The following is a 144179-nucleotide window of genomic DNA, read 5'->3' as shown; positions in this document are numbered from 1 at the left end:
AAAATTGTAAAACAACCAAATAATTTAGACTAGTATATTAGTACACCTAAGTACATACCAGAAAGGAAAAGAAAAATCGAAAATCTGAAAAGGTAAAATACGAAAACCCAAAATCTCCAACTTTATGACGTCAAAATACTAAAAGGGGCCCATATAAGGACACCTTAGTAGCTGTTGTTTGACAGCTAATGAAAGCGACACTCCAACATCACTCAAAAAGGTTTTCACTAAACTGACACGTGGATATCTGTAAACCGTTGGATTATTTTGTCGGCGATGCGGAGTGGGTGGACTGGATATTCGGACCCCACGTTCGTGGGTAGCCGCCTGTGGGACCCATATAGTGAAAAACAAATTGGGAAAGTTTCAAAAATGTACCATCAGCATAAAATATTACACCGCGCGGCCCAGTATTATACTATTTATACAACACTATATCTTTGGGAAAGCATTATACAAAATATATCAACTTTATATAAAAGTATATATAATAGTATATAAAAGGTTTATACACAAATATAAGCTAAAATGGGTAACAAACTCAAAATACGGGCTACGTGGGGTAAATATTTATTAGCATAGTTTTCTCAAAAAATATTATTTTCTTTTTGTGTTCCACCGACAATACAGCTCATGCAATATTCCACATAGGATTATGCCAGCTGTTAGAAACTTCTTGTGGGTCCTACTTGGAAAAACCCCTCGTGTTTCATCACATTTGAGATCTTTACACGTGGTTAGATCTAACTGGTTGTTGTCCCAATCAGTGTCTTAATCATTTCCGTAAATGTGTCTTACTTTTGCTTAATTAATTACTCAAATCATGATTAGTTTGTTGCTTTTAATCTTTGATCAAAGCTGGGTTTTCTCACTTTACGCACTCATTTGTCCACTTTACTTTTTCTTTTTGTTTGTCTTTTTCGAAGATATCAGGATCTACTTTGATAAACTTTCAATTAGGAATTTTAATTTTATTGGAGCAATAATGAGAGTAAACTGTAAAGCAACCAAATAAACTTGGAGAGTACTTACCTTTTTACCAGTACGAATATTTGTCCTCTTTATGTTTGATTCAAGTTTATTTAGCAATAATTAGGATTTAGGATTAGCGTCATTCCATTTTGTGAATTCGGGCAATTTTATGTCATCATTGTCTCCTTCGAAAATAAATGTCCCCAACTTCAAAATGTGTAATATTTCAGTTTCTGGATAAGTTTAATTTTTTAATACGATTAGTTATGCTAAAGAATTCACTAAATAAGTATAAATAATAATTTGTTAAATCAAATGAAATTTAATTTAATTCGAAAATTTGTGTATATGTTATCTATTTAATGAATGAAATTGTAGTTTACTTTACTTGCATCTGATTATTTGAGAAATAAGTGGTTCACTTAGTGGGCCACGCGACTAGGTGGCAGCCATGATTTGCAGTTTTAGGATCGACATAAAATACGTCCACCTTAATTTTGATGATGAAACATATGAATACAAATTTAATGCCGAGTATGGAGTAATAAAAATTTTTAGCCGAATTAATATAACAATATATCACATGTATATTTACGAATACATGTGGATTGTTTACAACTAAGATTCCATTCTGCATGATGTAAACTACAAAAAAATGTTCATGCAAATATGTGTAACATGGCCCTATTTACAACAACTAACAGTGCAATTAATTTTGCAACCCTTTAAAATTTAATTTAAGCATAAGATATCTGAAAATAGTACACAAAATATCATTACATGATCATTTTTTTAATCTAAGTTGGCCCTACCTTCATAAGGTAGAAGTAGGGTCCACGTACAGTCTATTCTTCTCATACCTCACATGCCACCTGGTGAGAATATACTGAGTATGTTATTGTGATAAAAGTTTAAGTTGAAACATTTCTTCGTAACATGTTATGGAGTAAACAGTACATTTAAATTGTCTAAGACGATCAAATATCATGAATTTATTTATTAAACAAAGACGTTATTCAAAAACAATTTATGCTAGACTGAATAATCAAAAATCGATTTTTCTCTTCTAATTTTTCTGGCCTTTTTTCCTTTTTAAAAGGCAAAATTTGTTTCATATCCAGTTTAAGCAACACCATCTTTGAGTACTTTATATGTCAATCGTACTTTTACGACTCTGTACAACATACTTCCTACATAAGGTAATAATGTTGGAATATTTGTCTTCTAAAAAGGAGGCCACTAGTTCAACAACCAATTCAAAAAATAAAAAAATTAGCTATGTTTTCATACAAAAAATAATTGCTACTCCTATTTTAACACGTTTTTATTTGACTATTTCTTCATTCTTAATTAGAGGTCTTGATGAATTCGAGCTCCGAAAACATATAATTTTCTATGCGATATGAATTATCATGCGAATAATTCTGTATACCATGATTAAGAGCCTGTTTGGCCTATTTGAGCCAAAAGCGCCTTTTTTTTTTTTTTTTTTTTGAAGAAAAACAGTTTTTTGAGATATTTGAGGTGTTTGGCCCATTATTAAAACTGCTTTTTTAAGTAGAAGTAGAAGTAGTTTTTCTAAGCAGAAGCTGAAATTTATTTTTTTCAAGACAAAAATATGCCCACCATAAATACATATTACCAAATATATCCCTCATTAATCCATTAATTTTTAATTAATAATTCTTTTTTATTTTATTTTATGTAGTATAAAGTTAGCTTTCACGTATATAATAGACTTTTATAATTTGTGGAATGATTTTGAATTATATTTTGGTTGTAGATTTTTAGTATATTTAATTCATCGTGTTGATATTATATCAATATTTAATATATATTTTTTGATTCATATATGTATTATATTAATTGAAAATTTTAACATGTGCTTTTAAGTTTTAATTAAATAAAAGTAAAAGCTTAATTAAAATCTTTCATTATAGATATTTAAAATAATTTGTCTCTGTAAAATAGTCTTGATAGTATACATGATTACATTCATTGATAATTGTTCTTTTTCGTAATTTGACACTCAAAAGCACTTTTCAAATGAATTAGCCAAACACAAACCGCTTCTCATAAAAAGCACTTCTCAAAATAAGCGTTTTTTTAACCGCTAAGCCAAACAGGCTCTAAACCAAAAAACACTTCGCTACTTTAGTATTTTGAAAGGAACTTTCCCTCGAATACTTGTAAACGAAAGTTATTTAAAAGACCTGTATAATAAATTCACAATTTTGTAATAATGATTTTATGTGAGAAGCGACAATGTCTCGACTACCCTTCAATATCTGCAATGCATCTCTCTCTTATTTATCTAAGATTTTTTATTATTATTTGTATTATTAGTGACGATTATGAGGATGTTTGGATTGACTTTTAAAAATAGCTTAAAAGCCAAAAAACACTTAAAATAAGTCAATTCAAACACTCTCTATAAATGTATAACTAGTTTCGCAATAAAGCACTTCAAGTTATACTAGAATCCAAATAGGTTATAGAAAGAAAACAAGCATTCTTAGGTAATTCCAAAAATGTTCCCAGAAACCATGAGCCCGCGACTTAAATGACCCAAAAAGTATTCAAATGTACCAAAATAACCCAGTAAAAAAAAAGTGACCGAACTAACCTTTGCGCACTAAATTAGTGCGCCATAAGTTCCGGCAAATTTTGCGTTAAGTCTATGCGCGACTAATTTAGCGCAATATGGGTTTAATAAAAAGCCTATTAGCTTCATTTTTCCAAGTTACTCTCCTTCACCTTTTCCATCTTCACTCTTTCAACATACTTTAGCGCCCCCCCCCCCCAAAAATCATGTCTCAAAGCTCTGAAATGTCAAACTTTGCTATAGAACCCGATATTTGTGAATGTGGTCGTTATTGTAAGCTAAAAATATCAAGGACCGAAGATAATTCGGGCGTCATTTTTGGCGTTGTAAAGTGCCCGAAGTAAGTGTTTTTACAATTTTTTAAGGTTTAAATTTTTTTTCACATTATCTATATATTTTACTTTTAAAAACTGATTTTCTTGTAATGTTTATAGGATATGGGCGGTTGCAAACATTTTCATTGGAAAGATAACATTCCCGTTACTGCAATGGTAAGAATGAATTTCATGCAAGTTATGGAGCGGTTTGTGACAAGAACCAAGCAAGCCAAAGCCATATTAGCAGAGGGTGGGAGATGGATGCCAAAACCTTCAAAAATGATGGAGCATCACAGGAAAAATTGTCAGCTGCACAAGATGATCAAGTATAGCCTGGCTGAACGTGTGTATGAAGTCAGAACAGGTTATTACCAGGGTAGGGGAGGAAACATACATGTCGTTTATGAGGGCATGAGAACGTGCGGTTGTGGTAAGTGGTAAACATATCACATGCGTGTTCTCGTCGTGGTCTGTTATTCAGTCAATGGCAAAAACGGTATCAAGTTATGTGGCGTCGGAATACGTCGTCAAAATTTATGCTAAAGCATATGCTGGCAGCTTCTACCCACTTGGTGATCAAGCTTATTGGCCAAACGAGCCATTTTCGATGGTTGCTAACAAGGAGTATATCCATAAAATTCGGGTTAATGTACGAACTCGGATTCACAATCAAATGGATGTCAATGATAGGACATACTGCGGTGCTCACGTGTAAGCGAGTTTGGCCATGATAAGTGTTTGTGTAGCCTACGACGCCGTGGTGGTGCAAGTACGTCTTGTAGTAGAAGAGCCTGCCGTACTTGATGTATTGTTTTAAATATTTTGTTATTGTAAATAATGATGTATTAGTTGGTTATTGCAATGAATTATTTTGAACCTCTCGTATTGGATGAATTATTTTTTAATATAATATTTTTATTTGTACATTCGAAAAAAAGTAATGCCTTGGCTAAAAAATAGAACACTTAAAACAAATCCTTATAAAATAAAAGACTTAAACCTAAAGATAATAAGATTCAAACAAACAAAACTTACTTCGGGGCACTTTACAACCCCTAAAACGACGATCCAAACGTTTAGGTAAACTTGATGTAATGAGTCGACATTATTGTCCGCAAAAAAAGATATCAAGCTCTATATAAAATATTAATATTTCGGAGTTTTGAAACATGACTAATCTTGCGTCAAAGTATAAAAAAAAACATGAATTTGAGAGCTTTAAAATTATGTGGAAAAAAAAATACTACTCTTTGCGCACTAAATTAGTGCGCAATAGGGAAAAACTGCAAAACTAAAGTTTGGTCCTATTGCGCACTAATTTAATGCGCAAAGGTTAATTCGATAACTTTTTTTTTCTCCGGTATTTTGGTACCTTTCATCACATTTTGGGTCATTTAAATTGCGGACTCCACAAACCATTGATCGATTAGGGCATTGTAATGTCAAACGGGAAAAAGAAGCAGTAACTAGTTATAGAAAAGGACTAACAAGTAAATAGTATCTATAGTAATTAAGTTTACTAATATCGACATTCATATATATTCTTTAGGAAAATTCATGATTACTTTGCTACACGTGACACATTAGCAAATATTGATTAGGTCATACGTATAATTTATATGATCCCTAACTGATTATGATATTTTTCATAATGTTGACCATTAGGTCTAAGTGGACAATTTTCCATGTGAAATTACGTTGAGCCAAGGGGTAAAGACAATTGTAAGATAATGAAAGGGGAATCGGTAATAGATAATTATCCACATTCTAATTAGGTAATGATTATTGTCAACAATCATTGACAAAATTTCAAGAACCCAACGTGGAAGTGAAAAATTAAGGGAAACTATAGGTATATATAGAGTTTCTAATTTCCTATTTAAAGCCTATGACCCTAGTGAGTAAGTAATTGGCAATCAATTTGATCCTCAGTAACTTCTATAAGTGGTAACATACTAGAAAGAGAAAAGTTCAATTGCCTAGAGACAAACTTATTATCTTACTCTATGTTTCCCTTTAATAATTTCCTAAATAGTTATTTTGGTTTCTTAATTAATTTATTATAGGTCAAGTTGGGTTTATTTAGTGTTGCATGCAAATGCGCCAATTGATAATTTCTAATTAACAATGTGTACGTAGTGGTAAGAACGTGCTTTCGATGTCACATTCAAGTTCATTTGGCCTTTTTTACCTTTTGATTGCATGTTACCTGAGAGTTTGAATAATAAGTAAATTTCACATTTATTCTGAAATTAATTACTTTACTATTGAAAACAAGATTGAGACATGCCGTCCTTTTATTCGAATCAATGTTCCTTCTTTTTTTCTTCTTTTCCAGAGATGACATGTTGATTTTTAAACTTGGAATTTGCTTTTCCAAGACTCAAGAAAAAGGTTGTTTTTCTTTCTTGCTATGGTTATTTTTTTAGGAGAAATTATACATAATACATTCTTTTCATAGTTAGTCAATGAACGATAATGTTTCCAATTTACCAAAAAGTCTACTAGAAAATTTTTGTATCAATTCAAACAAAATATAGTTTCTTTTGTTTTTATATGAAAATATAGACCTAGTGGGTTGTTTGGTGGAAAGAAAGAAGAATTTGGATACTAGTGACATGTGAAAGAATAATTTTCCATTGGGAAAGAGGAAAGAAACCCATTTTGTTCGGTTGATTTACTTTCTTTAAAGGGGAAAGGGTCAAAAAATACCCCTTTACATTTATAAATTGGCTACTTTTACCCTCCGTTATAAGTTGGAGGAAATCTCTCATACAACTTGGCGCCAAATATCTCTTTATTAACAAAGTTTCAAAAATACGCCATTTTAACATATATTAGTTTCGCATAAGCCTCGTCATTGGAATTTTTGGGTGCGTACTGATACATGCCATTTAACTCATTATATATAGTGCCTACATGGCAAACTTTTTTAAAACAATCTAGAAAATCTGGAAAAAATGATTTTTATTAAAAATCTAATTTTTTATTTTATTTTATAAAACCCGCTTCTTAAAGAAAAAGAAAAACTGGAAAATGATTTTTCTTTTTAAAAAAAGATATTTCGGACACTTTTTTTTTAAAAAATACTTTACAGTTTTCCAGATTAAAAAAATCATTTTCCAGATTTTTTAGTTAAAAATCCAATTTTCCAGAATATATTTTAAAAAATGGGTTTTATAAAATCAAAAAAGTTTCAGATTTTCAATAAAAGCTATTTTTTTCAGATTTGTTTTTAAAAAAATTAATTTTTCAGATTGTTTTTTTTTTTAAATTGCCACGTAGGCACCAATTAGAACAAGTTAAATGTATGTAGGCGTCATTTTCAATTCGAAGTAAGCTTGCTTATGTACGAATATGTTAGAAATGAGGGCTATTTTTGAAACTTTTCTAACGGTAGGTGTATATTTGGCCTCAACTTGTAACGGAGGGTAAAAATAGCCAATTTATGAAAATAGAGGGGTATTTTTGACCCTTTTCCCTTCTTTAAATTGCTTTTTTGTTTTGTAAGAGTAAAAATTTGATTTAATATGATTTCCTGTTTTACCATTGTTTAATACGAGTCAACTACAAATAAACATATTCTACTGTGACGGATTGGGCTCTCTTCATTTCCCTTCTCTCCTCTTTCCTCAAGTTCTACCTTGGATTAAGGACACATGACATAGAAATAAGGCCTAGAAATAATTAATGGCTAAGATTTAATTGACTAAAATAAGGCCCTCCTTCTACTATCAAACCTTCTCTCTCGTCCTATTTTAATTTTCCTACATAGGAAAATATTTTTGCTCTTTTACCCCGATTATTTCTCCTACTTATTTTTGTTTTCCTACGCATAAATAGACCCATTATTCAATTGGTGATATTTTTCATTTTTCTCAATTATGATGCTTCCTAATTCACAGAATATAGACCTCATTGCAAAAAAAATTAGACCAAAAATTATTTTGGCGCAAATAGGGAGAAAAGAATGAGTAAACTGATAAGGAGCAAAAATATATTATTGTGTAGGAAAATTAAAACAGGAAGAGAGAGAATATTTTAATATATTTATGGATAAGTTATTAACTATATAAATCATGGTTATGGCCTTATTTTAGTCAATTAAATCTTAGTCATTAATTCTAATCCATGCCATGTATCCCAAATCTAAGCAGGGGCGGAGCCACATGGAGCGAACCCCCTTCGGCGAAAAAAAAAAAACTATTTATACATGGTTAAAAGTAATTTTTATGTATATATAGTAGATATTGAACCCCCTTTGGTGTCTTCGTATGTTTACTTTTTTATATTTTTAACCTAAGCTACTGAAAATTAAGCTCTATAATGAATCTGAGGTAGAGCTTTAGGAAAAATGGAGAGAAGGAAAATGGAAAGGAGCCCAATCCTACTGTGACCTCCTTCCACTATCAACCCTACTTTGCCATTTTCAATATCCATAATGAAGGTTACTGGAAAAACTTTTGCAAATGTTATTGCCAAATCCTACATCCGTTATAAAGTAGGGATTTCACCTAAGTTAATTAGTGTGTAATTACTTAATTTGTTTTACTAACTAAAATTAAAACGTTCCATTATCCTGTATGAACGCAGAATGGTTGTATTGTAGTACCATAAATTGTCTAGAAATCACAAGATCACATACAACGCCAAATTCAGAAGTTAAACGTTATAAATTTAAAAATAGACACATAACTCTATATATATACTCGAGTTGGAAGTCGCGGTTCAGTCAGAATCGCAAAAAGCTTTCAACATCCGTATATATTCACATCATCGAGGATCACTTTAGGATTCATAAGCTAAACGAACAAGTGTAAGTTCTTATAGGCGTAGAGTATTATTGAACAATCAAAATCACAACACTAGGGTGGACAATTAGGCGTTTGATAAAACTTAATAATTTTACCTCAAATTTTATATATATTTTAAGAAGTTCTTTTAACATATATAACTAATTAATTCAGAATTCAGTATAAAAAGAATTCATAAACTAAATTTTTTGACTCCCCTATCATCATAGGCAGGGACGGATCTAAGGATTCAGTTACGGGTTCAGGTGAATTTAGTAATATTTACTCACATCTTGTATATATAAAGAAATCTATTAAATATTTATAAATATTTGACTGTGAATCCAATTACAATTATAATATTAAATTAAAGTTGTTGTAAAAATTTATAAACTTCAAATTCTGATAAATACATGAACACAACAGATGTACTATAAATTTTACTGTCATTTTCCAAATAACTCATTGAAGGAATATATCGTTTCCCATTGTTCTTTCTTTGCTTCCAAAGCAAACAAATAAATGAACATTTTGGCTCACTCCCTTTTCCACACACTCATAATTACTCTGAATTCTCCAACAAGAAGCAAACTAGGCGTACTGTCAGTCTGTCAGAACTCAAAGATTTCACGAGATTCATACACAACTTATATTATACAATTTTTGATCCTCAATATTTCATAAGATTCAAAAGAGAGTTGCACACACAATTCTTTATACTCTTTTTTTTTTCTTAACAAACAATAGCTTAATATGTGGAACCAATTGATTACCATTACACATTAGAGTTTTAAGGATTTCAATTTTTAATTTTGTATTCAATTTGTCACATATTTAAAGATGCAAAAAAGTGGCACGTCTAGTGGGGAATGGGACCAATAAAAAGGGGAAATTCTGCATAAATTGACATGAATATAAGTCACCAAACCACGATTGTGGTAGAATGGATATGTTTTCTCCACCAATAATCAGAAATTGCAGAACCGAGTCATGGGTATGGAAACATCCGATTAAGGAGCATTTCCCCCTTAAATGGACCGTATATAATATATATTGGAAGCCAGGCTCCAATATGATTATCGAACGCCAAACAATAAACCCAAAAGAAGTCATAAATATAGGTCACAGTCGTCAGATAGGTCAGAGAACATTAAATTGGGTGTAATGCAAAGTTTAAAAATAAGGGGGCAAACCCGTTGAAGAAGCATCCAAAATGGTCCACTTTGCAGAATTTGATTTTATAAGTTTTTAAATGAAAGTGAGAATAGCTGTTCCACATGTTTGCTCTTCCAATATCTCTTCTTTTATTTCCCTTTGAGGGTCTCATATTCTTGCTTTCGACTGATATTCTATGACCCATGCATTTCTTTATGCATGATTATAATGTGTATTAATTACTATTCGGAATGTTCAAGTGGTCTACTTGCTAGTTTAAAAATAATAATTCTTGGCTACTTTTACGGGAAGATTATTTAACAATTTAACCAATGGTTTGGTATAGAAGTTGTTAATTCTACTGAGTTTTGAGCGCTAGAAGTCAACGTATATAGGCACTCTTAAAGAGAGGAAACATGAAGAAAAAAAAAAAACAATCATCAAGAGGTGTGATTAATGGTAATTGTTCCTTCTTGCATGTAATTGGGCTTTCCACAATACACACCTAGATTAGTAGAATTTATTACAGGAAATTATCTCCAATGACCTTAAAATGGATGGTCCTGAAACTTTTGACCTATGTTTGTCCTATGACAAACTTTCAAGATCAAAAGTTAAAAGTTGTGAACTTGAAATTTTTTCACGGGGCAAGAGAGATCAAAAGTTCAAGAATGGCGCATTCAAAGGATTTTTTATAAATCACATTATCAACTACGTATGGATACAAATAGTTAACTGAAAATAAGATTAAAATGTGAGAAGTGTTAGATAACTAACATAATAAAGTTTTAAATCGAATATGATAATAGAACACAAAATGAATAAAGATTAGTAGAATCAAACGGGATACATGTTTGAGCTATGTCGACTATAGTATTTGTCCAACAAATGCTTTTAGGATAATATGTTTTTGCTTACGTATCAAACACAAGAAAATAAGTAAGAAACTTGCTTATTTTTCTCAAAAATATTTTTCATGAAAAATATATTTTTCTTCGTACCGAACACGCCTTATTGGTAGCTAAACCTCCAAGCTAACTCTAGTTTTTTTTTTTAATTTTTTTTTTAACTCTAGTTGAAAAGTAATAGCATCTCCGAAAACATCTCACAATAGTGCTTTTGAAATAAGCGAATAAGATTACAAATCAAAACACCGGCAACAAGAAATAGACAAACTAAAGAACTGAAAACATCTTCAATTGCTCATTCTTGGCTCTTCAGTTTTTATCTCTTTTGGTCACTGCATTGTTTGCTATGTGCTCTCACATGCTCTCAGTGTAAGTGTGTGAACCTACAAAAAGACTATCTCAAAGAATATATAGGCACACAGCCTATGGTAGGGATAAACATATAATGGAAATAAACTCTCCTATATCTAGAGAAGAAAGAAAGTGGGAAAAAATTCACACACTTAAAATTCATAAATTAATCTTCAATTTTGATTCTACTTCCTTACCAATTTGGACTCTACATTAAGTATTAACTATTAAATCCACCAAGATTCTATATTATTGGGTGGCTGTTAGGCCATATAACACGCAATAAGATATCTCGTCCAAAATTAACTTAGTATTAGGTGCTAATCATTTTAAAGAACCACCTTGCAGGATCCGATCTTTCAATTTCCATACTACAATACATACTTGTTAATCATTAAAATCATAAATCAAACAGATAAGAGTTTTGTTATCTCTATTTCAATGAAGCTCTGTAACGACTGTGGATGTAAACTGTATAAAATTTCTCGACCACTCTTTTTCTCTATTTACTTTTTTGTTCTTCACTTAAGCTATTTCAATTTCAATTACTTGTGCTACCAGTGCCTCTTCCCCGATCAATCGTAAAATTTATCCTCCACAGAGACATAATGTCATAGAGGAATAATTGCAATATAGACAAAAACATCCACTTTTATTTAGTCTTTTACACCAATTAATTCAAGGTTTTTAAAATTAGCATATTCATGAAACTGGCTGTCGGTGATGCATGATATCAGACAACGTGGGGACTTCTACAATATATAAAGAATAATAGAACAAATACAAATGGTTGAATCCTTTTGCTTTCTCCAATTATTGAAGTCTCTTGTTCACTGCACTATTTGCTGCTCTTCCTTTTTTGGCCAAAACCACAAAAATGTTATATACTACTCCTCATTCTTAATGTGTGTTTGTATATTAAAAGTATCATATTTTAAAAGATTACTAAAATTATTTGAAAGTAAAATTGTGTTTGGATATGCGTTTAATTTGAAACAATAAAAAAATTGTGAGTGAAACAAAGTTACTTAAAAGTTGATCAAAATCTTTCTAAAACTTAAAATTTATCGTCAATTTTTGTAGAAAATATTAATCCAGCGTATAAACTAGTTTTATCTATATATTGGGGAAGGATCATAGAATACACAGCCATAATAATCCAAAAAAAGCCAGTAAATTTCCAGTCATGTGTGCAAACATAAAACTTTTTCTTTTCTTTTATGTGTCGGCAAATTGATGGTGATATCAATCAAAGGACGTGCACAAAATTGTGAATGCTAGATATTTATGCAAATCCTCTATAGCCACCAATTTTTTTTGCTGGCCCTTATTGTACGTGAAAATGAACTTATAAAACAATATAGACAAACGAAAATTAAGTTATTGTGCCTCCCATCGAATATCTTTGTGCTATTTACTATTCTCTCCTTATGAAACTCTAAAAAAGATATCTTACTCGCAATATTAGAGATCATGTGATCTGTTTCATTTTTAACTGTCACGAAAAGAATGATCATTTTCTTGTTGGAAATAATTTAGCTTTAAACTTTCTACACTTTGTGGCAACACGAGATGATCTATAAACAAACAAATATCTTTGGCTTATTTTAGCCAACAAGATTCAAAATCTTCTTTTATTTCTTAGACTTCATGCCCAGTCAAACTATATCATATAAACTGGGACGGAGAAAATAGTATTTTTGAACGAGAGAAAAGATCGATGTCCTTCGAAATTGGGTTGGAGACAAAAGAATCATAGATTGAACCATATTATTTTTCATTGCATGGTAAAAGTTGAGAGTCAAAATCTAGACTCGAAATATATACTACTCCCTCTGACATTTAAATTTGTTTTTTTCTATTTATTTTAATCAAAGTCTTAAAATGAATGCGCATTCACAATTTAAACAAATTGACTTTATGAATGATTTATAGCAAATTTTCAAGACTTATTTTGAACCAAGTTTAATCTTACGCACCTAACTTAAATGTCGTCTTGCGTCAAATGGGTTCATATAAATTGAAACGGATGGAGTACTTGTTAAAAGTGATCGCCATCTCTCTCTCTCTCTTTTTTTTTTTTTTTTTTTTTCGTTTCACCCATTTGTTCACAATTTTTGCCACTTTAATCAAGGTCGAGTTACCACACTTTTGAAATCTCGTAAATTAGCCTTGTTTTTTTGCCCAAGCCTTTGTGTTAAACAAATAGTGGCTTGTAGAAAGACCGAAATAACCTTGTTAATTTGGTCAATGTTTTTGCTAACACGTTGTTAATAAAATATCATTTAGTTAAGAAGCACGTCAGTTACTAATTAGTTGAGTCAATTTTAATAAATTTGTTTTTAACTAATTAAATTGCTTAGTCATGACAAGCTATAAGCTAACTAAATTTTAGCATGCAACAAGATAACGAAAGTTTAACCTAGAGCCCGTTTGGATTGGCTTATAAGTTCTTTATAATTCTTAGAACTTTTTTTAGTGTTTGTTGTGGCAAAAAGTCGTTTTTGTCTTAAAATAAAAAAAATAATAGTGGAGCATTTTTGAGCGTTTATAAAAAAGCGAGCATAAAAAGCGTTTATAAAAAAAATAAGTTAAACTACTGCACATTTATTTTTTTTAGACTAAAAATTTCTATAACTATAGAAATACGTGAAAGCAAATTTCGATTGGAATTTTAATATGATCTGTTGATATTTGGTACAACAACTAACAAAAAGGCCTTGAAAATTCATTTGAGTTTGCATGGTTGAATAACAGTGGGTATCTCCATGATTATTTAACCTGGTCATAAATTATATTTGGTGACTTTTAATAACAACATATTCCTGCAGAAAATAACTAAGAATACTGTTTTCAATGAACAAAAAAATGAATAGAGAAAATAAAAGGTGTTCCGTCCAATATAAATGGACAAACTTGCTTGAATTCCTAATATGATATGTTGGTGTATTACATGTGGTATTACCGTATATGGAAATTGTCAAGTTTCAAAGGGACTTTTCTATGCAAAATATTTTGTACTCTTATAAGTAGGAACTAAATACAACAGTTGTTATCACAAGAAAGGCATATGATGTAGGGTATTGTGACATCCTCAGGGTTTGGTAAATTGATACAAGTATACAACTAACAGTGCAATGTGGACCATTATTAAAACTTAATTATAAAAAATTCGTAGCCCGCAATTCTAATTTCCCTAGACTAGTGTGTTTTGGTAGGATGTAAAAAATATATTTTGGAAAATAAATTATTTTATGGAAACATCTTTTCCTAAATATGTTGTCTAATGTTTTCTTGGAGAATGAAAAAATACTTTTGAAAAATATGTTTATTAAAATTTGATGATAAAATTAGCAATTTGGATAATGTTTTAACAAAAAAATTCAGCATTGAAGATTGATAATACTAATATTTAAGTAATACTAATATTTAAGTGTTGGGCAAAGCAATAATATGAAGTTAAAAGTTAAGCTAATTGTGAATGAAAAGAAATTTCGTCCAGAAGTAACATAAGTCATTTTTCTGTCATTTGGTTGAAAATTTTCAAAAAACTTATTATAAGAAAATATTTTTTCGTCTTCAAACAATTGAGTAATAGTTGTAAAAAAAGACCTGCAGGTACTTGTGGTTTGCTAAACGGAATTGATTGTCAAAGTATAAAAAAGTTACTTCTAATGAGAACAGTTTCACTTTGATTTTGCTTTTGTCTCTCGTATAACATCATGAAATGACAAAGCGTAGAGTTCCTCTTTTTTTTTTTTTTTTTTTTTTTTTCATTTGAAAATAAATGTTGTTTGGTTCAAAACCAAGACAATTGTTTTCGAGAAAAAGGTACTTTTCTTTTTTTAAACCAAACACTTATTAGTTGTTAGGCATACCATGGGAATTAACTATTTTTCTTAATATCTCTATTTATGCAGTGCCTTAGTATATTGATATATTCTGAACTCACAATATATCCTTAATATCTCTATTTTTACATACTTCGAATATTTTTGTCAAATGAAACTTATGCTTGTGGGTTTGTTTAAACTTTGAAGTTGGAAATGCAGGGATTTAGTCATTAAAAATACAAAGGTTGAACATATTTGCGTAGTATGGCAAGGATATTAAATGCCAGTTAAGACCCCAATTTAGGCCGTGACAAAATTTGATTATTTATTTCTTTAGTTAGTGTGTAATTAACTAATTAAGTGTTCATAATATTGGATAGCTATATATTTCCCACGAGTCATATAAACTCTACCTGATTAATCAAAGAAAACCTTTACACTTGATAAAATTGTTGTGTTTACGAGGTTTCACCTTAAATATTTTCATCCTTTAAAAATCCTTATAGTACATTAATAAGTTTTAGCTTTACGTAAATTGCACTTTATACGGCGGAATATAAATTAATCAAAACCTTGGATCAACCCTCATTTGAAGACCACGTGACTCAACCATTTCCTCACTTACCTTTTTACTATGAATGCCGTACTAATGTATGTAATTAATATGTACTTGTAAATAAAATTTTACTAAAACCATCATCTCTCTCTCTCATTTGACTCTTTTAACCCCACCACCCTATGTACAACTGTAAAAGACAGCCATAAAAACATCAAAAAGAAAAAGAAAAACTATCATTAATCATCTTCACCATTGTTAGTAATACTCTCACTCTCTTACTTACTACCAACTAATGACTAATTAAGCCTAAAAATACCAGTTTACCACTTACATTTACCAATATACCCTCCACCCCACCACCAAGAACCACGGTGACCCCCCCACCCCGTCCCTGGTGGGGCCACTTCCACCACCAACCAATTGGACCCCACAGTCCTACAGCACATTTCTTTAATCATCAAAGAACAGATCTGTTGTCCCTTGTGCATTACGCGTTGTACTTTCCACTGCATTCACAGCTCAGCATATACATAAAATTACCAAGCTTAGAAAGTGAACCCCAATTATTATAAGATTTTTCTATACTGGGGTTTCTCTCAAGCTACAAGAAAAGAATCCCAAAAACCCAAAATAGTCTTTTTCATAACACCACCATTTTTATTTTTATTTTTAAAAAAAATCTTTTCCATTTTCCAGCCATATAATATAATAATATATTCCCACCCCACAACTGAACCCCACACAAAATTTTATGCACCTATTATCATTACTATAATAAGACTGATGGTGGTTTATTATATGTCAAATGTCTGTATGTGTTAATACATCATTTTCATTCATTATTATTTCTACTAATTGAGGGTTGTTGTTACTTGTAATGGGGTGTTTAAAAGCAGTATCATAAAGAAGAAGAGGAGAGTAAAGGGTAATGGGGGAGTGGTCTATAATGTGCTAAAAGTTAAAGAGGGTATTTTTCTCCTCCATTCTTGATAGTTTGAGTAAATGGATACAAATGGTAGGCTTATTGCTGGTTCACACAATAGAAATGAGTTTGTTCTCATCAATGCTGATGAGGTTGGAAGAGTAAGTAGCCTTCAAAATCTTATCTTTTCTGCTAAATGGCCTTCAAAATCTTATCTTTTTTGCTATGTGGCCTTCAAAATCTTAACTTTACTGCTAAATGGCCTTGAAAATCTTATCTTTTTTGCTATGTGGCCTTCAAAATCTTATCTTTTTTGTTTCATTTTTTCTCATATCTGCTCCATTGTGAGTAATTTCAAGCAGATTTGAGGCTATGGTGCTGTAAAACTGGATTTCTAAGTTGCCATTTTTTTTTGTCGGTGGTGTGTCATTGACCATATTTTGCTTTTTCTGAAGTTACTATTTGCTCATTCCCAGTTTCTGTGCTAAAAAGGTGCTGTTTTTGAGGATAAAGTTTCAAACTTTTACTTCAGTTTTGCTGGATTCACAGATTTTTGGGGAGGGGGTGTTGTCTTCTAGTTCTTTAAAATAGCTATCTACTGGCGTAAATCCACTTTGAAGATCTCTAATTCCTTGCTTTTGTTTGTGCAATATCTTGATTTAACTTGCCAAAATTGGATCTTTATGCCCACCACTTTTAAGCTCCATTGATTTATTGCAATCTTTTTTGGCAAGTCTGTTTACATGTCCAACTGTTTTTCTTTCAATAACTTTTCCAATTACTGTTGTGGATTCCAATTCTTGATCTATGGAGGCTTTAATCTTTTCCAAAATTGGCTTTTTAAGCTCCATTGATTTCTTGCATTCTTTTTTGGCATGTCTGTTACATGTCCAAGTGTGTTTCTTTCTATAGCTTTTCCAATTAGTGTTGTGGATTCCAATTCTTGATCTAAGGAGGCTTTAATCTTTTCCAAATTGGCTTTTTTAAGCTCCATTGATTTATTGCATTCTTATTTGGCAAGTCTCCAAGTGTGTTTCTTTCTATAACTTTTCCAATTAGTGTTGTGGATTCCAATTCTTGGTCTAAGTATGTTTCTAATCTCGTTTAATTGTTTATTGATGACAGGTAACTTCTGTGAAAGAATTAAGTGGACAGATTTGCCAGATTTGTGGAGATGAGATTGAAGTAACAGTAGATGGAGAGCCATTTGTTGCTTGCAATGAATGTGCGTTTCCTGTTTGCAGACCTTGCTACGAGTATGAAAGAAGAGAAGGGAATCAAGCTTGCCCTCAATGTAAAACTAGGTACAAGAGGATTAAAGGGAGTCCTAGAGTTGATGGTGATGATGAAGAAGATGAATTTGATGACTTAGACCACGAATTCGATTATGATGGTAACCCAAGACATATTTCTGAGGCTGCACTATCTGCTCGCCGTGCCAATTATAATGCATCTGGTCTTACTACCCCAGCAGAAGTAGATCCTAAGGCCCTTAACTCAGAGATCCCTCTACTTACTTATGGTCAAGAGGTAATTAATGTCTCAAGATTGTAGTACTATGTTTTTTGTTCTCAATCTGTTGAATTTTAGCTAAAAAGTTGTATATTGTTGTATAGGATGATACAATTTCAGCTGATCAACATGCTCTTATTATTCCACCGTTTATGGGTCGTGGGAAGAAAGTTCATCCTGTGCCTTACTCTGATTCATCAATGTCTTGTAAGTTAATCTACTTTAAGCAAATTTTAATTCATTGACCTATTTTCCAATGTTAGAGGGGTTAACGAGTTTGATATGCTTGGTCTTTGCAGTGCCTCCTCGCCCTATGGATCCTAAGAAAGATTTGGCTGTTTATGGATATGGTACTGTTGCATGGAAGCAAAGAATGGAGGAGTGGAAGAAGAAGCAGAATGAGAAATTACAGGTGGTTAAGCATGGAGGAAGCACAGGTTGTGGTAACGATGGCGATGACCTGGATGATCCCGATCTCCCCAAGTAGGTCTATGCATTCATTTTTTTTTCCTCATGAGTGATCTGTGATATGATTTGCACTTTACGTATTTTATTTGTGAGATGGTGACTTGAAGTTGTTGCAAGCTGTATATATTATTGATTGTGAACTATGTACTGAAGGAAATAACTCAAGTACTATGGTTTTCTTACTTTAGTACGAGGCCTGAAAAGTTGGTCATGTCACATGTATTTTGAGTTTTTTTTTTTTTTTTTTTTTTTTTTGAGGTCCTTTCAGTTGAGAATGCCTTCAGAAGTTTGACGATACCAGGCGGCAGCTTAATCTAGTGCTGGTTACTGTACCTTTCAAAAACTAATATCAGTTATTACTCTGTTTCAATAAGCATGTGAAAGGGAAATCTTCATAATGGAAATGGTAGCCGCGCTGAGCCAATAGTCAAAAGGGATACATTAAAAATTTAACCGCATTGACATAGTTTTTGGGGCCTGGGATAGATTTGTTTGTGACTTGGATGTACTTGCTTTTTCATCAAACTCGAGTATCTGCACTGTTAGAGCCCGTTTGGATTGGCTTATAAGTGGTCAAACCAACTTATAAGCTGTTTTTTGGTTTTTTGGGTGTTTGGCAAACCAGCTTATAAGCTAAAAAAGTTAAGCCAAAAAAAATAATTTTGGGTGGCCCAACTTATTTTTTTGGGCTTATAAGCTGTTTTTGGTCAGACCAGCTTATAAGCCACTTTTTTTAAGCTAAGCCAAATGGGCTCTTAATTGGCTTCGCAATTATTCTCCTTCTGAAAGAATCTTAACAATAAAGAATCTCTTTAATGAGATAAATTACCATTTTTCTTTATAAAGAATAAAGCAAATGTAAGTTCTGCTTGCATAAAAAGAAACGAAAACAAAGGGGAGAAATGTTGCAGATTAGTCACTTGGACTGAGACATATTTTTGCAGCACAGTTCATCTCTTTGCACTAATTTTGGTTTAGGAATTTTTTGTTCAACTCTGTTCACTAGTCAGATTACCCAAATTAATAAAGAAGAAATTGAAAAGAATTATATTAGGGGTCGTTTGGTTGGAAACAAGTTATCCCAGGGTAACTTATCCTGGGATTAGTTATTCCACCCTTCCACAGGGATAAAATAACACTACAAACCCGGGATAACTAATCCCGGGAGTAGTTATACCGCGCTTTTATCCCAACCAAACATGGGATAAAATCATCTCAAATATAATCCCGGGACTATTTATCCTTATCCCTCGTACCAAACGAGCCCTTAGTATAATACTGATTCTATAACCTACTGCACATGCAAAGCTTCCTATTCATTTTTCTGGTGGAGCATGTAGAATTCACATTTGATGGAAGTATAAATTCACTACATGCTCCATTTCAGAAAAATATAAATTCACTACATGTTGGAGCAATTTGGAATGGCCAAATGTCCTGCTTTATGTGTTCGATTTCTGCTTTTCTCTTTTGTTAATGTTGGTATAACCTTTTTCATGTCGGTTTGACCTTTCTAAACCACAATCACTGCTTTACGTTAACATTCTCTAGATCAGTAAGATTTATCGTTTCTAGTATATCTGTGTTTGCAGGATGGATGAAGGCAGACAACCACTTTCGAGAAAGCTGCCTATTTCCTCTAGCAGGCTAAGCCCGTACAGATTAACCATTTTAGTTCGTCTTGCTGTTCTTGGGCTCTTTTTCCACTATAGAATTACGCATCCTGTCCATGATGCAATTGTATTATGGCTGCTTTCTATTATTTGTGAAATATGGTTTGCTGTGTCGTGGATATTTGATCAGTTTCCTAAATGGTGTCCAATTCGTCGAGAGACATACTTGGATAGGCTATCTCTGAGGTATGCATAAATAGTGCATTTGCATATAATAATGTGTTTGTGTACATGCCTCTCTAACCCTTTAGTTAAATGTTTTTCTCAGGTATGAGAAAGAAGGGAAGCCTTCTGGGTTAGCCCATATAGATGTATTTGTTAGTACAGTGGATCCCATGAAAGAACCTCCGCTTATTACTGCAAATACTGTTCTCTCCATTCTCGCTGTGGATTATCCAGTGGACAAGGTTTCGTGCTACGTCTCTGATGATGGTGCGGCCATGCTTACTTTTGAGGCTCTCTCTGAAACATCTGAGTTTGCGAGGAAATGGGTCCCGTTCTGCAAAAAGTTCAGCATAGAGCCTCGGGCCCCGGAGTGGTATTTTTGTCAGAAGGTTGATTATCTGAAAAATAAAGTAGATGCATCATTTGTGAGGGAACGTCGTGCTATGAAGGTATCGAATTTATGTTCTTCATTGACATGATCGAATGACTATAAAGACCTGTTGCTAAGACAATTCTTTTTGTGCAGAGAGACTATGAAGAATTCAAGGTTCGGATAAATGGGCTGGTTGCCACAGCACAAAAGGTTCCCGAAGACGGCTGGACCATGCAAGATGGAACTCCTTGGCCAGGAAATCTTGTCAGGGATCATCCTGGAATGATTCAGGTATCAATCTGATCTCTTTTATAGCTTAACTTTCAATGGTGATATTTTAAGATTTTACTATTGTGAACTAACCAATTTTTCAATTGAAAAGGTCTTCCTGGGTAATGATGGTGTGCGTGATATTGAAGGGAATGTACTGCCTCGCCTTATCTATGTTTCTCGTGAGAAGCGTCCAGGATTTGACCACCACAAGAAGGCTGGTGCCATGAATGCTTTGGTTAGTTGTCTTCCATTTCTCCTTCCTCCTCTCCCCCCTTTTTTTAGAAAAAAAAAAATAGCATTGGATAGGCTTTTAACCCTTTTTTAAAATGTGATTGTAGATGCGGGTATCAGCAGTCATATCAAATGCTCCTTACATGCTCAATGTGGATTGTGATCACTATATAAATAACAGTAAGGCACTGAGAGAAGCTATGTGCTTTATGATGGACCCCACTTCAGGAAAGAAAATATGCTACGTACAATTTCCTCAAAGATTTGATGGTATTGATAGGCATGACAGATACTCCAACCGCAATGTGGTCTTCTTTGATGTACGTAAGATGCCGAGTGGCTCACCAATGCACTGTTAACTGTTTATGTTTGTGCATATGTTTACGATATGCACCATTAACAGAAAGCTAATTTTTTTCCATTTGCGTTAACAGATCAATATGAAAGGACTTGATGGGATCCAGGGTCCAATTTACGTGGGTACTGGATGTGTCTTCAGGAGGCAAGCCCTTTATGGTTATGATGCTCCAAAGAAGACAAAACCTCCAGGAAAAACATGCAACTGCTGGCCTAAATGGTGTTGCTGTTGTTTCGGTTCTCGAAAGAAGCATAAGAAAGGGAAAACAACCAAGGATAACAAAAAGAAGACAAAGAGCAAAGAGGCTTCACCCCAAATTCATGCCCTTGAAAATATCGAGGAAGGAATTGAAGGTAAGGAAAGGAAGCCACCCCTAATGGCTAATTTGTAGCTCTTTAGATTAATAAATTTGGACCCCTTTTCAACTTGCTAAACATTCTAACGGGAGTACTTTCGAAGTTCCTCTGTCCTAATTCTCTTGTTTTATTTTCTTCATCCCTCTTTTTCTGATTATATCAGATTTACAATCTCTAGAGCATGTTTTTCCCTTACTCTTGGTGAAACTTTAGATTCTTTTATGTATTTATGTTGTTAACTTGGCTTTTGCTGCAGGAATTGATAGTGAAAAAGCATCCCTCATGCCTCAGATAAAACTTGAGAAGAAATTTGGTCAGTCACCAGTATTCGTTGCTTCAACACTTCTAGAAGATGGTGGCATTCCTCCAGGGGCAACATCAGCATCTCTCCTTAAAGAAGCAATACATGTTATTAGTTGTGGTTATGAAGACAAAACAGAATGGGGTAAAGAGGTAATAAACATCTATAACCTATCTATTTGAATTTTCTGGAACACACTCTGCATTTGGTCTAACTTTTGTCATGTGCACCAGGTTGGATGGATTTATGGATCTGTTACTGAGGATATCCTTACTGGGTTTAAGATGCACTGTCATGGTTGGAGATCTGTCTACTGCATGCCCACTAGGCCTGCATTTAAGGGGTCTGCTCCCATCAATCTTTCAGATCGTCTTCACCAGGTTCTGCGTTGGGCTTTGGGATCTGTTGAAATCCTCTTGAGTAGACATTGTCCAATTTGGTACGGATATGGGTGTGGTCTGAAGCCTCTCGAGCGGTTTTCCTACATAAACTCAGTCGTCTACCCATTGACTTCTGTTCCTTTGATCATATATTGTGCATTGCCCGCTGTCTGTTTGCTTACCGGGAAATTTATTGTTCCAGAGGTAAGTCTGCCCCTTCCGCATTTTCTGCTTCGAGGTCTCTTTTTCATTTTAATCAACTGGACATATTACGTGGACTCCGTCTCTTCACATGATACTATGCTGATTTTTTTTTTTCTGTGTTGCAGATTAGCAACTATGCTAGTATACTTTTCATGGCACTTTTCATAATGATTGCTGTGACGAGTGTTCTTGAGATGCAATGGGGAGGTGTTACTATTGATGACTGGTGGAGAAACGAGCAGTTCTGGGTCATTGGTGGTGCCTCATCTCACCTATTTGCTCTTTTCCAAGGTCTTCTTAAAGTTTTGGCTGGTGTCAACACTAGCTTCACTGTTACTTCCAAAGCAGCGGACGATGGGGAGTTCTCTGACCTTTATCTATTCAAGTGGACGTCTTTGTTGATTCCTCCAATGACTTTGTTAATTCTTAACATCATTGGAGTCGTAGTCGGTGTTTCGGATGCAATCAACAATGGTTATGATTCTTGGGGTCCTCTATTTGGTAGGCTTTTCTTCGCCTTATGGGTCATTGTTCATCTGTATCCCTTCCTCAAAGGTGTGATGGGTAGACAAAATAACGTTCCAACCATCATTGTTGTCTGGTCCATCCTTCTGGCATCTATCTGCTCCTTGTTGTGGGTCCGACTCAACCCATTCACGGCGAGAGGTGGGCTCGTCTTAGAGGTATGTGGGTTAGACTGCGAGTAAGCACAGGTAACAATTAAGTGTTACATGGCTTACATTGTAGAAAAGTTGTATGAAATTGAAATAGAGCTCAAACTCAAGGAGGAGGAACAAGAGTATCTTTTATCGCCTGACAATTTGGTCATCGACATAGATTTTTGAGTTGGGCAAGAAGAGAATGAGCTCTGATGATTGTGTATAAAGGGCAGAATAGCAGACACATTGATATTTGTTTTGCAAAGTTTTTTCTTGATTCTTTCGATACATTTGGGATTTGTGGCTTGGAGTGCGGTGGAGTTCCAATATTTGTAATACCAACCGAACATAAAATTTGTTCCCCCCTTCTTAATAAGGGACTTCACACGAAAAAATGTTGTCAAAAATTTCATCAGTAATTATGAACTTATTCCACTGTTGTAATTTCAAGAAAGTGAAATTCCAAGACTTTCCCTGTCTCAGTCTTGGTTGATTTGGTATTAATGATTAAGATTGAGATGTTGATTTGATATTGATGATTAAGATTGATAGCTTAATTTTAGGAATATATTGTATTGATGTAAATGATTAGGAATTGATTGTGTACTATTGTCTTTCCTTATTTAGTCTTTAACTCATGTATAAGTACCATTCTTATGGATTGTATATTTATTCAAAAATACAAGCTTGTTCTTTCTTGCTAAAAATCTTCATAGTATCGCAGCATTCTTGCGCTTTTTGAGGTGAGTTTTTCTCCTCGTAGCACTAGGGCTTCGTGTTTTATCAAAGAGGTCGAGTTTTCTCTCTTTGTGGCTGTCCACAAAAAACTCCTCCGTTCGATTCGTTTCCGGATTATTTTTCTCTCGGGGTCGCCGAACATTCGAGCCTATCCCTATCGATTTTGATTTTCCGATCACCGGAATTAGGATTCGCGTAGCGCCCAACTTTCCGATGATTTTTTTCGAATTTTTTTTTCGGTTCTCGGGTCGTAGGCCTATTCTAATCCTTCCCATCCAGATAATATGGGGTGACACTACTAACGGAGAGACTTTGTCTCGGGATGAAGTTCAACATTCACCGTCTTCCGAACAAACTTGACTCTTCAGTGTTCTTAGCCCCGATTATGTGCGGTCGAGTATTGCTTTTAATGCTCGGCTTAATTATTGGATTATTGATTCGGTGCGAATAGACACATGACAAGGCTCTTCTAAAGGCCTTCAAAATTACTCTCTCTAGTCCAAAGGATTATGTCGAATAGCCAATGACTCCCTAACCCCTGTCTTTGGAACAGGTTCAATCTTTTGTATTCCTGATATTACCTTATCATCCATTCTTCATGTGCCTGATTTTCCTATTAACCTATTATCTGTTAGCGCTATCACCAAAGAACTAAACTGTAGTGTCAGATTCTTTCCCGATTATTGTGTTTTTGAAGACCTTCGTACGGGGAAGAAGATTGGCGTGGTAGATGCATGATGGCTTATATTTGATCGATGGAACTTGAGACTCTGGTCAGGCCTTTTTCGTAGGAAATAAGGATGTCAATCGAGAAATAATACAGTGGCATAGACGGTTGGGACACCCATCTTTTGTTGCTTTAAAAAAGTTATACCCTGGTTTATTTTGTAGAACTGAGTTTGAATCTTTGTCTTGTGATGCATGTCAATATGTCAAGCACACTAAAAACTCTTATCCTCTGAGTGACAATAAAAGCACAATTCCCTTTTCGACTATTCATTCTGATGTCTGGGGTCCTACTCAAACACTTTCTTTGTCTGGTAGTCGATTGTTTGTTACTTTTATCGATTGTTGCACTAGAATGACATGGGTATATCGTTAAAAGCCAAAAGTGAAGTTTTCTCTATTTTAAGTCATTTCATAAGATGATTTGTACTCGGTTTGAGGCTAAGATAAAGATATTTCGATCGACAATGGCACGTAATACATGGATAAAGCTTTTGGAGCTTACTCCGGGAGTCTTTTGGGATAATCCATCAAACTAGTTGTCCTTATACTAGTGCACAAAATGGGGTTATTTGAAAGAAAAAATAGGCATTTGTTAGAAGTAGCAAGATCCTTTTGTTTACCATGAATGTAGAAGCCTTCGGGGGATGCCATTCTAGTCCCGCCTACCTCATGATAGAATGCCACTTAAAACTCTTAATTTTCGGAGTCCTTTTGAAGATTTAAAGGGTAAAAATGACTATACTATTCCTCCAAAGATATTTGGGTGTGTTTGTTTTGTTCACGCTAGGAACTCTGGGAAACTTGAACCTAGAGCTCTTAAATGTGTCTTTATTGGGTATTCTCCAACACGAAAGGGTACAAATGTTATCACCCTCCTTCTCAGGGAGATTCTTTGTCGGTATGGATGTTACCTTTCGGGAATCCGAGCCCTTTCCGCATTACACCATCACCTCTCCAAGGGGAGAATTATAAGGAAGAAGAGATGGTTTTCCAGTTCTATCAGTTGAAACTACGCCACGAGGGAAAGTGAAATTGGAGAAAGAATTCGGGGAGACTATTGAAACTACTGTATAAGAGAAAGTGAAACGGAGAAAGAATTCAAGGGGATGTGGGCGTTTGGATAGGCTCGATTTGATAGCTTATTCAGGAGAAATAGAACGAAGAAGCCATATGCAACTGCTTAAGTCGAACCTTCTTAACTCTAAAGTGAGTTATCTATACTTTCTAATGAGTTAGATTTGCCTGTGCTCACGGGGAAAGGAGTCGGATCTTGCACTAAACACCCTTTATCTAACTTTGTTTCCTATAATTCTTTATCGCCCTCCTATAGAGCCTTTGCCTTATCTATTTCTTCTTTGTCTATTCCCCAGAATTGGAGGGAAGCTTTTGCAGATTCTAAGTGAAAGCAAGGTATGATGGAAGAAATAAAGGCCTTATCAAAGAATGAGACTTGGGAACTTGTCACATCACCACCAGACAAGAAGTTGGTTGGTTGCAAATGGGTCTTCACTGTAAAACATAAAGCTGATGGTTCCATTGAAAGGTTCAAAGCAAGATTGGTGGCTAAAGGATTCACTCAAACTTATGGAGTGGATTATCAAGAACATTTGCTCTGTTGCAAAAATGAATACTATTAGAATTCTTCTATCTTGTGCGGCTAATCTTGACCGGGACTTGCGAACGGTTTGATGTGAAGAATGCATTTCTTCATGGAGACTTAGAAGAAGAGGTGTACATGGAGATTCCTCCGGTTTTGTACCGAACAAAGTCAAGGAAAGGTATGCGGACACTATCGAAGAAAGCCTTGTACGGATTGAAGCAATCTCTAGTAGCTTGGTTTGACGACATTCTATAAAGCAATGATCTCCTTTGGTTACCAACAAAGTAATGCGGATCACACCCTCTTTATAAGACATTTAAAGGGTAAACTCACTCTTCTTATAGTTTATGTTGATGACATAGTAATGACGGGAGATGACAAAAGAGATGACCCGATTGAAGAAGTTGTTGGCACGGGAATTTGAGATCAAGGATCTAGAAAATTGCGGTACTTCTTGGGAATTGAAGTTGCTAGATCAAAAGAGAGAATCTTTATTTCTCAAAGAAAGTATATTCTGGATCTCTTGAAAGAAACGGTATGACGGGTTACAAACCGGCGGTTAATCACCCATTAAAAGCAATCACAAACTACAAAGCGGAGTTGGAAAGTCGGTTGATAAAGAGAGATATCCGAGGTTGGAAGACTCATTTATCTCTCTCACACTAGACCGGACTGCATAACTTTATTCGGTCGGCTAGTGAGTCGATTTATGCATGATCCTCGAGATCTTCATATGCTTGTTGTCTTTCACATTTTGCGGTATACGAAGTGCGCTCCGGGAAAAGGTCTACTTTACTCGGACATGGTCACCTCCGAATAGAAGCCTTTACCGACTGCGAGATGGGCTGGATCTTTAGATGACGAAGGTCTACATCCGGTTCGTACACTCGTAGGAGGAAATTTGGTCACTTGGAGAAGCAAGAAGCAAAGTATAGTTGCTAGATCAAGTGCGGAGGCAGAATATAGAGCTATGGCCCAGGGTGTTTGTCTGAAAAAAGAAAACTTTCCTTGTATTGTGACAACAAGGCTACAATCAGTATAGCTCGAAATCCGACCAAAGATGACCGAGACAAAGCACGTTGAAATTGATCGACACTTCATCAAAGAAAAAGTCACGGGTGGTGTCTTGAGTTTATTCCACGTGTCATCGGAAAAACAACTAGGCCGGTGTGTTTAGTAAAGGCCTCGACAAACGGACTTTTCATACCTTTGGTTTGCATGTTGGGCATGTGCGACATCTTTGCACCAACTTGAGGGGGAGTGTTGATTTGGTATTAATGATTAAGATTGAGATGTTCATTTGATATTGATGATTAAGATTGATAGCTTAATTTTAGGAATATATTGTATTGATGTAAATGATTAGGAATTGATTGTGTAATATTGTCTTTCCTTATTTAGTCTTAGAACTCATGTATAAGTACCTATTCTTATGGATTGTATATTCATTCAGAAATACAAGAAGCCCTTTCTTCTTGCTAAAAATCTTCAGTCTTTTATTTTGTTTTTTAATCTTTGGTATTCTTTGCAGCAAATTAGTTGTTGTGAGTTATATCGCCTCTCAGTGGGAGAAATATTGATTTTTTTCTTCAGTAACTAAGAAGTTATTCCATAGTTGCCATTTCAAGTGGTATTGAATTCTGGAGGACTGTTTTGTTGTATTATTGTAGATGCTATTATTAGCATATTAGTACATACAGCTTCAATGCTATTTATCGATGCGGAGGCTATAAATCTACAGAACTATTTAATTGGGCACGATCAGCTTGTTGGACATTGTTCCTTTTTTTTAAGCAAAGTTTTAAACCTAAAAAGCTCATTGTTCTAGGCTTATGCAGTTAAAATATAGTCGGTTTATTTTCAACTGTCAGCCTTTGTCAATTCCACATTTGCATTTTTCCTAAATTTCGTCAAGCCTATCTGCATATTTGTTCAAACCAGATTTTACAGTTTCAAGATTGCTATCTGATAGAAACTTATTGTTCGTGGTGTTGAAATGAATTCGTTGAATTATAATCATGTATAAAGATTTTCTTTCTACTTCAAATATATTACTCCCTCCATCCCAATTTAAGTGTCTTAATTTGACTAGGCGCAAAGTTTAAGGAATAAAAATTGACTTTTGAGTCTTGTGGTCCTAAATTAAAGATGTGTTTAATGTACTAAAATATCCTTTGAATCTTATGATTTTGAACTTGCCATGTAAAATATTTAAATTGTCAACTTACTAAATATAGAAAGAGTCACTCTTTTTGGGACAGACCAAAAGAGAAAGTAAGACACTTAAATTGGGACGGAGGGAGTATCAAAATAGTTAGCTTCCTCTAAATTTTTTGCAACAGAAGTCACATAATTGAAGAATTGATAGAACTATTAAAGTGAGAGTTTTAGCTCATTGGCATTTCAGGATACAATAACTACTTGGCTGGTAAAACAAGATCCCTTTGCTTCACAACATTTCATACTCATTTACAACAAGTTAATTTTTCTGCTGTGTATAATTTCCAGTTTCTATTTTACAATAGTTCAGTTCTATCTGGTGTAATTAATCCAAATTTTCATAATTTGAATTTTTAAACAACTCAGCTTATGAAGGTAATTGTTCCATTTTAAGCTGGGAAAACTGGAAATTATCTGTGAGATTCTACAATCAAAATGTCATAATTTGATGTTGTAAACAACTATGAAGTTGAAGTGCCAATATCTCCCTCAACACTTAAGAGTATTTTCTTTCATGCCAGCTATCTGGGATAATTTGTTGGGAGTTCCATGTATCAAAATGGTTCTGGCATTCTTCTTTTTCACAGTGGAATTCAAGTGCTTGGCAACAGAAGTTTTAGCTACACCTGCTGGGGTTAATGGTACATTCATTTCAACCACTTTTTTTCTCAGACATCAATGTATCTTTCACCAGCAAAGCCTAAATGGCATAACAAATCCATGATAAGTATAGTCAAAGCTAAAAGTTCGAAATATAACAGACAAATCCGGTGGATCGGCCTTGTATACCTTCATCGATAAAGCTAATGTTTTCACAGAGATTTAGAAGAGGGTGATAACACTGCTTCTGTTGATTCATGCTCCTTGTTATAAAACGAATCCTCATCCTGTTGCTTAGATGCACTGCACTTCACCTGATCACTTTTTATTCTTGGTTGAAGTTTCTTCCAGCTCTCTACCATTTCTCAGTGTCATTCGGTTCAGTGTCACTAGGAAGTGCTCCATTCGGCCTGGTGTTATGGGCGCTAGCAAGTTGTTGCATCTGTCTTTCTAGATTACTGATGGCTATAGCATGATTTTGATTATCCACCATTATCTTTTTCAGCATCTCTTCAATACTAGTCAAGAGCTTAGTTGCAATGGGTAACGTATGTGGCCGATGACCGAGCTTGTTGATGATTCCGTTGCGGTGACCACATTGCCTAAGCGGATTTCGATTTCCCGCTTTGTCCACCCCAAGAGAAATTTGGGTGGTTTCTCCAATTGAAAGTGTAAGTATTGTCGAACTGATTCTGATTCCCCTGGCACATGTTAGCATTGCCCCCGAAATGAATTGATTCTGGATTTGCTGCGCATATATCACTACTATGGCCTTCTCTGTAGAATTCACAAAATGATTGGACATGTTGCATTGGTTGTACCTGCGGATGATTCTGAGTTATCGCCAGCTTGCGTGCATTCGATTTGCTATGGCAGTCATTTGTGCGGAAAGTGCTGATACAACATCAAGCTCAAGAACTCCGACAGGTTTCTGAATTATACCTCGGCCCACATCACCTTGCCAATCGGGGTTACCCTGTGTGAACTTGTTCAACAGGGCGTATATTTCATCATAGTTCTTCTCCAGAATTCGCCCGCCAGCTGCTGTGTCCAGCAGAATTTTAGACTGAGAATGCCTCTATGAAAGAATGAGCTAAAACCTCATTTGACTTGTTATGGCGCGGGCAAACCCTTAGTAACGACTTGAATCTTTCCCAAGCTGCATAAAAAGTGACTCTCCTTCTTTCTGCCTGAATGACACAATTTCACTCCTGATTCTTTCAGTTTTCCCTGAAGGAAAGAATCTAGCCACGAATTTGCGAGCCAAATCATCCCAAGTGGTGATTGAATTAGGTGGCTCTGCTCTCAACCATCTCTTAGCCTCTCCAAATAAGGAGAAAGGGAACAATGTGAGTCTGACATAATCAGACGTGACCCCATTATTAGTGATATAAGTATTGTTTACCCCGAAATTAGGTAATAAATTGAATTTGTAAGTGAGGTATAGGATATGTGGACACTTTAATCTATTTTTGATTAATGAGGAATGTATATGCGGATGCGTTTATAGTGACTTATATATATATAAATATATAACCTGATAACTTGAATGAAGATGTTAATATTATGGATTCGAGCTAGATATACGTATATATTATTATGCTATTATCGTATTGGATGGATGAATTGAGCCAAAGAACACTACAAATTCGGACCAAAATTAGAGAGAGAGAGAGCGCTTCAATATAAATTCTATTACAATGTTTTAGATCTGAAAAGCTAACCCTTAGAAGTAGGGAAGTGCCCCCTATTTATAGTTTTTCCCTATGGGCCTTTCATACAACATAAAGCCCTTTTGAAATAAGGAAAGCCCTAAAAGGATAAGGTTGGGTCGTACGGTCTGACACCCGTACGATTTGCAGCATTATGTGGCAGAACGGTCTTGACACGTGACAATTGAATAAGTGATCAACCGAACTAACAGCTACGATTAACTCGGCCATGGAGAAACCGGACTGGCTATGATGAGGAGTTTGCCCCGGATAAACCGGACCTTACGATTTTCCTCCAACTTCTTTTGATCAACCACTTTTGATGCAACACCCCCGGTCTGATCGTTCATGCTTGTTTCTCCCTTCCCTTGGTCCCCGGTCTCACCGGTCTAGCATTAATCCAAATTTTACCGTATACAGATAGTCCCCACACTTTCCGGACCGAAGTTTTTCCTGAGTAACGGGAAGTGGATGAGTCACGAAACCGGTGGTTCCATAAGCCCGTTCTTATCTTTTCATTTTGACGGGAACAGTTACGTCACGTCCTTCTGCCATTTGCCACGTGTTACGCCCCGAACGGCCAATTTTGATAACCGCCGTAACGCACGTCATTTCAAATCACGTCTCATTAATTGTGGGACACAAGGCATCCTCCGGTTGGTTGGGATCTGAAACCGTCTCGGTTCCCATGCCTATATAAGGCCTTTGATACCTTCATTTTACACTTCTTCATTTTACTTCTCTCCACTTTCACATCATCTTCATCTTCATTTCCAAATCGCCTGTATCTCACAGTTCTCGTTGATTCAACCGTTCTCATACCCAAATTCGTTGCTTACATTTGTTTGCAAGAACCTTGTTAACCCCTCAACTGTTGTTCTTTGATTGAAAGCGCTGCTTCGTTTCTTCTCACTTTGTAATTTTCAATTCTCCTTTCAATTGCTGCTTCTCTTTTCTTAACTTGGAACTTCTTCCTTACCAAATTTTCAATCTCCTTTTCCATTTCTTCCGAATGTCTGCCAACACCGAAACCACTCCCAGGACGTTCCCTTGGTTTCTTCTCAAGGAGCCAAGCCAATTTCTCAACCAAAAGGAAAAAACGTCGCCGAGCCTACTGCTTTAGACATAGTACCATCCAAGCCCAACTACAACAAAGAAGTTGAAGCCGAGAAGCCTTCCTTAGTTGCGGACAAAGGGTACGATGTAAGGCGATATCCCTCGTCCATTACCAAGGATAAACTTGATCAGGTCCGGGCTGATTGTGGATAGGATAACCGTCCGGTGCAAGTGTTCACCCCCGAGTCAGACGAGTCTATTACCGACCATAAGGTAGGCTTCTTGTATGTTTACACCTATCCCTTCACGCTCAAGCTCGACCCCCCAATTGATCCGGTTATATTGGAGATGTGCCGGACTTATAACGTAACCTTGGCCCAAATTGGTCCGATAATCTGGAGGACCGTGGCCTGCCTCCAGCTATTGGCCAACAATGCCAAAAAGGAATTCACGATGACCCATCTAATCCGCTTATACTCCCCGAGGCGATTTCGAGAGGGTGTGATAAAGCTCGCCAAGCGTGGCCTGAATCCGATCTTTTCAAAGATGGACGAAGACAGAGACCGGGGTTGGTTAGAGCGCTTTGTCCGGGTGAGGACCGGGGACATTATTCCGGCTGAGTATATGCCCTTCTCGAAAAAATAGAACGATAACCGTGAGTTTCTAGTTCTCCCTTCGCAATTATTCTTGAATTGTTTCATCAAACCCTTGTATTTACACTCCCCTTCTCCTTTTATTAACCGTGGCATGGATACCTCCGGCCATCCAACACATGAACGAGTGGGTTGAAGCACTTCTCGGCCAACATACCCATGAAGAACTGACATGGGAAATCCTGTCGCGTGGCCGATGGGTTGCCCAAAATCATGGTAAATACTATATTTGACTTGGGATAACGTATCTTCTACTTTTTCTTTTCCTTTCTATAACCTCTTCGATATTTAGGTTTACCCAAGGGCTCGGTGGAGCCCAGACCGGAGGCGGCCCGCGAGCAAGTCATGGCCGGCATCAAAATTTGATTCAGCCGGGTCATCCCGCATCATCGCTGCTGCCAACAAAAGGCGAAGAAAGCCCTCGGACAAAGGGCAGAAATCGAGGAAAAGGGCTAGGAGCGTCGTCCGGGCTCTAAGAGATGAAGAAGAGCCCGATTTGATTATCCGACGGGTCGGCGTGGCCCCATCCATCGAGTCTGTTCCGGAGGAAGAAGCCAGTGTTCCGCCACTTCCTTCAGCCGGGGAGAGACCTTTCGCTCCGGCTCTGCTAACAGGTGGGGAAGAAACCTTTTACCCGGCACCTCTAAGGTCCATTGAATTCATTGATATTTCAGGTGATGCCTCTTCTGAGGAGGTTCCCCTGCAAAGGACAAGGAGATCGGCCTGACTCGACTGTTGAGGCCGAACAAGGAGCTGAGCCGATACCCGACACTGAGGCTCCAACGGATCGCGGCTCCTTGCCCGCCGGGGACCCAGCTACAACATTCGAGGCACCTGCTCCTACCGAGGCTGCTGGTGCTGTTCCGACCTCTCCTGCTGCTCCGAGGTCGGACAACCTCGATGATATGTTTTTGGAAACCCCTCCTGCAACCGGGGAAGCTGCGGGTTTCGGACATCTTCCCATCCCTCGAGCCACGAGGGCAGCTAGCCGGTCCACTGAAACTGGTGCAAGGGAGAGCCTAGTGCGCACCTTCCCGGCTCCAAGCGTGGAACCTAGGAGGACAAGATCGGCTGTGATTACCATCCCCGAGGACTGCAGCTTTCTGTCTCGTCCGGTGGGAGTAGCAAGCTATTTGAGGCCCCTCGTCTCGGACTCGGATAAGAGGAAGATGGCCGGAGTCCCCTGGCAGAGTCTCATTAACGAAGGCATGCACGCGGGCAATCGGGTAAGCTTATCAGCCTATCCTTGCGTAATTTGATGTGAATTTTAGTTTCTCGTTTAACTTCTCCGTTCCTTTTGCAGAGTGTGGTGCTCGTCAACGAAGCCTTCATCCATGCTCAGCAAGAGGTAGATGACCTTAGAGGCCAGCTGGATGCCCAGGGTCGGGAAACGGAGAAGTTCCAGCACCTTTTGCAGGTGAAGGAGGATGAACTGAACCGAGCAGTTGCCCTCACCAACCTTCAGCCCGAGCTTGATGCAACGAAGGCTGAAAACCTTCGATTAAAGGATGAGCTGGCCGGGATGGTCGAGAAGAACCGGCTCCTGGAAGCGGAGAAAGTCGGCCTTAGCCAAGACAACGCTCGTTTTTCTTCCAAGCTTAGCGAGCTCGAAACCATTATCTCTCAACTCCGAGGGGAGCTTGACTCGGTCAAGTCTGATGTCGTGAACATGGCCGAGAGGCATCGGCGGCTTGAATTCGAGAGTGGCAAGTATAAGGAGAGAATGAGGGTATTCGAGCAAAAGGCCGAGGACATGGCCCGAATATGTGACGAGCTGAAAACCGCACTTGAGGAGACGGTCGAGGCTAATGATCTTCTCAAAGCCGAGCTTGAGTCGGCCACTCAATTCCAGAGAATCCTCGATGAAGGAAGGGATGAGTTAGTGGCGAAGCTGGCCCGGGCTGAGGCCGATTTAGCAGAAGCCCTGAGGAGTGTGGAGGCTGCCGAGGCTTATTCCACGATTGCGGTAGAGCATGAACGGTGGAAGTCTCGGAGGATCACCCTCGAGCAAGCCGAGCGTGGCTTTACTGATCTCCCGGCCCTGATACTCGAGGCTAGAAGGACCGAGGAAGAAGCCAGAAGAGCCCTTGATACTGACTCCGAAGACTCTGAGCGGACAGTGTCCGAACATTCTGGTTCCAGCCACACCGGATAGGCCAGGGCCTGTATTTAGCCTTTTGTTTTTTGCCTTTTTGGCTTTGTTCTTTTTTTTTTTTTTTTTTTTTTTTTTTTTAGCTTTGTAGGAATTTCAAGTGTAAAAATCCTACATATATGAAATGTGCACTTTTCCTTTAATTCCTTTGCTTTGAATGCTTGTTATGACCTTTGCCCGAATTGTCGGTCTGTTATAAGGACCAGCAGAGACTTCGGAGTCGCTTTTTGGACTATGCCCATATTTTGGCTTTTCTCTTCGTCCGGAACGTTTTGTCCGGGAATTGGATCGAGTGGTTTGCTCGTGGGACTTATTCATGCTTTGTGAATTCAGACGTCTCCGAATCACGTTAGCCATTTTTAGGGCCGATATTTTTTTGGCTATTCACTTATCGTAGATTAGGTTCGGGCACCTGAATCCCTACCTTACCAATTTCTGATGTAGCAGTCCCCATTCGACGGTGTTAAGATTTTGGCTCGGTTCAATGCGATGTTGTTGCCTTTGTCGAATTTTGACTGTAGTGCCCAGAGTAGGGTATATGAATAAAATGATGCCCGATTTTTGGGGTAGTGTGCTTTAACAAGAAGACATATCCGAAATGTGATGATCCGTATTTTCAATAATCTTTATAAGTATTTGTACATGATATGAGGGCTTTATCCGTTTCCTTCTGTTTTGTAGTAGCAAATTCTAAGTGGACACGATTCGTTCTAATCGTTTGGTCCTTACATCAAAACCTAATACAGAAGGTCTGGTTTTGGTTTTGCCGTAGCAAATATTAAGTGGACACGATTCATTTTTGATCGTTTGGTCCTTACATCGAAACCCAATACAGAAGGTCCGATTTTCGAGGACACAACGGTGTTCTGCTTTGTTGAGATCCTCTGTTTTCAACTAGCCGGGGTAGACCTCGATGTGAGTATAGTAGTCCCCTAGTGCTTATTCGAGCTGCAAAGTCGGGTAAGCACTATCAAGTCCCCACTCATAGGGTGTGGCCCCGAGTTTCCGAGCATTTATCCTCTTCTTTATCTAGTAACACGTTGTACTTGTTGTCTCATTAAAAACCTTGTCAGAAAATTCATTTTGGGACAAAACCGTACTAAGGAAAAGAGTGCAACACGTGTTTTCAGACCTACCACCTAACTTTATCCGGTATTCGACTTCCTGCAAAAAGAAAAGGTTAATAAAAAGTGTCCATACCTTAGCAGTAGTATCTCTTTAAATGAGCCACATTCTAGTTATTGCGCAACTATTGCCCGTCCATGGATTCCAGCTGATATGATCCTTTACCCGTTACCTCGGTTATCCTGTACGGCCCTTCCTAGTTCGGACCCAATTTTTCGTCGTTGGGATTCTTGGTGTTCAAGATAACTTTTCGAAGTACCAAGTCCCCAATTTGGAAATGTCAAAAATTGGCCCTCCGGTTGTAGTACCTTTCCATTCTTTGCTTCTGGGCTGCAATACGGACCAACGCGTTTTCGCGAAGTTCATCCGTGAGATCGAGTCTTACGGCCATGGCCTCCTCGTTTGATCCCTCGGTGGTGTAACTGAATCGGAGACTCGGTTCACCAACTTCTACGGGAATGAGGGCTTCGGCCCCGTAGACCAACGAGAAGGGTGTTTCTCCCGTGCTTGATTTCGATGTGGTTCTGTAGGCCCACAGTACCTCCGGTAGTATTTCCCTCCAGTGATGCTTTGATGTTTCAAGTCTTTTCCTCATATTCTGAATTATCGTTTTGTTCGTAGACTCCGCCTGTCCGTTCGCACACGGGTGATACGGAGTTGAAACAATTTTCTTGATCTTCAACCCTTCGAGGAAAACATTGACTTTGCCACCAATGAACTGAGGGCCGTTATCACAAGTTATCTCGGCCGGAATGCCGAACCGACAAATAATGTGGTCCCATATGAAGTCAATAACTTCCTTTTCTCTAATCTTTTCGAAGGCCTGTGCTTCAACCCATTTGGAGAAATAGTCAGTCATAAATAAAATAAAAAGGGCCTTACCTGGTGCCCATGGCAACGGACCAACAATGTCCATCCCCCACTTCATGAAAGTCCAGGGTGATATCACTGAGTGCAGCAACTCCCCGGGCTGATGAATCATCGGGGCATGTCTTTGACACCCTTCGCACTTCCGGATAAAATTCTTCGAATCTTTCTCCATCCGGTTCCAGCAGTAACCGGCTCTGATGATTTTTCGGACTAAGGCTTCAGCACCGGAGTGATTGTCGTAAGTCCCCTTGTGTACTTCTCTCACCACGTACTCGATTTCTCCGGGACCCAAACACTTGGCCAAGGGACCGAAGAAAGATCGTCGATACAATTGGCCATCTACCAAGCAGAACCGCGCTGCTTTTCTCCTCAGTGACCGTGATTCTTTTGGGTCACTCGGGAGCTTTCCATCTTGTAAGTAGTCGATGTATTTATTGCGCCAATTCCAAGTTAAGCCCATTGTGTTTATTTCTACATGCCTGTTTTCTATCGCCGAATTCATCAAGTGCACCACAGTCCCGGGGTTGATTTCTTCCCCTTCGACTGAAGATCCCAAATTAGCCAATGCATCGGCTTCGCTGTTTTGCTCCCTGGGTACATGCTGCATGGTCCATTCTTTAAATCGGTGAAGTATCACTTGAATTTTTTCCAGATACCTCTGCATCCGCTCGTCTTTAACCTCGAAGACGCCATTCACCTGGTTAACGACCAAGAGCGAGTCGCATTTTGCTTCAATTATTTCGGACCCCATACTTCGAGCTAATTCCAAACGTGCAATCATAGCCTCATACTCAGCTTCATTGTTAGTCAATTTAACAGTTCTAATGGATTGCCGAACCACTTCCCCGGCAGGAGTTCTGAGAACGATTCCTAGCTCGGAACCCTTAAGGTTCGAGGCCCGTCCATGTGTAGCGACCAAATACCCGAGGCTTTTCCCGAGGTTAGTAGAAGTTCTTTCTCAACCTCGGGGACCATGGCCGGGGTGAAGTCTGCCACAAAGTCGGCTAAGATCTGGGACTTGATGGCCGTCCGAGGCTTGTATTCAATATCATATCCGCTAATCTCTACAGCCCATTTGGTTAGTCTACCCGATAATTTCGATTTATGCATGATGTTCTTTAGAGGGTAAGTAGTCACTACACATATCGGATGGCATTGAAAGTAAGGCTTGAGCTTTCTAGAAGCGCTTACCAATGCCAATGCCAACTTTTCAAGATGGGGATAACGGGTCTCCGCATCCCCCAAAGTTTTACTCACATAATGTATGGGGAATTGCATACCTAATTCTTCTCGGACCAAAACACCACTTACCGCTACCTCGGACACGGCAAGGTAGAGAAAAAAGCGCTCGTCCGCTTTCGGTGTGTGCAAAAGCAGAGGCGGGCGGACAAGTACCCTTTCAATTCTTGTAAGGATTTTTGGCATTCGGTGTCCGAGTGAAGTCATTCTTCTTCCTTAATAAGGAGAAGAAACGGTGACTTGTCCGAGGATCTCGATATGAACCGACTCAGCGCCGCTATCCTTCCGGTGAGCCTCTGCACTCCTTTGACGTTATTTACCACCTCGATATTCTCGATTGCTTTGATCTTATCCGGGTTAATCTCAATTCCCCGGTTAGACACCATGAAACCCAGGAACTTGCCTGACCGGACACCAAAAGCACATTTCTCCGGGTGAAGCTTCATGTTATATTTTCGGAGCACGTCGAAGGTTTCCTCGCAAATGTTTTAAATGGTCCTTCAAGTTTAGGACCGAAAACCATGTCATCAATATAAACTTCCATTGTTTTCCCCATCGTTTCTTCGAACATTCCATTAACTAGGCGTTGGTAAGTTGCACCGCATTTTTAATCGAAGGGCGTGACATTATAAAAGTAAGTCCCATATCGGGTAATAAAGGATGTTTTCTCGTGATCCTCGTATTTATGCCGGATTTGGTTATACCCGAGTAAGAAGATCGAGAAAACTTAACATCTCATACCCGGTCATTGCATCGATCATTCTATCGATGTGAGGCATCGAAAATGAATCCTTTGGCATGCTTTGTTTAAGTCCTTATAATCAACGCACATTCGAAATTTATTACCTTTTTTCGCACCACCACTACGTTAGCCAGCCAATCCGGGTATTTTACCTCCCGAATAGAGCCTATTTTCAAAAGCTTTGTTACCTCATCCTTTACGAAGGCGTGCTTCGGTTCTTCCATATGCCTCCCTTCCTCGTTTCTGCGGGGGGAATCTCCCGGGGCGCCGAGCTTGTGAGTTGTTACTTCCGGCGGCGCACCTGTCATATCTATATGGGACCATGCGAAACAATCGGCGTTAGCTTGAAGAAATTTAATAAACTTGTTCCTGAGCTCCGAGGTTAACCCCGTGCCCAGGTATACCTTTCTATCCGGTAGACAATCAAACAAGGTGACTTGCTCCAACTCCTCTACTGTAGACTTTGTTGCATCCGAGTCATCCGGCAAGACGAATGATCTGGGTACACCGAAATCATCCTCTTCATTCCCCGGGTCCAACCCCATCTGCTTCGTAGTCGGACCCGTGTACTTTAGTTGCTATTGAGAGTCCTTTTCCCCGATTGACTCATTTTCTTTTTTATCCGATTTTTTGGGAAGGGGTGACGTTTCCTCGACCGCGAACATCTCTCTTGCGGCGGGTTATTCTCCCCGGATGGTTTTACCCCTCCGGGTCGGGAATTTCAAGTAATTGATGTAATGTCGATAGCACGGCTCTCATGCTATTTATCTACGGGTTCACCCAAAGAATGCATTATACTTCATATCCCCTTCAATTACATAGAACACCGTTTGCTGAATAGTGCCATCAATGTTGACCGGCAAAGAAATCTCACCCTTCGTGGTTTCACTCGCCATATTGAATCCGCTGAGCACCCGGGCTACCGGTACGATCTGGTCGAGTAGCCTTAGCTGTTCAACCACTCTCCACCGGATGATGTTGGCCGAGCTACCTGGGTCAATCAAAATACGTTTAACTTGTGATTTAAAAATAAGAATAGAAATTACCAACGCATCATTGTGCGGTTGAATGATGCCTTCTGCATCCTCATTGCTGAAGGTGATGGAACCCTCGGGTACGTAATCCCACCTGCGCTTCTCACGAACAATGGAAACCTTTGTCCGTTTCATCACCGGCCCTCTAGGAGCATCCGTACCCCCAATTATCATGTTGATTATATGCTGAGGTTCTACCGGTTCAACCCGTTTGTTTGACTCCCTTTCCTTGTATTGGCCTTTAGCCCGCTCACTCAGGAATTCACGAAGGTGACTATTTTTCAAGAACGGGCCACCTCTTCTCTTAATTGGCAACGATCGCTTTCGGTTCCGTGACCATGGGTTCCATGGTATTCATATATCATGTTCGGGTCTCGCTGACCGGGATCTGACCTTAATGGTCTAGGCCACCTTGCTTCTGCGATGCGACCTATGGCCGAGACGAGATCCGAGGTATTGACGCTAAAGTTGTATTCCGATATCCTTGGCAGGTCTCTGTTGGTAGCCGAGCTTCCGGCGTCACTCCTAAATGACAACCCTCGGCTATTCGATGGCCGCTCGCCGTTTATCTCCCCGACCGGAGAATTGACCGGGACCAATCTCGATTTTTCCAACTTTGAAGCTTTTCTGAATGAGAGTATGGCCGATATCTTTCCCTCGATGGCCTTGACTCCGGATCGTAATTCTTCCTCGATCTCTCAGAGCTTTTGTTCATGTTTACGGGACCCGGGGGAAGTTCGAGCTGGTCATCTTCTACCCGAATATTTGGTTCGTATCTATTGTGGACGTCCGCCCAGGTCACAGCCTCGTATTCCAGCAAATTTTCCTTTAGTTTGAACGAGGCCGTCGAACTCCGAGGATTGAGTCCTTTGGTAAAAGCTTGTGCAGCCCATTCCTCCGCAACCGGAGGGAGTTTTATCCGTTCCCTTTGGAAACAGTTGACAAATTCACGCAACAACTCATCATCCCTTTGGGCTATCCGAAAAATATCCGCCTTACGGGCCTGCACCTTTTTGGCACCGGCATGAGCTTTTATGAACGCATCCGCGAGCATTTTGAAAGAAGTGATTGAATGACTCGGGCGGTCATACCAAGTAGCTCATATAATACGAAACCCCGAAAAGTCAATATTAATTCAGTTTTTCGGTGTTCGGGGTTTTCGGTTTTCGTTCGGGGTTTCACTTTTCAAAAATTCGGATTCGGTTCGGTGTTCGGGGTTTTCTATTCGGGTTTTCGGGTTTTTTAAACCGAAATATTATGTCTTAGCCCAAAATTATTAATAGTCCAAGCCCATGCCCTATTTAATTTAAGCCCAAACGAAACTGTACCCAAGCCCACTTCATTCTTTTCATCGTGAAAAATTCAACCGAGGATCCGTTGTTACTTATCTAAATTAGTTATTTCTAAAGATATCCCGACATCCTTCTTATAAAAAGAATGTTAATAATTAATATACTTAGCCCCATATGGCAAACATTACCGCATTAGAAAACAAAGATCAGCTTCGTTGAAAGCCGCACGCCGCTCAACGGCCGCCGCCGAAAAACACCGAATTGAAAAAGAACCGAACCAAACTTCAAAACCGAAACCGAAAGAACCGAACCGAATTCGGGTGTTTGTGTCCACTTTCAAAACACCGAACCCGAAATAGTCCTTTCGAACCAAGAACCGAACGCCCACCCCTAATACCAAGTCAACGCTCCCGAGTTTTCCCGAACTTTTTCAATATGATTCAATTTCATCTTCTTCGACATCATTGCCTTTTTGGCTGTGTATGAAGTCACGTGTTCCCGAGGATCCGTTGTACCATCATGTTTCGATATCCGCATTTTTAACCTCGGATCAACTTCGAGCCGATGGATCGAATGTACCTCTTCCTGTCTCGTAACGGGCCCGGGATCCGTCCACCCGAGAGTTATATGTTTCCACCCTCTGAGTCTCCGTTTTGCCAATGTTTCGAGCATTCTCAAAGACTTCGGGTTCGCCCTCGACCCACCGACCATCCGTGCTCCATCCCTTCGGGTTCGGCAACACCCTCCGTCTTCTTCCGGGAGCTTTCATCATTTTTGCTTTGCAACCGGGCTATTGCGACCCTTGTTCGGAAATCGCTCTCGTTCTCGCAATATTTCAAAGATAAGACGTAAGTTAATATCATCCGGGGTATTGGCACTTTTCGCCCTTGTGCCGGGACAAAGTAATTGAATTGAGAGTATTTAAGGGATCGGTGGCCGGGCCGGGCGCCATTCTCCTGGTTCACGGTGCCACGGTTGAGGCCCTCTCTCGAATCGACGGTGTTTGGGTCGACGGGTTCCGTTGGTGATCCCCGTAGGTTGTTTCTCGTTTTCGGCCACAATCTCATTGTTGTTGATGTGACCAGATTGTCCATTGCTCGCCATTTGGTCCATTTTTCGAGACGAACAAAAGATTGAAAAATCTTAATGGGTGAGCGATAGAAACCGAGATCAAAGACCACTATTATCCTAGCCCCACGGTGGGCGCCAAACTGTTTACCCCGAAATTAGGTAATAAATTGAATTTGTAAGTGAGGTATAGGATATGTGGACACTTTAATCTATTTTTGATTAATGAGGAATGTATATGCGGATTCGTTTATAGTGACTTATATATATAAATATATAAGCTGATAACTTGAATGAAGATGTTAATATGATGGATTCGAGCTAGATATACGTATATATTATTATGCTATTATCGTATTGGATGGATGAATTGAGCCAAAGAACACTACAAATCCGGACCAAAATTAGAGAGAGAGAGCTTCAATATAAATTCTATTACAATGTTTTAGATCTGAAAAGCTAACCCTTAAAAGTAGGAAAGTGCCCCCTATTTATAGTTTTGCCCTATGAGCCTTTCATACAACATAAAGCCCTTTTGAAATAAGGGAAGCCCTAAAAGGATAAGGTTGGGTCGTACGGCCCGACACCAAAGACGATTGGCGATTATGTGGCGAAGCGGTCTTAACACGTGGCAATTGAATAACTGATCAACCGGACTAACGTCCACGATTAACTCGGCCATGGAGAAACCAGACTGGCTGTGATGAGGAGTTTGCCCCGGATAAACCGGACCTTACGGTTTTCCTCCGACTTCTTTTGATCAACCACTTTTGATGCAATACCCCCTGTCTGATCGTTCGTGCTTGTTTCTCCCTTCCCTTGGTCCCCGGTCTCACCGGTCTAGCATTAATCCAAATTTTACCGTATACAAGTATCACTGATCTCTAGGAAGTTCTGAATATGTTGGTAAGGATCCTCATGCGAGAACCCCAAGAATTGTGCGTAAGCATGAAGTAGCTTGATCATGCTCCGTTTCAGCTCGAAGCCCTCATTGATGGCAGGCTTGACAATAGCGGAAGTAACGTTGGCAACACTTGGCATTCTCAGGAATTCCAGTATAGATAGTTGCTTGTTGTTCTCGGCCATCTCCACAGGCAATTGTATGAGTGCTTATTGATTTTGAACTTGTCTGTGTTCTCTCAACCGCCTGTGAAGTGTTAGTTCAGGTCCCAAGTCAAAATCCTCAAGTTTATTATGGCTTCTAAGTTCTCACCCTTCGCATCAGACGATAGTACCTGAGTTCACAACCACGAAGAACAAAAAATTAATACATGACTAATAAGTAGTAGTAATATCTTAATATAATAAAACGGTTAATTTCTAAGTCCCCAATAACAGTGCCAAAAAGCTTATTGCCCTGAATCGCACACGCAAGTGTATGCAATCAATCAAGTAATTAAGATTGAGTAAAGTATCAATCCCGCGAGGACTAATGATTAACTCTTCACCAAATTAAACCACTTACAATGTATCTAGCCAAGAAACATGTTTTCAGATTTTAATAATTAATTGTAATAAATAAACTATGAATGAAAAGTCTAATGAATTCAACCAAACACACATAACACGCAAGGTTGGATTCAAATGGAAAATAATATTGTCGGGTTATGGTCTTATCTAGCAATGCTATCGAACTCTTCAACTATTCTGACTAATTAATTATCCGGGTTATTAATCTGCAAGAATAATAATACTCATAGAAATTTGTTAATTTCTACTCGCCTATTCAGTTTATTCTAAACCCTTATGGTGATTAGGCATAAAAAGAATGCATTAAAGATTTCTTGCAATAATTGGTTAACCACAGCGAATAGGTATATATCCATTCTTATTGGCGAATGAATCCCTTTTAATGCCTAGGTTCACGAACGTATCCTAATCAATCATATTGCGGTCAAAAGTTCTCTTTTTCAAGTTCAACTCAAGATTCATATTTAGTATTTCACTGTTAGCTAGGTATATGTAACGCTCATAATACAATTAAATAACCCTCTAGTGAATTAATCGTCAAAATAAAAACAATATAGTTTAGCTACACATATTCAAGACAGAAATCTCAATAAATCCCAAAATATCATAAGAATGAAGAAAAGAATGGAAAAGTAAGACCTCTATGATTGCTTCTGGCTGCTGTGTGTGTTCTTCCTTGTAGCCGCGATAATCCTCTAAAAACTAAGCTTCAGGTTTTTATATGGAATTAGATGGCCCAACATTGTAATGTTAAATTGTATTTATAGGCGTTCAATTAATTTTATTTAAAACAATATATATTAATATCAATATTTTCAGTTAAGCAATAATGAGATCACACTTTACAACAAATATTAGAGTAAATAATAACTTATAACTTGTTTAAGTTGTGGCAATTAATATTTAAAGATTATATGCTCTAATACTCATTCTAACATTATGCCTTTTTTTTTTTGGTTAAAATTAAAATTCTAACATTATGTCCAACTCATATATCGAATCAAATAACTAATATCAGTGATATTCTTTTCGCCCTTTATTTGAAATTCAACAAGAAAATAGATTAAAACTGTAAGTGTCATGTATTAATTTTTTATAGAGTTTTAATTTTTTTTATAGAGTTAGACGAAGCAAAAATATATCAATTTATCTATAAACTTATCTCGAATACACACAAATTCATCTTGCTAGTGTTTAATCAGTAAGAATAACCACGTACTTGATGAAATTTTACACTGTCAGATTTACTTATTTATTATAGCATGTATTTTTTCCATTTTTAAAATTATAACTCTCACTTTTTATGGACACTTACCTATAGATATCTTTATACGACCTGGTGTATATTACTTAAATTAAGTCATCACATCAATTAAGTGTCAAACTTGTAATATCTTAATGTACAGTATGAACGAAACTCATCATTTAAATTACGGTAAAGGTCCATATATGCCCGCGGACTATGCAAAATTGCACGCATTTGCCAATCATTTAAAGGTCAGTCCACCCATGCCCCTAACGTTAAGTTTTGCGACATCATGCTCTTGTGTTAACAGAAACCTGAAAAAAATATTGGAGGGCAAATTTGTGCAGTTCCACATAGTATAGGGGCATATTTGATCCACTGAAATTCCTAAATATTATGGCACAAAAGCAACAATATGGCACAAAATATCATTGCATTCCAAAACATAAGAAACATTTGCAATTACAATTCATGCATCCATCATTACATTACATCTAAATTATACAACTAAAAGATCAAATGCAATTACAGCCATCTTTTAAAGATTATTTTCACAAACAAGAGCACCATTTTTACCTTTTCAAAAAGATTTGTTTTACTAATGATAATATCTTCTTCTTTTTTCAATTAGTTGATGACCTGGATAGTTCTTTCTAGATATTTTTCGTCTTCCCAGTCTCAATATCTACACGATAATGCATGCAACAACTTCTTATTGTACCAATAGTTCTTAGATTTTTTTTTGTAGTGCACTTTATGCTAGCCAACGATTTTTTGGTACTGCATTTTGAAACTCCACACTTATCGTGCAACCTACACTTTGCTCTCTTATTCTTTCACTTGTTTATGAAAAGTCGGAAGCTTCGAGTTCTTCAAATAGTTGTGGAAGCGTTCGTCACTCCATCTCACATCATGGACTCCAAATAATTCTACTAAATTTATGTTATGCGTGGAATTCGCGAAAGGGTCAGACCACATTAAATTTTATGTAAGACCATATAAATCTCTAAAATGTAATATTCACTCTATTATTGCTATCAAAATTTCAGCACTGCAGGAGACGTTTTTTCAGGTGTCATAAGTTTAATGTAAGTTATCTCTTTTTCCTTGTGATTTTTTTGTGGCAGATCTGTAATGAATTTTTTTTATGTTTATGTTTTGTGCGGCAGTTGTTGCATGCATTATCGTATAGATATTGGGACTAGGAAGACGAAAAATATCTAGAAAGAACTATCCAGGTCATCAACTAATTGAAAAAAGAAGAAGATGTTATCATTAGTAAAACAAATCTTTTGAAAAGGTAAAATGGTGCTCTTGTTTGTGAAAATAATCTTTAAGAGATGGCTGTAATTGCATTTGATCTTTTAGTTGTATAGTTTAGATGTAATGTAATGGTGGATGCATGAATTGTAATTGCAGATGTTTTTTATGTTTTGGAATGCAGTGAAATTTTGTGCCATATTGTTGCTTTTATGCCATAATATTTAGGAATTTCAGTGGATCAAATATGACCATATACCATGTGGAACTGCACAAATTTGCCCTACAATATTTTTTTCAGGTTTCGTTAACTCAAGGGCATAGGTGACGCAAAACGTAACGTTAGGGGCATGGGCGGATTGACCTTTAAACGACGGGCAAATGCGTGCAATTTCGCATAGTCCGCGGGCATATATGGACCTTTTCCGTTTAAATTAATTTTGAGGTTTAACAAAGTAAGTTAACTTTAGACATATGAAAGTTTATAATTTGTAATTGCTCTCAAATAGTGTAAATAGAAGAACTTTATACGAAATTTATACAGTTACATAAATATTTCATATCGATTTTATATAGTTTTTATACGCGAAATTCTAATCCTTGAGCGAGATTCGAAGTGTGATTTCGTGTATATTTTGAAGAAAAAAACTACTGCTATATTGGTAAACGGAAATCTCCTGCTATGTTTGGTAAACATGAGTCTTTATTTTGTATATATAGGTTTTTTTTCTCTTTGCATTTTTCATAGTACATAGAAGTCAATCATTTTTTTGCGCGGATTGTCCTTCTTTTGGGGTGGTCTTTAAATTTTGCCCCTCATATTTGTGGTCTTTAAGTTTTACCCTTCGCTTAATAAAGTGGGCGAATACCTGAGGTTCTGGGTTCGAACCCCCGCTCAGGCATAAAATAAAAAAATAATTTCTCTGCTATATTGGTAAACGGAAATCTCCTGCTATGTTTGGTAAACATGAGTCTTTATTTTGTATATATAGGTTTTTTTTCTCTTTGCATTTTTCATAGTCCATAGAAGTCAATCATTTTTTTGCGCGGATTGTCCTTCTTTTGGGGTGGTCTTTAAATTTTGCCCCTCATATTTGTGGTCTTTAAATTTTGCCCCTCATATTTGTGGTCTTTAAGTTTTACCCTTCGCTTAATAAGGTGGGCGAATACCTGAGGTTCTGGGTTCGAACCCCCGCTCAGGCATAAAATGAAAAAATAATTTCTCAAAGCGAAATTTGGGGCGTGTATGGGATCCAAAGTATACACGCCTTAAGGAAAAACTAAAGTTATGCGGATCCAGAACTTTTCCTTAAAACATAGTTATATGGGGCGTACTTTTAGTTAAGGCATAACTAAAAGTATGCCCCATCGTAACTTTTCCTTAAGGCGTAGACTTGACTTTTCCTTTAGTTATGCTTTAGGAAAAGTTCTGCGCTTATAAGATATCTTTTAGTTATGTCTTATGTGGCACACTTTTAATTAAGGCATAACTAAAAGTATACCTCATAAGACGGAACTTTTCCTTTACACATAACTAAAAGTTTATCTTGAAAAGTAAAAAAAAAAAAAAAAAATATGCCCCAAGGCAAAGTCTGTCGGAGGGGGGCAGAGCGAAATTCAAACCGGAGGGGGCAGAGCGAAATTCAAACTCTGGCTTGCTAATTTTTTAAAAATTTTGACTGAGCGGGGATTCGAACCTGAAACCCATGACTTTTAGGCGAAGGACAAAAATTAAAGACCACTAATTTGAGGGACAAAAGTTAAAGACCACCCAAAAGAAGGACAATTCTGCGAATTTCCCGGGGTCAATTGGGGACTTTGGTCCAATGGGCTCATTGTTTCTGTTACTATTCACCACTAATGTAAAGCTCGAAAAACCCATTATTATGTAACTAAAGAGGGTGTTTCGCACAAATACTCTATCATCGGGGTTGTCTTTAATTTTGGCTCTTCAGCATTTTTAGCGCGTCATAATTTAAATTTCGCAAGACATAGTTTATGTTTAACTTCGGTATGTGTATCATATCATTCACACAAATTATGTCGGACAAGATAAAACTTTCAACACTCAACATAATCTGAAAAATATCACAAAACTTATGCCGCAGTACCTAATTCCTATAGAATTTATGTCGAACGAGGTAAAAATTCAGTTTTCGAAGATAAAATATTACAGAAATTATCTTTCATGTAAGATCTGAATATTTTCATTAAATAAAGTAAGAAAAATACAGGCACAAATATGAAGGACAAAAATTAAATACCAGTGCGTTTGAAGGACAATCCGCGCAAAAAGTTGACTAAGGACGTAAGTGCATTATCTACCACAAAGACAAGGAACAAGTTTCTCCATATTGTTATCCCAATCACAAACAATGGCCATGGACATGTTCCTCGTTGTCCATTAACGTGGTTAGCCATGAAAATATTATTCATGATGGCTATGATGTTGTACACTTGTCAAGCAACTACTAACCTCCACCCTCTAATCTTGATACCAGGAGCTGGTGGGAACCAGTTAGAAGCAAGCCTGACTTCGGAGTACAAGCCTACAAGCTTGTTGTGCAACAGATGGTATCCATTAAACAAAGATAGTGAAGGTTGGTTTAGGATATGGTTTGACCCAAGTGTACTTTTGGCACCCTTCACAAAGTGCTTTAATCAGAGGATGAAACTTTACTATCAAACTCACTTAGATGATTATTATAATGCCCCTGGTGTCAATACTAGGATTACACACTTTGGTTCCACTAAGTCCCTTCTTTATCTTGATCCCCATCTCAAGTAAGTTCCCACTTATATTTATTTATGAGCTTACATTATACTTTGAATTTTTCTTGATAATTTATTGAGTGCTTGGTCATTTATTATTCTGAATGTTGAAAATGCTTAATTATTATTATTTTTATTTTTATTCTGTTTTTGGTTCACCAATTTTCTAACACTTAATGTGAGCCAAGTTCTTAATTATTCTTAATACATGATCGGTGCTATCTTATGATTGGAAAACCAATAGGCAATAGATGTCCTACCCTCGAGATGTGACCTAACACTCGATGAAGTGAATAAAAATTATAGAAGACCGGAGTTGACATTTTTACATATAGACAAAAAAGAAATGTTAAGTCTTGGTAGTTAAAATTACCTAATAGCTATACGAGTAGAATATAATAGGTACCAAATAGTAACTGAAATAGTTGAAGTTCACAGACGTTGGCCTGATACCATTTTTAAAGGAACATAAAGAATATATGTACTTCTCTGTTCTCCATTAAATACTAGTATTATTATAGTAATTGTCTCATCTTGGCAGTAACTAAATGGCAACCCTTGCTGTTATTAGCTCTGCATTCCCAAATTTACTAGTATGAGATTCGATGGTTCCAACTTTATTTTAACTCCATAATATGTCTTGCATTCTGTGTCAACCAATAATCCAAGAATTCCTTTTTTTTTTTTTTTTTGCAGTAGTAGTAGATTGATTGACTTCTCTTTTCCTTGTAATAACCTTTTTTTAACATGTACTTCACATGGTTTGCGCGTAGGAAAATTACAGCATATATGGAGCCACTTGTGAATACTTTGCAAGAACTAGGCTACAGAGATGGCGAAAATCTGTTTGGAGCACCGTATGATTTTCGTTACGGTTTAGCTGCAGAAGGTCATCCAAGTCATGTTGGTTCCAAATACCTCAATGACCTGAAAGGACTCATAGAAAGTGCAAGCAATTCAAATGGAGGAAAACCTGTTATTCTTCTTTCCCATAGCTTAGGAGGGTTATATGTCCTTCAACTACTCTGCCGGAACGCGAAATCCTGGAGCCAGAAGTACATCAAACACTTTATAGCATTGTCCGCACCTTGGGGAGGCACAGTTGAGGCAATGTTTACTTTTGCTTCCGGAAATGCACTTGGAGTGCCTTTAGTAAATCCATTGCTAGTAAGGGAAGAACAAAGGAGTTCTGAAAGTGACATGTGGCTTTTGCCTTCTCCGAAAGTATTTACCACCAAAGAACCACTTGTTAGTACCCCAAATGCTGCATACACAGCTCGAGATATCCCGTCATTCCTCAAGGATATCGGGTTTCCTGAGGGAGTTTTGCCTTACACATCGCGTATTTTGCCCCTGGTCAACAACTTGACTCTGCCTCAAGTGCCTATCACTTGCATAATTGGCTCTGGGGTTAAGACTCCCGAGACATTGTTCTACGAAGATGGCGAGTTTGATAAGCCACCTGAGATTGTGTATGGGGATGGAGATGGCACTGTCAATATGGTAAGCTTGTTGGCTCTTGAATCACATTGGGATAACAAGAGTCACCTACCCCTTAAAGTGACCAAGTTACTGGGGGTTTCTCATACAGGTATACTAAAAGATGAAATTGCACTTGAGAAAATAGTTGAAGAGATTTCTTGTATTAACTCTGAAAATGCTACTGGCATTTCACTAGTTTCAAAAGCTTGATCATAATTGGTGATACTATTTCTTAGTTGTTTCTTCCCTGGGCTTTTTTTACCATTGAACTTTTCGAGGGAAAAGTTAAGTGATGAGATGGTCTAGTACACCACTTGAAGGATAAGCTAAAACGAATTAACTAACAATATTTTTCCACAGTAGACCAGGTAAAAGAATCTATTTGTGAAATAATTTGAGTGATGCAATTAGGAGAAATAAAACCTTTTAGAGAAAGAAGTTGGTAATTTAAAAGTTGTCCTTGTGACCTGGCCTTTAATAAGATACTCCATCCGTTTCATAATAAGTGGGTTTTTTAGCTTATGCACACCCCTTAAGAAAGTGCTCACTCTTAGAACATTAGGAGTGTTTTTACTAACTTATCCCTAAATAAATGCCTAGAAAAAAGAATAGCTACTTAATGATTCTTGATTATGTAAATAAGGATAATTATGGAAGAATAAGATCAATTTGTTTTTGAAATCCTAAAGCATCACTTATTTTGAAACAAAATGAAAAGCTTAAAACACCATTTATTATGAAACGGAGGAAGTAAAGAAAAGGGAAAAAGAGTACACACACAATGTACTGCAAAAGCTCCATATGAAATTTCATTAAGGTTTTGTATTTGTGTGATTTCCCTCGGCACATTCTTTTGCTCCAAAATTATTTCACTGCACAACACATTACCATCCCATGAGTAGAAAATTCACAACTAAGAGAAGTTGGGCATATTCAACACTAAAATACACTCAAGGACGCGGAAATTACTAGGAAACTGATATTAAAGCATTACTAAATATGCCCAACATCATATTGTTCCTGGAGTTGCAGTGATTATTCAGTGCCCAAGGCAAGTAAAGATTTTCTTTCCACATTCTCATCTTTAGAAATATTATCGAAATAGTTAGCTCCCTTAAAATCTTTTGCATTAAAAGACAAATAATTGGATAAATTGGAATGAATTTTGAAAGTGTCAAAAGTAACACAGGTGGTTTAAGAAGCACCTGTGAGTTAATTTGGAATAATTCAGTAGTTAGAGATTTGGTAATAATCCTTACAATTAGAAATTATCTGTCAGAAGACTACTTACTAAGTCAAACCCATATGGTAACATAAACATGAAATAATTACATAATCTGTTTGTTCTCACCACTTTCAAGCACCAAAAGAAAAAAACCATTGCAGGTCTTATCTCATGTAACAGAAATATAGGCCATGAGATATGGCTGCAGCAATCAAACCAGGACAACCGTAACAAGAAAAATTGAAAAGAATTACAGAAATTTTTCTTCTATTTCCTTGGGAGGATATCCAAAGCACGCCTCTTTTCTGGTCTTAATGCTGTTAAAGTGCCAACATCTCCCTTAACACTTGGAGCATTTTCTTTCATGTCAGCTATCTGGGATAGTTTGTTGGGGGTTCCATGGATAAGAACGCTTCTGGCATTCTTCTTCTTCACAGTAGAATTCAAGTGCTTGGCAAAAGAAGTTTTAGCTACTCCTGCTGGGGTTAATGGTACTTTCTTTTCAGCCAAGTCATTATTTTGCTCAGAGATCAATGTATCTTCATCAGCTAAGCCTAAATGACATAACAAATCCATAATTAGTATAGTCAACGCTAAAAGTTCAAAATATATCAGACAAATCCGGTGGATCAGAACTTGTTTACCTTCCTCGATAGAGCTGATGTTTTCATGACACTTAAAAGAGGGTGATAACACTGCTTGTGTTGATTCATGCTCCTTTTTATCAAAAGAATCCTCATCCTGTTGCTGAGCTGCACTGGACTTCCCCTGATTACTTTCATTCTGAAGCTCTTCCGAAAATGATGAATGGGTTATATTTCCACTCTCTCCTGCAAGTAATCCAGGCAGGTCCATTTGGGTGGTGAGATCTGAATAGTTAACAATCGTAGACATTCTCTCAGTTGATTCAAAAATGGTAAGTCCATCCCCTTGATCAGCAAAATCACCTTCCTTAAAAACATCTTGGCATTCCTTTGCGGAAGAAGTAAACTCCTTGATGCTCGAAACATTTTCTATCATATAATGTTCTGGAAAGTGGAACTGCTTATCAGCAGGCAATACGGTTGAACTTTCTTTTGCATATTCATCATTATCGGGAATGTTGTTCTGTAGGAAAGCGTTACTGATATTTCTCACTTCTAGTTTTTGTACTTCATCTCCCTTAGTCTCTTCTACTGTGATGATGATCTTTTCCTGACTTCTTAATGCAGTGGATTCAGCATCAAATTCAAGAATTCCATTTTCTGAAATTCATTACTGAGTAAGCAGTTCCAGAATTTGGAGAACAATATAAAGCAAAACCGCTAAAGTTATTTGAAAGTTAAGAATCACAAATTTATCATATAATTGCAAATATGGTTAAAAAAGGGATAACCTCGATATACAAATTTCATGCACAAAGAAAAGTTTTTTCCTTTCTTTGTTGCTCATACAGTCTTAACGAACTCACCAGCACTAACAGAAATATCATCGGTCTTCCTTACGCTCTCCTGAGTTATGGTCTCAGTTTCAATGTCAGTTAGAATGTTCCGTTGTTGGCAAACTGCATCACTAACAACACCACTTTTTGTTGCTTCCCTGGTATTAATTAACCTGTCTTCTAGAGATTCTTGAGACGCCATTAGATGATCATCTTCCTTCCCCTCAGCCACAGCATCATCTTCGGTGACTTCACGCAAGGGCTCGAACTGATGGGCAGAATCATTTTCTGTAGCATTGGCAGTAGAAATTTCAGGCATATGCATCTATTTAGGGATTTTTCAAAATAGAAAATGAGAAAGGTGTAAGAATTAAAACTGTAAAAGGTGTAAGAATTAAAACTCTATTCCCTCTATACCATGTTCCAAGAAAACTGAATGTAAATGTTTCAAGCATCTGATGAATTAGTTTCTTGTTCTTCACTGCACTTTATTTTAACCACTCCAAATTTATAATTATGCCATTCAAGAATTCATTATAGGATATTATCAGACTTGCAATTAAGTTTATACAGAAACTGAATCTACAAGTATAATATCGTCCTGTGACTCTACAGTTATTGCCCAAATATTGAGGAGTTAAAATATTACCTTTCTGCGTCTCCAGTTCTGTCTGGCTGGGAACACTGCCATCGTCTATATGAAACCAATCGAGTGTAGCGTCACCAGTATTATCTGTCATTTCATTTAGAAGTTGATGATCTTCGTGCTGTGCAAAAATTTGTTCCTGAGAGCCAAGGAACTTACCACCATCAAGATCCTTGAAGATATCTTCCTCACAACCAGGACTTCCCTCCAACTGCAGTGGACTTGTACCTTTTGATGATGTAGGAAACAGAGGCCCTCTTTCAGATTGGTCTTTAATCTCTTTGGAGAAGCAAGATCTTTTTGTGCTATCAAAACCTCCGCTAATAATCTCTACACTTAGTGGTTCTCCAGAAAATTCAAACCCTTTGAGCTTAGGCTCCTTACCAACCATTACAGAAGCTTCATTGATAACCATGGCTGTCTTCAATTGACAACTAGAAGCTTCATCCAATCTTGAAGGACTTGTTCCTTTGATTGGGGTAGCAAACTGCAGTTTCAGGTGATCTTCAGTGTTCTCTTCATTACAGGCATCCAATGGTTTAAGGGACTCAGAACATGAGGGACTTGTTTCTTTGATTGGGGCAGCAAACAGCAGTTTCAAGTGATCTTCAGTACCTTCACTGAAAGCATCAGATGTTTTGACGTTCTTGGGACTGCTCTGATTGATCTCCGGCACCATCTGATGTTCAGGAAATTCAATATCATCACATGTAGGCTTTGAAATAACAGGAGAAGTACTTTCTTCTGCAATTTCAACATAAATGTCTTCTTCCAGAATTTTAGAGGTATCTCTTAGCAACAAATCCCTGTCAACCACTGTTTCCTCAATTTTGTGTTCCTCTATGTCAACAATTTCCTGAACCCAGCTTTCATGTCTCGTATTCATCTCCGTACCTCTAACTATTTCTCCGGACATTGAAACATCTGCTGTCTTAGGTTCTTGAGAAGAAAACTCGCCATCCCGCAATGGAGTCATGTTTTTAGTTGACGATGCAAAAAGCATAGTACCCTGACCTTCATTGTTCTCTTCTTCAAGAGCACTGGAATCTTTCATGCACTCAGCAGTTTCTTTGATCTTAGGTTGTTGAGAAGATAACTCATCATTATGCAATGGAGTCATGTTTTTTGCTGATGTTGCAGACAGAATATTACCCTGGCCTTCATTGTTCTGTGCTTCAAGAGCACTGGAATCTTTCATGCACTCAGCAGTTTCTTCGATCATAATTTCTTGAGAAGAAAACTCATCATTCCGCAACGGAGTCGAGTTTGTAGTTGATGTTGCAGACAGCAGATTACCATGACTTTCATTGTTCTCTTCTTCCAGAGTACTGCATTCTTTCAAGCATTCAGCAAATTCTATGATCTTTTCAACTTTAATCTGTTCTGCAGAATGTTTAGAATCTGTGCACTCAGCAGTTTCTTTGAGCTTCTCAACTGAAAAACCTTTGTTATGAGAGAGCCCCTGAACATTCCTAGACAAAAGATTTTTCTCGTCTTCTGTCTTTCTTTTTGTCCCATCCATTTGGTTCAGAGTCTCGGTAATGATGGGTGAAGCAAACAGCAACTTCAGTTGATCTTCTGTACATCAGGAATTAAAGCTATTAATGCACAATCAAGCAGCAAATAAAATATGATAGGAGAGCTACATTTACTTTATACAATAAGATATAGCTCAGAACTAACCTTGCTTATATTCATCACCATAGTTGAAAGCAGTGACATGTGAGGTCTCAGGAGCTACAAGAATTAAGTCTTTGAGGTCAGTATAATTCAACAAACACAAACTGAATTCACGTTTTGAACACTCAGCTTGTGTAAATCCATTATGGCTAACAGGGATAATCTACTACCTTGGTCGACTCCAACAGTCAGAGCTTCAGATTCATCGAGGTTTCTTTCTACTCCACTGCAAATAGAAGTTTCCATTTCATGACTCTGGCTATACTTATCTTTGGTAGAAGTAGTCTCTTGGTTAGTGCATTTTACAGAGACGGGTGAGGCAAATAAAGTCCTTCCAGGTTCCCCTGTTATAATAGACATCCCTAAGCAGATATTAGAAACCGAAAAAGAAAAGAAAGTGAAGAACAGCTGAAAATCCAGAGGGAAAGCAGAAATTACTTCAAAAGAAAGAAATTTCAGAACCAACCTTTCTTGTCCTCAACCAAACCACGGCCAAGTCCTTCTCCCGCGGCCATTGCTTCTCCACTCAATTGACTTTGAAAAAGGAAATGCTGGCCTCTAACAGATTGTGAAACAACAGAGGGCGTAGCAAACAAACCTTTTAGATCTTCCCCGGCTGCATCAAGTTGAAGAGTTAGACATGATTTCAGGTTTCACAAAACCAGGAAACTAGCTGAGAAATACCTTCATCTTTAGATGTGTCCTTTAAAGGAGTTACAGATGGTGTCAAACCATTGCCAGCTGAAGATGCAGCTGCATGTCAAAAGATGCTTATAAGGTGATTAGTGAATATGGTCAAGATATTAACTGGCTTGTTATTCAACAACCTAAATCTTGAAATCCTTCTGCTTCAAGTAAGAATATAAACCAAGCAATAAAATGGCTTGGAAATCATATTTAAGGAAGAAAGACTAACTGTTCTCAGTTTCAGGGCAACTTTGCTTGTATTGACTGCTTGTCTCATTAATCTCGATACAAGTTGCTATTTCTGCCTTGCTGCTTCTACTACCAAATGGGGTGGCAAACAAACTTTTCAAATACTCTCCTGTAACATATAGCATAATCGAGCTGTAAGTAAGAGATACTCTTCGGGAAAGAGGAAGAAGAAGAAGTCTAGGACTAACCTTGGCTATGTTCACCACAATCACGGACAGAACTTTGGAGACTTGATGTATCATTACCACTAATGGGAGAAACTACAGAAATCACAAAGCAAAATGCCGAACAAAAATGATTTGCAGCAATAAGTTATAAAAAGTAAAAATGTAAAAAGAAGCATTTTGAAGCTAACCTTGCCACTCTCTGTTGAGACCCTTTTCCCTTGAATCACCATCCAAAGAAGCTTTCTTATCTTCTTTAGAATGTGAAATATGACAAGGAGTGGCAAACAATATTTTAAGTTCTTCACCTGTTGCATCAAAAGGAAGAGAAAATGAGCAAATTGCAAAGAACATGAGGTGAGAAAACCTCATAACTACCTTGCTTCTCTTCATCACCGTCCTTTGAAGTAGTTACATCTGATATGATGCCATCACCAAAACTACCAGGTTCTGCAACTAAAAGAGAAGGTCAATGTATTATGAAATTCCTATAATCAGTAACTGATCAAAAAGGGCTGCGTACCTTGAAGATCTGGAACTGCTTTTATGGGACCTGAAACAGTTTTCTCAGAAGCTGCTTCCTCCAGGTTTTCATATTCTTCTGCATGTATTTCACCGTGATTTGTGAAGGTAGGTGCATCTCGATCATATACAGCTTCCATAGGACCAGATTCAGCTTCCACGTGTTCCATGGGGACATTACTGGACAACCCCGCATCAAACTCTTTCACATAATCCGTTACAGTTAGCGCTTGTTCACCATAATTTACTCCAACCTTAACAGTACATCGAGTCTCTGATTGTTCTTTAAAATCAGAATCAAGCTTCTCTTCCATATTATCACTCTGGTTTACGGAACAGTTATCAAGAACTTCATTAGATGATCCTGTGCCAAATTCTGCATTATCTGCTGCAATTGCACCGTGCCCCAGTTTGTCCAAAGTTATGTCATTTGGAACTGCATCGTCAGCAAAAACAGAACCAGGACATAGGCCTTTGCTTTCGGACTCCTGTTCACCATAAGTTAGTCCTTCAGTAACAATACATCCAGTCTCTGATTTTTCTTTTAAGCCAGCATCAAGGTTCTCTTCCATATTATCACTCTGCTTTACTGAACAGTTAGCAAGAACCTCACTAGACAATCCTATGTCAAATTCTTCTGTATTGTCTGCCGCAATTGCGTCATGCTCCAGTTCGTCAGAAGTTATGTCATCTGGAACTGCATCATCAGGCAAAGTAGAACCAGGACACAAGCCACTTTCGGACTCCTGTTCACCATAAGTTTCTCCTTCAATAACAGCACCTACAGTCTCTGGTTGTTCTTTAAAGCCAGAATCAAGGTTCTCTTCCATATTATCACTCTGCCTTAGTGAACTATTATCAAGAACTTCATCAGATAATGCTACGACAAATTCTTCTGCATCATCTGCTGCTATTTCACCTTGCTCCTGTTTGTCAGAAGTTACATCATCTGAACATAGATCTCTGCTTGCAGGTGCCTCAGGATCAGAATGCAAAAATCTCTCAACTTGGTTCTCCTCGGGTCTAGCTGCAAGTATGAAATAATGAATTAGCACTCTTCACAATAAAATGCATAATATTAACTTATGATCAGATAGACTAACCGCTGGAGTTGAATGGATCACCGAATGGGAGGTATTTGGATGCGGAATTATTTTCAGATGGAGAAGCATTTGCATCTTCAAGTGGTCCTTCCTCAATTAATTTGTCAGCTGGGGTGCTTGACTCAGCAGCTGCTTTATCCTTGGTTCCAGAATCAAGAATCTCCTCCATATTATCACTCTGGCTTAGTGAACAATTATCAAGAACTTCATTAGATAATCCTGTGGGAAATTCTTCTGCACTATCTGCTGCCATTGCACCATGTTCCTGTTTATCAGAAGTTCTGTCATTTGGAACAGCATCATCAGCCAAAACTGAAATAGGACATAGATCTTTGCTTGCAGGCGCCTCATGTTCAGACAGCAAAAGTTCCTCAACTAGGTTCTCCTCGGCTTTAGCTGCAAATACGAAATAATGAATTAGCACTCTTCACAAGACGATGCATAATATTGATTTATGACCAGATACACTAACCGTTGGAGTTGAATGGATCACTAAATGGAAGACATTTTGATGTGGAGTTATTTTCAGATGGAGAAGCATTTGTATCTATAGGTGGTCCTTCCTCATTCAATTTGTCATCTAGGGTGGTCAACTCAGCAGCTGTTTCATCCTTGGTTCCAGAAGCAATGTTCTCTTCCATATTATCACTCTGGCTTAGTGAACAATTATCAAGAACTTCATTAGATAACCCTGTGTCGAATTCTTCTGCATTATCTGCTGTAATTGCCCCATGCTCCTGTTTGTCAGAAGTTGTGTCATTTGGAACAGCATCATCAGCCAAAACTGAACTAGGACATAGATCTTTGCTTGTAGGCTCCTTGTGGTCAGACTGCAAAAGCTCCTCAACTAGGTTCTCCTCGGGTCTAGCTGCAAATACAAAACAATGAATAAGCGCACTTCATAAAACAATGTATCGTATTAACTTATGACCAGAAACACTAACCGTTGGAGTTGAATGCTTCGCTGAATGGAAGACATTCCGATGTGGAGTTATTTTCAGATTGAGAAGCATTTGCATCTACAATTGGTCCTTCCTCAGTCAATTTGTCAGCTAGGGTTCTCGACTCAGCAGGTGCTTCATCCTTGGTTCCAGCAAGAACTATATTGACATCATCTGTGACAGCTTTAAGCTCATTTAGAGATGATCTTGAGAAGCTCATTGTACCTTCTGAACCTGAGACAATACAATGTTTATTGTCTGGTTCTCTGACTATTTCCATGTCCTCAGGCATGGGAACTTCTACTTCCACATTTGATCTCTTTAGTCGACCCTGCTGCTTCTTTCTGGCAGTACTAGTCTTTTCAACAACTGCTGCCTCCACACTTCCTTTTGAGCTACTCGTGGACTGTTTCAAAGAATCTGTTTCTTGAATAACAGTGCGGTTTCTCTTGGTCAGCTTATTATCACCATTTTCCTTCTTTTCATCTGAAACTGCTGCAAGAGTGTGCCTAGTAGCACTCCTTCCAGAACGTCTCCTCTCTTCTCTTACCACGGAAGTTTCTTCTTGCACTGATTTGTCCAACATCTTGGTGTCTACATTTGCTTTAGCAGCATTCCTTCTAGAGTGCCTCCTCTCTTCTAATTTAGTTTCAGAAATATCATCTCTTGCAAGTACAGGATCTTCCACTTGTTTAGCAAGCCTTTTTGACCGCTTGGCTACCTTCTGGGGTTCTTCTTTTGTATCTTTACTCCTTATCTCAGCATCATTAGCACTTAAGTTTCTTTTTTCCTTTACAACCACAACTTCATCACTTCTTTCTTTCTCCAAAGAAGGAACAACAGATTTGCGCCTACTACTTCTGCCTCTATCAAGCACTTTATTTTCAGCGATATCATCTCTCACCAATACTGAATCTTCCACTTGTGCAGCAAGCCTTTTTGACCGCTTCAATGCCTTCTGGGGTTCTTCTTTTGTACCTTTACTCCTTGTTTCGTCCTCATTAGCATTCAAGTTTCTTTTCTCCTTTACAACTGCAACTTCATCACTTCTTACTTTCTCCAAAGAAGGAACAACAGATTTGCGCCGATTACTTCGGCCTCTCTCAAGCACTTCATTTTCAGTGGTATCATCTTTCGCCAATACTGAATCTTCCACCTGTGTAGCAAGCCTTTTTGACCGCTTCAATGCCTTCTGGGTTTCTTCTTTTGTACCTTTACTCCTTGTTTCGTCATCATTAGCATTCAAGTTTTTTTTCTCCTTTACAACAGCAACCTCATCACTTCTTACTTTCTCCAAAGAAGGACCAACAGATTTGCCCCTATTTCCTCTGCCTCTATCAAGCCCTTCATTTTCAGCAATATCATCTTTCACCAATACTGAATCTTCATCTTGTGTAGCAAGCCTCTTTGATAGCTTCAATACCTTCTGGGTTTCTTCTTTTGTACCTTTATTCCTTGGCTCATCATCATTAGCATTTAAGAAATTTCTTTTCTCCTTGGCTGCAACTTCATCACCCCTCAATTTCTCCAAAGGAAAAACAGATTTGCGCCTATCACTTCTTCTAACAGGAACTTCTGCTGGTTCTTCAAGTTGAAGAACCACTTCAAGTTTCTCCTTAGGTTCAACAATTTTAGTTCCACTTTCTGATGTCGAAGCTTCTACAGTCACTTTAGACTGATTTCTAGTCCTTCCCATAGTAACCATCTTATCTTTTGAAATATCATCAGTCAATTTTGCACCCTTTTCCTTATTAGCTACCCGTCCAGACCTCTTCATAGCCTTTTCGGATGGCTCCACCACACTATTCTGCTGAGACCTTCTTGTGTTTACTCTGACTTCATCTTTGACAACTTCAACTGAAGATTCAACAAATTCAGTACAAACAAGTTCCTCACTTATCTCAATAACTTCCTTACCCCTTGTCCGGTTCCTCTTGTTACCAACATTATCCTCAACTGGTTTCAAGTTCCGAGACCTTGTTACCAGAGCTGGCTTCTCCACAATCTCCTCCTCACTTTGAACAGGCAAGGTCTGATTATGAGCCATCGATTTCCTTCTCGTTTCTCTTTTCATCTCCTTGGCTTTTGTTTCAGACTTGGTGCACTCAGTAACAAATGTCACTTTCTTGTCCCTCTTCTCTGCCCCATCAGTTCCCTTTTCACTTATACTTTTATCCAATTCTTCCATATCTTCTGCACTCTCTTTACCATTTTTCCTACTTCTTACTCTCCTACTCGTCCGTAAACCATCATTTACGCCCTCACTTTCTTGTATAACTACTTCTATGTTCCTCAAAGATCTTCTTGTAGCCACTCCAACTTCACCCTTACCCTCATTCGTTGAACTTACGCTATCTTTCACATGCCTTTTCGCTCCCTTTTTCTCGATAACCGTAACTGGACTATCCAAAATGCCTACATTTAACCCATCACTACCAACATTCAAGTCATTCTTATACACCATTGACTTCCTTCTCCCTCTCCTTTTCACTTGAGCGGATCGCGTAAACTCAATAACTTCATTATCAGGACTAAATTTCACTTTCTTTACCTTCCTATTTACAACATCAGATTCTCTATCATCATCTAAAACCTTTAAACATGATCGCCCTCGAGTTAAGGGCTTTTCATCATTTACCTATACATATATATAACCACAAATTTAAATAAAAAATTCTTCAAACCTAAAAATAAATAAAGATTAACGTTACATTACCTTAAGAAGTGAAGAAAGCTTGTTAGCCATTTCTAAGTTTGTTAAATTTGCAGGAATTCCATGTTCCTTGCATAGTGCTTGTAGTTCTTTCCTTTTCATGTTTTCAAAATCCATCTCTACACTTTTTTCAACAACCAATTAGAAAAATTGGAAGAGAAACATAACAAATAACAAATTGAAAGAATAATTTGGAAAGGAAAACGTACCTGAGATTGAGAAATTTTGAGTAACTAAACATTGGGTGTTTGGTTTTCGTTCTAAAAAATTTTGAATTTTGGGGTACTGTTTGAATTTAAGTGAGGATAATAGGGATTTGAAATTTGAATTTTGACGGGTTTTCCCGCTTCTCAATGACCACGTGAATAAAAGCGTGTTAGGGAAGTTTGTTTAGTCCTGAAGAATGGATAAGGAGCTTTCTTTTTCTTTTCTTTTTTTTCTTTTTTTATTTTACTTTATTGTTACTTTTATATTTTTATATTTTAATTTAATTTAATTGTAACTAGACTAGATGACGTGGAGGAAATTTAGTGATTGATAAGTGAGAAAGTATACAGACTTGCAGAGGAAGGTTTATAGTTGGAGATCTGTATTTAATCAAATATAATAAATTCAGGGATCCAAAGCGACGATCCGAGCCTTATATCTCACATCCTATCTTATCCGTCAATTTCCTTCAATCTAATGGCCCATATTTCATTCTAGAAACGTACTATTTCCTCTGTCTCTGTCTCGATTTATGTGAAATCTTTTGAATAAATTAGATTTTTTTTAGCGCGATATTTTCATGTCTTATAAATATTTTGAATTGTGACTTATATAATACTTTTCACATAAATTTCATGTTTGGATTTATAATTAAAATTACAAAGTTCGAAATTGAAAGAGAAGAAGTACTCCACTAGTAATGAACATTGTGACACATATTAGGAACGTCTCTTTCGTGTAATTTCTCCCTCTCCTTCCCAAGAAGGCAGCCTGCTTGGATGGGCTTAAAAAAAATAACTTATAAGCTAAAAATACCTTACAAGCCCAAAAAAAAAAAAAGTTGGGGCGGCCCAAATTTTTTTTTTTTGGCTTATAAGTTATTTTTAGCTTATAAGCTGCTTTGTTTAAGTTAAATCAAACGAGCCTATTTATTTTTTTGAGCTTATTTTAAGCACAAAATGGCTTATAAGCTGGCCAGCCATCGGTCAGAGCATTATCGCAGGTATATACGTAAGGGTGGCGGAGAAAGTAACATCAACTGCACCTTGGGAACTATGAAAAGTGGAGGAGTGGCTTAGATAAACCTGGCTTAGGGAAGAAGGAAGGTGCAACGGACAAAATGCATATCTGGGCGAGCCTTCGCAACCGGGAACTCGGAGAATTCGGGGTATCTACATAGCTGTCCTCCACTCCCACCAACTCGGGTCATGTTCGCAGGCCTCGCAGTGTGTCGTAGCAAAAGAGCACATTGAGCCATAGTCACGTCACATCACCCAAACGTTAGGGTTAGAAAAGTCTTGTTTTGGCTTATATAATGGAACTTAGGGGAAAAGAAAGGCATCATCTTCTTTCCTATACACATTCTTGTAAACAAATACTCTTGCAAAAATCAATCTATTCTTAAGAGAACAGGGCAGATACAAAGAATCATAACTTTCAGATCATTTTTATCTGTTTTGATCATACTATATTATTTCTATTATTCAATAAACTATATCACGATCTAACTTCTCCGGACCGGCCTCGTAAAAGGAGTTCTCGGGGATAGATATGTCCCACTTGTCTTCAAATTCTTAGAAAACAAATCTTTAACTAATTTTTGGTTAAATCTGATTTCACCAAAAAACACTTTTCTTATTCATATCTACCATCTAAAAGTTTTTTTTCCTAACTAAAAAAAATTTGACTATCTTATAGTAAGTTTTTTTTCTGAAAGAAGAAAATAATGAAGGACTAGCTTGATTACTTGTATTAAATGTATAAAAAAAAAATTACTTGATGTAGAATAAAGAATGTGTTAAAGCATATACACCTTATTAGTAATTTTATTCAAAGAATTGTAAATGTAGAAAAATAATGAAATGCTAACTTGATTATGCATTTAGATATATTGTCTATATTTAGAGCCCGTTTGGATTGGCTTATAAGTTGGCTTATAAGTCGTTTTAAAACTTTTTTTTGAGTGTTTGGTCACTTAAAGTCATTTTGTGCTTAAAATAAGCTCAAAAAAATAATTGACCCATTTAACTTAGTTTATCTAAAGCGGCTTATAAGTTCGAAAACGAACTTATAAGCCAAAAAAAAAAAAAAAGTTGGACTACCCCAACTTATTTTTTTCGAAATTTTATGTTCTAAAATGACTTTAAGCTATAAGCCAATCCAAACGGGCTCTTAATAACTTGTTATATTATCCTTTAATGATGGATGTTTAAACATATTAAATTTTTTAAAATTGGATAAATTCGTAAAAAATATAGAATTAAGCTTTTTTATATTTTCTCAAAATTCATTAATATTAAATTAAGGATTTTTCTAAGAAAATGAAAAAAATAAGATTTGGTTTAGTACCTATACTATACAAGAAAAATATATGGAGAAAATAATTTTCTGATAAAACTATAGCATAAGATAGTAAATTTGATTACTTCTATAATTAAATTAGTTGCATTCTGATTAACAACAAATTTGACTTGGTTAAACACACATCACTAACGTATAATATAACGGGTTAAATTAATTTGTAACTACAATTTTAAACATATTTAATTTTTAAAATTGAATAAATTTGTCTAGAATTTGTGAAATTAATCTTTTTTATATTTTCTCACATTCCATTAACTAATATTTTTTTTGTTTTTTCGAAGAAAGTTGAAGTTGTAAGATTTGACTTATTACCTATACTATAACAAGAGTTATATATGTGTAGCTTCGATATGTAGAGAATAAATTTTTAATATAAATGTAGCATGAGACGCTGTATTTGATTATTTGTGTAATTACATTAATGATAACCAAAAATTTGATTTGGGTTATCTGCCGAATGCGATCATCTGATGATCAACTAATTCAACAATAAGAATAGGAAGCAAAAAAAAAAATTAAGACTATGATGCTAACTTTTTTGTGATAGAACTACGGCACAAGATAATATATTTGATAACATTATAATCATATTATTTTGGTTGAATTATAACAATAAATTCACTATTTACCCACATTTACTCACTTACGTAGCTAACTTCTACACACGTACTTGTTTTCGTATATAGCTCATGTCTTGTGCAAATAATGTAGTTACAATATATTTTCAAAATCGTTAGTTTTTTTTTTCCATGTACATTTGTGTAAATCATGCAATATCCTATATTGTTGTATATTATCGGTTGATTTAAATCATTTCTTTATAAACTTAAGTTCGTTAGTCTGCCCCTCTAATTATTCAAGTGGATAACTACGATTTGATTAACTGCACTCGATAGATGAAGTTATTCTAGCCCAATGATAACTTGACCCAATTTTGTGAACACTAGTTCAAGGGTTCGAGTCTGGCCCGCGCCACAGAATTTTGTTCTTTTCTTTCGATTTGAACGTACACCGTTAAAGAATAATATAATAGATTTTTTTTAAATGGAATTTTGTAATTAAGGTTTTAGAAACGTGAAATTAATCTATTTAATTTTTCTCAAGTTCCATTAATTAACAATTGTATTAAATTTAGGTTCTTCCTTTAAAAAAAATGAAAGAAACAGATTTTGATTTACTACCTATACACAAGTGTTATATATGTAAACAATATTTTTTGTGGTAGAAATATAGATTTAGATAGCATAATTGAATACTTTTATAATTACATTATATTTGTTAAATGATAACAAATATTTTAATGCGGTTGATCTGTCGAATGCAGTCGTCTAATAGTCAACTAAGTTAACTATAAGATAGAAAAAACTAAAGAATTAAGACTATAGTACTAACTTTTTTGTGATAGAACTACAACACAAGATAATACATTTGATAACATGTAGAATTACTTGCTTCGGTTTAATTATAACAACAAAGTCCCGACTTACTCACATTTACTCCTTTATGTATAGCTAAATCTACGCACGAACTTTTTGTCATACAATAGTAGTTAATGTCTTGTGCGATAATGTATTTACAATATATTTAACTAAATTCAACTTGGTTATCATAATTGTAAAGTAGAAATGCATAAACAATTTCAACCTTTCTCATCAGAATACAATTTGCATCAGTGGCTTGTTTTTCTTTTTCCGCTTGAAAAAGGGACATCAGCTGCTTGTGATTCTCCATACAAGCATGTGTACTCCATTATATCTCACATTTAATTTTATCGTCTGAAGACTGCCCAGGTTCTTTGACAACTTCCACTTCCGAATCTTTTTTGAAAAAAAAAGGTACATGAAAAATGAGCTCATAGGTAGAAACAATTAGTTGAAGTATGTACACACGTGTTTTGTTTTATTTACATGTACTTTTTGAAAATCAATAATATGCACAGAATAACCAATGAAAAGATATTAAGGGAGATGCTTATGCTGGTAGTAAAATGATTCTGGAACCGTGTATTCACCTTCTTTTAAGTGCCCAAATGGTACTGATGCATAACCCATTAGTCCTTTAATAGCTTCAATCCCCTTGTTAGTGGTTTGATAGAAAGTGTCATGCTTGACCTTCTTATATCTTGGTCTTTCTAGTATAGTCAAACGGACATGTGTTCCTTCTTTAAATATTTTTCGTGATGAATTTTTCCTGCTTCCGTTATACCAGTTACATATGTATTGATATAGTTATAGAAATGAATGTTGCTTCCGTGTCTCGACCTCTTTGATTCCTCCGATGAATTATTTTTGAATGTTATAATTAGCTCTTAATTCAGCTGGTATCGTGCAATTCCTAAAATTATTAGTGATTACTATTATTAGTTATTGTGGACAATTCTTAAACAAATTTGTACAGTTATTAAGATGAACGTAGGATGCTAAGTCATTAGATGTAATTAACTCCTCTACCTTTTCAACTTTTGAAGGTAACAAAGAGAAGAGAGCCTACTTTAATTTTGCTAGTTTTTTATTAGGGCATTAAGTAGTTTCAATATTATTATTCAATATTTAATTAATTATATACTTTATTACATTTTAATTTATAGCAGGGGCAAAATAGTAATCTAACTTTGAAGGTAGGAGCTTTCCACTTTTAGTATAATAGGATAAGTATGCATATTCATGGCCCCCAGTGGCAATTCAGAGGTCCAGGTTGATTCTTATCCCTCCTTATTGATGATGTTTTATTATTGTGTTTCAATTATGCCTTACATACCCGGTACATTATTCTTACTGACGTCCCTTTGCCGGGAGCACAGTATTTCATGTCATGCATGTTCTGGTAAACGGGTAGATGATCCTCCACACACACACACACACACACTTTGATATCAACAGTTGTTGGTGAGCGCCATCTTCTTTCGGAGCATTAACGAGTCAGTGTATCATGTTTATATACGCTTTTGCATTTTGGGTATGTCGGGACCTGTCCCGAGTTATGTACAATGATGTTGATCCACTTTTAGAGGCTAGTAGACAGTTGTCCTGTGTATAGTTACAATTACGATGGCCTTGTCGGCCTTATGATGTTGATAATTTCCATGGCGGCCTTGTCGGCCCACATATATGTAAGAATCTTTTCGGCTTGTCCCTTTGATGTTGAGCTTATATTCCCTTTATGGATGCATATTGATTTGGCCTGCCCATGATAAATCTAAGGAGTTGTTTGGACATGGTTTGAAACCATGAGATGAAACCATAATTGCACATGCAATTTGGATTTCTTAAGTTGTATTTTTTCTTATAGACATAAAAACCTCACAAATTGTGAAAACTATCAAAATATTCTCAATTCTTATACAATCTTACCAAATGAGCAAGTCATAGTTCATAACAAAATTAATACGCTACTAGAAGACCTTTCTAAAAAATACAACATCAATTAATCAAACTTTAGTTCGATAAAAAAGAAAATTTAAAATGAATAGTAATGTAACTACTCTTTAATATAATCTTCTCATATGGTAGACATAAATAAAGGTTGGTAAATAGTTGGTGGGAGTAATTATTAAAAATATCTATCAATGTATGGGTTTTTTTTTTTAAACAAATTATAAACCTATGGATCAAGTTTTATATTTGAAAATTTTAAACCATGGTTTGAAACCTAAATCATGCATTTTTGGATTTGAGATTTCAAATCGTGGTTTGAAACCATGAGATAAAATGCATGTCCAACCGCTGATTTCATCTCATGGTTTCAAACCATTATTTCAAATCGCATGTCCAAACGCCTACTAATGATAAGTGAGAAATAGTAATGTACATTGGTGCTCGGTTGAGTAAGGCACCGGGTACTAGTCATATCCTCCAGTTTGGATTGTGACCGTAAATTAGCGAAAGTGAAATGTTTAGATGAAAATATTATTCCGAAGAGAATGAGCCACTCAGAAAAATCACAATGACTGCAATAGAAAATTAAATTAATTAAAATAACAGTTTATTTTTATTAGAAAAAAAGAAACCTGCTACTAGCATTGTTTTCTTTCTTGGCGAAATAAAAGAATGGTCAGTTGATCATTAAAGAAGTCACATGAATATTATGCTACTAGCACTCAACAATACAAGTGCTGCACCATTACACTGCCCGATGAGTCATTTTGAAGGGCGACATAGCAATTAATAAAGATTCAAATACGCATCAATTAGCTCATTAGTATATTTTATTTTTTTGCATATTTATTATTTTTCTGTTCAGATTATTAAATGGTCAAATTGACCCATTTCTACCTAAAATACTCGCAATGTTCACTTTCAGTTTAACATTGGAATGTTTGGCTGAATTCACTTTGATTAGCCTTTCCATTTAGCATGATTAAAATCGTTAAGCAAAGGTTTTCCCTTAGCATTTCATGGAAACTGGGAAGTTTTCTTACGATATAGAGTTTTAAATTCATAAAATTCAGTTCTGTAAATGTTGTGATAACTCTACTTTTAATCCAAACTTGGTGGTTAGTAATATCCGTGGTTTTTCTAAATCCTCTTTGAGCTTAGTGGCTTTCACCCAAAATCCACCATTCAATTAGCAGCAAAGCTTAATTTACTTTGAATTGATTAATAATTCCTTTCCCTGTGTCTCCTTCACCCACTAGTTCTACTACTATGATTAATTAAAACATTCATAAAAAGTAAGTACCAAAATAGAATGAAAAAAAAAAAAAAAAAAAAAGCCACTGATACTATATGGAAAAAGAAGAAGAAAAAATAGATAGAAGGGGGAGTCAGAAATCTCGTGTGGAAAGTGCCGCTCACTGCATCACAGTGTGATGCTGCGTTTGCACATATGCAAAGATCTCATCATTCTCCCATTTTTTTTTTCTTTAATTTCGTTCAGCAAAATTACATTTACTCATTTGCAGAAAATTAGAAGAAAAAAATTTATAAGAAACTATGTTATGAGAACCAAAAAGAAGAAGAAGAGGTGAGTAAGAAAGAGGTGAAGGAAGAGGATATTAATAGAGGACACTGGCGGCGATGCTTTGATATTTTGCCCTAATGTATGCAACTCTTGATTCTCTGCTACGCATCTCCACCTAATCTCACTGCATCCCCCCAATCTGCGGCTGACCACAAGTCATGCCTTGTTTTAAGGTCTCATTTGTTCTTTTTTGGTTGGATAAGTGGTGTCAATATTTACGGAAATGAATAAATAAAGTAATCACGATAAAATATCATTTAAATTGCACAATTCTAGTTAAGCCTGTTAACTGGGCCTGTTACGGTTTATTTTTTACGAACCATTAACCGGAACAGGACCGTTGGCCGACCGGTTAACTGGTAATTTTTCAATTTTTTTGTAAATTACCGGTGAATATAGTCGTTATTGGGCCGTTGGCCAGCGGTTCAAATTGATGAAATGGCCGTTGGCAACTGCCAAAAATGTGATTTTTAGCCCCCCAACGCCCTAAACTTTTATTTTTAACACTTTAACCCCTTTTCCACTCCTAGATAAATCCCTCTCTATTTTATTTTCATCCACACCAATTTTCTCTTCTCAAATCTCAAATTCTCTCAACTATTAGCTACTTTAAAATTACAAGCTCTCTCAAATTCTCAATTATTAGCTATTTTATATTTGCAATTATACAAAAACAAAGTGTTGGTGGAGTTGGTGGATTTGCAAGTCTAGCCGCCTTCAATTCAATATTTGTTTTGGCGGAATTTATTTTGGCAATTTGGTACCTTCGTTCCAACTCTATTTTTAATTTTCACAATTAAATTTTCGCAATTTAGATTCTTGCAATTTATTTTCTTGCTATTTATTTGGTTGCAATTTAATTATGTCTAAAGGAGTTAGAAGAGGTTGTAGTAGTGGGGGGAGGAGAAATATGGAGGAAACATTTGTCTTAGGAAACGGAAGCGAATATGTGTTATCAATTTGACATTACTCAAAATAATCCAATTTTAGATCATGAAGCATTAGAACATCGATTTGGCCCAACCTATAATGAAATTGTTGATGATGATGACATTGATGACGAAACACAATCACCGGAAAATCCGATAGGAGATACACAACAACCACAACAATCACAAACACAACAAAAACCGACAAAAATTCGTACGTCAACCTCTAAAGTTTGGAATTTTATGACTAGATATAGGGAGAAACATATAGTCACATGTAATATATGTAAAGAAAAAAAAAATTCAATTCAAGTGTAGGAACAATAAGGATGGGGCAACGGGTTCACTAAGGACTCATTTAGTGACTATACATAAGGACGTTTGGGTGGAGGGAACGGGTTCCGTAGGGGGTACTCAACGAACAATAGACCCACATACCGGTTTTTTTTTTTTTAGTTATAACAAAAAGAAAGACTGTGTAGAGATAGGTAAAATGGTAGCTTATGATTGTTTACCATTTTCCTTTCCTTCGAGGCCGGGTTTTGTTACTTATATTCAATGTAGTTATAATCCGATGTTTGAGGGTATTCCTAGAAGTACTTGTAAAACGGATATTATTGATTTATATAAAAAAAAATATATAGATTTTATTTGCGCCATGTACTTAATTCTTTAAATTGTAATGTTTCCCTTACCGCCAATATTGGTCTTAGTCTTAATAGGTTAGAATTTTTTGCTATTACATGTCATTTGATAGATGATAATTGGGTCATGCAAAAAAGAATTATAGCTTATTTACATGATGAAGGGAAGGGTCGTCATGACGGTAAATTTTTAACGAATAGAATAACAACTATTATGAATTTTTTTTTCAAATTTACAAAAAAATATTTTGTATTGCTTTAGATAATGCTACTAACAATACAAGCGCGGTTGGCCTTATAAAAAGGGAATTAAAACCTCCACTAGCGATTATTTTTCATGTAAGATGTAGTTGTCACATTTTAAACTTGATTGTTAAATATGGTCTTTCCTTATTTGATGATCCTATTCAAAAGATTAGAGATGCGGTTGCTTTTCTTTTTTGTAATTTAAGTAGGCCTAAAATGAGAGATTTTAATAATCAATGTGAGAGTCTTGGTCTTAGACCTAGGAAAATTCAGGTTGAAATTGATACTAGGTGGAACTACACTAACATTATGTTGTAACAAGCATATGAATATAGGGTTGCCATACAAAATACTCACAACAATCACTATAAAGAGGTTACAGAGTGGTTATTTGATAGCGATTAGGAAGATGTTTTAGAGTGCAAAGAACTTTTAGAATATTTTTATAATGCTACTCTTGCTTTTTCTAGACAATTTTATCCCGCGGTTACCCGAATTTTAGCATACTTGGCCGAAATAGCTAGAGTTTTAGTTAAGTATAAGGCAAAACAGGGTTATCAAGCTGCTATTCATTCTATGAGGGAAAAATTTAGGAAGTATTATTTTTCCATACCAACTTTATTCATATTGTTGACACCCGATTTTGTCCCGTCTTCCCCAAAATACTTACTCACATTTCTAGTATTTTCAGCAATTTAAGAAATAATTATTTATATTTTTACTGTAATTATTAGCTTCTATTAATGCTGGCGCTTTATTATTCTGCGTAGCCACTACTGTTATTATCTTTTATCACCGTTACTGCTACCATTATTATCACCATTATTATTGTTATTATTATTATTATTATTATTATTATTATTATTATTATTATTATTATTATTATTATTATTATTATTATTATTATTATTATTATTATTATTATTATTATTATTATTATCACTGTCATTATTGCCGGTATCAGGATAATCCGCACTTTATCATTTCAGCATTCTTACCGCCTTATGCATACGGATCGCATTTATTTTTTGCGCAGCTAAATAACAGCATTTATTTACCGTTGAATATTATCGCACAACTATTACGACGTCATATAATTTTGTTTTTATTTGATCACTAATAAATACGTAATTTTTATATCAGATAATTTCTAAACACCCGCTAGCATATAATCAATTTAAATGGGTCCCTTATTTAAATTCAGGAGTCAAATTGTTCAACCCATACTATTTTGGACCAGCCCATAAGAAATCTTAAAATTTTCGGCCCACACCCACTACCCATCCGACCCGCCCCGGCCCATTTCGTTCCCTAAAATGAGAATGGGTAGGTTTTCTTTCTTTTTCCTCAGCGCCGCACCCTCTTCTCTCTCTCTCTTACCCCGCTCGTCTTCTCTCCTCTGTTCATCCTCTATCTCTCTCTTACAATCCTCAGCTAAAATGGCAAAATCACAGGGTTCTTTCGATCCCTCAGGCAGTGTATGGCCATATCGGGAAGGGCTATTAGTGCCCTCCTTTCCGTCGATTTTCAATCGTTGACGAGGGTAAGAAACTTTGTTTCTTTCTCTTTCTTTTCGGCTTGCGTCTGAAATTCTTAATGAGTTTTGTTTTGTTCATGAACCAAATCGTTTGTTGATCAGTCCTTTTACTTTCGGGTACGAAAGGGGTTTAATGGATTTTGTTTTCTTCCTGGGGTTTCTGATCATTGTCATCGAACGTTGTTGACCGAAAAATCCCGCCTAATTTTTAATTTTTAAAACCTAGCAAACCCTAGAAATCCTCTATAAATAATCTTTTCTGGAGATCCAAAACAAAGTTTTTTTTTTTAGCCGAGGAATCCTCCAAAAATCGTAGTTTGAAACCCCCCCCCCCCCCCAAAACAAGAATTCTTTGGCTGCTTAAGTTCCCCTTCAAAATATTAGTCGATAATTTTCGAATATCGTCTAGAAATGCTAAATCCTGTTCTGTTTTAGTTTTGAGTGTTCACTTGAGTCCAAGCCTACACGAGTTTGAATTTCGAGGTATATCGGAGATTCGACGCCTCACTTCGCTGCACCCGAAGCAGGTAATTCCCCTTTCCTTATTTATTTTTTGCATTTTTTTTATGTGTGTTTAATCTGTAGTATGATGTAGCTTGTTATGTTGTGTCTATATAGTTATGTGAAGTAATGTTGTCACCTTAATTTATCGGGCTGTTGTGTTTCTTTTATTCTTTATGTTGTTCAGTAGGTTGTTTATGTGACAGTCTGTGCTCCATGGTTTGTTTAACTAAGACAATGATGTTGTAGCTTTAATTTATGGGATTGTTTAAGTATCTTTCATGCAGTCTCAACTTGATATTGGCATGATATGGCATGTTGGTTCCATGAGTGTATGGTTAATCGAAATTCTGTCGCTATCTAATCTGTCTGAGCATGAATAAATTTTAGTAATTTTTACTGATATTGTCGAGATCGGGTCCCGTTATGAGCCTAAAATACCGACAAGATATCGGTTTTCTTATACTTGTTTGTTTAATTTAAGCAATGTTGTTGTCTTAATTTGTTAACCTATTAGGTGCTGAAATCTTTTCTTAAAACAAAAAACTATACTATTGATCCTGTTAAATTTTAACCATGCTCAAGCATGTAACCTAGATGTTATAGTCTATGCACACCCTGAATCTTTGAAAGGCATCATGTTGATCTTACCTGCCTAAAAACTAACTGATATAGAAACCGAAGAGTTTTCATAAGTCATCTAAATCTGAGGCTACTCATCTGAACCTTATTTGTTTAACTGCGTAACTATTAATACTCCACTGTGTGATAGTAAGGTAATGCATGTGTCACTATTCACAACAAAGCATAATATTTATGAATTGGACAAGTATCAATGCTGTTTTGGTTAGTTCATCGGTATGATATGCTTAATGACATTAAGTACAGAGCCCCTTTACCTAATTGTTGGTTAAGTAATGTGCCACTAGGTTGACTCAATTGGTCATTCATGTTAAAAGCCATTACTTGCATGCCTGCTGTGTCATCTAAGTGGAGTAGGCTTCTTTTATTTAAAAAAAATGATCGGGACCTTAGTTTGATCTGTGTCAGTTTAAGCATGTCTTTAATCGTTATTTTAGTGCAATCTGTCCAGCTTGAGCATGCATCTTGTGTAACTTTGCTTAGTGTCTAAATGTGGATCTAGTCAACCTTGAAGTCATTTAAACCTATGGTGTCTAAATAATAAATTGGATTTCTGAATGGCATGTTTTTTTTTTTTTATATATTGATACTCTGTTGAATTTGTGGAAATTCTGAGATTTGATGTTCCTAGTGTCAATCGACACTTCGTGTTTCAATTGTTTGTCTAGAACTATAAGCTTCTGATTGTGGCTATTGTTAACACGTTTGAATGCCTAAGTTTAATTTGAGCAATCTGATGTATGGACTTATTTATGGAGAGGTTCAGATGTATGATTGTTAGTTAGTGTGCTAATTAATCCAGAAAGTAAAAACTTCAGTTCTGTCAAAGCATGTTATGTTGCCCGCATCTGTTAATGGATTCTTTATATGTCATAAATGTGCCGCGTTTGATTATGTATATATATCGGCGTATATTGCTGGTATACTCAACTGAAGCACGTTAATAGGGAGGTTAGATTGGTCATTATGGATCAAGCTTAAACCCTCCCCGGTGTTAGCCATGCCGGGGATTCATAAAATCCCTTGGAACTTGTGCAACATCGGGAAGACGGGGGCGAAAGCTTTCCAATATTAACCTTCTATATATCCCTATGGATGTGTATACATGAGGTATACTTGAATATACAATATATATACATAATCTATTGAATTGTCTTAAGTTTACATTTTATATGTTTGACTTTTCATTGATTAGATACTAATCCTTTCCATTTCATTTTTTTTTGCATGATCATCGCACACGAGTCTGAGGAACTCGTTTGTCTCCCATATTCGGTGTTGGGCTAAAGCCCAACGAAATCTTCTCCTCTGCCCAGCCATCTGTTTGCAGCAAAGAGAACAAAAATATATATAGCAAAACCAAATTCTGGGCCAAAGCCCAACAGGCGTGAACAGTCCCCACAAGCCTAAAAAATGGGCTGAACCCATTTCCGATAGCAATCCCATTGCAGCAGCCCTTTTTTAAAAATGGGCTAGACCATTTATATTTTCACTTCCCATTTATTTTGTGTATTTAATTTTGCAACTAACTCTTTGTTTGTTTTATTTTTCTTAGCTTAAATGAACCTTAGCAGGATTAGTGGATTTAGTTTTAATGACGGGTAGTTAGGAAGACCAATAATTAATTCCCCGAGTTTCATTCTCTTTTATTAAAATTATTTGCAATACCTATAACATATATCTTTCTTAGAATAATGGGTTTATAAAGTGGCATAAGTATATATTGAAGCTAAAGGGAATCATGATCCATACTTACTATCTTGAAGATTTCGAAACGACATTAATATGGAGATAATAATATAAGTATATTTTATAAACATGTTTCTTTCAAAATTCATCCAACTAAACATATTTCATACAAACCTAGTTAAATAAAGTTAGGAAAATAGAAAGAAATTCATCACCCTTTGCATTCTATTTATAAAAAGGGGGAAAATTTAGATTAGACAAAGCAATCTAATTAATAGAATTTTGAAGCTGCATTTACATTATCTTAACCTCTTTGCATTCTGTCTAGATTTTCTGCATATAATGTAATTTTATCTCAAGCTTAAATTATCTAGTCTTTTCTTAACAGTTTTTAATTATGTAAAATTTATTCATATTTTGCAAGTTTCAATGGCATATTATTTCACAACTTAGCAACATTTATAAGTTGTAGTTAAAACCCTTTTTTTTTTTTTTTTTTCCTATAAGTCTTTATTTTAGATGGTGTTATTATATTTAAAAGCTTTAACAATATTTGTAAGTATTATTTTAAATATTCTTTTATGCAAAATATTATATTTTCTATAAGTCTTGTTTTTTAAGATAACATTACTATTCTCGTTTTAAGTTTTAACGGCATTTATAAGTCTCATTTTAAAAGCATTTCTTTTACGCAAATTGCTATATTTTCTATAAGTTAGTTTAGACGGCATTATTATATCTCCTTTAAAACCTTAGTAATATGTGCAAGCTATTTTCTTAGAATTCAAGCACCTTATTTAACCTTAATTAACTAACCTAAGTTTGGCCGGTAAACCGTAGTTAACGGATCCTAGAGGATGCCTAACCCCTTCCCTTTAGGATAATTAGAACCCTTACCTAGAATTGAACTTAAGCAGACCATTAATGGAGGTTTAGTTAGGCTTTACCTTAGTTAATAAAATAGGTGCCCTAATTCACCTTAAAATCAATTAGGTGGCGACTCCTTAAAATAAGCAAAATAGGGATCTCCAATATGTTGTACCTAGTTTAGCCCGTTTAAATGGGGTATAACACATATTGAGTTCTATTTTAAATCCTTGTCTTAAATCTTCTTATACCATTCAGTTGGTTAGACAAATTTATGAATATTTAGAAATTACCACCGAGCAACCATCACAATTTGAGGCTGAGAGAGCCATAGAAATTGATCTTAAAAAAGTTTTTGAATATTATTCTAAGTTGGAAGAAAGTGTTACTCCCGTTGCTCCACTACCTAGTACTTCTACTTCTCAAAATAAAGGAAAAAGCATGTGGAGTTTATGTGTTTTTCGGAGAATGTGTTCTTCTACTACTCAACATACTGCAAACTTTGATGAAATTCACTTTTTTTTGTCACAGCCATTGGTGCAAATGACCGTGCCAGAAGTGGACGTCTTAGGATTGTGGAAGAAATTCAAGGTGAATTATCCCGTACTTGCAAGAATGGCTCGGGATATATTTAATGTTCAAATATCAACCGTGGCCTAGGAAAGTGCATTTAGCCAAGGAAGACAACAAATTGGAGACCATAGATATTCCTTATCCGGATTTAGCTTGCAAATACTAGTTTGCATTAGTGATTGGATTCGATCGGAGCGGCGCAACCAAAGGCTAGAGGCGAGGCAAGGCGAAGAGGAAGAGATTGAACTTTTAATAGCAAGTGAAGCGGACCAATTTGAAGACATGGAAGATATCCCAATGGATGAATATAATATAGATGAAATTAGCGAAATGGTGCTTACAATGTGATTTTATACTTGCACTACTTAGTTGCAACTCATGTATTATTTGCAAGTTAAAAAAAATTACAACTTGCAAATAAATGTTATCCATTAATGAATAAAAATTATGGCTCATCGAGCTTTCTTCTATTTACTTGTGTTCATATTCTTACTTATATTGAGTTAAGAAAATACCTACAATATACTTAGAATATACATCTACTTAAATTAAAAAATAGAAAGTTATAACTATATATATTTATAAATATACAATCTTGAATTTTATATTACTCATAAGTTATTAGTAAATATAAAATTTAAGTAATACATATAACTTAAACATATACATAGATATACACACACACACACACACACTCTTATAGTCTTATATACAGAAGTTACGGATATATATAAAACTTATATATATATATATATATATATATATATATATATATACACAAACATAACATAACATATATAAATATACAAACATAACTTAAGTATATATATATATATATATATATATATATATATATATATATATATATATAGAGTAACATAACATAACATATATAAATATACAATCTTGAGTTTCTTAATACTTATAACCCGGATATATATAAAACTTATATATATATATATATATATATATATACAAACTAATAAACTATAGTGTTAATTTATGTGTAAAATATGTAATTAAGCAAAATTTTTTGTTAAAAAAACACATTTTTGGGCTAACCGGTTACCGGTTTGGTAGAAGGGTACCGGTTCCGGGCCTGTTAGAGCCAAACCGACCAGCCGGTAACCGTCAACTGGAACGGTTCGGAAAACGGTAACCGGTCGGTTTGCTAATCGGAACCCGTCCCGGCTCAATCGGTTGACAGGCTTAATTCTAGTATACATTCCTACAAACCAAACCAATTGTGGGGTGTTTATAAATCTATAAACCAAACAAAATCAATAAAAGTCGGATTTTTCAACCTTAGAGATTCTCGGTTTCTCGTGTTTTTCGGGTTTTTTTTGGGTAAAGTCTTCATACAAAATATATAACTTGTGCTTCTAATAGTTCTTTAGTCCTAACTAGTAAGATACAACTATCTGATTAAGGTGTTTATTAAGAAAATAACACAAAATGTGAGATGAATGGTGATATTATACTACTATATTCAACAAAAAAGATAATGAAATCGTTGTAGAATTCACGTCGAGAACCTAATAATCAAGACTGAAAAATATCACAACAATCGTAGTATTTGAGTTTAAATATTATGAGTGTTACAATCTCTATGATTCCTCTGATTTTTCTTTACAAGTATAAAATCAAGGGCATTTTGAGCTTGATCTTGGCTTGTCTTTAAATTCAAGGACCTTAGAGCCTGATCTTAAATATGGTGGTCTTGATCTTGCCTTGTATTTCAATTCAAAGACCTGAAGCTTGATCTTGAATATAGATTTGATTTTGACTTGGATTGATACATCACGAACAATTTGATGGCCGCCACGAACAATTGAATTTGATCTTGAACGCCTTGCTATTTGATTTGCCTTCGTTATTGATCTTCGGGTATTTGAAAATTGTAGAGGAATGCTCGCAGTTTGTAGGAAACTTGTAGCGTTTGATCCACGAGCTCTATCTGGCTTATTTTTTGAATTTCGGTCCCTTTTTCTGAATTATGAGGACTCCTATTTATAGTTTTAGAATAGAGGAGTTGTGTAAGGACGAACTCTCATTCGATCAATCAGATTGAAGTTGACATGATGATATTTGATTGGTCAGAACACGTCACTTGTACATGTAGCGCATTTTCATTGGTCTTTAATTTGGCTAGACATGTTGTGTCATTTTGACAAGTGGCATGATTTTATTTGCTCTCTTATTTGATTTGACGTGTCACATCATTTGACACGTGATACCAAACGGGGCCTCAAAAATAAGATTGATATATCGGGCTTAGTAGAGTGAGCTCATTATTTTTAGCCGATTGAATAGGTTAACCCAATAATATTTGACCATTAATTAAATCTATATTTGTTGAACTTAAAAAAATTAATCCAATTATATTAGGCCATAATATTTATTTGGACTAATATATCTTGAATATAATACGATTTCTTGTGGTTTTAAAGTAATAAAATTTCAATATTCACAATCTGAAAATCACATAAAACAAATATTGTTAATCAATAAGCCCCTTCCAGTGTCCCACATCGTTGATAGAACACCAATAGGGTCACTTCATAAGAGCTCAACCAGACTGCAGGTCCGCCGAGCTTGGTAGCGCAAGCTTGTCACTCAAGTGAGGGCATTAAGGTAATGGGATGGACTCCCTTGACAGAAGTGTGGGTATGGACCAGCAATAAGTACTGGGTACGCTTGCAGCAGTTGTGTAAAAACACAATGCTGTGTGGCATGGTGTGTCCCTCCTGATTGAAGAGGTGACTTTGCAAGAGGTTGAGTTTGGTCTTGGTGCTTTAGTGGCAACAAAATGTTGCTGTGAAAGACCAGTTTGCCGAAGTCCTAACCCAAGGTTGTCTCATAGTTTGGACCATTACCTTTTAAACTTTTTGTCATTGAATAATAAAAGTTGGTGACAATCTTGACTTTGCAAGAGGTTGAGTTTGGTCTTGGTGCTTTAGTAGCACACCGCAGTGCTGTCTTCACAGAATGGTGTGTCCCTCCTGATTGAAGAGGTGACTTTGCAGCAGTTGTGTAAAAACACAATGCTGTGTGGCATGGTGTGTCCCTCCTGATTGAAGAGGTGACTTTGCAAGAGGTTGAGTTTGGTCTTGGTGCTTTAGTAGCACACCGCAGTGCTGTCTTCACAGAGCCCTTCTCTGCTTGGCAACAAAATGTTGCTGTGAAAGACCAGTCTCAAGGTTGTCTCATAGGACCATTACCTTTTAAACTTTTTGTCATTGAATAATAAAAGTTGGTGACAATCTTGACTTTGCAAGAGGTTGAGTTTGGTCTTGGTGCTTTAGTAGCACACCGCAGTGCTGTCTTCACAGAGCAGCGCTCTTCCTCTGCTTGACAACAAAATGTTGCTGTGAAAGACCAGTTTGCCGAAGTCCTAACCCAAGGTTGTCTCCTAGTTTGGACCATTACCTTTTAAATTTTTTGTCATTGAATAATAAAAGTTGGTGACAATCTTGATTTTCTTCCCCTTGAGGGTTTCCACGTTAAAATTATGTGTACTTCTTTTTTGTTATCATTTCTTAATTCTTGTTGTCTCATAACATTATCTTCCCATCTTCTATTCTCTTTAACAACACCAGTAACTGCAAAGGCTACCATCTAATGTTGTCTCCTAATCTCTTAAAGTTAAACTTTCTTAAATCGTCAGAAATTGTCTCCAAATTGAGGATAAAACACATGAAGTAATTTATATCTTCAGTAAAGACACTGTAACACTTTAAATTCCTATAACATATACAATAATGTACAGGTATGCAAAAAGATCAACTTCTTAGTAGAGCTGGTTCAAGCAACTGGCCTAATGTAACAGTGGAGAACAAGCCTTCAGATGGTAATTTTTCTTTTGATAAAGATGCACAAACTTGCTTCATAGTTGGCCTAGCTTGAGGACTTTGACGAAGACACGCAAATGCTAGCTTGGTGATCTTGATCAATTCTTCTTTTTCTTGTTTTCCAGGAGCTAGTGGTCGTTCGTCAATAATATCCTTTAACAGTATTCCATTGGCGCCTGATGCTGGCGAGACTGATGATATTGCTGCAATAATATCCCCTGGATGATGACCTAAAATAACTTCTAGTGATAGCACCCCAAAGCTGTAAACATCACTCTTCTCATTTACCTTCATTGTGTAAGCAAGCTCTGCAAACAAATTAGAAATTAAGTATAGGAAATTAGAAAATCGTGTTAAGCATTAAAGATTCTGAAGTGATGAATTCAAAAAAGTTACTACTAGTTATAAAATATATATACCTGGAGCTACATAGCCAAAAGTTCCAGCGAACGAAGTCCAATTAGAGGAGTTAGGCCTTAGGAGTTTGGCAGTGCCAAAATCAGAAACATGGGGATTGCCTTCAGCATCTAAGAGAACATTGTTACTTGATATATCTCTGTGAACTACAGGAGGAGAACACTCGTGATGCAAGTAACACAACGCGTTTGCTACCCCCTTGACAATATCAACCCTCTTGAGCCAATATAAATCTCTTGCTCTACCCTCATTGCTAAGGTTTTGTGACAAGTTTCCTCCTTCCAGCAACTCATAAACCAAGAATGAATGGCGTGCATGTGAACAAAATCCATAAATCTTTACAATATTCCGATGGCGGATGTTTACTAGAGTTTGTATTTCTTTTGAAAACCCTTTCAAGTTGTCATCAGATTCTTCATCATCTTCTAAAGCATGAACCTTTTTTACTGCAACAACTTGACCACTTGGTAACTCAACCTTATAGACACTTCCGTGTCCTCCCTTCCCAATGCAATATTTGCTATCAAAGTTCTCCGTTGCTGTAATTATGTTTTCATATGCTATCTTTCCATCAAAACCCCTAATTGAAAAAGAACTTCTGGATGGTTCTCTAGGCTGAATACTGATATTTCTTTTCCTTTTTGTTAGAAAAAGAATACAAGTAATCACAAGTAGAATCAGGGCAATAAAGATAAGAGATAGAGTTAAGGTCAGTATAAGCTTTCTACTTATTCTCTTTTTTTTCCTCAATGAAGAGCAAGGGCTCATACCAGTATGATTACTGCTGCATAAATCCTTGTTATCTCTTAAGTCTTCAAGCGAAGCATTTTGAAAAGCCTTGATCTTGGGAAGGGGACCGACCAATTGATTGGAACATATATCGATTGACCTCAAACTAACGCGTTCATTGAAACTTGTTGGGATTGAACCAGACAAGTTATTACGCGAAAGATTCATTACTTCCAAACTCCTCAAATTTCCTATTTTCCATGGAATCTCACCACTGAGCATGTTACAGCTGAGATCAAGATACACTAGGGAGTGCAAATTTCCCACGTTAGAAGGAATAGTTGTGTTCAACACGTTCTTGCTTAAATTCAAGTTCCAAAGCTGCCTACAATCTCCTATGTCTCCTGGAATCTTGCCACTTATATTATTTGCAGCCAAGTCAAGTCTTGTAAGTTTGGACAACTTTCCCACTTCTATAGGTATTTCTCCTGAGATTTCATTTCCATGCAAATCAAGTTCCAGCAAGAGAGTTAGGCTCTCCAAACTTTTAGGAATTTCGCCGGTCAAGTGATTTGAAGAGAGATCAAGCATTTCTAGTTTGGTCAACTTTCCTATCTCAATAGGTATGGATCCAGACAAGTTGTTCAAAGAGATCTTCAAACTTGTTAGATTATGAGAAAGGCTCCATTGTGATGATAACTCGCCATATAGTTTATTGTGACTCAAATCCATGTAAACTAGACTTGGATAGACACCAAAAGCTTCTGATATGTTGCTAGATAGTTGGTTACCATCAAGCCTAAGTCTGGATAGTGTAGAGCAATTTTTCAAGGTTCTAGGGACACTACCAATAAAGTTATTATCATATGCTGTGAATTTAGCAAGTGATCCACCAAGGCATACATTTTGTGGCAAGTGACCAGAAAGATTGTTCTCTGCTACTTGAAAAGTTTGCAAATTTGTAAGATTTTCAAGCTCTATTGGAAGTGATCCATTGAGTGTATTATTGAGCAAACACAAATGCAGAAGGGATTTTAAGTTACCAAAACTTGGAGGGATAGGGCCATAGAGTTCATTTATAGATAGATATAACAGCTTAAGTTTGGTCAAGTTACCAATAGATGAAGGGATAAAGCCAGTAAAATGATTTTTCGACAAGCGTAAATGCTTGAGATTCTTCAATAACCCTATTTCAGGTGGAATCACTCCAGAAAAATGATTGGAACTCAAATAGAGGAAACTCAATCTTGAAAGATTGCATATGTTTCTTGGAACTGTACCATTGAGTGAGTTATTGGATAAATTAATTAATTGGAGATGAGGAAAGGAAGAGAAATTTAGATGGTGAAGATTACCTCTAATCCCATAATTTGCAAGATCCATTTGATTAACTCTTCCAAAATTATCACAAGAAATGCCATCCCAATGGCAAGGACTAGCATTGCTAGTAACCAACCAAGAGGAAAGGAGTGTTTGGCTTGCATTTTCAAGACTGGCTTTCCATTTTAAGAGAGAAAATGCTTCAAATGAACTTGAATTAATTGGATGTCTTTCAGAAGCATTTAGATATGTCTTAGCAAGAACATGATGGAAAGAAGTAGTTATAAAGATCAACATCACATGCAGAAAGAGAGGTTGACTGAAAATTGTGGTATTGGATAATGAGGATCTCATTTTTCTTCAAAAAAAGAGAAAAAACACCAAATGTCTGTTTTTTGGTTTTCCTAAGGAGAATTTTGTTGGCTTTGTGGGAATGCTGGACACAATCATTTATGGACCTGTATTTATAGTTAAACAAGCCTCATGTTTCCAAGTGGGAAACGAAGCCAAAATTAACAGCTCTTGTTTAGTACTTATTTTATTTGTTTTTCCTTATTTTAAACATACATAACTTCTCGTGTTCAATTAATGTAATAGTTTGTGTCCTCTTTGAGCAGGAACGACTAAAATGAATATTGATGTCCATGTGAAGATCTAAACAAGCGGGCTTTATTTTTTCCGGAGAATTTTTTTGTGATAGATCAAGGAAAGTGGATGTTGGAATATTACCTCTAGCCTTACTACATAATTATGAAGCATTAAGCAAAGCTAAAATTAGCAAAATGTGAGATATAAAGAACTAGAAGTAGAAACAGACTGCTTACTAGTTGTCAAACTTATCAAAGAGGATGACATATAGTATCACCCTCTTTGACCTATTATTGAAGATTGTAAATACTTGCTTGAAGCAACAAGACGAATATCGTACATATCTGAAGAGAGGCAAACAAATGCGCAAATTTCCGGAAAACGAAGGTCATAGACATAATGAAGATGTGCTGGTAGTAAGTTAAGGGACAATTAAGGATACAGAGTTTTTGGTCTTGAAAGATTTAAGCAACGTAGCATATGAGATGTTTTAGTAGGCGTTTAGCCATAGAAACCAAAAAAAAAAAAAAAAAAAAAAAAAAAAATCACTTTTTTTGAACATAACCAGTGCGTAAACATTGCCCCATCAACCCATTGCACTTGTACTCCATACAAAACCCAACAAGAACTAAATCAAGTAGCTCTAATAATAAACACTTTGAAAAACTTTTATAAAAATAGCTGTAAAAATAAACACTTTGAGGGTCCTTTTTATAAAAATAAAAACTTTCAGTGTAAAAATTGAAAACAGAAAAATAAAAATAATGGTCCAAAACAGAAAATGGAAAAAGTGAAAAAAGTGTAAAACAAGGTTTTGGTTGTTTTTCAAATTCCAAATACAACTTTATGTTGCAGTTGGAATTTTTATGGCCAAACACTAATATTTGAAAACAGTGAAAAACAAAATTCCGAGAAAAAGTGAATAATTCTCATGGCCAAACGGGTCCATGGTATTTCTATTTAGCATTCCATTTTTAATGTATAAGAAACTAGTCTTGGTCATACTTTACAGTTCTTTCTCTGTAGATAGATTGCATTCAACAAAAACTGAGAATGTATGTCATGGTATATGTTTGTGTAGTGACAAAATCATGTCATTAAGATAAAATAAGAAGTTTAAATTTAAATTATTTTCAAGTATAGCAACAAATCATTCTTTAGAAATATATTTAAAATGAAATAGTGTCACATAAAATAAAATAAGAAGAGTAATCCGTATGAATTGCTTTTTTGTTAGAGTGATCTGATGATATAATAGCCTTATTAAAAGGAAAGCAAATAAAAGAACATGAAAAACGACAAAAGTATTTTCTTATTTTTAACTCCGCCCCCCTAATTATTATTATTATTATGAATACATAAGTCTTCCTCCTTTCTATAACCCGCTGATTGAGGTCCAGGTTAACTAGCTAAGGAGCATGAAGTTTGACTCTTTTTAATTTGCTCCAATTATATTCTAACTTTTGCAAGTTGTTCATTCTTAATCCGTCTTGATTGCCTTTTTCCACTCGTTAATGCATGTACATGATAGAGTTCTCTTTCTTCTTCTGTTTAGTTCTCATGGAAAGTAAATTATAGAAAAAGGCTTCAAGTCAAATTAAATAAGGTCCTTTGGCATAAATGTAGTTATCCATTAGTAGACATTATGAAAAGGGACTCTCTGGGCCACGCTAAAATGTATTTTAATTAGTGGAGTGGGATTAATGAAGTGCTTTTAGCCAAATAGCATGAAAAAGTTTTTATTTGATTAATAAAAATGTGCTGTTAGTTTTTCGAGTTTTCCTATGGTACCTCAAAATTCAATTTTTGCGGGGAGTGGTTGGATTCCTTGCCGACCTCGTGGCTTATGCAGCAGTATAAGTAAGACCAACATAAGATATAATCTATTTTTTTTGAGGCAATAAGGTAAAATGGAGTAGAAAAAAGAGTAAAACTTCGGTTTGAAGATAATAAAGTGTGATCTTGAGACAAAAAGGAATTGAATAAGCTAAAAGAAAAGAAAAATGAGAAAATAAAAAGTATAAGGGAACTAGGAAGAGCTTGACTTGGACTATAAAATCTATAATGATTTTATGCGATTTTAAGCTTATTATCACCGACTCACCTCCAGATGAAAAAATTTAATGAACTGATTTATACTTCCTTTTCTCTAAGTTTGTTTAATGACTTACACGTAATATTTTAACAACAAAAATGATATTGCTACAAAATAAATGATATGCTCATAAATTAAATTTCCTAAAAAGTTGTAAACATGTAAGATTTGTAAAACGACGTATTAGATGACCAGAGTCATTTAAGTTGTGTTACATGCTTCAAATCCTATTGATTTGCCCATCCTCGAGTCACTTGCGCCTGATTTGCCCATCCTCGAGTCACTTGCGCCTTTCTGACATAGGCTCATTCTCTATTTCAAATCTGTTTAATATCCTTGTAAATTAGAATTTTTAAAAACAAAACTATCATATTATGGGGTTAAGAAATCATTTTAGAAGCTATGCATGGGGAGATGAAGGGGTAAGAAATCAAGCTCATGAAAACTTGACCCGCCCCACCCCATTTTAATCCGCCCAAGTTGATCTATTCGCCAATAGACCTTTTTGCTATGTGCACGATCACGATTTTTTTTTTTCCAACCCCATCTTTTTTCAAATCAAATTTCCATGATGGTTTTTGGGGGCGTTGTATATCATTTTATGAAAAACACGAAAGAAGGGGACTAGATCTTACCCCATCTACTTTATCAAACACTGCAAAAAGGGGGGTCGCAAAGCATTTGCCAATACCAAGAAATTTATACTATAGCTTAACCATAATTCAGGAAACATATCAATTTCATTAAAGATAATTCAGATGTGCACTAAAAGAACTTGAAAAAATGATAAGTGTATTAGGGTTGAGTTTCTATTAGAATTTGATGAACACAAGCGTGGACACCTCGTAATAATAGCAAGTGACTTGTCCTAACATTCAGACATAAGCAACTGATGCCCGGACAGGACCATTTGCTTTCATACCCTGACCCCGACCTCTACCCCGTCCCTGTACTTGTCCTTGTCCTTGGCCCCGACCTGCAAGAAATCCGATCTCATGTTAAAAGATAAGACATGAATATCATATCTCGCTATACATCAAGAATAGCAGAACCAATACCTTTTACATGAAAAATTAGTAGTTAGTACTACGGATCTTAGGTGAAAAAAGTTGTAGCATACCCTGGCCTTGAATGGGCATTGAACCAACTTGTCCACCATAGTTGTTACCACGTCCACGATAACCACGACCTCTTCCTCCAGTTCGGCCTCTACCATTATATCCACGCCCTCCTTTCCATCCGCCGTCTCCACCATATCCAGGCTCACCATTGTTAAAACGCCCTGTACACAGTGAACGAAGATTCACAAAAAAATTCTTTGGTCTTCCTTTTTGATAGCTTAATACTATTGATGCAAAGTTATAGTGCTTTGCAAAAAAATATACATTTGCACAGGGTTTACTTTATCAATTTCTCAGCCTATATAGCTGACCAACAGTTCATCCTTCATCAAACTATCTTCTCGAAAACAATATAGCTGAAAGTTTGTACCTTGAGAAATTTGCTTTAATTGGATTTGCTAGCAATAACAATGGCCAGATTGGTTCAGGTTATAGTAAAAAGGGTGACAATGTGGAGAACCTCAACCTTCAAATCCAAATTCTTTTAATTCATCCAAGGATGTGCAGGAAAAGAAGGGAAATTCATAACATAATCACAATATAAGGGGCTGCATATTGCCAGAAAATTCAAGAATTTCAAAAGATAATGCATAAAAGAAAGGTCAAATGAGACCAATATACCTCCTGCATAATCATATTCAGTTTGTGGTCTGACTTGATCTGCTGGAATAGGTGGTTGGTACCTGCAAATATTTATTTTTCTTGAAACCAAAACCTGAAAATCTTAATATGAAGAAGGGGCAAAGAAGAAATGCGATCACGGAGACATAGTTACAGCATCTGAAACTTGATGATATCTGTAGTGGCTACAGGTTCCAAGCGGGATATTTAGAGATGGATTTAACTTTTGTACATTGACAATGTAAAGCATTATCATATCAGTGTTTTAACCTATTGTAGCACGTAGTGTGCCTTATTTTCCAGATTAAAGTTTCCACTTTTCATGGACAGTTACCTGTAGTTACCTTTTTAGATGATCAAATAGTGTAAAATTATTATATACTAGAAGTTAAATAAGAATTATGCAAGTAATATCGTTATACAAAAGCATCCGAATGAGGTAATTTTAGTCCTAACATGCAGTTCTCAATTAAATATATTAGTTCTCAGACAAAGAGCGATTAGAAGTACGTTAGAGGAATTGTTTTGAATTAAAACAGACGACCAAATCTAATATTAATGACGATATCATCATAAGTAATAATGTCAATTATTACCATAGTTCAGTTTCTTCTAGTATTATATCAACGTAATTCATTGATTGACTGCACATTTACTGAACTGAGGTAACCAATTCAAGAAAAGGAAGAGCACTGAATACAGTTTTCATAAATCATGATTACCCGGCTGATAAAGTATCTAACTCTTTCTTGGAAAGGATGATTGTGATGATTGATACATGACGAGTAGTCTCGAGCCTGCATTAGGTAATAAACAACGAAAGGTGAGCAAATTATCAAACAACCAACATCAGCTGAAATTTATATGGACCAAATTAAGATGCATCTTACGGAAGAAGTCCTTCTTCTAGAGGTTCCCACGTATCAGTGATATCAGTTGAACCAATCGATGTGATTTGATGAAGGCCAACGATCTTTCTCTGATGCATAAAGATTACATTGTTACATGATTTACTGAGCTTAGAAACATAGACTATAGGTGCATTATGCTGAGATATATTTTAGAAGAATATATGCGGTAAAATGGACATAATCACATGGACAAGCTACAACAATTAATCTGCTGCACCTTTATCAGTTCGGCTATCATTACTGTTTTACTAATGGCCCTGCCCATAGACTTGAGAGCAATTTCTTTAGATCCTTTCTCCTGCAAAAGAGAGCAGGAACTAAAATTGTCAAGCACTAAGCTGACAGAAACATTAGAGCTTAGTTAAATCCTCAGTACTTTATGTCGACTCAATGGAATCGAATATTATATGGTTTACTCTCAAGCTGAGGGCATAGCAAACAAACTAAAACATTGTGGCATGGTAGATACATAGGGAATTTTACACTGTATGCCAATTATGGCAAAATATTTACCCGTTTTAGCCCATCTTTTTTTAATTACCGGCCATACCCAATTTTTTCCTCTTCAATTTTTTACTAGTCTTATACATTATTATACACTTTTATACAACGTGTATACATTGTCTACAGTAGGTGTATAAAGTTGTATATTGTTGTATAAAGGTGAATATTCAAGTTGGGCCATGAAATGTTGGGCTGTAGGTTTGTAATTTAAAATATGGGCTATGAATATGTAATTTTGACCTATAAATTGTTTATAAGTGAAATTTTCCCAGATGTAATGTAGCTAAAAATATATGACATAATACATATGGTGCTATACCCAATAGTCCAATAACATGGAAATTTTTATACTCCCGTTTTATCTTACTTCAGATATATTTCTCATCCTTTCATTGTCCACTCAGTAAAGAACCAAATTTTATCAGCACTTATCTCATACATACTCAAGTAACTCAACCAAAACAAAGGCACTGTAATACTTCTTTCCTACCTGAAATATTTCTACTCTCATAAAAGCTCTTGTTTATTTTAGCCTAGTTTCTCTTTCTTACATTTTTCATTTATCAAAAGATCCACTTTTACCAGAATGGATCCACTTTCATGTAAACCAACAACTAGGATCTCAAAGCAAATAAACCACGCACCATTATTTCAAAAAACAGCCAAAGAAAGATAGAGAATAAAAAGGTAAAAATGGTTGCATTTATAATGTACTTTACAGTTACATCTCTCATTGAGTAATTATTTACTTACAGAACTTTTATAGGCATTTAAGGATATTAATCTAATCCAATTAGAATTCATGATACTCTCTAGTTGTACATAAATAAAGTATTAAAAATTCTATTTACTCTTTCTATTTATGACCATCAGGCCGGGGAGATTCATCGTATATTATCTTAGATTAGTCTAGAAATGACCATCGGCCTGGCAGATTCATCATATATTATTCTTAGACTAGTCTCGCAATGACCATCGGCTGGGCAGATTCATTTTTATTCTTAGATAAGTCTAGCAAACAGCACAATCGTGGCTAGGGAACTATACGAGCAAGCAACCCAAATATTGTAGAAACTTTTGCGATCAATGATCGGACATGCAAACTAGAAATGGTAGAAATGACGTCCACTTTCCAACTTTCGGCCCTATAATTGAAAAAAAAAAAATCCATGTCACGGAGTCAAATTCCAGGGGGGACCTCCATGCATGACAATGGCTATTTTTCAATTACACGAGCTGAAAAGTGACTATTCATGAATTTTATCCCTAGAAAGGTCACCCAAAATTAAACTGCACAGATTGCATAAATGATCATACACATTTACAAAAAATAGCCAAAATGTCAGTATAAAATGAAAATTGTAAAGCACCTGCAGAAGATTGGTAGCATAAGTAATGTAGTTCCTCAATCTGCCTTGTGTTGTTATTCTTATCTCATTTTCCTTTATAGGATTCTCTGCTCTTGGCTTTTGCACTTTCTGATACCTATCCATGACTTTCTAAAAACACAATAGCACACTATTATTTCCCAAAAATCACAACATTCTCAAATCTTGAAAGAATCAGTTATAAAGGAAAAAGTAATATTTAAATCTTACATTAGTGTTAGTTTTTTTTAACACTGTTTTCCTGTGAAGAACACCAGCTCTTGAATTGCACTGTTCTGTTTCTTTTTCCTTTTTTTTTTCTTTTACTTTATTTTTTCTTTTGGTCAAAATATTCAGAAAAATACGGTTAATTGTGGCTAATATGCCCGGCTTAATTATCTGATCTCACCTGATGACTCTGTTTTATGAAATAACCACGTGTTTAAATTCTCTGATTCTTAGCATTGTAATCCTAAACGTTTGATGGAAGTCTTTGGAAAGTAAATCTTTTTTTTTTTTAAAGAAAATATTTACTTTAGATAATTGAGGTACTTGACCAAATTTTTAGGGAAAACAATAAATGTTTTTAGTAGTAGCAGATAGAAGTTGAAAAAGTATTTATTTTTTCCTCTTCAAAATTACTTGTGGAACCTTGATCAAGTAAAATTAATACTCTAATATTGACAAAAAAATGCCTTTTCAAATTTCAATTGATTAGTCAAACACAAATTATTGCTCTTCAAAATTACATTTTTAAAGAACATTTTGACCAATTTTTTTCTTCAAATAAACATAGTTTAAAACCTTGGCCAACAAGCTACGAGTGAGTCCAAGTTTTGGTTTATTGTAATAGGCTGTCGAGTTGTAACCTAATTTGATTATTTTAAAGCGTTTATAATTTTCATTTAATTGGGAAACAATTTCCTTTAAGCTAGAGTTAGTTTGAAGAGGTGAAGGACTTAGAATTAAATTCATCTTCTTTCAAATTAGAGTTAACTTGAAGGGGTTTGCAACAGTCTAGGATTGTTGGGGTTAAGGCTTAGAGTTAAGACTTAGATTACAATTTGCTTCAAGCAAGAATTATTTTGACCGGATAGGTTGTGATTTTTACATTTTTGACTCGGGTGATTTTTCACGTAAAAAATTTGTGTTCTTTACTTTATTCTGCGATTTATAATTTTCTGATCATTTCACAAGTATGATTAAAAAAAAAAAAAACCCAAGTTCGTCAAAACAAAAATTAGGCAAATTTTAGCATAAGATAGCAAAATGTGGCACGACCCAAATTTTTTTTTTTTTTTGTTTGGTTGTTGTTGAACTGAAGATACATTAAATAAAACTGGAAATAAAGTTATTACATTTGTGGTATAGTTCGAAAAGAAGCTATCCCTAAATTGTCTCTGTAGAAAGCAAGTAAAGTAAAGGGCGGGGTCTAGTTATGTTCCAAAAACATGTTTCTTCTTCTTCATGATTCGATGGTCCTTTCCTTTTTGCATACACTGCTAGTTCTTGCGCCACTGCATTTGCCTCCCGGAGAATGTGGTGTATTCTGAGTATCCCCATTTCTTGCAGGAGGAACCTGCAATCATTAACAATATTTATGTAAGGACATGTGGTATTATTGTTAATCAAGTTTACCAATACCTGCGAGTCTATTTCCACAACCAGTGGGAACAGATTTTTTATGAATGCTAATTCCAATCCCTTCAATAGAGCTTGTGTTTCAGCATAGGGTGCTGATTGGCATGAGATATACGATGCATATCCTTCCTTCCATCGTCCAGTAGAGTCTCTGCTGATTCCACCGGTACCTCCTTGTTTGGTGATGGGTCCGTAGGCTCCATCCGTGTTAAGCTTGTAAATGTTTTCAAGGGGTTTGTGCCAATGTACTGCTATTTGCTTATGGGTTGGGTTGTAGTGGTGGTATGGTTCTATGTGGTAGAGTTCTAAGGCAAGGTTGAAGGCCTTATAAGAGTTTATGTTGGACCTTGTGTGTTTGAAGGTGTTATTGTTTCTGTTATTCCATATTGACCACATTATGGATGGCATCAGGAACTCTAGTGGTATTGAGGAGTTGTTAGGCCCTCTGATTTTGTTTTGGGAAAAAGATTTATCTTTTAGCCATGTTGATAAGTGTTCATTTGAAGCAGGGGTGGGGATGGACAATTCAGTCCAAATGGTCTTGTTTTTCACACATTGAAATAATATGTGTTAGATTGTCTCAGATTTTGAGCAATAAGGGCAAAGGTTCGAAGGGATTATGTTTCTGTTGGCTAGTAGCAAGCTATAGGGATTCTCTCATGAAGGAGTAACCAGAGGAAGGATTTTATTTTATCAAGGCATTTAGTTTCCCAGATGCAGGTGTATTCAAACGGTTGGTGTTGGGTGTGTTGGTGGATTTTGTAGGCAAATTGGGTGGTGAATTCCCCATTGGGTGAGTTTAACCAATTCATCACCATCTTATGTCGTATTGATTTGCTAAATAACACCTATATAGTTCACGACAATAAGTTTAGCACAGAGACGGAAGAGTAAATTGGCTATTACTACTCTTTTGTCCGTGATAATATGTTCTTAAACATGTATATATATATTGATAGACAGTGGTAATACATACACAAAGACTTCACAAAATTACAATCCTCTTTCACTTCCCAATAGCAATAAGTCGGACTCAGGCCTCTGTATGTTTGGATGTAAAAGACCAAAAGAAAAAGGAAGGGATACTACATAAATTTGTCCAAGGTGTATTTAGTACCACTCTAAGATGCCACGTCTTGTAGAAAGTGGATTCACTTAATTGATATTTAGGACCCGTCTGGCCATGAGACCATTTACTTTTCTCTGAAATTTTTTTCCATTAAAATTTGAAAAACAGCTAAAATCATATTTTTACTTTCAGATTTGATACATTTGATACATAGCCTTTGTCACCTGCAAGTATTATCTCCAGATAAAATAGTTGATGCAAAGGGCTACACGCTTCATAAGATCAAATTAAACATGCTAAATCCTAATGAAAAATACTACAGTACTCTGTTAATACCCAATTGAAAAAGAGAAACTGTGCAGAATTTCCTTTAATTAAGTGATAAACCTGTATTCAAAATGTAAAATATTATGGAGCCGTTTGATCTTCATTATTTAACACATGCCTCTTCAGAGACTACGAATCCAAAATTAGGTTAAAGTCAGTAATGTAATTGGAAATTTGGCACCACATGAACTTTTCGCAGTGGAATTTACTGCAAATATTTGCAACGACTTACTTTTGTTATTGCCACCAACATTTAATGGAGTATATGGTAACAAAAGATGTTCACAAATGGCAAAGACTCTCTTTTTTAGTAGTGATGTTACTTCCAGGTCATAGTGTCCCATTCATTAGAATGCAAGTTTTCGAAATTTTAATTGATTGCATTATAAAAATTTAAAAAGTTAAAAATTGATTGCATTATTTTAGATGTCAGGTCAACCCATGCAAGACTTAATTTTTAAACAATATAGCAAGTTGGATGTCTATCTACATGCGTATATATAGTCCTCCTTTCTGAGTAGTCCAAGTTCAATCGAAGGGGTCTATAAATTATGACCTTGAAAAGCAATTAGATATTCACACAAGAACTTGACAAAGCTTGAAGTAATTTACCTACTATGGCATCGTTTAATTTTGGTGTGGTCTTCATTGTTCTTCTCATGGCAACCACTAGTTAATACTCATCTCTCTTTATCTTTATATTGGGGATTGTTATGCTTGTCAATATGTATGTGGTTATATGTGTGACTAAGTAAAATTTCAATATGCACGGAAATTTATGTTTTTATATATGCGCGTCGACTGAATGTTTTTTTTTCCCCATCATATTATACAAATTATAACTTGATTTTGTAATTGTGATTGTGAATTTTTCAGTTGATGTAACATCGTTCAAAAAGACAGACGTAAAGGCTGTAAAAAGTGCAGCACGTCCGTAGCATTTCTCATTCGTTTATATTAATAGCACAAACCTCATATTGTAACTTAAATAATAGGATCTGCAGAACCATTTCTTCTTTGTTTATATTTTAAAAAAAGTAAAACTTACACAAATAACTACCTTTTAACAGCTTCTAACAAGTTATAGCTATAAGTTGAAGATTTACAATTCATATTTTTTTTTTATTTACCATTGTATCTCGCGTTTTTGAAATACAGTGAAATACAACGAAAATACAGCGAAATACGTGACTGTTGAATAAAAAAAAGGCTATATTTATGGCAATAATTTTTTTTTTCAAATTATATGGTAATTTGTATTAATGGTTCCATGATTCACGCAAACCTCATGATGTTCCATTACAGTTAACGTCTCTCTATCAAAATCACTCCATTCAAAAGTTTTTGCTGGTTTTTGTTGTATTCGGTTGTATTTCGCGTTTTTGAAATACACGAAAATACAAAATTTGGCGAGTAAAAATAATTTGTATTTATGGAACATATTCTCTTCTTTCATTTTAAATGGTAAGTCAAATTAAATCAACCATATATTACGCATAACGGCTGAAGTTCCATAACAACCCACGTTTCTCTCTCCAAATTATTCCATTCCAAACTTTTAGAAATACTTCCAAATACAGAAAAATATACACTGGAATACAATGAAATATGGTTAATTTTTTAAGAAATATAAAATTGTAGTATGCGTATATACAATGGAATACAATGAAATGTATCAGAAACTGTTTCGTAAATAAGAAATACATTGAAATATAGCGAAATATACTGAAACAGTACATTGAAATATATTGAAACAGTACATTGAAATATAGCAAAATATACTGAAACACCACAACCACAAACCCTACTGAACCACCACAACAACTGGAAAAACCCTCCTCCTTCCTCCGCCGCCTTTCTTCCAATCCACCATCCTGCTTCACTCCAAAAAACCTACCGAACCACCATAACAAACTAGAAAAAAACAACTCCTTACTTCGCCGCCTTTCTTCGATTCACCACCGTCCTCCTCCACTCCAAAAACCATACCGAGCCACTACCAAAAATCATTAATACATGAAGCATATGGAGTTCAGATCTGAAGAACTAGAACCTTAAGTTTTTTTTCGAGTTTAGAGATGGAGATGGTAGTAATAGTAGTGGGGGTGGTGGTAGCTCCAGTGAAACCCACTGCTCCCTCTTTTTCAGATCTGAGCGTATTCTCAGATTTGGCGTCATTCCACCACCGTCGCTGCCACCTCATCATCATCAATAACAGGAGCAATGGCAGTGGCATCGACGGCTTTAGCAGCCGGAGTAAAGCCATGATTGTTATTCGACTAGGAAGCAGCAACAACTTGTGCAACAACGATGTTGCTACAGTTTCTACGAGCTTTAACGCTCAGTTGCCTCACGAAGTTTGGCTGAAGGAGAAGAGAGGCCGGAGATAGAGAAAGGGAGGGAGAGAGGCGGCAGTGAGGGGAAGGGGAGAGAGGAGAGAGAATTTTTTTTAGGATTTGGAGAAGATGATAAATCTTAAATGTGTAGTGAGGGAGAATAGAGAGGTACATGTATTTCAGAAGTTATTGAACCAGTTATGAAATGTAATTTTGAAAAAATAAAGCTACAAAAATTAAATAAAAAATAAGGTAGTTATTATTCATAAATAAGTCTTAGAGGTAGCTATGACAAGTAAATTTTCCTTAAAAAATGGCAAGTTTAGTTTTGCAAAGGTTAAGCATATTTGCTATTTGTGTGTGTTGATCTAAGATTTTATACTGATGTTAATAAGTTGAGCACTGGTTAATTAAAAAAAAAAAAAAAGTGCACTGGTTAATACGTGGGCTAAGTTACCCACTAGTTATTTATGCTGATGTTAATTTGTGCCTCAATCAACTTACACAAGGTATGTCAGGCACAACCTAAAATGTATGTTGATATTATTTTACATCTCACACAATTAACACAAATTGTATGAGGCTTTTTCTCTTTAATGCAAATGTCTTCTTCGAAAGTTATGGAAGAAAAGTACTGTACTTTAATTAACTGATTTCGTTATATTATTGAGGGGAGGTCAGCCCAGAGAAGGCCTGAACATAAAGAGACGAATAATAAGCTTCAAGGAATTCTTTATTTATTTATTTTTTTAAAAAAAGGATAGCCCATGCTAGAGTGCAAAAGGTCTATAAATTAAACATGACCTTTGAAACTATATTGAGATGCTCACATAAAGATATTCATAAAGCTTAAAGTATTTTACTATAGTGTAACATTTAACCTTGGTTCTGTCTTCACTATTCTTATCATGGCAACCAGGGGCGGAGCCAAAACATTTAATAAGGGGGTTCAAGAAAAAGGGACTGGATGAAAAAGGATTAAAAAAGTGAAACCTGCAACCATGGCTTTAATAGTAGGCGCCTCAGCTGCTGAGCTAAGTTCTCCATTTTGTTAAGGGAATGCAACACTAATATTTATACATGAATAAAAAAATTGACCCCATATATAGTGCAATTTTCTGACGAAGGGGGTTTGATTGACACCTGTTGCACCCCTGTAGTTCCGCTTCTTAAAATCATAACAACATTATTGTGCTTGTATGTCGGTAGGCTCTAGACATGTGATTGTGTACATATTTCATATGCATGCATGTTTTTCATATTATATATTATAGGCTAAAGTCATCGATAGACCCCTGAGCTTGTCCTGAATTTTTATTTAGACCCCCCAACTGAGACGTTGACCATCTGTACCCTCGAACATAAGTTAACTGTGCCATTTGAACACAGTCCAGATCAAGTGTGGTGCGTGAGCTACACTTACTGTGACATGGAAAAATAGACCAATAAAATTAAGCCATGTCAACAAAAAAAATTAATTTTAAGAAAAATTAATTTTAAAATATATTTAAATAATTTAAAAAAAATCTGAAAAACCCAACCCATCCTCTCCGACCTGAAAACCTAGCCCACTTCGCCGCCTCCGCCGCTGCCCCCGCAGCCAGCACTGCCGCCGCCGCCTCAAAATCTATTTAAATAATTAAAAAAAGGTCCCGTTTTTTGTCGGAGATTTGTTTAAATAGATTTTGAAGTGGAGCGGCGGCGGCGGCAGCGGCAACAGTGGAGGCAGCGGCGGCGGCGAAGTGGGCTATCGGAGAGTATGGGTTGGGTTTTTCAGTTTTTTTTTTAAATTATTTAAATAGATTTTAAAATAGAGTTTTTCTTAAAATTAATTTTTAATGATTAAAAATTTAAAAAAAGAAAAAATTTGGTCTCTCACGCTCCGTTTAAAGCAGTGTACTGCACGCATGTGCCAAGCTGGCACGATGTATTCAAATGGCACAGTTTAGCTTATATTCGACGGTCCAGATAGTCAACGTCTCAGTTAGGGAGTCTAAATAAAAAATCAGGACAAGTTCAGAGTCTATCTATGAGTTTAGCCAATATTATAACACAATCATAACTTGATGTTGGTTATTATTATGGTGAATTATTTCAGTAGATATGACGTGGTTTTCAAAGACGCAAGTGACTGCAGCACGCTATGCTGATCCTACTCTATTAGGACTCAAAAGGATGCTCCCTCAACTTAATGATATTTTTACTTGTGGGAGACCTTGTAGTTATGATAGTGATTGCAGTGATTATTTCACTTGTTGTAGCTGTAAGTATGAGGATTGGGATCCCACTCTTTACCGGTAGCTAAAGATCTCTGTTATACCTAAGTGGTTATGTTTGATTTCAGTATTTGTTTCTTATTCTTGCCTTATTTGTACGGATAATAAAGAAATTCATGTGAATGACTTTTATTCAGCTCCGAGTTCTGGTTTAGCTTAGCTTTAATTTCATTACATGTATAATTTAGCTACCCAGATCTAAATACGAACGTACAATATGTGTGATCTATGTCAGGTTCCCTTTTCTGTTCTTTATTTATTTATAACCATTTTACCTCCCCGCCGCCACACACACTTTCTCCAACGTAATACTCTTCTCAGACTAGCTACGAAGGAATGTATATTTCTTTTTAATGTGTTTGTAAGAAATGTTTCTAGAAGTAGATACAAAAATACCAGGTAGTAGTGACGGAAGCCAAAATTTAATTAGAAGGTTGATCATCTACTCAACTCCAGATGTATGGCTTGTTTATAGTGCTTGTATAATTCATCATACATTGAGCAAACCTCCCCAGTTAATTAAGAATGTACTGTTTATTGCCCTCTTTATGTAGCTCTTTGCCTTTTTGGTTAATTATCCTTTCTTATCCTGAAGAAGTTATAAGCCTGCAATTTATCTACTCCTCCATCCTATATTTCTTGTCCACAATACTAAAAATATTTATTCCTTTTATTCCAAATTACTTGTCAATTTACAAAATTAAGGTAAAATTAATTAAGTTTTTCCATCTTACCCTTAATATTAAGTGCAACATCTGTCTTTATTTTCAGAAGATACAGAGAGGTAAACCATGGAGCTGTCAACCATGGAGAACCATCTGTCTTTAATATGAAGCAAAACGTAAACAATGGAGAATAAGTTAACAAAGTAGGTATTCCAGATTTTGGGCTGTCAACATTTTTTCATCCAGAACAAAGCATGCCCTTAACTAGCAAAGATATAAAAACATGAAATAGTCAAGTCATTATAGCATATAGCTTCCCATCAACTGCCAAGACATAGCAAGTTCAGTTTCAAAAAGATAATTCAACTCCCAAGACATAGCAAGTTCAGTTTCAAAAAGAAATATCCCATCAACTCCCAAGACATAGAAACTTCAGTTTCAAAAAACAAAATCAACTCCCTAGATATATAGCTATTACACAGTTTAGTTCATCCTCCTGATGAGGTAATTGATGTGATTCTCATGATTTCCAGCATCACCGCCTTCAACATAGTGATTTGTTTTATGTTTGAGTCCACCAAGAGGTGCCTTGAGCTGGAATGGCCACAGGAAGTTGTTTTGCCTCCTTGAAATGGGGTCCAACAGTCATAATCTCATGGACAAGGTCTTCTATGCAAATGATTCCATGCTTGCCCAAAACCTGCAAATATAGGTGCATTCTGATCAAAGCACAGCAAAGACATCAAGTAAACTCAAAATTTAACAACTTAAAGATATGTTTGACAACAACCTGCTCAATGATGGAATTAACCTGCTCAATGATGGAATTGTCCGTCAAAGCAATTCTCTGTTTGTCCACCTTACCATAGCCTCGGTTGTAGATCAGGTTAGGGTAGCTGGGAAGATTAAAGAACAGTTAGTAACAGAGGAGAGACTTCAAGGCAAAAATCAACCCCAACAATTTGAAAATTAATAATACCCCTATGTAACGTAGGGCTCAACCCCATGCAGCATGTTCATGATTGCCTTGTTAACTTTCAGGAAGACACCATTGAGGATCTGGCACATAGCAAAGAGTACTTATAGTCAGAAGCAGGAGGTAACAAACAAAACTAAAATTAAATCACTAACCTCTTACTATCATTAAACAACTTATATCAGAGGAAATTACCTGTTGCAATCTAAGAAGCTGCAGAATCTTTTGCGTCTTGGGACTCACTGCATTAATCCTAAAATTTAAAACGACAGTCAATAATTACTTTATTCATCAAATTCAGCAGACTCTGTCTCACAACCAAAGCACCTAGGAGGGTGAGCTAACTCAAGAACAAATCACTCCTAAAAATAGAGGCAGTCTATGGAGTAGAGTATATTCCAATTTCCAGATATCTGCCCCCAAATTGGGAGCTAACTCAACTCAGTAGCTACATAAAAAATAGCAATAATGCCTGGAAGAGTCTGATAATGGGTTGGAAGGAATGCAAAGAAAGACTAAAATGGGTGGTTGGAAGGGACAGTCAACCTAGCCTATGTATGATCACTGGGTGACATAAAATGCTAAAGGAACAACTTACTGGACCCTTACATGCAGATGATGTGAACCTGAAGGTTAGTCACATTTTAACACATAATGGCTCCATTAGAGAAAACCTATCCTTCCTACTCCCTTCTGAAGTCCAACTCGCTATTCGTATTATGCATATCAACTCAAATCTAGAAGATTCCAACATCTCGGAACCATCTGGAGATGCTACATTCAATACAAAATCTGCCTATATCTCCTTGCTCAAAATGAACACCAACAAACACAATGATCAAGACTATAATTGGATTTGGAACATAAACGCACCGAATAAGATCAAATATTTTATATGGTGCAGCTGGAACTGAATATGTTAAAACATTAGAGAATTCCTACTCTGTACAAAAAGAATGTAACTGAAGTAACAATCTAGAAAGCTAACCAGTGGGAGAGTATGTTCAGAATTATGGGGAGTAATAAGCAATTTTCCAGACAGATTGGTGCAGCTGGAACTGAATAATAAATTCAGGAGTACAACTAGAAATGAATAAATTGTTACAAAATCCAGATTCTGAAAGTAGTATTAGCTCAAATATTCTTTCCACTACAAACTTTCATGAAATGTTGTTTTTCTTTATAACACTACTAAAATCAGCATTTACACCAATTACTCCAAATATGGAAGTAAATGATGTCAATGTTTCAGTAAATGACCCTCTCTCTACATATTTAAGTATATTTTCTAGCAAAACAAAGTAAATATTCAGTAGATAAACATACAGCAACATCATAGGAATAGTTATCCATTCTTACCCACCGATTCTGATGATAAAGAGCAACTTTGGCTCTGGCTCAACATGAAATCCTCCCTCCAATCGGGCCTCCCACTTCAAGCGGACAGTCTCCCTCTCCTAAACACAAAATACAGCTGTTAGGTAATAGAGAAAATCATAAATGTTTTAATCACGAAATTGAGCTCATAGTTGCCCTAGTTACCTGGTCCTCATACTCCTTAGCATACTGCTTAGCCCTGTTATAGATCAGTTGGCATTTCTCAGCCTTCTTTTTCTTGGCAGCTTCGAGCTCTTTCTTCTCCGCAAGAGCCCACTCTTCCATTCCTTCTTAGCTTCTTCAACACAGACTCGGGGGGAACTGGTATAGCTCTTTTCTTCACCATTACAGGATTTGGAACTGGTAAAGGTCCCTCACCCAGGTTTCTGTAGGGTAAATACACTGATTAAGCTTATGGTTGAATTTGAAATCATACAATTGGGTTAGAATCAAATATCACCCACTCTTCTGGCTACTGCATAGTTATTTTTATAATTAAGCTGATCTCCTATACAATAAGTGTTGCAAGAGGAAGCGGGTGGCAGCATTTGGGAGTCTATGTCAATCTTGGTTCATATTATCCGGTTGCAATCCCAGTAGCCGTATGTATTATTGGGTTTGTTTCTCCATTTAAAAAGGAAGGGACTTTGGATTGGACTAAATGCAGGATCAATAGTGCAATCCCTTCTGTTTTTCCTGATAACATACATGCCTCACGGTTTGGCAATAGCAGGTTCTCACTCAACAAAAGTATTTTCATTTTGTCAAGATAGCATCAGTGAGGATGACTTTCGTTGTAAATGACCTAATTTATGTATTGTTTGCATTACAGGTATCAATTTCTAGGGAAAGAATATTTCATGCAAGAGCTACTAAGGAGTGCGAGAGCTGACTGGCCAAGTGAAAACCAAAAATTCTGATATCCTCAGCATTTTTAGTTTACCTTGGCAAAGATCATCATCGATCGTAAACAAATTTGATTAGATTCTTGCTCGAATTCAGGAAGACAGATAAATTATGTAAAATGGGGGTTGATGAAGAGGTTCATTGGGATTCACAGAAATATATAATTGAGAAAGCGACTAAAAGAAGGAATTATTGCCTTATTTATATGATCTTGATCATCTCATGAGCTATTAACGTCCATTTCTTTAACTAATTAGGATATCGTTTTCAGTGTTAGATCTCTTTGTCTATTGTTAAATTCAGCTAAAGGTAACCAACAGAAGACTAGTAGACAACAAAAGACTAGTAGACAACAAGATATATTAAGTGATATGATCTTAGCTAGCTACTCAGTATTAATCAAGTCCAACCTGTATTCATCAGTCATATCATCTTAATAAAAGAGGTCTAAGCATAAAAATTAAAAATAGTGTACTCACAGTGTGATACCATACTCGGGCTGAAATGTAGGATCAACGGGTAAAATGTGGTGCGACTTGACGTCGATTACAAACCAAACACCGTATTAATTTTATAAATGAATAATTTACCTTCTAACTAGCTACCAAATATGGTATTGCTTACACATAATTCAATACATGAATAACTTATGTTCCCAATAAGTAGTAACCAAACGATCCAAACTAATGTTATGTCTTTAAACTAGACCAAATTAATTAGCTTATTTTAGTTGAATTTCTTTTTATTAATGCCCTTTAGCTTCTATGTATTATGAAGAACTTTTATTGCTCTCAATTTTTTTGTTAAATTTTGCAAGGATTTGAATATTTAAAAAAAAAAAAGAAGTCAATTTCAGTTCATCTAACTTTTGATAAACGATAAAATTGCATAATAAAGTTTTTTGAATTTGTTATGTTATTAGCCTAAACTTTACTATATGAGTATTTTTTCAGAGAAAAGGATCGAAGAGCAAGATATATGCAGAAATATTTTTTACGTAGTTAGTTTTGTTTTACTTCATAGTACTACTTCTTGAAGTATATTTGTTTGAAACAAAGAGAAGAGGCAAAAAGAAAGCAAACCCTTCACCCTACCTAGTATCCTATATGTCGGTTATACAGAGGAAAGGATATTCAGTTCTTGGACCAGGGGCTGGCCACAATGTGATTTCACTACTCACGCGCCCCAATATTACCATTATCAGCATAGCAAAACTGTGCTCCATTTTGTTTCTTATCCATAAGGTCAACACCTGGTTAATGTACTATTTGTCCGCGATATCTTTTAGCAAATTATTTTAAACCAAATATATGCAAGAAAACGATACATCTGGTCATATAAAAGAACCCACATTTTTTTTTTCTTTTTTGTAGTTTTATAATGACAAAGTTCTCGTAGAAAAACCCTCTTAATTAGTTAGAGAAGATAAATTAATATTTATTTTGAATATTCATTACTGATTTACTATTTACATATATGTATGTCACGATTCAATTTGTCTAAACCATGATGATACTTAACCCAAACGGATAAGCGAACCAAATAGCGTACGTCTCATCAAAAAATAACCCCGAAGACCTAAATAAGTCTAAAAGCAAGTAATTCCTTAAACCATGAGAATAAATTTAGAAGAAACTCGAAGACGCTGTGAAATAGTCTGAACAGTTCACCACGACATTCTCCAAGCACTCTTAAGTTTGCTCCCGGGCCCCACTGCTACCACGTCAATATCTGCGCATACAGTGTAACAAATGTAGTATGAACGCACCAATATGTCTTCATCCGAAAACTGGCATTTATATTTGCAACCAGCCTTTATCGCGATCTCGAAGAGCAATCTGGCGGAATCTTGCGGGAACACGACCGCAAAGCACAACAAGCTAAGCTTGCGCGATCGTGACTCGGTGCATTGCGAAGCACTATAATGCACTAGAGAAAAAAAAAATCTGCAATAGTTGAAATGTGATGTCCTGTCCGAAATTAATCCGAGCCCCTCAAATCACAATTGTAATCATACATACAAGTCCCAAAACATCACCTGAACCTATAGTAAGTCTCAAATGAAGGAACGAGTGCCAAAACTCAAAACGAAGGGTTGAGTTGTCACGTTCAACAATTTTACGTAATGTATTTAACATTTAATTATAACGTGACCTATTTTATAATCAGGGACAAACACTTATAGCTTGAATTTAAGAAAGATGTAGTAGCCTTTAGCTTTTTGAATTATGATAAAGTTTTTAAGTAGTACAACTTAAGAGAGGAATTATTTTCTATATAGTAGGAGTAACGAGGAATTGAGAAAATATGAAAAGATAAAGAAAAGATAGAGAGCGTGTAGTGTAGTCTAGTAAAACAAATGCTAGTAAAATACACAAATACACCCTTTATTTCCTTTTTGGCACAACACCGTAGTATTTGCTTTTGCAATAAGTTATATATAGCGCTCTATTTGCTCTCACTTTCTGTTCATTTTAAAAAAGCACAGTGCCTTTTTCATCCCTTTCCATGGCTTCCGAAAGTTCAAAATCTAAACTTAAGGCTCCAAGGGCTACCGAAGACAAGTCTTCCTCTCTTCCAATAGCTAAGCCTTCACCGGTTATTTGCCTCTACGGTGATCAGTGTTATAAAAGGCAGTTTCAAGAGCAAAACGCCTTGGGGCTCACGTGCGGGGCTTAGTTCCTGTGAGGCTTACGCCTTAAGCGCCCGACTGTACGCCCTAAACATGCCTAACGCCCAACGCTCGGGGCTCGCTTAATAGTTCTTACACAAATTATATGTTAAATTCCTTAATTAAAATTATTAACCCTCATAATTCTTTAACAAATGAATGATACTTAATAGTTTTTGATATTGAGTGTAACTCAAATAACAAGTCGTAGTATTGCATATTTACTATTGAGAACATCGTGAGGGTGAATATCACTTGATATTTGTTTTAAAAATACATAGCCATTTGTACATTTTCACTTGTCATTGGTCTTTTGTCCTATGCATCAAAATTATCATATATTATTTCGCTATTTGAAAGTAATTTTAATTTTATTCATGAAGGAATTACGTTTTAATTATAATACTGATAAAGTTTATTGATATAAAATGAATAGTATGATAGTAATATTGTTTTAAGAAATTGTGATTTTTTCATTATTTGAAAGTGAAGATGTTAGAGTTGATTTGTGTTCCATAATAGCTTTTATTTCATTGTATTGTTTATAAATGTAAAATTATGTTACATATAATTACAAGTTGTAAGCAGGGGTGACTCAAGGGTGAGACTATTAAAGCTTTTGTTTTAGGCCCTCAAACTTTTGAGGCCCCAAAAAATTTTACCAATGAATTTTATGGTTTAAGTTTCTCTTAGATAATATTGAAGATTATAAAACAAGTACAAAATATATATAACAAAAGAAAGAAAAAACACTATCTAAGTTTTAAGAGCAATATTTTAAAACTTTGAAGTAAACTACTCAAATCTTCATATTATTAAATAAAGTTTTTACAATAACATCCTAGGTAATGACTTTAAAACACATGGCTAATATCTTATTGACTTGAATTGATCCTCACTAATATAAATACTAATGTTACTACATGTCATTTATTTACAGTTTTCTTTTATTCTTTATGTAATTTACCTATTTAAAAATATTTATTAATTATATATTTTATGAAATACTAAAAATTAATACCCATTGGGCTTACGCCCCGTGCCTCGGGGCTTTCGCCTCGCCAAGGCAAATGTAAAACGCCCTGCTTTACGCCCCCGCCTTTTAAAACACTGACGGTGATAGTCCTTTTTTTTTTTTTGTTTTTTTAAATGAAGACAAGGATATGTGGTTTTCATTTGAATACGAGTCCTTGTCAGAAAATATTTCTCTTAAGGCGACGAATATGTCGTTTAAATGTGTGTCCTCGCCAAAGAGTATTTTGTTTGACATGACTAGTTGGGCTGTAATGGATGATGAACTGTATGAGATTGGCTCATTCAATGAAAGCAAGTCACTCGAGATATCAAGGGGAGTGTCGATGGTGACCTGTAGACTGTTTGGGTACTTCACAACGACTAGACATGCAACTTCTAGTTTTCCAAAGGGCACATAAGAAACAAGTATAAGTTTACCGGTACCCATGTCAACAGAATTGGCATTGAACCATCACCACCGTCAGCCAAGGTCTCCTTCCAATGCCGTGTATCTTTCCATAACTCATTTTTAAGACCTCTAGAGAAAAACCACCTTTTCTTAACAATATCAAACCCGTAGATGCGCATGGTAAGATCGTCCACCCAGTACAATGTCCTGTCATTTACCAACGGCCTACAACATACGATAGCCATAAATAGTGAGCAAATGCTTATGTGATAAAGACGTTTGAGTACTTTTGGAGGACGATCGAGTAGAACCCAGAGCCAAGGAGGGGTGTGATTCCACATGAAGTTCATCCTTGATCACATCGTAGAAAAGCAAGGAGCTATTATTTGAACAGAAAACTATGGTAATTTTGTCTATAATGCCAGCACGCTTACCAGTAAAATCATCCAAATCATTTATACTGGGTGTCAAAGACAAACCCTTCCACTCTTGAGTGTGGAGGTTGTACACATGACCCCAATACCTCGGGTCCTCGCCGGATAAATCATCAAGCCAAGATCGGTATGTCTTTTGCCTCTAAGGACATAGAGTTTCCTCTCTGCAGCAAATATGAAGGGGTCACTCCGGTAAATGGCATTTATCAAAGAAGAAATGATTTCCCATCTGGTACCATTATGTTTGAACACTCTCCTTGATATCTCGAGTGACTCACTGTCATTGAATGAGCCAATCGCATACAACTCATCATCCATTACAGCCCAACTAGTCATGTCAAACAAAATACTCTCTGGCGAGGACTCACATTTAAATGATATATTCTCTCCGACAAGGACTCGTATTCAAATGAAAACCACATATCCTTATCTTCATTAGAAAAAGGATTATCACCATAGAGACAAATAACCGGTGAAGGCTTAGCCATTGGAAGAGAGGAAGACTTATCTTCGGTAGCCATTGGAGTCTTAAGTTTAGCTTTTGAACTTTCTGAAGCCTTGGAAAGGGATGAAAAAGGCAATGTGCTTTTTAAAATGAACAGAAAGTGAGAGCAAATAGAGTGATATATATAACTTGTTGCAAAACCAAATACTACGGTGTTGTGACAAAAGGAAATAACGGGTGTATTTTTGTATTTTACTAGCATTTGTTTTACTAGACTAGACTACACTAAAGGCGCTTCTATCTTTTCATATTTTCTCAATTCCTCGTTACTCCTACTATATAGAAAATAATCCCTCTCTTAAGTTGTACTACTACTTAAAAAGTTTATCATAATTCAAAAAGTTAAATACTACTATATCTTTCTTAAATTCATGCGATAATTGTTTGTCCCTGATTATAAAATAGGTCACGTTAGAATTAAATGTTAAATACATTATGTAAAATTGTTGAATGTGACAACTCAACCCTTCGTTTTGAGTTTTAGCACCTCGTTCCTTCGTTTGAGACTTATTATAGGTTCAGGTGATGTTTTGGGACTTGTATGTATGGTTAAAATTGTGATTTGAGGGACTCGGATGAATTTAAGACAAGAAATCACATTTCAACTATTGCAGATTTTATTTTTCTCTAGTGCATTATAGTGCTTCGCAATCGAAATGCACCGAGTCGCGATCGCGCAAGCTTAGCTTGTTGTGCTTTGCGGTCGCGTTCCCGCAAGATTCCGCCAGATTGCTCTTCAAGATCGCGATGAAGGCTGGTTGCAAATATAAACGCTAGTTTTCGGATGAAGACATATTGGTGCGTTCATACTACATTTGTTGCACTGCATACGCAGATACTGACGGTGGTAGTAGTGGGGCTCGGGAGCCAACTTAAAGAGTGTTTGGAGAGTGTCGTGGTGAACTTCTTGGACTATGTCACAGTGTCTTGGAGTTTCTGCTAAATTTATTGTTTAAGGAATTACATGCTTTTATACTTATTTAGGTCTTTGGGGGTTATTTTTTAAAGAGACGTATACCATTTGGTTAGCTTATCCGTTTGGGCTAAGTATCATCATGGTTTAGACAAATTGAATCGTGACATACAAACATACAAATAGTAAATCAGTAATGAATATTCAAAGTAAATATTAATTTATCATCTCTAACTAATTAAGAGGGTTATTCTAGGAGAACTTTGTCATTATAAAACTACAAAAAAGAAAAAAAAAATGCGGGTTCTTTTATATGACCAGATGTATCGTTGTCTTGTATATATTTAATTTAAAATAATTTGCCAAAAAATGTCACGGACAAATAATACATTAACCAGCTGTGATCTAATGGATAAGAAACAAAATGGAGCACAGTTTTGCTATGCTGATAATGGTAATATTGGGGCGCGTGAGTAGTGTATATATTTAATTTAAAACAATTTCCTAAAAGATGTCGCGGACAAATAGTACATTAACCAGCTGTGACCTAATGGATAAGAAATAAAATGGAGCACAGTTTTGCTATGCTGATAATGCTAATATTGGGGTGTGTGAGTAGCGTAAATCACATTGTCGCTAACCCCTTGTCCAAGAGCTGAATATCCTTTCCTCTGTATAACCGACATATAGGATAATAGGTAGGGTGCCAGGGTGGAGGGTGAATGTAATGAGTATGAATTTTGTTAACACAGAAATCTCTCTTTTATTTTTTTATTTTTTTTAAACAAAATATATTCCATTAAATCTAAACAAACAAAAGGAAGTCCTAAATATTAATGTCACAGCTTAAATAATGAACATATATTGTTTGAACTAATATAACCAAAGCTGTGGAATAATGTCTTCAAAATTCTTTTGCAACTCTTCATCATATTGAAATCTTTCAAATGAGAATTTTTCGAACATGACCTAATGCTTCTTGTCTTCATCCTCTCCCTTTCCCCATTCCTCTTTGCCTTCCTCCTCTTCTTCTTCCTCTTCCTCTTCCCTCTCCTGCCTTTCGCCACGATGCTCCCTCAGGCGATTATCAATCAGCGCCTTTTCAACCCTGGCACGGGAAAACTTCTTGTTACGCCGTACGCACCAAGATTGGTGCCATGCTAGTCCTTGCGGGCTTGAAAAGCCCTGCCCACACTTACATATGTGGGTAAGGTATGGGTGTACACTCTTTGTGTGTTGCTCAAGCCTGTCCCTGGTGACCATATTCAAGAAATCTTCTTTCTTAGAGGAGAGAGGGAGAGATTTGCTTTCTTTTTGCCTCTTCTCTTTGTTTCAAACAGATATAATTAAGAAGTAGTGCTATGAATTAAAACAAAACCAACTACGTAAAAAATATTTCTGCATATATCTTGCTCTTCGATCCTTTTCTCTTAAAAAGTACTAAAATAGTAAAGTTTAGGCTAATAACATAACAAATTCAAAAAACCTTATTATGCAATTTTATCGTTTATCAAAAGTTAGATGAAACAAATATCGCTGATGTGGCGAGAGAGTGTATTACACTTTCCATTGTGCAACTGGTCATCAGTTTGCAGGGGGTAAATAAATTTACTTTTTAAATGTTCAGGTGTGTAATAGGTCGCCTGTAGAGTTTAAGTGTGACATCGACATTTTAGGTATAGTTTAGGGGTCAATCTATGTCTTTTGCCAAAATATAATATTGGGGCCCGAGTAGTTTAAATCACATTGTGGCTAGCCCCTTGTCCAAGAACTGAATATCCTTTCCTCTCTATAACCGACATATAGGATACTAGGTAGGGTGCCAGGGTGCAGGGTGAGTGTAATGAGTATGAATTTTGTTAACACAAAAATCTTCTTTCTTGGAGGAGAGAGGGGGAAATTTGCTTTCTTTTTGTCTCGTCTTTGTTTCAAACAAATATACTTAAGAAGTAGTACAGTGAAGTAAAACAAAACTAACTTACGTAAAAAATATATCTTGCTCTTCGATCCTTTTCTCTTAAAAAGTACTAACATGGTAAAGTTTAGGCTAATAATATAACAAATTCAAAAAAAATTAATATGCAATTTCATCATTTATCAAAAGTTAGATGAACTGAAATAAAACAAATATCAAAAATACTTTTTTTTAATATTCAAATCCTTGCAAAATTTAACCAAAAAAATTGAGAACAATAAAAGTTCTTTATACTACAAAGAAGCTAAAGGGCATTAATAAAAAGAAATTCAACGAAAATAAGCTAATTAGTTTCGTTAATTACATTCACCCTGCCAGGATGCAGCGTGAGTGTAATGAGTATGAATTTTGTTAACACAAAAATCTTCTTTCTTAGAGGAGAGAGGAAGAAATTTGTTTTCTTTTTGTCTCGTCTTTGTTTCAAACAAATATACTTAAGAAGTAGTACAATGAAGTAAAACAAAACTAACTTACGTAAAAAATATATCTTGCTCTTCGATCCTTTTCTCTTAAAAAGTACTAATATAGTAAAGTTTAGGCTAATAATATAACAAATTAAAAAAAATTAATATGCAATTTCATCATTTATCAAAAGTTAGATGAACTGAAATAAAACAAATATCAAAAATACTTTTTTTTAATATTCAAATCCTTGCAAAATTTAACCAAAAAAATTGAGAACAATAAAAGTTCTTTATACTACAAAGAAGCTAAAGGGCATTAATAAAAAGAAATTCAACGAAAATAAGCTAATTAGTTTGGTCTAGTTTAAAGATATATAGTTGGATTGTTTGATAGCTAATTAAGAGGCAAGTTATTCATGTATTAAATCACGTGTAAGCAATACCACGTTTGGTAGCTAGTTAGGAGGTAAATTATTCATGTATAAAATTAATACGATGTTTGGTTTGTAATTTAGAATTCTTCATAACTAATACTCCAAGTGTTTCAATTTATATGACCCTATTACCATTTGGGGAGTCTACGAGATGGTTCTTTGACCACGTTTTCCTCACTTTTTTTCTAAATTATTTGAATTATAAATTATCATGGCTTATAGTACTTTTTATGTAGTTTCTATATGTATAAATTTTATTTTTACAAACATGATAAATCTATGCCAAAATTTACGGTCAAAGTTATAAAATTTGACCCTTGTACTCTGAAAAGGTTCACATAAATTGAAACGAAAAGAGTAATATTTATGAGGTATCTATGTATTATTCTAAATGTAAATACATTACGAAAGTTTGTTTAAGAGGGGAGAATGTAACGCAACCCCTCGTTTTGCGTTTTAGCACCCCCGTTCTTTCATTTGAGACTTACTATAAGTTCATGTGATGTTTTGGGACTTTTGGGTATGGCTAAGATTGTGATTCGGGGGGCTGGGGTGAGTTTCCGACAAGAAAATCACATTTCAGCTATTAAGAGATTTTTTTTCTAGTGCATTATAGAGCTTCGCGATCGCAAGGCATTGAGTCGCGATCGCGCAGGATTAGCTTTGTTGTTCTTTGCAGTCGCGTTCTTGCAAGAATTCTTTGAGATCGCGATGAAGGCTTGTAGCAAGTATAACGCTAGTCTTCGGATGAAGACATGTTGGTGTGCTCATACTACACTTGTTGCATTGTATGTACATATACTGACCGTGGTAGCAGTGGAGCTCAGAAGCGAATTTAAGAGTGCTTGGAGAGTGTCGTGGTGATCTGCTCGGATTATTTCGCAGCGTCTTGAAGTTTCTGTTAGATTTATTCTCATGATTTAAGAAATTACCTGCTTTAAGACTTATTTAGGTCTTTTGAGATTTTTTCTTTTAAGAGATGCACACTATTTGGTTTGCCTATCCGTTCGGGTTAAGCATTATCGTGGTTTTAGATAAATTGGATCGTGACATATAGATATGCAAATAATAAATCATTAATAAATATTCAAAATAAATATGAATTTATCTTCCCTAGTTATGAGGGTTGTTCTACGAGAATTTTGTCATTATAAAACTACAAAAAAAGGAAAAAGAAATGCGGTACTTTTATTTGAATTTTAATTTTTCAACATCTATCGATTTCTTTTATGGGAGTATTTGATTTAAAATAGGCTTAATACATAGATAGCCCCTTAAACTTGGCATGTTTTGTAAGATAGACATATAAACTTACATAGTGACCAGATAGACACTTAAACTTGTCCAAAGTGTATTTTTTAAACACTAAGTCCACCCTGGCATATAGCGTGCTGTGTATTTTCTTTTGAGCGCGTGAAGCCCAGCTCCTTGAAGTTGATGAGACAAAAAAAAAAAATAATAATGATAAGAAGTCCCTCTTTATATAGCTCATACTCCCATTAACATATAAAAGACCTGGCCCCACATACTTTTCTTCTTCATCGTTGAAAACACCATTGAAGGCAAAAAAGTTCAGCGGTCATACCAAATGCTTTCTTCTAAATCTCTCGTAGATTATTGGAAAGAAATCTAATTCACGTACTTTTTCATTATCTCCAATCTCCAAACAAGTTGACCACTAGGTAATGGGGTTGTTCTCTGTCATTGGACAGAAAAAGTATTATTGAAGACTTGTTGGTCTCCAAACCAAATAACCCTAAGGTGTTTTGGGGGCTTAACGAATCGTGTCAAAGGGTATGAAGAGAAAGAGTGCACAGGGACGAGTTTGAAGAAATGTCTGCTTCTTCTGTGTGTTCTTGGATTAACATTAATGTTTATCATGTATCTGCTATTATTAGGACTGTTGGATGTAATCTAATGTTATAAGGTCATTTTGATGTCATTCTGCAATTTGAATGGAATTATGGATTCTGTATGCAAATTCTTTTAGTTGATCGATGTTGTAAATCAATGTTTCAATCAAATATATATGAAAGAATTTGGAATTACTCTGTGTTTATAAGTCCTCCTAAGGTGATTCTTAAATATGGCAAAACAGTTGCATCTTCACTGGGTCACTCTATCATTTGATGAAGCAACGTAGCATTTCCTAATTTTGTTCTGGCACTTGCAACAATGTTTCTGCAATTTTTCTAACACTTGCAACAATCCCCAATTGAAAGATGAAATTTCCACCTTTTCATGATTTCATCTTGATCTTTGTTGAAGTATGGATGTTTTTTGACTTTAAAATTAGAGGGATGTTGTTCAAACTCAAGGAATTCGATAGAGAATTGAAGGAATTTGATCTTTATTGTGATTGAAGAAAGCGTGGGGATGAACAAATGAGGGGTATGATTTGGCTTTGGACTATTATTTGCTTACATGGAAACAAAATTACACGTGTTTGCACCATATTTTCTTTCATGGACTATTATTTATTTATTTGTCACATAAATGACGTTTTGACCTCACACGCTAGGTCTGCATTACAAATGTGTTTAAAAAAATACATCTTTGACAAGTTTAAGTGTGTATCTGATTACTTTACAAGTTTATATGTCTATTTTACAAAACAAATCAAGTTTAAGGGGCTATCTATATATTAAGCCTTTACAATAAGTTTAATTTGCTAAATGATGTGGAGGACAAATAGTACTATATGATAAAGCCACCTGTAACCTAGTGAACAAAAAAGGTGCTCTAATAAAACAAAATGGGGCAAAGTTTTGATTGGTGAAAGGAGAAGGTGATAATGGTGATATGAGGGGCGTGAGCACTGTGATAGGTACACTAGTAGCTAGGTAGGGTGCATGCAGAGGACAGAGGATAGAGCATGGACTATCAATTTACACTAACACAGAAATCATTTTCTTAGAGGACAGAAGGAGATGGAGGTCTCGACATGCTACTATTTGATTTTTTTTTTTTTTGCTCTCTCTTTTATTTGTTTCAAAATTACACTCTTTTAATATTCAAATTCTTGCAAAATTTAACTAAAAATTTGCACAAAAATATGAGAACAATAAAAGTTCTTGATTTTATACTACGTAGCTTCTGAGGGGCAATAACATGAAATACAACGAATATTAGTTTGGGCAAGTTTAAAGATATGTGTGATGTGTCGAAATTAATTATATACACAGTTAAAAGTTGTATCTCAAGGGTGGTGTAGTGAGTTTTACGGAAAAATTAACAAAAATTTTGAGAACAATAGAAGTTCTTTATACTACATAGAAGCTAAGGGGCATTAATAAAAAGAAATTCAACGAAAATATGCTAATTAGTTTGGTCTAGTTTAAAGACATACTATGTGATATGTCAAAAATACTTATATACACAGTTTAAAAGTTGAATCTCAAGGGTGGTGTAGGCTCGTTTTGTGTCAGAATTCAGATAGGTAGACCCAAACTAAAGTTACTCTTCAGTGTAGAGAGGAGAGGGATAGGCAGAGGGAGAGCTGAGTTGTCAACATATTATTTGATTTCATCTTTTTTTCTTTTTTCCTCCTCTTTTCTCTTGAAAAACAAATATAGTAAAGTTCAGCCTAATAACATAACAAATTCAAAAATCCGAACGTAATGATTCAATTTTTTTCAAAAGATAGATGAATTGAAATAAAACAAATATCAAAATTATATAATACATCAAAATCAAATAAACACTCAAAAAAAATCCAAAAAGTCATTTTTTATTGGATGGAAAAAAACACTTAATCGTCCCTGTGAGGTCCGAGGAGGGTAGGACATATGCAGGTCTAACCACTACCTTTGCGGGTAGGACGTATGCAGATCTTACCACTATCTTTGCCAGGTAGAGAGATTGTTTCTGGTAAGTTGTTTCCTTTTCATAAGTGGAGATAGAATAAAGCGTACATAATAAAGGTGTTACTGTCTGTTCTTGATTCAACACACTTCTACAATAGTGTCCGAGTAGATATTGTTATTTTCTCTCGAGGTGAAAATTACACGTACGGTTCTGGGACGGAGATTCTTTCAATTGAGGTGACGATCGTAAGGAGGTAGGATGGCAGTTGGTCAGATCTAGGATGGATCGTACATGGATGGTAGCTGAAGTCGGCGGCTCTCTCAAGGTTTCCTGATCAGAGATCTTTGTGGAAGAGGATGAAGTTGGCCCTTGCGAACAGCTTGATGCACTATCTCCTTTCAACCCTTTAAGCAACCTAAAAAAGTATGTAACTACTAAAATAATCTATATCTATATCTATAAATTATAAAAGTACGAATAATTTTTGCTAAATGTTCAACGGCAAAAATTTCCCCAAGGCTTTTATGCCCTTAAAAATTTAAGTTAAGTGAGGTTAAAATTGCAATCAACCCCAATTTAAGTTAAGTGAGGTTAAAATTGCAATCAACCCCTAACACATATTGTTCTTTAATCTAAATAGTCTAAGGGTTGCCCCGAGCACAAATTTACATAGTCTAGAGTCCTATAATTTATCTACTTTTGATTTTAGATAGTTCGGGTGAAGAGAGGATACAGAGAGACGCAGATATTGAGTATAATCCAGCAGGACACAGAAAGACGCCGATATAGAGTATAATTCTTTTCATCACCGCCGATATGCAGTTCAAAACATAGTACCCTAATTTGTTTTGGACAATGGTTCTCCAGTTGGTATGGGATTTGAATTTATTATGAATCCAAATACTTTTATAAAAGAAGTCATTGTTCTATATTATTCATCATAAATTTTTTCAAAAGTTATTGTTGTAGAAGAAGATAAGAAGACTGTGAAAAGTTCTCGATAGGTATTCTTAGTTCTATTTTGTTCTTTTTTTTCCTTGCTCGAAATTGAGTATTGCTTCTGAAATTGAATAATGTTTTGGTTTGGGGTCATATGTATGAATTAGAATACATATATGCAAACTTTTCTTTGTTTGATTAGCTGCTACACAAGTCTTATCTACAAACTTTTGAGGTAATTAGAATGGAAATTTGTGATTTAATAGTGAGTTAAGTGCTAAATTTGATTTCGAAGTGTTTTGATAGAAAGCAAAAAAGTTTTGAAATAAAATTTCATTTTCTATATATTGTTGTATATAATTTTAGATTTTGTCACCCTATTCAGTTATGTCTTTCAATTTGCTAACGAAAGATAAACTTTCCTATCATAGTTTGGCTTTGCTTTCGTTTAGTTCCTTTATTTATCTCTCCCAACTTCTTGATATCAAATCTTATGAAAAGCTCCTCTTGAAGCCTCGCAACTTCATCATCATTGTTTCCTGTTATTATCATGTCATCCACATACAACAGAACAACAACATGCAAGTCTCCATGTTTCTTAACAAACAAGCTAGGATCTGAATGTGACGCAGCATATCCACAAAAATCTAGATATTGAGCAATTTTTCCATACCATGCTCGTGGAGCCTGCTTGAGTCTATAAAATGCTTTCTTAAGTTTGCAAACATAATCAGGATGTAAGTTAGAGATATACCTGGGTGGTTGATCCATATAGATATCTTTGTCAAGTTCCCCGTACAAGAAGGTATTCTTCACTTCAAGTTGCCATAATTTCCAACCGTACGAGGCTACTTGAAGTGAAGAATGCCTTCTTGTACGGGGCTCCCCCTTTTTCTTAGCTCCTCTGCAGCTGTACTATTCGAGGAAACACCTGTGATGGGTAAGTTTGGAACTCCAGGATTCAAGATTTTAGAAGCCCCTCCTTCTGAATCTGCTCCATAATACGAGGAGACTTCATCAAATATGACATCACGAGAAACAATGAAGCGATGAATTTTCAGGTCCATGCACTTCCAACCCTTTTTTCTTTCGTCATATCCAACAAAGATGTATTTCCTTGCCTTGGCATCTAACTTGCTTCGTTGAGAATCTGGGATATGAACATAACAGATAGAGCCAAAAACTCTTAGGTGTTTGATGTTAGGATTTTCTCCAAACATTAATTCATAGGGTGACTTCATGTTGTTTGGAGAAAGCGGCATCCTATTGATCACATATGTTGCACCTTTCATACCTTCAGCCCATAAGGCTCTAGGTAAATTTTTAGCATGAAGCCAACTTTTACATGTCTCAGTTAAGTGTCGAATTTTTCTTTCTGCCACTTCATTTTGTTATGGTGTATCAGCACAGGTGAGTTCTCTTTTAATACCATGCTGACGACAAAAAGAGAGAAATTCTTCAGAAGTGAACTTACCACCATTATCAGTCTGCAACCGCCTTATTCTGGAACCGAGCTCGCCTTCAACCGTTTCTTTGAACTCCATAAACTTGCTGAAAACTTCTGACTTATGCCTCACAAAGTAAACCCAAGTGAATCTAGTAAAATCATCAATGAGAATTAACATATAAGAATAGCCGGAGAATGAAGGAGTTCTTGTTGGCCCCATCAAATCACTGTGAATTAGTTCTAGAGGAGCATTGCATCTTGACAAGGATCTATCAAACGGAAGACGATATGCCTTTCCCTATTGACATCCTTCACAAATCTCTCCTCCACCAAAGTTGCTTAAGTTTGATAATCCTTTTACTAGATTGAATTTCATCATAGCTTTTAATTTATCCATGCTAAGATGCCCAAGTCTAGCATGCCACAGATATGTATTATCATTGTTACTCATCTTCTCAATATATGAATTAGAGGCAGATAAGACATATAAATCATTAACTCTCTTACCGGTATGAATGATATTTGCCTTGAGTTCTTTGATATTTTGAAGGAACTTCACGTCATGTGGGCCAAATAATAGATAACTTCCAACATCTACGGCATTTGCAACTGAAAGTAGATTTTTCCTCATAACTGGAACATGAAAGACACTGTTGAGAGTGATAGAGTCCTCCTGCTTCTCGTTGATGACAACAGAGCCTTCCTTCTCCACATGATGAACTGAGTTAGCTGCTGTTACAATGACATCACGACCATTATATTTTTGGAAGTTGAAAAATTTAGATTCATCTCCGGTGAGATGGTGCCCACATCCTGAATCCATAATCCAGTCTTTTTCAAAATTGATCAAAGCCATGGCATCTACTGCTCGAGTCTCAGCTACAAAGCACCTTCCCCAGTCTTCTTCTTCTTCAGCAACTTTCTCAGTTTGAACCGTATTACTCTCTTTGACTCGACAATATCTTTGTATGTGTCCTGTTTTGTCGCACCGATAGCATTTGAGAGGCTTCTTACCGTGATTGTTAGAAGACTCTTCCTTCCCTCCTGGTGAGCTTGAACCACCTGAGGGTCGAGAGTGCAACCTATCTCTTGCTTTTCCTTTAAAATTCCTCTTATCGGCTACAAGAGCATTTCCTTCACCTTCTTTGACAGATACACCAGCCAACTGTTTGGCTAATAACTCCTGTGACGATAACAAATTCTCAAATTCCTCCAAGGATGGTTGTTGAGCCCACCCTTGAATTGATGTAACAAAAGGAATATATTATGATTTCAAGCCACGAATGATAATTCTTCTCATTCGTGCTTGTAAATAGCCTCGTCCTGATTTAATAAAGAGATTTCAGAACATAAGTTTTTAATCTTCAAGAAGTACTTGGCGATAGAAAGATTACCTTGAATGGTGTTGGCTAATTCGTTCTCCAAAATATGTGGCCGAGCTTCTTCCTTCTTGTTGAACAAATGATCAAGGATCCTCCATATTTCATGAACTGATTTACACCTTATAATATGATCAAATAAACTGGGAGAGATGGACCTCTTCAGGATGAACTCCGCCTTGGCATTTATCTGCTTCCACTTCTTACGTGCATCGTTATTTTTCGGTGTGTCGGTGTCAAGACCCAAATCATGGATCATGCGGGCACCCACACTAACCTTCCCTGGTGGGCGAACCCTTCAGATAACCACCTTAATTTGATACCACATGCGGAATAAATGCTATTATTATAAGAAATTCCCAAAATCTGGTCTAGACTCATACAAGAGCTTCTAAGAAGTTTACAATTTGAATAGATAACGGACTCAAAGCGGATACGACTTCGTTGAAGGATAGAGAACAACGAAATCTAAGGAGAGACTGCGGGTTGCAATATCTCAAATAGCTCACCCAAACGCCTTTGACGAATGCCTCGAAACGGTCGTGAGACTCCGAACATCGCTCGAAAATAACTCTACACTCCGGAAGGAGTGTAGCAAAAATATGATGAGCACAACACTAGGCTCGTAGGTATCATAGGCCGACAATGGTTAGTTCACGCATATAAACAAGAAGCAACTAACAAGTAGCGAGATAAGTAATCAAACACGGTCACACATCTAGCACACGAGAAAGTCTTGCATTAACGATAGTCACGGGGATCTCAATATCTCGGATTATAAGCCTAGGGAGAATTCTATAAACCTCGATTCCATCCAGCCTTTAAAATAAATACTCACAAACAACAACTCAGTAATTCACAAATCAAGAATCAATCAGAGAATGTGCCATGCAATGACATGAATGACCATTCAAATGGAGTGCTATGCAATGCAATGTCGTGCTATGCAAATGTTATGCAATGCAGTAGTCACCTCTCACACTCCACTCCCGTACACACATGCTATGGCAATGCCTCATAGTCATGACCCATGGGGGACCCGCGAAGTCCATGTACCACTCGCTCCGGAATATAACCTCGGATCACGAGCACACTCTCACGATCCCGCAAAGACCTCGGGCATCGGACACTCCATCGTTCCCGGCAAGAAACCTCGGGCAACAAACACTCACAATCTCCCGGTAAAAACCTCGGAGTCTCTCTGTCACTCTCAATCTCCGGCAGAAACCTCGGAGTCTCTCTGTCACTCTCAATCTCCGGCAGAAACCTCGGAGTCTCTCAATCACTCTCCTCACCATTATAACAACATAAGAGTAATATGAAAGCATGTCATGCATGATATCAGTCTCAATTATATCACCAATATGCAATAAACAAGTACAAGTCATATTATTGCCCACGGCTCAATCATCAATATTACCCTTCCCTTTCATAAGGTGAGGGAGCTAGTATGTGATAAAGATACAACTAGGTGATAATTACATCACATAGCACATAGAATATGGGATGCATGCCTCGCATGGAATCAACCTCAATAATCACCGCAATCATAGGTTCCATAGATTCATACTAGGAATTGCAATTCAATATTCAATTCTCAGTAATAACCTTTCTCTTCCATATGACCAGTGGGATAACAAGAGAGAGAGAATTATATCAAATACATGAAATCACAATACAATGACAGCTCACATAACAATATCGTAATAATGGCGACGAGCCCACATAACAGTATCACAATAATGGCGACAAGCCCATAACGGTGGCAATACCAACCTAGATGGAATTTACCTCCACACCATGCCCGAAGGCCTATCATGCTTTCCCGTCAATCACTACTATTTACATACGTTTCGCTAACCGGAGTCTAGACATAAAGTAAACCGTAACCTACCTCAATGCCGAACAGTGTCACGAACTTTCACGCCAAAGCTTTTTCCTTCGAAGTGCTTCCGATCGGACAAGGTCTTTAGTGCTTATTCGTCACACAATATGTGTACGCTACCCAATAATACTTCAACCTATATTAAGACGCCAACAACTATGATTAAGCTACGGGGGAGATTCAAACGTATTCTAACGTTAGTAACTCCTTTCTAGATGTTTAGGCGATGTTTTCTCTTGTATCTAAACCAACCACATACTACCAATACAACATCAATAATTATGTGTTCAATACCAATCCGGACAGCCCACACAATATTCTAAACAGCCACATTCATAACATGCGCAATAACGATTCACATACGGCTTCGACATTCTCAAGTTACTTTTATTAGTTTGTAGCCTTAACGTTTGCATGTAACAACTTATAACAGCCCATCCAACATACAATATGATGTATATTCTTAACTTATAATTATTCTTTCCAACTTAATGAAAACACAAGTCCAAAACAGTCCACTACCACAACATGTCCAAAACAATCTCTAACCGACAACATAACGATGTTCGGAATTCTTGCAAACGTTTACGAACATACTAAGCCAACCACATGCGATTTTTATACATCATTTCATGTCTTCTTTTCATATAATTTCAGTAAGTTATGACCAGCTATCCACACGACAAGTACAACATCAATTCATACGCAACTACGCTATATCGTCATTTTTATAATCCTTATAACAACTCACAAATGACTTTAGTTTCAACTCCAACCATTAAACACCTTCATTTCCATCATAAAATTCATGATAATAACAATCAAAATATCAAGTAAAAACAGTTCACTAACTTCTTCACAAAACAGTCCACACACGGCTACACCATGCTTCAACATCGCTCACATAAAATCATAGATTCAACCATTTTCATACTAACATAACTTCACCTTTAACCTTCCAATTCTTTTCATTCTTTTTACCATGAGATCTATGATAGTAACAACCATATTTATTAAAGAAAATCAGTCCATTAATTCCACCAAAACAGTTCCTACGGCCAACTAACATTCCAACACCAACTTTCATGATTTTATGCATGCGATTCATGTTCGTCAAGTTACAACCATACTTCAACATCAACACATATAACCCCATAACTACCATCATGTTCCAACATCAACACACCTTATTTCATGCATACAACTTATATTCACACATCTACATCACCCTTAATACATGAAAAGAAAGTTAGATCTTACCTTGACAACTTGACTTCTCTACTTGGCTAGAGTTGGTGACTTGAGATGGAAATGGTTCTTGTTGCTCCAAAGACTATCTTCACGTTTTAGGGACCTTCTAAAGGGTTGAAACACCTTGGAAAATAATTTTTGGATCAAGACTCAAAGGGCTCAAAAATCAGCCCCTTGGCCGAATGCTCTCTCTCTCTAGGCTTAGGTTTTCTTTCTTTGTGTTGTGTAGTTGAAATGAATTGTGATGGCTGATTTCTTGGTCATTATTTGGTTCAACTTTGATGCCTACAAGTTGGTCACATGCTTCACTTATGGCATGATTCATTCCATTAACTTTACACTTTAAATTCCATTTTTTTTTCTACAACTTTAGGCCAAGTGTGGCCAAGCCTCACCTTCTTGTTTCTCCTTTCTTCTTTCTTTTCAATTGTTTACAAGACAATTGTATGTGTGGTGAATGATTCATACACCACCCTTTGTCCATTGTAATTATGCCAAGATGAATGAGCAATATTTAATGTGAAATGATCCCTCCACCATGTTATGTCCTCCTAAAACAATGTATACTTTCATAAAGTAGTAGATGCTTAAATATTCAAATGCATGCCTCACATGGATGCCTTATTTTCAGTCACTTGGCTGAATTCCATACTCATTTCTTTCAATTTGGTTGTCCACAATATAATGTAAGTGTAGTGGATGAATCACATTTAAATGTATATTTGTATGTCTCCCATAGTAGTCTTATTTAAGATGACTTTGAGTCATCTTTTGGACATGTCATGTTAATGTTCATAGTGGCTCATTGTTGCCACTAATTTTAACTTAACACCATGATTAAGTAGTTCCTAATTTCCATTAATGCTTCTATACCAAACAAAATTTGTAGATAAATTGTGACTTCAAACGAAATCGGAAGTTAAAGTCTCTACTTTGTATCTTGAGATAGTCTTAATACTCAGCCCGACTTTAATCATCCATATCTCCTTACCCCGATATCATTTTGACGAGCTGTTTGTTGCGTTGCAAACTAGACTCGATGAACTTAATTTTAGGCTTTTGAAACACCTTAAAACTCCTCATATACTAGGAGATATGCCTCCTACAATATAGGCTAAAATCGGGTCCGAGATTTTCGAAATTGTTCCGATTCATTTCGTTTAACTTCTAATCCTCTTCCATCCTCATGTAACCTCTTATACATACATATACACAGTCATTTACATCCATAACAATTCATATACATGTCTCGAAGGGTCCGTAGAATCACAATAACCATAAGTAGAACTCACAAAGCTTCGACGAAACTCCAATCGAAAAAGTATATTCCTATCTTTTGTCCATCTTCTATATCATTACTAATAATCTCAAATACTTTAAAAGGTCACTCACATTACCTCATATACATACTCATAACGCGATTTCAAATCCTTTAGGTTACCAGGTCACCTCGAGATACTTAAGACAACCATATTTATAACGATATTCTTACTAACTCGATTAACTTTCCTTGAACCTTCTTAACTCATTCTTTCTTGTTTTAATACAAGTAGCAAGGATTATTATGGAGTGTGACATTCTCCCCTCCTTTAGAACATTCGTCCTCGCATGTCAAATGAGGACTAAAACTCGTCAATTAAATAACCGAATCACCCGTTATCGCGGACTATAGGCAAAGAAGATTTGACCACGAAAAGGGTGTTTTAGGAATATTATGCCTAAAAGTGCTAAACGACCAAATGGGTCGTTACAGTCGGCAGGAGGATTTGTGTTGCTCCCATTGACAACTTCCTAAAAATCCTCGCCAACAAGGTAGGACTCCAAATAGGTCTTCCATACCTTGTAGTTGGACTGGTTCAATAATTTCATCCCCAGTCCATTAGCACGGCCACACACATCCATTTAGTAAAAATAATTGAATCGACCACTAACCCGATCTTGAAAATACAGTATATCCAGAAGCCAACGTATGGATATGGCTCTGATACCATGTAGAGAAATATAGCAGAAGAAAAGTAAATCGGAGAAACCTTCTGCTAGCTCAATATCGTTACTAAGATTGGAAAATTCAACTAAAAAAGAGGAAGCTTTGGAAGGAGAAAGAAAATTTAGATAGGAGAACTTGGTTATGGAAGAAAGGCTCTCTTGAATTTGCTAGTATTATTTAGTTACAAATGGTCAAGGACACCCCTATTTATACTTGTCTAAGGATGGTTCTACAAATTCTTCTAGATACATCTATAAGAAAAATCTAGCAAAACCTTATCTTCTAGCAATACTCTAGACTATCTAGAAAGCTCTTCAAGATATTTATCCAAGATACTATACTAGGCTATTCTAGAATCATTACTAAATATCTAGGATTTTTTGTAGTTCCAAAAAGTCTACTTTATAATTTCACTAGAAGAGAGTACTACAATGCAGGATTCTATCACCAAAAAACCAAGAAAGAAGAACTTCACGTTGTAGTAAATACACGAGCATAACATATGCCGTTATAAGTAAAAAGATTAATTCACAAAGATTTAGCTAGATTACAATTTATGCAGCAGCAAAATGTGAAACAAACTCCATTCTTATATGGATTTTTTTTCCTGTTCTATTGTTGTCGTATCATTTGTGTGGTGAATGGATTGGTTTGGAGAATCTAAACACAATATCTTAATTGGTGTGTCAAATAACTGATAAGCTTGTCCAACGGTCCATGGCGGTCAAAGAAACCATATAATATAAAGAACTTCAGTCAAGGTAACTCCTGCTGTAGAGCCTGTCACCTCAAAAGCTAGCTCATAAGGTGAGTTTTTCCCAAGACCATACGAGGAGACAACCTCATTCTCTCAATCTACGCGGGACACTCAACAAGCAGAATGTCATCCGCAAGACAAGGCATCATTGACTGGCATCCCTCAGAATCTCAATTTAAAAGCTCCTCTTTATACTCCAAACATATAATTGTACCTTAAAAGATCGCGACCAACACATATCAACAAAGCAAGTACATTGAAATGGAAAATAAAGCTAAGTTTTATTTACAAACTATATTTCCTATGTCGGACAAGGCTTTACCCAAGGAGAAAAAATAGAGACCAGGCTTGACCGGACATGATTGGTCAATTTGATTGATGAAATACAAAAAATAGAGAAAAAGATGGTAAATGCAGTAAATGGACATAATCACATAGACAAGCCACAAGTAATCTGCTGCAGCACCTTTATTAGTTCGGCTATCATTACTGTGTTACTAATGGCTCTGCCCATGGACTTGAGTGCAATTTCTTTAGATCCTTTCTCCTGCAAAAGAAAGCAGGAAGTAAATTTGTCAAGACACTAAACTCAGAAATATTAGAACATAAATATCCTCAGTTTCTAGAGAATCAATGGAATTGAATATACGGTTTACTCACAAACTGAGGGCATAGCAGACAAACTAAAATATTGCGGCATGCATGGTAGACACATATTGAAATTTAGTTTAAAATATATGACCATATGCTGATATACACAATAGTGCAATACCATGGAATTTTTTATACTCCCATTTTATCCTACTTCAGATATATTTCTCATCCTTTCATTGTCCACTCAGTAAAGAACCATTTTTTATCAGCACTTATACATACTTAAGTAACTCAACCAAAACAAAGGCACTGCAATACTTCTTTCCAACCTGAAACAATTCTCCTACTCTCTCATAAAATTGCTCTTGTTTATTTTCACCTAGTTTCTCTTTCTTGCATTTTTCATTTATCAAAAGATCCACTTTTACCAGAATGGATCCAATTTCATGTAAACCAAAACAAATAAACCACACACCATTATTTCACAAAACCGCCAAAGAAACATAGAAAATAAAAAGGTACAAGTGGTTGCATTTATAGAGCCCGTTTGGATTGACTTATAGCTTAAAGCTGTTTGCAGCTTATAAAAAATTTAAAAAAAATAAGTTGGGGTAGCCCAACTTATTTTTTTGGCTTATAAGCTATTTTCAACTTATAAGCCGCTTTAGATAAACTAAGTTAAATGGGTCTAATTATTTTTTTGAGCTTATTTTAAGCACAAAATGACTTTAATTTGTGCACCAAACACTCAAAAAAGCTGAAAACAGCTTATAAGCCAACTTATAAGCCAATCCAAACGGGCTCATAATGTACTTTACAGTTTACATCCCTCATTGAGTAATTGTTTACTTAAAGAACTTTTATCAGCATTTAAGGATATTAATCTGATCCAATTAGAATACTTGATACTCTGTAGTTGTACATAAATAAAGTATAGAAAATATTCTATTTACTCTTTCTATTTCTGACCATCGGACCGGGAGATTCATCGTATATTATCTCAGATTAGTCTAGCAATGACCATCATCCGAGGAGATTCATAGTATATTATTCTTAGATTAGTCTAGCAAATAGCATAATAGGGGCTAGGGAACTATACTAGCAAGCAACCCAATTTATTGTAGAAACTTTTGGCCCTATAATTGAAAAATAATCAATGTCACGGAGTTTCAAATTCCACGGATGGACCTCCATGGCAATGGCTATTTTTCAATCACACGGGCTGAAAAGTGACTATTCATGAATTTTATCTCTAGAAAGGTCACCCAAAATTAAGCGCACAGATGCACGGCATAAATGATCATACACATTTACGAAAGTAGCCAAAATGTCTGCATAGAAGGAAAATTGTAAAGTACCTGAAGAAGATTGGTAGCATAAGTAATGTAGTTCCTCAATCTGCCTTGTGTTGTTATTCTTATCTCATCCTTCTTTATAGGATTCTCTGTTCTTGGCTTTTGCACTTTCTAATACCTATTCATCACTTTTTAAAAACACAATAGCACACATTTAGTGCCCAAAAATCACAACATTCCCAAATCTTGAAAGAATCAGTTGATAAAGGAAAAAAATAATTAAATCTTACATTAGTGTTAGTTTTTTTAAACACTGTTTTCCTGTGAAGAACATTGGCTCTTGAATTGCACTGCTCTCTTTTTTTTTGCCTTGATGAGAATGATAGTTTTTTTTTTTTTTTTTTAAACTTAATTTTTTCTTTTGGTCAAGATGGTATTCAGAAAAATATGGTTAATTGTGGCCAATAAAACCGCTTAATTATACGATCTCGTTTATGACCTTGTTTTATGAAATAACCACGTGTTTAAATTTTCTGATTTTCAGCATTATTATATTAAAAGTTTGATTGCCAGACTAAAAGAAAAAAAATGCAGTAATGGTTTATCCAGAACAAAAGGACATAAATAAACGAAAAAAAAATGGTTGGGGTCAAATTGGATATGTGGTAGGTTATTTTTTTCCCAGTATATGTGTTAGGTGTCACACCCCAACCTTGGGGGTGTGGCCGGCACCCGGCACCCGAAGGACCGAGCGAACCAACTGTGATATCTGAACTCTGTAACGTGAATCATAGGCCGACAAGGCCGCTGAATAACAATAGTAAGAAGTATATCATAACAATACGCAGCGAGAGAAGGCCCAACAACACATATATGCATAACTAGGCCGACAAGGCCACAACCAAGAAAGACAACTAGTCGAGAAGGCAGCAAGGCCAAACCCAATACCTGTACACTGACTGATAGTCTGTAAGCCTCTAAGAGCACTAATATGCATCAACTGGTCGGGACAAGGGCCCTGACGTACCCATAGCTATACTCTCTCTCTATATATATGCATGCATCTTATTTAATGACTCTGACCAGCAACTCCGGAGAATGGAGTGCGAACATCCCTGCTGAACTTTGATATCCTACTGAGAAAGGTACACCAATGCTCTACCGTACACGTGGGCATGATCACAGCGCACAAAATGCGTCAGTACGAAATATGTACCGAGTATGTAAGGCGATAAGTGTAAATATAACATAAGCATAAGAGATACGGATAATCATGGGAAAAGATCTAGAGACAACCTGAAACTCTGAACGAGGCCACTGAGGGCAACCATAACTATGACATAAATGTAAATGCATGCCCGTAAAATTATTCCTCACTATGGAGGCATATATCAGATCATATAACAATAATAAATCCCTCTGTGGGGGTGAGCTCATCATCATAACATCATCTCCTTGCCAATCGATCGGTGGCAATGCACGACGTGCCTACCCGCCGCCTACAACACGGCTCGGTAAAGAAAGAAATACATCTAGGTGCACGGACTACGTCCTACCCGGCCGCCTACAACACGGCTCGGTAAAGAAAGAAACATGTCTAGGTGCACATATAAGTGCCTACCTGGCCGACTATAGCGCGGCTCGGTAATGAAAATAAATACATGTATATAAGTACAATGCAAGACTGACCACAGAAGAAATATCATGGAAAGAGTCGGAGTGACCTGTGGTCGTTACCCTCCGATTTTTAGTATTGTTGCTACGTTTATCATTATTTGATCATTAGGCCAAAGAAGTAAAAGTATAAGGAAACATCTGTTATACCCTATTTTAACCTAAGTCAAAATAGTTTACAACATCCGGATAATTCCGGGATTATTTAAAGTTAAGGAGTCGCCACCTAATTATTTACGGTGAATTAGGGCACCTAAGGTTAATTAAAGTAATTATCTAAAGTCGATTTGTTTTTAAAGTCTACGAAACCAAAAAGATCTAGGTAAGGGTTCAACTAACCTAAATGGAAGGTATTAGGCATCCTCTAGGTTCCATTAATAATGGTTAACTGACCAGACTCAAATTTAATTAGGCTAAGTATAAGTGTAACATCTTAAATGTTTGGAAAATAGTTTGTATATGTTGCTAAAATTATAAATAGGAACATAATAATGTTATTAAAAATAAGACTTGTGGAAAATTATAATTTTTTTACGTAAAGAGTTTAATTATAAATAAGCTGAAAAGGGTGTGAGATCGTGCAACGTTTTACAAATATTTGAAACAACGTAATGACTAGGTATTAATTGTTTTAACAGTTATATATATATATATTGAATGACTAGATAAAATGGATGGATAGATAATACAGAAAATAATTTTATAAATAGGCTTTCTTTAACTATTCACTCAGTAAGATAAATATTTTAGTGAAAGACATTTGAATTAACTCCCAACCTATAGTAATTTATTCATTATTAATTAAAGACTTGGAGATTTTGGGTATCAATGAGATTTTTAAATTTCTAAGATAGTAAAAGTGGATCATGATTCTTTTAGCCCAAAATAGATAATCATGCTATTTTAAAAATCAATTATTCTAAGGAAAATAAGTATTAGGTGTTACACCTTGGAAAATTTCCCTTGGCGTACAAGCGAGTAGACTCACAAAGGGCGTGATGAATACGAGGGTTAGATAAGCAAGGAAGAGAAACTGGTAGTCCTAATTAAGATTTCCAAAGACATCCGAGTAAAGTGAGAAAGTTGTTAAGGGAATCGATGTTACAAGTTAGCGCGTTGGACGAAAACTATGAGTATCGGGTTAGTGATACCCTAAGGATGTTATGAAGGAGAGTTATAGTGATCCCTAGGTTGCTAATGAAGTGATAAACAAGTGTTAAGAAGGTTCCATAAGGATTGGAGATCAAACGAAACGGCGAGAACAGCTTGGGCGAAAGCAGTGATTTCCACGACCACTTCCACGGCCCATATAATATTCCACGGACCGTGGAATGGTTCGTGGAATGGGCAGCAGAGGAGAGGTCTGGCTGGTCGTGAACCACGACCGGTTCCACGACCAACACGGGTTCCACGGACCGTGGAACGTCGTGGAAGTCCCGACAGCTGAAATGTTCTAAGTTTATATAAGTGATGCCCACTTCATTTTATTCATTTCCATACACGACTTCCACCCTCTCCACACCTCTAGAACCTTCCAAGAATCTCACCCACAAGAAAACCATAGAAATCAAAGATCAACAACAAGAAATCAAGTGAATCAAGTGAAGGAAATCTCATGGAAATCATCTAAATCAAGAGAATCTAAGGGAGGTGAAACTAGGGTTTTGTGCAAAGGGTGTATTATCATCTAAGGCTTGTTCCTTCATCATCCAAGGTATGTTTTATAGTATTTTCATAATGTTAAGAGTATTATAAAGTTGAAACACTTGGATTACAAAAGAATACATGAAATGGGTTAGATATGGAAGAATAATGTCATCTTGAATTGGTAGTTGAAATGAATCACGAAAATGGATATGTAGAGATTGTAAATGCGTTATAAATGATATCTAGAGTATGAAATAAGCATTGGGTGTGAGAGGATACGACGATGGACTTTTAGTCATAATTATGGAAAATTGAAGTGAAATTATGAAATGCGAATCATGTGAATGAATGTTGGTATGTTGTGATCATGAATAATTTATAAATAACGTTTAGGCCATGGAATAAGTGTGATATATGAGAAGATGTGATGATAAGTTAAAACCACTAAGGGTGGAGAAATTGGAGGAAATTGGTGGACTTTGCTATGTGTATAAATGAAGATTGTTGGTTCCTAGATTGTGATTATTATTGTGAATGTTTGGGAGCTGAAATAGAATATGGGAAACGTAGTAGAAACAAAGGAGATGCTGTCCAACTTTCTTTAGAAATAGAAGTCCGTTCTTATAAGTTCTTAACTAACGATGGCATGAACTCTCATGAAGGTAACGACGCGATATTGAAGAAGAGCAAGTGAGCTATAGCCTAGCTAAGCGACAAAGGTATGTGAGGCTAAACCCTTCTTTCTATGGCATGAATCTTACGGGTCTTGTGAAACAACATCTTTCCTCTTCCATGAAATCCCGTATTCCACAAGGTCAAGAGTTTAAGATTATATAGAGCTAAATGAGATAAATGGAGCATTATAAGTTTATGATGATGTTCCTCGCTTACGCTCGCCTCATACACTAGTCCCTTCGAGGTGTGACAGATTGATTATAATTGTCCATAATGAGATCGGGGGTTCACGACCTTACGTCACCCTGATAGAGTACATTTGATCTTGAGCCTTTTGCGTGTATGATGATAAGCATGTTTTATGAAGAAAATGCCAACGTGGAATTTAAGGATGTTTCCATGATGATTCTAGAAAGGATGAAGATTGTAGCTAAAGGTCCCAAGCCATGAGCTTAGGGTTTTTATGAGAACGATTTATGTTCAAAAGTGCCAATTTATGAATTCCATGACAAAACGAGCCTCACGATCTTATTCTATGTTCCCCAATGATATTTCTTATTCGTGGTCTCATCTTATAATGATTGCTTCTTCAAGGTGAGATATAACGATCATGATTGTTCCATAAGATGATCGGAGGTTACCGACCTTACGTCACTCCGATAGAGCTATAACTTTTCCTCGGGCTCTTGTGCATGCTATGTGTATTATATATGTATATGATATAAAAAAATGTTTTCAGGGGAAGTGGGGAAAGGAGAGGCGCTATAGACGCATAGCTACCTGATCAGCTAGCATATCATGTTATGTTTTCATATCCCGGACGCGGGCTAGATGGGTGATGGATCGGGCCGTACGTTCCACGGCATATTTTTTTTATGTATATGATTACTATGTACATGATGACAGATGGATCGGGCTACATGTTCCGTAGCAACATATGATATAATGCTTATGAGTATGCATGCATGAATCCGCCTCAAGAGGCAAGCAGTATTAGTTATTCATTGTGTTATGTCATTCTCTTATCACATCTTATTTTATTGATGTATGCCTTACATACTCGGTACATTATTCGTGCGACGTCCTTTTCTTTGGACGCGTGTTCATGCCCACGAGGTAGTCGGGGAGGCGGTCCGGCTCGGTAGAAGCCATCGGCCGGTCGAAGAGCACTCCATCTTCGGAGGTGCTACTTAGTTGATCCGTTTTGTGTATTTTGTATATGTCATTCAGTAGGGGCTCGTAGGTACTAGATGTGGGTTGTAGTTCCATGATGTGTACAGCGTGTATGTTATAAGTATTTGAAACAAGTTTTTGGTATTACAGTATTATATCTCTAACGAAAAGCAGATCCTCTATTTAAGGTATTCAGATAAAGACGCATGATTGTTAATTGAGTTAAGAAAGGGTTAGTACGAGCGGTGCTCGGTGGTTAGCCCCGGGTACCCGTCACGGCCCCTAGTCGGGTCGTGACATTAGGAATATTATAAATAACTTTAATATAAAAGAAGAAAAATGAAATTTTATGGAATTAATTATTAATCATTAGTTTCCTTAAGTTAACTACTCATTATTAAACTAAATCCCACTAATTTGCTAAAGTTCATCTAAATTAAGCAAATAAAACAAGTAAAGTGTTAGTCATGTAATTACAAATTAAATGCACAAAGTAAAATGAAATGGAGGAATAAACGGTTCAAAGGGCTCAGCCCATTGTGAAACCGCTGCTGCTGCCGCCATTGTTATGGGCCTCAGCCCAAAATATTATCTTTGGCTGCGGGTGGGCTGACTCGATAAGAGGATTTTGTTGGGCTTTTAGCCCAACACCGAATGAGGAAGACGACGAGTCCCTCGGACTCGCACGCGGTGGTCATACATAAAAAAAGAAAAGAAAAGAAGGATTAGTATATAATCAATGAATAAAATTAAACACGTAAAACATAAACTCGAAACAAATTGGTAGATTGCGTATCTTGTGTATTTCGTGTATATACATGGGTGTCAACATAATGCAAGATTAAGGATGATAGCGGCTATGATGCAATGCGAGCTAAGCGTATGCCGATTCTATATAACTCATATTTTCAAGTTATTTACCAAAGACATATAGACGGTTTACCCGGATAAGCGAAGGGGGAAGGGATTGGACGGAGGTTCAAACATCGATCTTCTAGTATTCAAATCCAAAGGGAGGAGAAGAAAGTAGATGTGAAAGTATCTTAACCCTATTTAGCTTAGCCATGAAATCGTGTGAACGGGTTAGACGAGGCAAACAACCCCATTAGATATAGTGCCCACCTTTAGGCATACGACATTGATTATTTCAAATATAGGATTGGACTTTACTCAAACAAACATGCATTCTTGAATAACATATCCGAACGATAATGAACTTATATGAGGGTTGGAAATAGATTTGACATTCATAAAGATCCGGTAGTAACAAGCTAAACAAACCGACGGATGAGCATACCACGCGGCAAACAAGACGAAAATTAGACCATTGAATGATGAACACTATAATTAGACGGGGTGGACAAACTAAACCCAAAACGAGAATTTAAGCGGCTATAAATTAAGCATGACGAGGCGATCTCATATGAGACAAGAAATTAAGGTTCGCGTTGAATGAGTGAGCAGAGGCATTTTTACTAAATGGGACAATCCTAACCAAACAAGGAACATGCGATCAAGTACCATAAGCGACGGGGGCGAGGCTAAATTAAGCAACAAGTCCATATATTATTTCAAAGTGTTGGTGGTCTCTTGAAAGGTTATTAAGGCGAAATTAGGCTTAGATTAGCACACAACTTCGGCGGAGCGATTTTATTCAACAACGAGAGCTAAATGAACTCACAGATGCCAAATACATAAAAAGGGAAGCAAGGATAGGCGGCCCGAACCCAAACGGATCTCCATTTAACTCTAAGCAAAAGTTTATGCTTTCGACTAAGTTCTACTTAGATGAGATAAAGTCCGATACATGATTGTTAGTGAAAAACTAAATACATGATATGGACTTAGATTGAATAAAATCAACAACCAACATAGACATATTGTATAATTATTTCGTTATATCTAAACCCAATGATTAAAGTCATAACACGATATACACTACTTGGAACGAATAGAACAAAAGAAAGAAAGTACCGACCTACTTTGATCACATACAAAATATACCTAGGATATACGCCACGGTGTGCATGTCATATGTATACCGATTGTATATCTTCTTCTTATCTTGATAACCTATGTATATTCGACTTTAGCTAGGTTCTAAGTCCTGGAAATTCAGTCTGCGCATCCATACTACGGTCTACATCTTTCGAAATCATTTTTTAGCGGTTATCATCCTATTCTGACAGCTCCCAAACATCAAATAAATAACACGACGACAAAGAACTACATAATCGCTAAAGAAATACAACCGAATAAGCTGAAAGTTTAACTAAAACAGGAGCTAGAGACTAATAAGCCATGAGTGGATCGAGGTTTACCTTTTTTGTGTGCAGTGAACTGAAGGCCTCGAGTCTCGAATCTGCACTCGAACGCAACGAACGATTCGAATCTCAGGTCGAGACGAACCAGAAGCCAAACGCGAATTTTTGCAGAGACAGTCGGTATTTTTTAGTTGTAAAAAAAAAGGGTGTTTAGAAGGATTTAAAGCGGCTGAAGGAACTCTTAACAGCTAAAGTTCGAAAGGAAGCAAGCTTTGGGGAAGATGATGGTGTATTTTCAATTGGTCGACGGCTAAAAAAGTTGAACCACTAGGGTTCCAAAACGTTGGTATTTATAGGTACAGATTAGGGTTCTTCGAGCGGGAAATCAAAAAAATGGAGTTTCAAAAAATAGGAATCGATGTTCAAAATAACCGCTTGGCTTTTTTTGCTACGGAAGCGAGCGGTCACGGCGGATGTAGCGACAAGCGAGCGAGGACGAACTTGCGGCCCGTTCACGTGATTTAGTCGATTTGTACTCAAATGGTGAGATTGAGACTCTAGTTTCGAAATTCGACATCTTGTCCAAACACGAAGCGAGAAAAAGACATTAGACCGTGCTCAGACAAAGGTAGAGAGAGATAGTCTTTGCACGAAAATGGAGTAGTAATGGTCTACCATGGTGAAAGAGGGTCTGGGTTTTGGTTGAAAAGGGAAAGGATGAGGAAGAGGAGAGAGCAGAGAGAGGAGAGAACGAGAGAAGTGAGAGAAAGAAAGAGAGAGGCGGCTAGGTTTTTTTTGTTCCTTCAACTGATGAATTAGTTTAGAAGACAAGTGGGCCGGGTCGGGTGTGATAAGGTGTGGATCGGGTGAGTGATAATGGGTGGTGACGGGTGAGTGATAATGGGGTCGGGTGAATTGGCGAAAATTGGGCCATTTGTTTGGGTGGAATTTTGTGGCCTTTTCTCCTTCAATTAAATCACTTTTGGGCTTCTAATTTAGTAATCGGTATAATATATATACTATGATAATTAATGATCAATGTGTAGAAAATAAAAGACTTGGTAAAGTATAATTAATTTAACGAAAATAAAGTGACAACGAACCCTTTTAGAAATTGTGATAAAGAGATGCTAATAATGTTGATGAAAGTAATGATGTCAATAATAGTAGCAATAAAGAAAATGATAGCGAAAATAAAGCGTTTAGCTCGTCAATAAATTTAGAAGCCCACAAAAATAAATTAGAAGAAAGGAGGGACAAAATTGAGTGTCAGCAACATCTTGTTATGAATAATTCACGAAGCCAAAGTTAGTCAAACTCTTATGAAATATGATCGACACAACTTTTATCGAAAAAAAAGCGTGCCAACGAGAGATTCGTCACCTTGGAGCAATAGACAATTAACTTAATTAAAGGAAGTACAATCAACTCAACTTTGATGTGAAGAGTACCATAACTAATATCATTCTTCATTCCATAAATAAGAGGGATACGAAATGTGAAAGGTACTTCGATATAAACTATTCATGAGAAAAGGGTAAGCTTAACCATTTTGGGACATGATCGACACAAGCTGAATGGAAAGTCTTTTAATCGATAGCCAAAAGGAGATGTGGATCATAATTTGGTACAAGTCATAGATGAGTATGTATCAACTCAATTATCATGGAACGCGATCGATCCAAGTTAGCGGAACAACTTTTCAATGAAAGGTCATTTGAAATCTAGTCATGCCACAAGGAGAATAGAAAGCCCTACATACCTCGCCGATGGAGTTATATATGTTTCCCAAGTCCTTGAATGCCTTACGAACGATTTCCTACATAATACGGACTATTCAAGATCAAAACCAAGGTCATAGCTTATAGAAATCTTCATTTAGACATTTAATCAAGCAACTCATGGGCATGAATTTATAGGCCCTTTATGTATCGAAATTTTCCGTAATACGCTACCAAATTCTACTTTTCTACTTCTCCTCTTCAATATGATCCCATCCATATCACCATAACTCCAAACAACACAACAAAACCATATAAAAAACATTTCAACAAATAAGCTAAGTTCATGAAAGTTTCATAAGAATATAGAAGAGCTTGTTCTATGGGGGTTTTCACCAATTTCTATGATCAATTACTTGTAGAAGTTCAAAGGGATCAAAAGGAAGTTAAAATATACCTTAGATCATGAAAATCACTTCAAACCCCAAGTTACTTCAAAGCAAGGTTTTCCTCCGAAAGGTGAAATAGTGAAGAAATCAAAATTTCGAAGTTGCCATGTTGTTCTTCATGTTCAAGTTGATATATTTGCTCTTGGTTTGAATTGAGATTGATGGAGGATTAATTAGAGAGGGTTTGAGGGTTTTCTAGGTTGGGGATGGTGAGAAAATGGAAGAAAAATTCGTGCAAGGGCCTATATATACTTGGGCAATTTAAAGGAGCAAACTGTTCCCGTGACAGTTTATGTCCCTGGACCGAAACGCGAATATCTCTCTACTCCGATGTTGTATCGGTGAACGGTAAAATGCTCTGAAAACTAGACTCGTAGACCTTCGATTTGGTAGGTGGATCACCCCATAACTCCAAGTATATTGAGAGAAAAGCTCCGGGACATCTGACCCAAATTTCAATGAAATTTACAAACTTAACTTGCGACTCCCTTTGTCGACTTTTGTATTACAACTCGTTTGACTTCCAAACTTAACAAACGACCATTATACGATTAAAAACTTCATATTATTATTTTATTAGCATGTGAAGAACTCCTAATCTCACCCAAAAGTACAAGTTATCATATTCCCAACTTGCGACTTTTGACGAAACTCATGCTTCTTTGATTCATTCACTCTCCAAATCTTCCGCCACTTACTAATATTATTTATAGACTCTTGTAACCATTTATATTAATAAGATCCATTCCTTTTAACTTCAAGATAATTTCTTTTTGAACTTGCGTCGACTAACTCATGATGCGACTTTAACGTGTGAAAATCCGAGGTGTAACATCCTTCCCCCCTTAAGAACATTCGTCCTCGAATGTTGAGGGATATTCTAACTCTTGGGATTTCAAAAAAATTTCGGCAGAGTTTCCTCTGTAAATAGGACTATCCAAAACCTGTCAAACAGCCCAAACAACTGTCCAAAGCCACACAGGGCCACTCAACAACATAATAATATCAATTTGGCCCCTCACGACCGTCTATTTGTACAAAAATTATAATAGGTTAGCCATAACTTACCTCAACTGTTCTTTCTTTGAAGTCTGCAACATACTAGCCATATCTGTCTCAACAATAAAATCAAACAAGATATATAAAAATTCAATATATATAATTGGAAAGGAGGTATCTTATCACGCGAGTGTCGGCATAAATCTGAGGTCTGAAACAAATGGGGGGTATCCAGCCTTCACATCTTTCCTTGTCTCCTTATGTCGGTTCCTCCACATTATCCTATTGGCAACACATTTTTTTTTCTTTCTTTCAACTTTGTAGCTTGTAAATGATGATTTTGAAGATCAGGGGTAGTGATGGGGTACTTATGATATTTAGATGTGCAGAACACCGGATAAACTACTTTAAATTTCTTACGCACATCAAACTTATCGACTACTTAGCCGGTCCCACTGCAAGATAAGTCTACCTTTCTCGACGAGTCTCAATAGGCCTTTCATTGGTGGTGATTCCAGTGAAATTCCAAAGTCGAGATGCCGGTTACCCGAATAGACTTCCTTTGAGAAATTTGTCAATATCGCTAAGATGTCTAAAGGAGACGGGGATGTTTAGTCCTTCACTTTTTCATTACTTATTACTATTTGCTGTACCAAATCATAACTCCATCTTCTCGTTAAGATTACATACTCCGATGGTGGCGATTACTACGAATGAACTCAAACCACCTATGTTACTTGTAAGTTTAGTATGAGCACACATATCTCCTTGGAAGGGCCTCTAGAATTTTGCACGTTAGTATGGTAAGATAGGACTGGAATCCTACGAGATTGAGTCATTTTATTTCTGTTTAATTTGGCAAAATCTTTCAACCATGAGTGTAGTTTGAACAGACCAAAACTAGTTCCACTCATGAATTTTCAAGGGAATTAAACTCGCGATGGACGTTGCCTAATCCTGAAATAACACTCTGTATTATAGCTTACAGCCTTCAACCCAAACTGAGTGTAATGGTTTCATTTTCTAACAACTTATCGGGCTTATTTCTTGGATTCGTTGCACAGTTAAGTGACATATTTCATCTCTAGCCTCAGCACATAACGGGCCAATGGTTCAATCCTTGTCGATACTCTTCATATCTTGTTGTCATATCCATTTTCACTTCTAGTTCCTTTCATCTACTAATCCCTTTGGTCCGGTCCGTATCATCTTATTATTAGCAACATTACTTATCTTTTCCTTCGGGACTTAACTTAATTGCACCGACATACTTAGCTTGTATAACGAATCTGTCTTACAATGGTTACATCGCGTTCAGGCCTCCACTTCCCCAGTGCTCTGTATCTTAAATTCAACTATGTCTCTTCTCAATTTGCTTTTATTTGTCTTAGTCATTTGGTCTTTGTCTGAAATTTCTATTTCTTTTCTCGAACCTGAACTTGCTTGCAATTATCGTTACTCCCTCTACATTAGTCTTCTTTTCGATGACTGTCCCCTTTTTCATTCACGTATACTTTCCCTGACGTCTCCTAATTACCGAGTACATTAAACTTCCCTTGATAGCTTCCCCCCTTATTGGGGCATCGTCCTTTCAATATTTTCCAAAGACTTTACTTTATTACAACTTCCGTTCCTATCGTCTTTTTCTTTTCAGAAACTTTCCTTGTGTGTCAACTTACTTTCTTTCACCACATCCCTTGTATCGAAGAATTTCTTGCTTTACTCTTTCGTGTAGAGATAACATCCATGTCTTTTAACATTTCGTCCTCAGTTAATTATCCTTCGTAGTCAACCTCTTATTGCGAGAACTCCCATATTCATATATATACCGATATATATTTCTCTCGTACCCGTTGGTGACCATTATTCATTTTGCGATACTTTCACTTCCCTTTTTGCTTTTATCCCTTCTTATCAAAAAACTCCTTTACTTTAACCTTTCATGCAAGATATTGTCTTGGATGAGTCACACTTTTTCTTATTCCTTTGTTGCTATTCGCCCTCACGTCTATATAATTTACAAGCTATCAATGTCTTATCCGTTTTACAGAATCTCTCATGCTTCAATTTCTTCTCAAGATACCTTGTAAATGTTGATTTTTTTTCCATAAATCTCACCTTTCTTCCAGATGCATTTCGTTTTCTAACCTCATCTCATCAGGCTTCCAAGTCCGCCGATTAGGATTATGTAGCTCGCCACCTTGCTATTTCGATTCTTACCGTTATCATCCTTTTTGTCCAGCTTCTTGTCGTTATATTTATCGTATCTAGCCCATTCCCTTTCTATCTTTCTATTAACCTTAACCCTTTATTTACTCCAGGAATCTTGTTCAAACACCTATCGTCACCCATGTCCTCTATTTTTATAATCCCTTCATGTCGTGGTCTCCTTCGTATTCCTATTAATCGATGATTTTTGTTATAACATCTCCTCCTGCCAGTCCTGTTTCTTTTCCTCACCACTCCTATTGAAGGCATCATCTACAAATTTCACACGCGCATTAGCACAGGTCTCCAAGTATAACTTAAGTGATCGTCATACAAGCCCCCAAATTAAAACACCGACCTTACTCCCTATCAAGGTCTGCGACGCCACCTGCGGCTCCGCAGATTCTGCATGCATCTCGCAGGCACTGTCCTGGTGGCCGCAAGGTGTGTTGGCCTGCACTTCGATGCGGAACTTCCATCGAAACTTGCTTCCGATGTTCCTACAAACCTAAAACTTTCCCGAAACAATTTAACTATTCCAACTTATAGATTCCTGTTATGGTAATAGCATTACCTTATATTCATAGAGTCATTGACTTTATTCTGCATCGCTCATCTTTCACACACTTTCATCGAGTCGTTGGCCATTCTCTCTCATTCTTCCTTAATTTATTGTTACCATAATATCCTCCATCCCTGGGTAATTCCTTATAATTCAAATCCACACGGAGAAGCAATACTATTCTCAACATAAAAGTCTATCAACTAGCCGACGAACGGTGAGCCTGCTTTAACATAGTTTTACGGAATTAACCCCTTCTAACTCCCTTTTAAAATTTATTTTACACTGTCAACCCACGCATGAATAAATATACGTCACATTTCCAACCACTCAATATAACAAAACTCGCTCTACATATACACACGATACAACTATCAGTTCAAGTACACCATTTATTCATTTCTCCCATCTTAGATTTATGACATCATCGAATCACACATATAAAGAGGAAAGGAGATCTTATCTTGGAACATCTTCCACAATACCAAATCACAACCTAACAATATTTCTTATGACTCTGACTAACAAAAGTAAGTTCGACCTGTCAACTTCTCATATAATACCTGTTTATAACACAACATCATCATCTATTCCTTCAACTTACATCTTGTATTAACTATATACATCTTAAAATATTACGTAATCTCATCAACAGTCAGATACGAATTTTCAAATCTCGACAAGTCAAGGCAGCCCAAATACAATACAAATAACTTCAACAGTCGAGTTTAAGAATTCTGATCGTTGCCTCGTAAGTTATTACTGGGGACATGCTTTAGATACTCATACTAGCTCATCAAAAATCATAGACAAAAGATCATACCTTGACTGCCTTCGTTCAACTCCTTACCTCTTTACTTCACTACAAAGTAACTTCCGAAGCTCTTGGATTCACATTAGAGGATGGAAAGCGACTAATACCTTTTTCCGGCGTCATTGTTCAGTTTCTCTTATGACTCCGCTCTAACCGCACGATCTAGATTTCAAGAAAGGTAACAACCTAAATGCCCTGTAGCCTCCTGATTATAAATGTGGCGCGCTACACATTCATAATCAAGACTCTACTAGACACGGCTTACAGACATCCTAGACAGACCGGCTCTGATACCAAGTTTGTCACACCCCAACTTTGGGGGTGTGGCCGGCACCCCGGCAGAAGGGCCGAGCGAACCAAGCTGTGATATCTAAACTCGTAACGTGAATCATAGGCCGACAAGGCCACCGAATAACAATAGTAAGAAGTATATCATAACAACACACAAGCGAGAAAGGCCCAACAACACATATATGCATAACTAGGCCGACAAGGCCACAACCAAGAAAGACAACTAGTCAGAAGGCCGGCAAGGCCAAACACAATACCTGTACACTGACTGATAGTCTGTAAGCCTCTAAGAGCACTAATATGCATCAGGCGGTCGGGACAAGGGCCCTGACGTACCCATAGCTATACTCTCTCTCTCTATATATATATATGCATGCATCCTATTTAATGACTCTGACCAGCAACTCCGGAGAATGGAGTGCGAACATCCCTGCTGAACTTTGGTATCCTACTGAGAAAGGTACACCAATCTGTCTACCGTACCTGTGGGCATGATCACAGCGCACAAAATGCGTCAGTACGAAATATGTACCGAGTATGTAAGGCGGTAAGTGTAAATATAACATAAGCATAAGAGATACGGATAATCATGGGAAAAGATCTAGAGACAACCTGAAACTCTGAACGAGGCCACTGAGGGCAACCATAACCATGACATAAATGTAAATGCATGCCCGTAAAATCATTCCTCACTGTGGAGGCATATATCAGATCATATAACAATAATAAATCCCTCTGTGGGGTGAGCTCATCATCATAACATCATCTCTGCCCAACTGATCAGTGGCAATGCACAGCTACGTGCCTACCCGGCCGCCTACAACACGGCTCGGTAAAGAAAGAAATACATCTAGGTGCACAGCTACGTGCCTACCCGGCCGCCTACAACACGGCTCGGTAAAAAAGAAAGAAACATGTCTAGGTGCACATATAAGTGCCTACCCGGCCGACTATAACGCGGCCGGTAATGAAAATAAATATATATATATATATATATATATATATATATATATATATATATATATATATAAGTACAATGCAAGACCGACCTCGAAGAAATATCATGGAAAGAGTCGGAGTGACCGTCGTCGTTACCCTCCGATTTTTAGTATTATTTGCTACGTTTATCATTATTTGATCATTAGGCCAAAGAAGTAAAAGTACAAGGAAACATCTTGTTATGAATTATTCACGAAGCCAAAGTTAGTCAAACTCTTATGAAATATGATCGACACAACTTTTATCGAAAAAAAGTGTGCCAACGAGAGATTCGTCACCTTGGAGACAAGAAGACAATTAACTCAATTAAAGGAAGTACAATCAACTCAACTTTGATGTGAAGAGTACCATAACTAATATCATTCTTCATTCCATAAACAAGAGGGATACGAAATGTGAAAGGTACTTCGATATAAACTATTCATGAGAAAAGGGTAAGCTTAACCATTTTGGGACATAATCGACACAAGCTGAATGGAAAGTCTTTTAATCGATAGCCAAAAGGAGATGTGGATCATAATTTGGTACAAGTCATAGATGAGTATGTATCAACTCAATTATCATGGAACGCGATCGATCCAAGTTAGCGGAACAACTTTTCAATGAAAGGTCATTCGAAATCTAGTCATACCACAAGGAGAATAGAAAGCCCTACATACCTCGCCGATGGAGTTATATATGTTTCCCAAGTCCTTGAATGCCTTACGAATGATTTCCTACATAATACGGACTATTCAAGATCAAAACCAAGGTCATAACTTATAGAAATCTTCATTTAGACATTTAATCAAGCAACTCATGGGCATGAATTTATAGGCCCTTTATGTATCGAAATTTTCCCGTAATACGCTACCAAATTCTACTTTTCTACTTCTCCTCTTCAATATGATCCCATCCATATCACCATAACTCCAAACAACACAACAAAACCATATAAAACAGCCCAACAAATAAGCTAAGTTCATGAAAGTTTCATAAGAATATAGAAGAGCTTGTTCTATAGGGGTTTTCACCAATTTCTATGATCAATTACTTGTAGAAGTTTAAAGAGATCAAAAGGAAGTTAAAATATACCTTAGATCATGACAATCACTTCAAACCCCAAGTTACTTCAAAGCAAGGTTTTCCTCCGAAAGGTGAAATAGTGAAGAAATCAAAATTTCGAAGTTTCCATGTTATTCTTCATGTTAAAGTTGATATATTTGCTCTTGGTTTGAATTGAGATTGATGGAGGATTAATTGGAGAGGGTTTGAGGGTTTTCTAGGTTGGGATGGTGAGAAAATGGAAGAAAAATTCGTGCAAGGGCCTATATATACTTGGGCAATTTCAAGGAGCAAACTGTTCCCGTGACAGTTTATGTCCCTGGACGGAAACGCGAATATCTCTCTACTCCGATGTTGTAACGGTAAAATTCTCTGGAAACTAGACTCGTAGACCTTCGATTTGGTAGGTGGATCACCCCGTAACTCCAAGTAGATTGAGAGAAAAGCTCCGAGACATCTGACCCAAATTTCAATGAAATTTACAAACTTAACTTGCGACCCCCTTTGTCGACTTTTGTATTACAACTCGTTTGACTTCCAAACTTAACAAACGACCATTATACGATTAAAAACTTCATATTATTATTTTCTTAGCATGTGAAGAACTCCTAATCTCACCCAAAAGTACAAGTTATCATATTCCCAACTTGCGACTTTTGACGAAACTCATGCTTCTTTGATTCATTCACCCTCCAAATTTTAACAATGCAACCCCAAACGATAATTTTTCATGTAATTGATCAGGTACACAAAGAGTGAGAAAAATTCGGATTTGATATAAAAACCAAATAGGTATAAATGAAGTACGTACGTGCAATTTGGAAAGATCAGATACGCTTAAGCAGAAAACTTTATCGTAAGAAAAGCCAAAAAGTTGAGGAAAAATTGAACAAGATCAATATAGTTATAGTAGAGAAAATATAAACATAGTTGTGACGTTATATTTTTCATTATTTTTCTATTTATTTCTTTGTGTATGTCCTTTATCTATTAGTTTTATTACTCCCTCCGTTTCAATTTAAGTGTCTTAGTTTGACTGGGCACAAAGTTTAAGGAATAAAAAGAGTCTTTTGAATCTTGTGATCCTAAATTAAAAATGTGTGTAATGTACTAAAATGTCTTTTGAATCTTGTGATTTTAAGCGGCCGTGTATAATATTTGAATTGTTAACTTACTAAATATAAAAAGAGACATAAGACATTTAAATCAGTATGGAGTATAACTTTTATTTGAGAGGAATAGAAAAAAAATATCAGCTAATACAAGTGTCAATGATTAACCAACATAGTACAAAGGGAGAGCGTTGAGAGGGAGAAGGAAAAAGCGAGCATCGCCACATCTTTACATCCCCATATTTTCACATTACTATTTTTTCTCTTTTTCGTTATTTTTTCATTTTCTCTTTTCTTATTCAAGTTCACGTATATCAAGTCAAATGACTGATCATATTTGGCCTGGAACATTACAGAGACACTTTCTATCAAAGAATTTCACGTAAGATGCATGTTAAAGATTGAATTTCCTTT

At 36.1% G+C, this 144179-nt stretch overlaps 6 protein-coding genes, 1 long non-coding RNA gene and 1 pseudogene across 15 annotated transcripts; 3 read left to right on the top strand and 5 right to left on the bottom strand.

Moving 5' to 3' along the window:
* The first annotated feature begins 16338 nt into the window (after positions 1–16338).
* Positions 16339–23850, top strand: LOC132033880 (cellulose synthase A catalytic subunit 2 [UDP-forming]-like). The gene is made up of 13 exons (XM_059424019.1): positions 16339–16576; positions 17541–17945; positions 18032–18134; positions 18227–18410; positions 19988–20254; positions 20337–20682; positions 20760–20897; positions 20989–21114; positions 21218–21430; positions 21545–21821; positions 22081–22277; positions 22359–22709; positions 22835–23850. The coding sequence occupies exons 1-13, from the start codon at positions 16496–16498 to the stop codon at positions 23414–23416; spliced, it is 3270 nt and encodes a 1089-aa protein (XP_059280002.1). The 5' UTR covers positions 16339–16495; the 3' UTR covers positions 23417–23850.
* A 24453-nt stretch (positions 23851–48303) lies between these two features.
* LOC132034908 (lecithin-cholesterol acyltransferase-like 1) lies at positions 48304–50671 on the top strand. Its single transcript, XM_059425244.1, has 3 exons — positions 48304–48315; positions 48453–48958; positions 49720–50671. The coding sequence occupies exons 1-3, from the start codon at positions 48304–48306 to the stop codon at positions 50636–50638; spliced, it is 1437 nt and encodes a 478-aa protein (XP_059281227.1). The 3' UTR covers positions 50639–50671.
* Positions 50672–51719: 1048 nt separating this feature from the next.
* Positions 51720–62196, bottom strand: LOC132033878 (uncharacterized). Of its 6 annotated transcripts, XM_059424018.1 has the most exons (19): positions 61988–62196; positions 61782–61897; positions 59069–61703; positions 58597–58992; positions 58125–58520; positions 57023–58048; positions 56878–56955; positions 56691–56807; positions 56524–56595; positions 56316–56444; positions 56084–56152; positions 55866–56015; positions 55570–55761; positions 55403–55456; positions 53879–55297; positions 53723–53806; positions 53104–53361; positions 52298–52897; positions 51720–52207 (listed from the first exon to the last, which is right to left on the bottom strand). In XM_059424018.1, exons 2-19 carry the CDS (start codon positions 61893–61895, stop codon positions 51921–51923), a joined length of 8076 nt encoding a protein of 2691 aa, XP_059280001.1. In that variant the 5' UTR covers positions 61896–61897; positions 61988–62196; the 3' UTR covers positions 51720–51920. The 6 variants fall into 6 exon arrangements, with proteins under 6 accessions (XP_059280001.1, XP_059279997.1, XP_059279996.1 ...); XM_059424014.1 differs by having other exon boundaries at positions 53723–55294; XM_059424013.1 differs by having other exon boundaries at positions 53723–55297; positions 61988–62195.
* A 17770-nt stretch (positions 62197–79966) lies between these two features.
* Positions 79967–80378, top strand: LOC132035443 (uncharacterized). The gene is made up of 2 exons (XR_009409250.1): positions 79967–80033; positions 80217–80378. It is a non-coding gene; the product is annotated as an uncharacterized LOC132035443 (long non-coding RNA).
* Positions 80379–80407: 29 nt separating this feature from the next.
* On the bottom strand, positions 80408–82233 carry LOC132035442 (MDIS1-interacting receptor like kinase 2-like). Its single transcript, XM_059425724.1, has 2 exons — positions 81207–82233; positions 80408–81095 (listed from the first exon to the last, which is right to left on the bottom strand). The coding sequence occupies exons 1-2, from the start codon at positions 82213–82215 to the stop codon at positions 80719–80721; spliced, it is 1386 nt and encodes a 461-aa protein (XP_059281707.1). The 5' UTR covers positions 82216–82233; the 3' UTR covers positions 80408–80718.
* Positions 82217–83607, bottom strand: LOC132034907 (probable leucine-rich repeat receptor-like protein kinase At1g35710). Its single transcript, XM_059425243.1, has 2 exons — positions 82288–83607; positions 82217–82222 (listed from the first exon to the last, which is right to left on the bottom strand). Exons 1-2 carry the CDS (start codon positions 83605–83607, stop codon positions 82217–82219), a joined length of 1326 nt encoding a protein of 441 aa, XP_059281226.1.
* A 3009-nt stretch (positions 83608–86616) lies between these two features.
* LOC132035441 (uncharacterized) lies at positions 86617–126526 on the bottom strand. Of its 4 annotated transcripts, none has more exons than XM_059425723.1 (8): positions 126424–126526; positions 126197–126321; positions 88807–88887; positions 88569–88657; positions 88401–88475; positions 87679–87758; positions 87057–87218; positions 86617–86912 (listed from the first exon to the last, which is right to left on the bottom strand). In XM_059425723.1, exons 3-8 carry the CDS (start codon positions 88852–88854, stop codon positions 86812–86814), a joined length of 555 nt encoding a protein of 184 aa, XP_059281706.1. In that variant the 5' UTR covers positions 88855–88887; positions 126197–126321; positions 126424–126526; the 3' UTR covers positions 86617–86811. The 4 variants fall into 4 exon arrangements, with proteins under 4 accessions (XP_059281706.1, XP_059281704.1, XP_059281703.1 ...); XM_059425721.1 differs by lacking the exons at positions 126197–126321; positions 126424–126526 and adding exons at positions 90464–90588; positions 90692–90971; XM_059425720.1 differs by lacking the exons at positions 126197–126321; positions 126424–126526 and adding exons at positions 90464–90592; positions 90692–90969.
* Positions 99258–101473, bottom strand: LOC132035440 (large ribosomal subunit protein uL30w-like; annotated as a pseudogene).
* Positions 126527–144179: the final 17653 nt, after the last annotated feature.

The sequence above is a fragment of the Lycium ferocissimum genome, chromosome 10 (genome assembly GCF_029784015.1).
Source record: "Lycium ferocissimum isolate CSIRO_LF1 chromosome 10, AGI_CSIRO_Lferr_CH_V1, whole genome shotgun sequence".
In the NCBI taxonomy this organism is placed as follows: Eukaryota; Viridiplantae; Streptophyta; class Magnoliopsida; order Solanales; family Solanaceae; genus Lycium; species Lycium ferocissimum.
Note: the sequence above shows the minus strand (reverse complement) of the source record. Positions and strands in the feature narration are given on the sequence as shown.

Excerpts from the sequence above, each read along its gene's own strand:
- LOC132033880 (XM_059424019.1), top strand. The coding sequence starts at position 16,496 with ATGGATACAAATGGTAGGCTTATTGCTGGTTCACACAATAGAAATGAG. Across the intron at positions 17,946-18,031 it reads TACTTACTTATGGTCAAGAG|GATGATACAATTTCAGCTGA; the intron begins GTAATTAATGTC and ends ATTGTTGTATAG. Across the intron at positions 22,710-22,834 it reads GGAAATTTATTGTTCCAGAG|ATTAGCAACTATGCTAGTAT; the intron begins GTAAGTCTGCCC and ends TCTGTGTTGCAG.
- LOC132034908 (XM_059425244.1), top strand. Across the intron at positions 48,959-49,719 it reads TATCTTGATCCCCATCTCAA|GAAAATTACAGCATATATGG; the intron begins GTAAGTTCCCAC and ends GTTTGCGCGTAG.
- LOC132033878 (XM_059424013.1), bottom strand. The coding sequence starts at position 61,895 with ATGGATTTTGAAAACATGAAAAGGAAAGAACTACAAGCACTATGCAAG. Across the intron at positions 56,808-56,877 it reads CGGTGATGAAGAGAAGCAAG|GTGAAGAACTTAAAATATTG; the intron begins GTAGTTATGAGG and ends TTGATGCAACAG. Across the intron at positions 56,596-56,690 it reads TCTCAACAGAGAGTGGCAAG|TTTCTCCCATTAGTGGTAAT; the intron begins GTTAGCTTCAAA and ends TGATTTCTGTAG.
- LOC132035442 (XM_059425724.1), bottom strand. The coding sequence starts at position 82,215 with ATGCTCAGTGGTGAGATTCCATGGAAAATAGGAAATTTGAGGAGTTTG. Across the intron at positions 81,096-81,206 it reads TTTTGGCTATGTAGCTCCAG|AGCTTGCTTACACAATGAAG; the intron begins GTATATATATTT and ends ATTTGTTTGCAG.
- LOC132034907 (XM_059425243.1), bottom strand. The coding sequence starts at position 83,607 with ATGAGATCCTCATTATCCAATACCACAATTTTCAGTCAACCTCTCTTT.
- LOC132035441 (XM_059425721.1), bottom strand. The coding sequence starts at position 90,586 with ATGGATAGGTATCAGAAAGTGCAAAAGCCAAGAGCAGAGAATCCTATA. Across the intron at positions 87,219-87,678 it reads TGAATATGATTATGCAGGAG|GGCGTTTTAACAATGGTGAG; the intron begins GTATATTGGTCT and ends CACTGTGTACAG. Across the intron at positions 86,913-87,056 it reads AATGCCCATTCAAGGCCAGG|GTCGGGGCCAAGGACAAGGA; the intron begins GTATGCTACAAC and ends GATTTCTTGCAG.